The sequence below is a fragment of the Haemaphysalis longicornis genome, unplaced genomic scaffold (genome assembly GCF_048455015.1).
Source record: "Haemaphysalis longicornis isolate Haplotype H1 unplaced genomic scaffold, Haemaphysalis longicornis Haplotype H1 scaffold_6, whole genome shotgun sequence".
NCBI lineage: Eukaryota > Metazoa > Arthropoda > Arachnida > Ixodida > Ixodidae > Haemaphysalis > Haemaphysalis longicornis.
Genome location: NW_027526407.1, coordinates 157,113,252 through 157,257,430, shown reverse-complemented (window position 1 = coordinate 157,257,430; position 144,179 = coordinate 157,113,252). Strand labels below are relative to the sequence as shown.

Sequence of the window (144,179 nt, the reverse complement as noted above, 5' to 3'; positions counted from 1 at the left end):
CGGAAAGGACCCCGGGTGACATTGTAATTCCTGCTACCTGCTAAGTCTTTGGGATAGACTGCACGCAACCTCTGACCGTTCTTCGCTGGGCCTGCTATCCTCCGTTGCAGGTTGCTTTAAAACGAAGCTTTTTACAGGTGCTCCTAAAGTTAAACGGAGCACGACAGTATATAGTGGTCGGAGCGGACAAAACTGCGTGCCAGTGCGATCTATGAATACAGTGCATGGGGACATCCGGCTGGCCCATCTCGGTGCTCTGACCACGGCCTCCGCAATCGGCTGCCGGCGGCGCTCCGCAGCTCTGACGCTCGCCTTATCTCTACGGCCTTATCGCCGCTCAAGCGGAGCCACGCCGCCGCCGTCCTTGCTCGCCAGGGGCGCTCCCAATGCTTGCGTGTCAAGCCGAGATACCCTTCTTTTCCATCATAATTAGAGAGTTTTATCAGGTTTTAACTAATTGTTTTCGACGGTCCGCTCCCGCTTCGGCGGCACGCTCAGCGCAACCGGAGCGTCAGCAGCCGAAAGGCTGCTGACGCTCCGGTATCGCCGGTAGCGCTTTTAACTAAGCGATAACCGTATTTTCCTCGACGGGGAATGATTCACGTGACTGGTAGTTTCGCGTGCGCGTGTAAACCAAAACTTCATCCTACAGGAAACGCAAGAATTTGTATTTGGTCGCCCAAACAAAGCAACATACCGTGTTCTTGGCACATCATTTAACCTTTTTTTGTATAATGTAGTCGCTGACAGGGTATAATTTTTCTAAATAACAATAACGAAGCCGATAAACATTGGAATAGCCAAGGCTGTCTTTCTAGGCGCTGCATAGAAGCAGCCCCGCGCTTCGGTCGACGTTTTTCGCTTCCGTTCTAAATATCTTTGAGGTGTGTGGCACCATTGCCTATTCGGAAGCGCTTTCGTGGTTTCGTCGCTTGTGTTTCAACTGAAGAAACGGAGTTCGCCGCAGCGCGCTCGCATCGCAGGGGCAGCCATGCTGCCGCGACGGTCCGCTGAGCTCCGCTCCGGTATCGCCGGTAGCGCGCCACGCATGCGCAATTGCACTCCCGCTTGCTAGCGGAGCGGAGGGGAGCGGACCGTCAGAAACGATCAGCTAAAACTCTCTATTTACTATGTTTGCGCAATAAAGCCGATTTGTTTTCAAGCAGCTGGCGTCCGATAGGCCCACCTCCTCAATTCTTTTGAGCGCCATGGAAGCAATGCGGCCAATACACGCATGAACTGTTTGTATTTATTCTTTTTAAAGCAGTTTTCTAGCTCTACCAGCCAACGGTTCTTTCGTGGCGTGCGGGACAACAAACTTCCAACGCGTCGGAGGCGGCAGCGGGAAGGGGGGGGGGGGGGAGGAGGGGGGAGGTTTGACTTACGCAGCACATTAGAGATGGCGCTGCGAATTTACCCAGCGTTTCCCACGCAAAAGTGCCTGCTCGCCGACGGCGGCGTCGGCGGTACGGCTTTGTCGTCTGCTTTAGCAACGGTTGTTTTGAGCCAGTTTTGACGCAGCATCGCGTTCATTGCGCGCTTCCTTCACACGGCTCGATTAACTTGTTCGATAGCACCTCCAGGGTAACCCGCACCCGACGGAATTAAGTGGTTGTACGGCAAAGATACGTTAAGGATTGGTTTCAAGGGCGGGAAAACGAAATATAGAGACCACATACAGACATCTGACCGCTGGAGAAATGCTAGAGAAACGCACTGCTTGCCACGAATGGGACTCCGTTTTCTAAATTGGTGAATACCAATTCGGTTGTGTTTTAAGAAGTATTACAAAAGGCGAAAGTAGCAACTGGTTCTGATAAATAGCGATTATAAAAGTTCCCTCAGCTTTCTCGCAATTCTCAAACTGACTAAACTAATAGTTTAAATCGGTATAAAAAGGAATCAGTAAGCTCACATGCCGAATTGTTTCGGTGTCTGCGCTTGTGTCGCGCGGTGGTGTAGCCCCGAGTTAGCACATCGGGATGGCTAGGTACCGCTGTCCCACCCTTTAAAAGACGCTCCTCTCCGTTTTCTCTCACTTCCGCCTCACGGCCAGGCTACAGCGGCGGCGTCCGCCGCTCTTGCCCGGCCGTGGCTGTAGCCCGGCCGTGGCCGACGCTGCTGCTGCGTTCGGGACGCCGCCCCCGCGAATTCCAGGTAACGGCTGGCAGAATCTCTGTTTCACTCTTTGTAGAGCCACGTGTGTGAATTCAAGTGACGTCGCATGGGCAATTGTTGTGGGTGTCGTTTAAAAAGCGTTGCCTTCCAACCACCTTCACAGCGTGGATTGGAGCCAATTTTTTTGTGCGTTTCCCTGGGCCAAGCATGGCCATGGCCGCAGCTGCTGTATGATTCACAAGCGTTTAAACCTCATGGCTTAACAAGATTGCCGCCGGAATAATCTCCAACCATGGCTGGGACGTGGACAAACTGGTGGCGTTCCCAAAAACAAGAAACCCCTACGCCGCTGAAGATCAGTTTTCTTTCCAACGAGATAAAACAGATTCGTGCATAAAACATTGCAATCGCCCCTGGCGAGCAGGGATAGCAGCAGCGCGGCTTCACTTCAGCTGGCGATATGGCGACCGCCAGAGTATCGAGATGAGCCAGCCGGAAGTGGCCACGCACTCTCGCTATCGACGGTGCGGCTATTCCCATATCACGCTGACATGCAGTTTTGCCCGCTGTGGCCACCGCACTGGTGCCCCGTTTAACTTTTGGAGCACCTGTACCTCTACCAGCCAAGGATTTTGTCATGACCTTCGGCGTCACCGGAAAACTCCCGCAAACAAATGAAGTAAATCACTGGAACCGCGAGGAATCGAACCTTGAACGAATATAGAAACGGAGCGAGGGCCCGTTTGTTACCAATTTAGCTGCGAGCGTACGCGGAGACGGGGGAGACAGACGGTGTACTCATGAAGCACAACTGCGGGTTTACCCCCTACGTTCTCGCTGAATGCCACGTGATGGCGTCACGGGACCTCTCGCGCCACTGTGCACTCCGACCACGGCACGTGTAGCGGCCATGTGCGCGCCCGTGATTCGTTCATTTCGTCCTCGAAGAGTTTAGACTCGTGTGCAACACCGATACCATACAACCGACTGCCATCCGTGGAACGGGCATTGACTTAACGTTCCCGAAGAATATATAACTCCGGTGAAAACGCAAAGTATGAGTGTGTATCACACAGATCGCAAGGCCTTTCTGAGTGTCATGCTGAAGTGGAATAACGACGAACGTGTTACAGGTACAGTGTAACGAGTGATTAACGCAAGCGGGCCGTAAAAAAATTACACCGTCTCCCCGAAGGGAACTATGTGGTGATGCAAAGCATGGGGGTTCCGTGTAGGTTCCACACCGGAGCAGAACCGGCGCAGGCGGTGTCTCGGAGCAGACTGAACGCCGCGCAGCGCGCGCACCTGCTTTTATACCGCTGGAGAAGAGAATGGAGGAGAGACGCGCATGCGCAGTTGGGGTGTGGACGGCGCAACAACAAGGGAGGGACATAGCCCCGACCATGAGATGGCTCCTTGAGCGACAGTGTCGCCGGTGTCTTCCTGGGCCGGCACGAGACGAGCCGAGCGGCGAGGAGAGCGGCGTTATCACAGCTGGCGTGGAGTGGGGGACGGGGAGCAGAGGTGCGGACGCCGGACGCCGACGGACGACTGAGGGTCGACTAAGAAATGCTTTGCATCTAATAAATATAGCTTTATTGGGAAACTACCAGCCGGGTTAGCTACCCTCAGTTCAGGACACCTCCAACAAATTTCTTTACGAAATCTGCAAGGCGGCGTTGGTCGTTTAGGGCCGGTGATTGGAGTGCTGCTCTCCCTTCGGGGAACGGGCTGCATACTTCGAAGATGTGGTCCTGGTTGAGGGCCGTGGAGCACTTTGGGCAGGTGGGGGTTGCGTTCCATTGTAGAGGGCCACTCTGGCTGGGGTTAGGAGGGTACCCATGTGCGCTTGCCTAAAAAGTGTTTCGATAGTTGTGGATGTGGGCGAACGTACGGGTTAGGGTGGTGGCGGAGGTCTTTGAGAGTAATGGGTTTCGGGGGCGTAGGTTCCTGGGGCTGGCTGCGGTTGCAGGGAGCCCGGAGAGCGGTGTCACCGGCGGGCTGGTTGACCCCTTCATTGCCCTGCAGCCCGGCATGACCAGGCACCCAGTAAATCCTTATGTGTCCTTTAATGTTTTGAAAGAGGCTGTGTGCGCTAAGTGGGATGTTATTGTGCAGTATGCGGGTGCATGCTTCTTCTGAATCAGTATAGATGTTAAGGGGACTGTGTGGGGATGCATGGTAGACAATGACTTTTTCAATAGCGTATGTTTCTGCTTCTGTGCTATTAAGGCAGGGGCATATGTCGGAGGAGGAGAAGCGAGCCTCGTACGTACTTACTGCACAGGCCTAGGTGTTCTTAATAAGGTGGCATGCCGCGTCCGTGATAACATGTTTTTCATCAAGGGCTTTACTGATCTTTTTAGATACCCGCCGCGGTGTCTCAGTGGCTAAGGTGTTGCGCTGCTGAGCACAAGGTTGCGGGTTCGATTCCCGGCCGCGGCGGCCGCTCTTCTGATGGAGGCGCAAAACAGAAACGCCCGTGTGTACGAGATTTCGGAGCACGTTAAAGATTCCCAGGTGGTCAAAATTATTTCGGAGCCCTCCACTACGGCGCGCCTCATCGCCTGTGTTGCGTCGACGCGTTAAACCCTACAATCAATCAAATCTTTTTAGAGAAATATTTGGCTCGGATTTGGCGTCTTTCGTGGTTTTTGCGAGCCGCCATGTGCCTAGGTATGGGTGCTACAGTGATGCGGGCATGGTCTTCGCGGGGAATGGCTACGTTTGCCGTGGTAGCCTGGTGAGCGGAACCTAATAATTCCCTGCCTGGTTGAGTGTTCCGAAGCCGCATTAGTTGATCGTGGCGATGGGACTCGATGATGTCCTTGCACGTAACATAGAGCCCTGTGTTCTCTATGTGGGTGTTCGCCGTGCAGATAGGAACACCTAAAGCAAATTTAGTATATAGTCTTTCGAATGAGGGCGTTAATCCTCTCGTGATGCTGATTTGTGAGAGTGTAGTACGGTAGCGCGTATCTAATTCGGGAGATAATAAGAGCATCATGGTTTCGATTTGCAATTCTTCTGCCGACATTTAGTAATTGTGCTCCTTGTGTTAATATATGCGGTACCACCGGGTCTGCTTTGCCATTGCTTTGGATGTGGAGTCCAAGTATCTTAATGTCCTTTCTGGTTTGGATTAGTTGGTTGTCTAAGTGCAGTTGAATACCGTAAAATCCTGAGAGGTAGCCCCCCTAAGATCGAGAGTAAATCGAGTGAAAATATGACGTGGGCTAACTTTCGGTGTGCAGTACAACAATTGAGAAATATATCACAGCCAAAGACCAAACACGCGTTTATTAGCACTGTATTCATTCGTCGTCAAAACCGTCGAACGAACAGTCGCTCTCACTGTCAAACAAAAGGTCGACCACCTCCTCACGCACGGAGTTCGACGTGGTTGGCAGGGCAGCAGAAGGAAGGATCGCCGAAGCGAGCCGCTCATGAAGCTCTCCGTCGTCTGATCCATCGAGGGCTGTTAATATACCGCACCGCTTGAAGGAGCGGGCGACAAATTCCTCGCTCACGGCCGCCCAAGCCTTGGAGACAAAGTTCACAACTGTCCCGATTTAGACCCGCGTTCGTGAACCTGGGAGGGTAGGGGTACCCTCCTGCCGAGAGACGACATGCAGCGTTCTGGTGGTGACGGTGACTGACCCCTGAGCAGCCGTGCTCGGCGGTGTTTATTGCCCGGCCACACACAAGGTTGCCCACCGAGCCTGGCGGGGCCACTGAACTTAGCGGCCAACGAATATCAGGGATGGGGGGCGCCACACACTTGTCACACCCCTCACCCCCAAGTTTGTTTGTCCTACGCAAACACCAAACAACATCTGTCACCCCGGCGAGTAACGGTTCGGCGGTCTCCGCTGTCTCTCACTCCGCCGGAGCACAGGTGTCGAAGCCGTTGTGGCAGCATTAGGTGCTGCCTGGGTCACACTCGCACCAGCTGTCGGCCTTCCCGGTGTCGAAGGACTTGCGCGTGGCGCCACAGTGGCGCGAGTAGCACCAGCCCCTGGTGCTGTGCTGGCAGCGGTCGGTGAAGCTGACTCCCCTTGAAGGAGTCCAGGCTGAGGCAGTGCAGCGGGCCCGTAGCCAGGCAGTCCGGCTGCACCAGCAGGGGCGCCAGCACCTGCTCGGGAGCGTACGGGTCCCCGCACAGCATGCACAGCATCAGCCGTAGGTCCGGCCGGGGCCCCGCGACCGCGGGTAGCGCCTGGTAGATGTGAAGCTGGCCCGCCCGCCGCTCGATGCTCTCCACCAGCGCGCACAGCGCCTGCTCCAGTCGCACGGGGTCCAGGCCGCCGCTGTCGTCCACGAAGGGGCACTGCAGGCTCTTGGCCCGGTTGATGCCCTCTGTTGCGGATTTCGAATACCCCGCCAACATGAACAGTCATGATGATGAGAGAGACGCCGGCAACGAAGTGGCACGTACACGCGCCACCGACTCGTGAGTATGGAGCACGTTGGCTTGTGATGGTGTTCGGAACGCTGCGCTTGAACGACCGTGCACGGCTTTGCGTCGCTCTCTTCACGGCGCCAATAAACCCTGAAGATCGGCTTTCCCGACTCGTAACACTGGTGCCGAAAACCCGGGAAGCAAGCCAGCATCGCGGCGAGCCTTCTTTTTACGAGCTGGGTGAGCCTTTTCTTCAGCTACGACCGGCATGGAACGTATCAAGAACAAGCGCGCGTCACGGCGGGCTATGAACACGAAGATCATCAGCGAGGTGGACCAGCTGCTACAGTCTCAGCAGTTGGACCTTTCCGCCCTTCGTGTCATTCACGGACGTCTCCGAGCAAGCAATTCAGCATTGTCTGCGCTCAACGCCGAACTCGAAGCCCACCTGACCGACGACCAGGCAGCCGAAGACTACGCTTCGGTCATGGAGTATGACGACGCAGCGACCAGCGCACTTGCTTTACTCGAGCATCACATGGAGATGTTGAGGTCATCTTCGACGCTCCAGACTGCTTCTTCATTTGATGACGCCAGCGGAGACCGCCGGGCTGCGACGTCTACCGGACAGCCCATACCACCGACTCGTGAGTTTGGAGCACGTCTCCCGAAGCTAGAGCTGATGCGCTTTGACGGAGCTATAACGCGGTGGCAACCTTTTTGGGACATGTTTCGCCATTCCGTTCACGAGAATCCCAGGCTGTCCAATATTGACCGCTTTCATTACTTGCTTTCGCTTCTTGACGGAGCTGCTGCTGAAGCCGTTGCGGGCCTGCAAGTGACAGAGTCCTGTTATCAAGATGCTCTTAATATCTTGAAGAATCGGTTTGGCAATTCCAAATTGATCGAGCTGAGGCATTTTGAAAATCTGCGGAAGCTCAGGCCTGTCGATTCAGCCAGCAACGTGCCCGCATTGAGGAAGCTGTACGACCACGTGCAAACGAACCGGCGAGGACTGGAAAGCTTGGGCGTTGGCATTTCTTCTTACGCGGCAATGCTGAATGAAGTGCTTTTAAAGGTGATACCTGGCGACATTATTGTCGATTACTTCAAACAGCAGAGCCTTGCAGCCAGCGCCGCTTCCACGAGCAGTCAGAGTTCTTCTGCCCAGGACGTAGAACATCTGCTGTCTTTCCTGCGAGTGGAAGTAGAGTGCAGGGAAAGAAGCTTCCAGATCAGCAAGCCTCAACGAAGTGAGGAGGCTGACCGAGGGCCCAAGAAGCAGCTGTCTATTCCTACCGCTGCCGTCCTGCACAACAAGGCACAGACTTCGTCTTGCTTCTTCTGCTCCGCCAAAGATCACAGCACGGAAGAATGTCCGAGCGACATCCCTTTGGCCGGCAAGCGAACTCGCCTAGCAAGTGACGGCCGATGCTTCAGATGTACTGCCAAGGGACATCTCGTACGGAGGTGCCGAAGAAAGGTCCGGTGTGGGGCATGTAGGCGACGACATGCTACCACGATGTGCACTGCTCACCGCGCTCGAAAACCATCCGAATCGGCTGCAGAAACGCGACATGCAGCGATGCACGTCAACACGCGCAAACCAGCCATCTCGCGACTCTCCAGCGACGTCCTACTACAGACGTTCCGGGCGTGGATTATGGCATCGTCGCATTGCTGCTACGTCCGTGGAATTTTTGACAATGGCAGCCAGCGGACTTTCATCCGACAAGACGTCGCCTCTGAGCTCAAGTTAGCTGCAATTGGAGAAGTCGATCTGGCCATCAGTGCTTTCGGCCGATCTGGAGGTACCAAGAAGAAGTTTAAAGTTGTCAGAGCGACCCTCCGCAGTCAACATGACAGCACGTCTGCTGAGGTCGACGCCATCGTCGTGCCTTTCATTTGTGAAGACGTGGCTGAAGCACCGAAGGGCAACACGCTTCTGCAACACCTGGTCTCCGAGGGGAAGCCACTGGCTGACACCATTGCTTTCCCAGGAATAGAGTTCAAGCAAGGAGTAAGCCTTCTCGTTGGATCCGACCAGATCTGGAAGTTCATTCCAAAAACAAGCCAGGTACAGAGGGAAGAAGCGAATCCTGCTTTAGTCGCTGTGAATACAGGCATGGGATGGACCTTACAAGGAGCGTTATCCCTGGAAGATAGCGACAAATGCAAAGGCAGTAGCCTTGTGTGCGTTCTCCGCACGGACGCGCACGAGAATGAAGACTTCACTTCCTCCCTTTGGCGGTTTCGGGAGGTAGACACAGTTGGCCTTATGAACACGCCGAACTTGCGTCCCAGTGAACTATTCGTACGTAGATCCACCGACTCAACTGTGTTTCAAAAAGAATGCTATGAGGCACAAGTCCCACAGAAGTCCACACCGGTCTCCATGGACGACGATGGCAAGATTGCCCTTTCGAGACTTCACGGAGTACCTCGGAAACTTTCTTCAAAAGAAGAGGACATAAGACCTTTCGAAAAGGCTGTGAGGCAATACCAGAGGGATGACCACCCGGAAAAAGTTGTAAAGGAAACGTGTGGCTCAGATCATGCCTGCTACATGCCTCACCGTGAGGTTCTCCGAGAGGAGTCAGGATCCCTTCGATTTCGTGACGTTTATACTGCATCCTTACATGCTTTCGGAGCCTCTTCCTGGAAGAACGACCTTAAACAGGGACTGAATCTCAGCGTGACCCCGGAAGAAGAAAGGCGCGTGGTACAACTGCCAGAAGATCTGCGTTGTACCCACCTAATTAACAGTGCTCGTAAGCGACTTCCTCATCGTGGAGTCAGCAATATTGTTGCTGAAAGACGCAAGGCTGCCCAGGTAGTTCAAGACACCGACAATGTGCGAAGAAGATCCTCCGACGCTGCAAAACCTGCCCCTGTGTTAAGGTGCAACCTGCGGCGACACTCGTTTCCCCGTTACAGAGGGACGGCGTCAGCAATATGTTTGTAACACTTTAGAAACTTGGACAATCGGTAAAGTGTGATAGAAAACAGCGGTAACACCGGGCAAGTGCAGCTAGTGTGCGTTAGAGAAAGTGCTTAACTATAGTGCAAATATTGTGACTGCCTTTGTATCTATGCGAGTGAGCATTTGGTGGGCGCGGAGGATGTTGCGGATTTCGAATACCCCGCCAACATGAACAGTCATGATGATGAGAGAGACGCCGGCAACGAAGTGGCACGTACACGCGCCACCGATGCGTGCTGGCACGTGGGCTCGTGATTGAGTTCGGAACGCTGCGCTTGAACGACCATGCACGGCTTTGCGTCGCTCTCTCCACGGCGCCAATAAACGCTGAAGAACGGCTTCCCGACTCGTAACACCCTCCTCGCGCATGAAGTCCCCCTGGCCCGCAAACACCATGACCAGGGGCAGACTGTGGAAGGGCAGCCGGTCCTCCTGCTCCAGGTTGGCCAGCAGGGTCTTCTCGAGGCTCGCGCGGATGTACTCCAGCCCCGGCTGGCTGGCGTACGCGCACAAGCAGCTGTGGGGCAGGGGCTCCGTGCGGAACGAGTTGTGCGGCAGACCCACATCGCCGTCGATGATCCTGAAATCCAGCGCGTACTGGGCCTTGTCGTCGAGCCGGAAACCCTTCGGGAGCACCTGCCGCATAGCCTGCGCCACCTCCTGGGCGCTGGCCCTGGCACCCAGCACCACCAGGTGCAGCAGGCGGCCGTTGGTGCCCAGCACCCCGCCGCCGTTGGTGCCGGCCTCTCGTCGGTGCAGCAGCTGCTCGATGACGCCGTCCATGCAGTCGGGCTGGACGGGGCAGTGCTCCCTCTGGCACCTCAATGCTTGCCGCCGTGCCGGTGAATGTCCCCACCTCGGGCTGGAACCGGGCCTCGAACTTGGTCAGGAGGCTCGGGCCGTCTGCCACTGCATGCACTGCTTCCTGGTACTCCGGCAGCCTCACGCCCAACGCCTGGATCCAGTTCCGGCCCAGCAGCGTCGGTGACGGCCCCTTGGTCAGGTACAGGGGCAGGGTTGCCTCCCTGTCGCCAAGGCGCACGCTAACCTGGGCTTGACCCTCGACCTGGGCGAGCTGTCCGGAGTAGCTGCGAAGCATGACGCGCGACGCCTCGACGGCCACGCCAGGGAAGGTGCGCCTGAATGCTTTCCCGGCCATGACCGACACACTGGCCCCTGTGTCCAGCTCCATGGGGATGGGGCGCCCGCAGACTTCGACGGTCAGCCAGTATGGTGGCACCGGTGGCTGCACTGGTATCGCGTGCCACATGTCGAAAATCTGCGGGTCTTCGGCCACGGCGTGAAGCCTAGCCGTTGCACCCGAAGCTGCTGCCGCACGCCCCCGCCGCCTACCCTTGCGCCGACTTCCTTGGCCGTGGGCTGGCGCGGAACATGTGCTCGACGCCGGCTGCTGCTTCCGTCCGTCCGCCGTTGTCCACCGAGCCCTTGGCACGCCCGAGCAATGTGCCCAGTTCTTCCGCACGCAAAGCACTCTGCTTGCGCGAACTGGCACTGTGAAGGGGGGTGGTCACCACCGCAGCGAACGCACCTGCTATGCCGTGCCGCCATCTTGTTCACCGCCGCCTCCGCCGACGGTGAGCCGGCCGCACGCGCTAGCTCGCCCGCGTCCTTGGCCGCAGCATCCATCGCCAGCGCTGCCTTCACGGCGTCGTCCAGCGAGGGGTCGGGAAGCTCCAGGAGTCGCGTCTGCATGGCGGGGTCGTTGATGCCGCAGACGAAACGGTCCCGGAGCAGCGAGTCGAGCTGCTCCCCGAAGGCGCAGCCACTCGCCAACCCTCGCAGCGCTGCGACGAACTGCCCGAGCGTCTCTCCGTCTCGGCGGCTCCGGTTATTGAAGCGAAAACGCTCCATTAACGTCGACGGAGCCGGGCTGTAGTGCGAGCGTAGCGTAGCGAGCAGCTCACCCAGCGGCTTGTCGTGCGGCGTGGCCAGCTTGAGCAGGTCGAGCAGGAGAGCGAAGACGCGAGTCCCGCAGCTGGCCAGGAAGATGTCGCGCTGTTTTGCCTCGGGTGTGTCGTTCGCCCGGAAAAACACGCCGACTTGCTCCTCGTAGACCGGCCAGGCGGACCCTTCACCCTCGAACGGCTCGAGCCTCCCGTACAGCGGCATGGCGTAATGGCGGCTGGCTTGAGGGGGCGGTGTCTCGGCGTTCTCGGTGGCGGCGTTCACGGTGGCTTCGGCCGCTCCGCGAGCTTCTTCCCTCGTCGCCAGTGTCACGATTTAGACCCGCGTTCGTGAACCTGGGAGGGTAGGGGTACCCTCCTGCCGAGAGACGACATGCAGCGTGCTGGTGGTGACGGTTACTGACCCCCGCGCAGCCGTGCTCGGCGGTGTTTATTGCCCGGCCACACACAAGGTTGCCCACCGAGCCTGGTGGGGCCACTGAACTTAGCGGCCAACGAATATCAGGGATGGGGGGCGCCACACACTTGTCACAACAACATCTTGTCGAGATGGCTTCTTGAGGTTGCCCTTGGGCGTCACTGCCCCAGCTCGAATGAAGCTTGCCCAGGTCTCCCGAAGGCTGTCCTTGAATTTTCATCCAGCTGACGTCAGCTGGCTCCACTATCGATGTGCAGCCGCCCAGAACAAACACCACGTCGGTGTGCTTTGACGCGAGGGCCTTGCGAGCGGCGTTGGTCTTGTGGATTGGGGCCTGGTCCAGGACGAGCAGGCGCCGGACGTCATCTCGGTTCGGACGCCAAATCCGTCATCCAGCCGTTTTTAGAGAATGACAGTCGCACGTTGGCTGAAATATAACAAATTGGAGAGCAGATAAGATACAAACGCGAGCACACATGTGACGCGACGGGGCCAAGAGCCAAGCGGGCCAAGTATGCTGCTAGGCCTGTTGAGTGCATTGTGTCGCACATAGCAAAGTAGCCCAGAGGAAGAAGAGGACATGGCTCGAGGACGTTAGGGAGGAAAGATGATGATGATCAGAAACGGTGTGCGTTCATAGCGGTCTGATGTAAATAGAGTTATTGTTTCTCTTACGGCGGCTTCGGATTCCTTTCTTCCGCAACATATGGTGCCTGTAAACCCGGGAACGAAGTCGGAGCTACGAGATCGGCAGATCAAGAACCAAGCGGGCTGAAATCGGTGACTGAGCCTACCACGTAGAGGCAAGTAACGCAGCATGCACAAGCTGAAAGAAAAGAGAACGGTTCGTAGGCAGCAAAATACCAGGCTCATCAATGAAGCTAAGACGGTGCTGGATACCGCGGATGTGCAAACGTTGGGTTCACTCATAGAGCGTCTGCAGTCGAACAACGATGCGTTGAGTAAGCTGAATGCCCAGTTTGAAGACATTATGCCCGACGAAGAGTTCGCGGCTGAGTATGAATCAATGCTGAAATATGAGGACACCGCCAAAGGCATGCTGGGCCAGCTGAAGGCCAAGAAGAAATTACTTCAGAGTGGTTCACGCCTGCCTGGGTCGACAGCCCCAACTACGGCGGCGGAGTCTCACTGTGACGAGCGTCATCGACTGGTAGGCTCCGTGGAGCTCCCGACGCTGCAGCTGCAAACCTTCAACGGCGAGTTGTGCCAGTGGCTGAGCTTTTGGACGCAGTTCAAGGCAGCCGTCCACGAAAACCCCAGCATGAACAATGGAGAGAAGTTCAATTACCTTCGGTCGCTGCTGGGTGGGTCGGCTGCTTCATGCATTGCCGGGCTGCAACCCACGGAAGATTGTTACCCACACGCCGTGGAAATTCTTTCGCAGCGCTTCGGTGACACCCGCCGCATTGTGCAGGAGCATTTAGCGCAGCTTCGAGTGCTTCCTTCAGTGGTGTCCTCGAATGATGTCGGCGGACTGCGACGACTGCTAGACCACGTGCAGTGTCATGTTCGTGGACTCGCGGCTCTGAAGGTTTCCTCGGGCAGGTACTCCACGATGATGACTGATGTGCTACTGAGAGCCTTGCCAACAGACATTGTCGTTGCTTATCACCTACAGATAGCACATAGCTCGCAGAGATCAAGCCTTCGAGAGGGTGAGTCCTCCGTCGGCGGAGCAGCTGCGCCTGCGACACCAGCGTCCTTTGACGGTGAGCTTGACGCGCTTTTGACCCACCTTATGATCGAAGTAGAGTGCCGAGAACGGAGTGTGGGTGAAAGCAAAATGGAACAACCTCGGTCTAAAGCGCAAGATGGAAAGGGAGGTTTGGGCATGCCGCCAACGGCAGCGGTGCTAAATTATAGCGCCTCGGGCGGGTCCAATTGTCTGTTCTGCGACTCAGACCAACACTACACGCATTTATGCGACGGCAACACCAGTCATAAGGATCGGATAAGGAAGTTGGCTGCTGACAGACGGTGCTTTCGGTGCACTTTGAAAGGGCATTTTTCTAAAGAGTGTCGCCGCAATGTCACGTGCGCAAACTGCAACGGGCGACATGTGTCATCGGTTTGCGATCCTACCTGGCAGCGCAGAGAAACTGACAGAGCAAATAACGTGAGGAAGTTGAATGCCAGTAGTCTTCACTCCAGCAATCAACCCGTTCTAGGCACAGAAATACTGCTGCAAACTTGTCGGCTCTGGATTTATGGGGGTCGGCAGTGTGCGTACGTCCGTGGCATCGTAGATGGGGGAAGTCAGCTCTCTTTCATCCGAGAAAATGCCTCCCGTAACCTTGGTTTACGGGAGCTTGGGAAGACCTGCTTGCAACTGAACATCTTCGGTCAGGATACGTCAGCAACAAAGGAATGCCGTCTAGTGGAACTGGTCGTCCGTAGTCAGTACAATGACGAACTGTTCTCTGTGGAAGCCATCGAAGTTCCTTTCATTTGCAAGGACATCGTGCAAGTGCCAATGGAAAGTGGCTTTGTTTTGTCTCTCGAAGCTACCGGTCAGCCTATTGCGGACAAGCTTCTTCAGTCAGGCATGGCACCGGTGCCTGGAATTAGCCTGCTGCTGGGAGCTGATCACCTCTGGAAGGTTATGACAGGAGAGGTGCATCGTCATCCCAGAAACAATCGATTAGTTGCACTCAACTCTGTCTTCCGGTGGATGTTCCAGGGTCCCCTTTCCGTACTCAGTTCATCGGGTGGTGCATCACTCGTCTGCGTGTTGAAAGTGAGCCCCAACTGTGAGGCGGTGGGCGAAGTGGTTAGTAGATTCTGGGGTCCTAGAAATCTCGAAATGTTTGAAGCAAAGCCACTAGATGACGAAAACGAAAGGAGCCTGCCTTCCAGACACTGTAAAGGCGACGACAGCAAAGAACCAACTCTGCGAAAATGGCGTCAAGCTTGTGACCGACGCAGGCGTAATTATTATAGTGATCAGTACCAGGAGCGACCGGCAAGTACGACAGGGCTCCAGTCAAAACGCAAGGAACGTACGACACTTTTCCGTAGCCAAGGTACACCATCTTCACAAGTTCAGTCTAAGAGCTCCCGCGGCAAATGCTTTCCACAAAAGGCGAGCCAAAATTGGAGCAGTCAAGTGTTCCGAGTGAGCAATTTACCGTCCATGGCACAACGCGAAATCAAACAAGCTACAAAGAAGCGACATTCGGTCGTCTCACGTCGTAGGTCACATTACGGTTCATCGCCTGAAAGCTTTTATTCTCAAGTTGCAGAAAACAATGGGGAACTAAACTGCGCACGTCGCAACGAGGGGCTGAAGATGAAAGGTAGCGAGAACAACAGAAGAGGGCGTACATCACTGAATGAGAAGGAAGTTTATAAAAGTTGCACTTCTAGGTGGAAAGTAGTTGGTGTGACACCGAACCATTTTGCTCCACGAGACGAACTCGATGTGCAGTGTCTTAAGTGTACCGGGAAAGGCATTTGAGTCAAAGGCTGTACGGACAACGCCAGGAGCTTGAACTACATTTTTTGTGGGGAGTGGAGGATGTTGAGTTTATTGTGTCGCACATAGCGAAGTAGCCCAGAGGAAGAAGATGACATGGCTCGAGGACGTTAGGGAAGAAAGAAGATGATGATCAGAAACGGTGTGCGTTCATAGCGGTCTGATTGAAATAGAGTTATTGTTTCTCTTACGGCGACTTCGGATTCCTTTCTTCCGCAACAAGGCCTAACCGCATAACGCTACGCGGCAAAACGCGGAGCGGAAACGAAAAAAAAGCGAAAATACCGCGCAAAACAAAGACAGTAATATTAATAGTAAGCAAGCTAAACATTTTCGGATGACGAAGAAGACGAAGACCGGTTTGGCCGGCTGGTTGTACCGGTTCTGCAAATTCTTCGCTTTTTTGTATTTGTTACGGTTTCTGTGCCATCCTCCTTCGCGCTGTCTCCGCCTAACCTTGCGGCGATCACCCGGAGGCGGGCCCACCGCATCAAGCGGCTTACCTGGAGCAGTGATCGGTCCCTGCGGCACAGCGGGGTACCCCCATCGCCTCCGCTTCGACGGAAGCGTGCCGCACCAGCCTCCACCTGCTGCACCATGCGACCCCACTACGGACCAACAGTGTCCGCCAGCCCCGAAAAAGCGTGCCGTCGACCAAGCTCCAGAGGACACCACTAGTTCTCCCGAGGACGTGGTTGAAATGGGCCAGGTGGCATTCACTCCTGTCACATACAAGAAAAAGCGGACCGCCGGAATTCCAGTTGTGTTTCAACCGACAGCAGCAGGATGCTCATTCTGGAAAGTCAACCCCAACATCTCAGAGGTCGTGGCAACCGCACAGAAAAAAGTCCTAATGCATCGGTTGAACAAAGACGGCCGCCTTATGGTCACCGTATCAACTCTTGCTGCAGCGAACCGTCTTCTCCAGACTTCCAGCCTTGCCGGTATAACCACTGAAGCCTGTGTACCTCACTCCTACATGGCGACTTAAGGGGTATTCACACGACGGAGCGTTTCAGCGGAGAAATCCGAGGGAGGTCGTGACGTCACCGCAGGCGGAGTTCCGCTCGGCCAGCTCCTTCGCTCACACGGAGGATGCGACTTTCGGGGGGACATCACTGTTTGCAGTCGCCTATCTCTAAAGCAGAGCTGCCGTAGCACCGCCGATTCCGCGACGGCGGCAATTTCTATTAAGCTCATACGTACTGATCTTGTCAACCAACCAAAAATTGGTCGTCGACGCGATGCAGGTACTGCCGCGCGCAGAGAACGGCGCGCGACGTGGTAGCAGCCGGCCGGCCCACCTACAGGCCCGCATACTGATGTTAGGCTTAACACTGCGGCGAATATTCGATCGGCGCTCTGGCAAGCGGCTCAGGTGACGATTTTTAAAGCAACTTTTAATCACATCATTACCCCATTTCTCGTATACGCAGCTTTGTTTGCGCCTTGGGGAGCAATAACAAGCTGTCGCTCGAGCTACCGGCGCCGGCCTGCGCCACTTTGCGGCCGCGGCCGCCGCGGCCGCCGCTCGCCAAGCGCCCGTGCTGGTGGTGTACGCGGCTCCCTCAGTGGGCCTGTCATGTGCGCCACGCATTTTCGCGTCCGGTGTATTAAGAAGCGATAAAAATAGAGTGCCTGCAACCGCTCTAGAACTTCAGCCGCGGCCAGCTGCCCGACGAGCAGACGAAATCCCGCCTCCTCCGCCGCCGAGCGTCGGAGGGTTTGTAGCTCGTGAGCAGAAGCTCCGATCTCCCATCGGAGGCGGTGCGCCGGAGAGAAACCGTGACGTAGGGGTCACGTGGCGCGCACTCCGAGGAGCGAAACGGAGGATTTCTCTCCCGTGTGAATACCCCTTTACGGGAGAATCCAAGGTGTGCCCCTCGAGTACACGGACGAAGACCTTGGACGCTACCTCAGCAGTCAGGGGGTGATATCTGCCCGCAGGCAAGTTTCCTATGCCCGTAATGACGACAGTGTTGTGACTGAATCGCGCCGACGATCTGTGATTCTCGAGTTCAAATCTGACTCACCACTGCCAGAACGAGTGTTTCTCGGCTTTTGCAGTTTCCCGGTGACGGAATACATGGGATGAGCAACTCAATGTTTTAAATGTCAGAGACATGGACATATCGCCAAGAATTGCCGAGGACCAGTGCGTTGTAAAATACGCGCTGGATCTCATTCGTACAAGGATTGCACCTCGTAAGACCCAACCTCACTGCGCGAACTGCGGAGGTGCGCATCCCGCGTCGTATGGAGCTTGTCCCAAGAAAAAGGCTGCTACTCTTGCTCGCAGCGTCGAGCAAATTCAGGGAAAAGCTCTCAGCCGACGTGAACCGCCGCCAAACCCTGAGGTTGTGTTTACGCCGGTGACGTCATTAAATGACCCACGGCTTCACAGTTTGCTACCGGACAGGTCTTATGCGAGAGCCGTACAAGAACGGACCGCATCTACAAGTTCTCCAAACACGTCAGATGCTCCTGAGGGAACAACCTCTACGCAGCAGTGACGTACTCGTAGGGAAGACAGCACACCAGCCCACCCAACCAGATGTTGTGAGTTTTCTCATCCCTATGTTCTTTGCGGCTATCAAAGCCCTGCTGCGAGCCAACCCCTCCTCTAAAAGTTATCCTGAAGTCGAGGCCGTCTTGGCTTTGGAGCCCCTGGTTTCCTCATCCTTCAAGGCATCGCTTCATGGTTGTGAGGTACAACAATGATGACTAATTTGGCGACCCCCCCTCCAACAGTTTCTTTAAACTCCAATCTCATGAACTGCACAATATTTCAATGGAACGCCCGCGGCTTACGCTCAAAACTTGCTGATTTTCACCAACTCGTACAGACATATCAATTCGCGTTCATCGTAATCTCCGAGTCCCGCGTTGGCGACCACTTTCGTCTCAAAAATTATTATTTTCTTCATTCGCACCGCCTTACCGGCATCAGTCGGCTATTGATTGGTTTTCGAACAGATATACAGGCTGCATCAGTTCCCGTTCCTCCTCATGACAATGAGGAATATGTGTGTGCCAACACTGTGATTGGGACTCAGCGGTTTACGTTTATTGGCGCCTACCTAGAACCAGGATCTACCTTCGATGTTTCCAGGCTTGAAAATGTCATCGGTAGCACATCCCCACCCCACATAATTTGCGGAGACTTCAACGCACAGAACGAAATCTGGGGAAGTGCACACACGAATCATCGCGGAGCAAGGCTTGCCGAACTGCTCATAAAACGTGGTATTGAACCATTGAATGATGGCAGCATTACTTACCTAAAAAATCCAACAGTCAGCAGCTGCATCGACCTTTCGTTTGTTTCAAACAACTTGATCCAAAAGTTTACTTGGTGTACTGACCTTGAGACGAGAGGCAGTGATCACTTCCCAATTTTAATATCATACCGAGATGTGTCTGCGTCACGGCGCGAAACCAAATTCAGGTGCACAGACTGGGCAGCCTTCAAAAACCGTGTCGACGTGGAGATAACCGCCGCCACTTCCGATGACGACTTAATGCCAATCATGGCTCGTTGTATAAAGGAGTCCTCGAGAGTCGTACGGGAGCGCCTCGCTATGAAAACTGACGCAGAATACGAAAGGCTGCGTGCTATCCGTAGGCGCGCTGAGCGGAAGGCTCGCCGTACTAAAGATTTAGAGGATTTGAGGCAGGCCCGTAAAGCTCAAAGGCATGTGAGACGCTACTTGGAAAAGTTGCGTCGACAACGGGGGCGTCACTTCTGTAGTAAATTGGATGTCCGTCAGCCTCTCTCTCGTATATGGCGAGTCATAAAGGGCATGCGCAACAACCAACAGCTCAATCCATTCGGGGCACTGTCATTACACGAGGGAATTCCCCAAAAAGAAGCGGCTGAAGAGTATTGTAGGCTCCTGTCTACGATTTCTCTGCCTCCAATGTCCTCTCTACGTGTTTCTGACACAGTGCCACCGGCCTCCGTACCTGCCATGGACCTTCCATTTTCGATAGGCGAGCTGAATGCGGCAATATCAAACGTCAAGAAACGCTCTTCTCCAGCTTGCGATGGCATAACATATGAGGCGATTTCCCACCTCTCTCATCACTCCCGCTTACGCCTTCTGGAGTATTATAACTCGACGTGGCTGCGGATTACTGTGCCTGCAGAATGGAAAAGAGCCAAAATTACAGCAATTCTAAAACTTGGAAAGCAACCAACACGGTACGCCTCCTTCCGTCCCATAGCTCTACTTAGCTGCATTGGCAAAATCATGGAAAAAATGATCTTTAAAAGAATGACTTGGTACATGGAGAACAGGAATCTTTATCCACCGGAAATGAATGGGTTTCGAGAAAACCGGTCTGCTATCGACAACATCCTTGCTCTCGTGGCGTCCCTAGAAGAAGGATTACACCACGGAGATATACCAACAGTGGTTTATCTAGACATAAAGTCGGCATTTGATTCGGTCTTTCATACAGCCATTCTAGAGTCCCTTGCTGCTCTTGGACTTGGTGGGAGGCTGTATGCATGGATTTCCAGCTACTTGGAAGGACGAGAGCTTTTTATGAGCACACCGGAAGGTCCTACGTCATATTACAGTATAAAGAAAGGAGTACCTCAAGGAGCCGTTTTGAGTCTTCTGTTATTTAACATTACACAAATCGACCTAAAGCGTGTGCTTTCTCCTCACGTAAAGGTCACAATTTACGCCGACGACATCTGTATTTTGGAGTGCAGCAAGGTCACGTCTAAATACACAACAGAGGCTCCAGAAAGCTCTAAAAAACATCTCTGAATACCTTGCTCCGAAGGGCCTCCGCCTCTCACCTGAGAAGAGCGTTGCCATGGCATTCACCCGCAAGCGGATGACATTAATCCTTGGGGGCCGTTGCCTGCCCTGTGTGCTCACTCAAAGATATCTCGGGATAACCATTGATCGAAACCTCTACTGGTCCCCTGAGGTTCGGAGACTACGTACTCGCATTTCCGCGGCGGGGCAAGTCATTGGATACCTTGTCGGAAGTCAATGGGGCAGTGACTGGCGATCGATGGTGCTTCTCTCCAAGACTTATGTTGATGGCTTGCTGCGTTATAGCCTGCCTGTTTTGCAGCGGATGTCGTCCACAAGCAAAAAGCAGCTTGAGGGGGCAAGAAATAATTGTATGCGCACCTGCCTTGGCCTTCCTAGGGGCTCTTCTTGCGCTGGTACCGTTGCGGAGGCTGGCTGCCTGCCCCTAGATGTTCTTCGGCTACAGGAGACATTCCGAATATACCTGCGGCATCGATTGCACACCTCAACCAATCTTTTGATCGGTGTTGTACAACGCAACGAAATCTCCAGCTTTGCACAGATGATAAACTCTATTAACATATCTGTGCCATCCCAAGCGCGACCAACCATGCCGTCTGATTTCCCCCCCTGGACTCCGTCACCGCTGTGCATAAAACTCAACATACCTGGTGTCACCTCAAAGCAAACACTCCCTCAGTTCTGCCTCCTTCAACTCGTGCTCGCCCACATCAGTGGCTGTTATTCACACATGGCCCACATTTTTACGGACGGTTCATCTACACCTCACAGTAGTGCATCGGGCGTCTACGTTTCGTCTACCGGCCAAGCGCTGTCCTACCGCCTTGAACGCGCAACGACATCCACGTCGGCCGAGCTTCATGCAATTAAGCAAACCCTCCGCTACATTCTTCGTCAGCCATCAGCAAAATGGGCTATATTCACGGATTCTAAGACAGCGCTGCAAACCCTACGGCATGCCAGTTGCTTCAGCCTCCACGACCACGTATCCCGCGACATCACCTACCTGCACCATCGAGCCTACGTCGCTGGGCATCGTGGGACCTTGCAATGGATACTCGCACATTGTGGCGTTCTCGGAAACGAGAAAGCAGATGAGGCGGCTCACAGAGGGCTACAACTGCGCAATGTAAGGAAAATTTTCTTTACAAAGCACGAGGCTGCAGCGCTAGCGAAGCAGCTTGCCTTAGAGGAACGAAACCGTCTCTGGTCTTTTCCCGAAACTCGCCACCCTTTTCTGTATGACATAGACTCTGACCTGAGAATGAGGCTCCCAGAGCGAATCCCACGTCTACTTGAGACGCTCTACCATCGGCTGCGCCTCAACGCAGCACTTACGAACTCCTACCGACATCGCCTCGGTCAAACCACAAACCCTTATTGTGATAACTGTGGTTTGCCAGAAACTGCTGAACACGTTTTATTAGAGTGTCCGGCGTACAACCAGGAAAGGAACGACCTCGCCAAGAAGATCGAGTGCCTCAACAATGGACTTTTATCACTGAAAGCTCTTCTTGGACCATGGTCATCTCCATCATCCCAGCGAAAAGTGTTAGATGCACTGTTTGATTATTTACACGACATCGGCGTCGCAGACACTGTAGAACTCCACATCGTCATCCTGTGAGAACACCTGGACTTTTACGTGACCCACGGAACACTCCTTGTTGCCTTCTTTTTTACCTCTTCTTTTTTCCCCTCTATTTCGCCCTACTTCCTTTAGGGCCTTTAGTTCCTCCACCCCATCCCCGCAGAGTAGCATGTAGGCGAATACATGCCTGCAGACCTCTCTGCTTTCTTCTAATAAAGAGCTCTCTCTCTCTCTCTCTCTAAACATTTTCTCAGTATGACAAATAAAAAAGTATTATTTGTATAAATGGTTTAACAATTTTAAAAAATTAAATCATACCTGGAACGCTGAGGGTGAACAGCACCTTCGGAGGGATAGGGCCGGTCGGCTCTTTCAGGATTATAAATGCCGGGCGCTTAATCCCTGCCGCGGTCGCACACAAAGCCACCATAAACCCACGACGGGAGCATCCAGTGTTCGCAAATCCGGATGCTTGCTTCCCCGGCGACATTGGTTCGCGATGCGGGTTGGTCCATTGGCACCATCGTCTGGTCCATGTTGGCAGTCACTGTAGTCATGCTGGAGGCGCAGCGGGCCCACAGTCCTCCGGAAGGCCGATACCGCCTCCGCATGGTCAATCGGGAGCTTCTGGCTGTCGTTCCATCGTGGGTGGTAAACTGGGAGGAGTTGGGACTTTTCAGGGCTGCAATGGAGACCGATTTCTTTGGCGGCTGAGCTGATGGCGAGAAGGGCTGTTTGTAGAGCGTCTTGAATTTGTCCTGGGGAGCCTTTCGAGGTCCAAATCGTGATATCGTCCTCGTATAAGAGGTGTTGGAGGTCGGGTATATTCTTCAAGGCGCTGTGTATTCTTAGCGTGACCAACGTGAACAGTGTCGGGGAGATCACTCCTCACTGGGGAATTCCTCGTTGTGGGTGTTGGATAGTAGGCGTTTGGTGGTTTCCTACCCGTAGGGTCAGTTTACGTTCCATGAGGAAGTCTAGGATGTAGTTATACATCTTTGGCCCGCATTTCGTAGCCTCCAATTCGCGTAGAATTGCATCGTGGGATATGTCATCGAAGGCTTTCGTAGGTCCACTGCCACGTTGGCTTTGAGTTACAAACTGGGTTCCTTTGTGACATCTTCATATAGGGTTAGCAGGACGTCCAAGGTCGACAGTTTGGGCCGAAAGCCAAGTAAATTATATGGGACGTGGTGTGCGTCTTCAAGGTGATCCTTAAGTCTTCTCAGAGCCATCCTCTCTAATAGTTTTCGCGCATTGGAGGTTAGAGTGATGGGCCTGAAGTTTGTGGTGGTGATGGGTTTTCCGGGCATTGGTGTGATGATCACCTGGCCCGTTTCCACTCCTCAGGGAGCGGTATTTTCCCGGTCCAAATCTCATTAATTTTTTCCAGGAGAAATTCCTGATCGGCATCGCTAAGGTTGCGGAGGGCCGGAGTGTGATCTGATCAGGCCCCGGGGTCTTGAAGCCTTTGCAGGTGTTGATGGCCGCTTTTAGTTCATTCATGATGAAGGGTGCTTCCATGTATTCGTTTTCAGGGCCTTGATAGTCAACATACTTGGGGGAGGCCATTGGTGGAATATGTTTTTGCCAGATTTCTGTAAATAGTTTTTGCGGCTCTTCGTGTTCGTTGACCAGTTGGGCGATTTTCTGAGTGCCCACTCCCTTGGAAATTGCTGGATTGAGCAGGTGTCTAAGTAGCTGCCATGTCTTTTTCATACTAAGCGTTCCTTGAAGCCTGCCGCATAGATCAGACCATTGCTGTGCTAATAATTTTGAAGTATATTGCTGAATGCAATTGTTCAGTTTGTTGATACGAATACGGAGAGAGCGATTCGTTTTGTTCCTTTTCCAGCGTTTCTTTAAGATATGTCGAGCTTGCCAGCAGTGAAGTAGATGTTTGTCTGCAGCGGGTTCCCCTTCGTATAATACTGGATATTGCGTAAATTTTTTCCACGCTTGTTTGAGCTGATCGGTCCACTCTGTGATGTCTTTTGCTGACTTGCGAGCGGGTGGCTCTGACTTTGTCCCAGTCGGTGAGTTGTTGTCTCCACTTGATTCGAGGTGGTGCGAAGTCGATGTCGATTAGGATCATGTTATGATCACTACCGAGATGTTCTTGTGTGTTGTATCATCGAATGTGTAGTCCTGCAGTGGAGAACGTCGGGTCGGGGGACGTACTATCGCGCTCTACCGAGTTACCGTGACGTGTGGGCTCATGGAGGTCGTTGTGCAGCACGTACTGTTGGCAGTGGTGTGTTTCACCAATAGTGCCCTGTTACGATTGAGCCCGCCATTTTGGCGCTGTTTCAACACTCCTCGGCTGTGCGGCGAAGCCTCCACTACATGCGCCTTTTAAGCAGTACCCCCGTGTCGGTGACTCAAGTTTTCACGTCTCGACAAGCCTGGGTCAGACGCTTCGCTTTCGGCGCGTTTCAAACTTCGGCGGTTGCCGACGAGGCACGCCGAGACTTGCCCAAGGACACGGAAGCCCCGCATCCGCAGCAGAGTCATCCTCTCTCCCCTCTCTCGGACTCAGCGTGCGCCGCTACTATCGACTGCTCACTAACTCGGGAAAGTGTGTGGTGTGTGTCTTTGACGTTCGTGGCGTGTGCACAATCTAGAGGGAACGCTGTTTTGACCGTTGGCGCTTTCGGGTATAAATACGAGCCCCTCAAGCGCTATAACTCATTCCTGTTTGAGCAGCGAATCAGTGCTGTCGCTCTGCTCGAGTCCTGTACTGTTGCTTTGGCTTCGGCTCTCCTCTCGCTATGAAGTAAACAGTTACGTTAGCCTACGGCTTCTAGACTTCTTCACTGCTGCAACAGCGGCTGGCCGCTCGCTTCACACCACGCTACCAAACGTATGTCGGAGGCGACGGAGCTCGGCTCGGGTCGGCCTTCCCGGTCGCAGCAGCCCCTTTTTTCGTACCTCTGATGTATCCCCAGAAGGTGTGGGGCGCGTTTAAGTCGCCGAGCAATACATGTGTACGGGGCTTCCTACTGGGAGGAGATGTGAGGAGATGTCTTGCAGTTGGTGTTTATGGGGGCTGTAGATACTCGTAATTATTAGCATCTGCTTAGGAGGGCCGATTTGTAATGTGAGAACATGCCCGTCATGATGAGTGATGTGAGCTAAGAGCTGCTAGCTCGTCAGTATTGCAAGATTGGGGTCGTATTGATGCGTTACGTACCCTACGATGTTCGGTGTTTTGCCTGGTTCTTGAAGGGCGATGATGTCCGGTGTTGTCTTGTGTGTGAAGCCATGCCGTGAGCTCTTTTTTTCTTCGGAAGGCCTCGGCAATTCCATTGTAGCACTCTAAGCGGTTGTGCCGCCATGTTGTTGCTGAAGAATGCGTAGAATGGAATCCATCTTAGATTCGTGGTTGTTGATACGTTGTGAGAATTGGGCGTTTATTTCTTCTCGTTTTTGGATGGACGACAGGATGGATTCGAGTTGAGTTTGCTTCTGCTGAAGGATGCAATTTTCCCTCTTTATCTCTTCGCTATAGCGGACTGGATGGAAAAAGGTGGCTTTCTTAATGGAATCTAGATTGGGGAAGTCTTGTCGTGTGTAAGCTCTTCCCTCGTTCGCTTCTGCGATAGGTGCTCTGTGTTCTGAGTGTCCATCGGAGGGGTGTGCTGGCTGTACGCGGCGCTTTCATATATCGGTGGCGCTTGAGGTGTTGGTACATGTTCGGTTTGTGGCTGCATCGGACTAGGTACTTGCGGCGGGTTGGGCGTATACTTGGTGGTAGTGAGGGCGTGCGGGGCTTCTTGGCAGGTGGAGGAAGTTGCGGAAAATGTCCTGCTGTATCGGGCGGTGGTGTTTGTTCCTTGGTTTTAAGTGCAATGCACTTCTTAAGCGACCCTGAACCTGCGTCCACCGGCGATGTCCGCGCACGTGGAGATGGGCGCGCGCAGCCTGGCCGCTGACATGGCACATACCCACGTGGGGGATTGGCCAGGAATCTCTTCGTCTTCCTTGGCAACGGGGGGAGATGGGCGCGCGCTGCCTGGCCGCTGACATGGCACATACCCACGTGGGGGATTGGCCAAGAATCGGGCGTGAGAAGGGCTAATGCACCTGCTTAAAGGAGTACTGACACGAAATTTCAAAGCTGAGATCCGCTCTAGCAATCAAGTACAACGACAACACAAATAGGTGTCTGTGAATAAATGCATCTTTCTTTCTTTGTAGTTGTGTGTGTGTGTGTGATCTCTCTTTCGCGAACATTACCGAACCGCGCAAATTCAACTCGTGCATTCGCACTTTCACATTCTTCCCCTCGGGGAAATGCGGGGAATTTATTTGGTAGGGGTTCGAAGGGGTTGTGCAGTTTTGTGAATGCGGCCGGTCGAATAACTTGTGCGTAGCTAAGTCCGTTGTGGCGCTTCGAGGGGTTAGGTGTAGAGTTTTGTCTACTGTTGGGATTGCTCTGCCGTTCGGCCTGCGCTTGCTGGAATTTTCGGATGCCTAATCGTTTTGCATACTCTTTTTTTCGAGTAATTTTGTTTGACTCGATACGAGCCGGGCATAACTCATCCAGTGCTGAGTGGGGGCCAAAGCAATTATTGCACTTCATAATGCAATTGTGTGCTTCCGCTTTGTTCCGGAAGCCGCATTCTGGGCATCTCTCTGTCGGCTGGGTACAAACGTACTGTCGGTGGCACAACGCTAGATATTTGTAGCACTGTTGTACCTTTGGGCGATGAGTGTAGCATGTTAGGTAGGGACGTAAGTGCCCTGAAATGTAATCAAGGCTGAAGTGGTTTGTCCTATCATACGTGCGGCTAAGATTTGATACCCTGGGGCTGATAAATTGCGAAGTTAGTGTGTCCGAGGGGGTGTTAGTTGAAATTTGGTGAATTACTCCTCGACGCGGTCTGCTGCGTGCTATACGCTCACTGCAGGTACAGCTGGCCAGAAAACTGTAGCTGTTTTACCCGCAGTAGTTTCTCTTTTGCGGTAACGGAATGAGTGATTATAACAATTATGTTCTTCATGGCTTCTACTTGCATGGCGGTGTTAGCCGATTCGTTCGGGGCAAGCTGAGCAGTCAGGCCTAGCTTCTGTGTCACACTAATGGGACTATGTGAGGCAAGCGCAAGGGTACCCCCTGCCCGTAAAATCAATTTGGTGGCCCTCACCTGTTGGTCCTTGGCGAGGGGATGGTGCCATCCATTTTCGTCCAGTCGGTAGTACCTTTTTGGGGCCATGGCAGTCCTCGCTCGGGTCGGCGTAGTCGGCACTGCCGTGGTCGGGTCGGCGTCACGGAGGTTGACCGAGTGGCCTTCACACGTGCAGGGTCGAAAATTGGCTTTAAAAATCCAACTTTTCGGCAAAAGTCACCCGTAGTGGGTGGTGTACAAAGCTTCGCTTCTCAACCACCTCCACACGCTGTATTGGCCGGCACTTGTTTTTCGTCGTGTCTAAACTTCCTCAATAGCCGGCCACCCGATGCCTGCAAAGCAGTTGACCATCGTCCAGCAAACGGCGTATCTGTTGTCCGAATGCCTTGTTGACCGAGTGAAAACAAGACTTAACCGAAGCTGACTGTAAGCAAGCGGATGCTATTTCATTCTGGGCCAGCTTAGAGTTGTCTGAGGCTATCTAAGGGCCTTTCCCGCACTGTCATCCTGTTCAACATTGCGTTCAACAACCTGTTCTTCATAACACTCTCATCCTGTTCAAGCATCCTAATAAAACATCGAGAGAAATTGTAGAGGGTGTGCACATTTTTCGTCACATTGAAGATTGTGTGAGCCACCCATCGTTAGCATTATCAGATAAGGAGATATGCGCATGAAATGACTGAGAGTGAACACGTAATGATGCATGCGCCGTCGAATGTTCTCGGAGCGGGTGCGCAGCGCTGTGTGGCATAAAAAAATCTTTTCACTGCGAAGCACTATACCTCTAACCAGCCAAGGAAATTTTCGTGTCCGCGTCAGAAGAAAACTTCCAGGCTACTACCGGCTACACAAGCAAACATCCCAGGCTACTTACAACTGGCTACTGGCCTCACTCTGGCTACACAAACAAACTACTGGCACCACAGCAGGGGTCGAAGCTGCTCCCGCATAGAGAAGAGGGACGAGAGCCCGTCGTCTTGCCCACTTAGCTACGCCCACAAATTGGCACATCCCTTACAAAAATGGATTTTGAGTTTCAATTATTTTCCTGTTGAGTTTTAATTGAATCAACAGAAACTTAATTCAAACTCAATTGGCTATTGAGATGTGTCAGTAGAAACTCAAAAGGATTTGTATTGAGAAAACGCAATACAAAAGCAATTGACACCAGTCTATTGAAACTCTTTGGAGAACTAATTGACAAAACTCATCAGGCTGAAACATACACTTTGAAGGGCTATTTTTTTCAGCGCTGCCCACTGTGTCTGCTGAATTAAGACTACTAGGTTACTTTTATGTTTTTTTATTATACATTGACATTTCTATTGAGTGCAGTCAATAAAAAGTCAACAAGGTTTCAATGGACAAAACTCAACAGAATATCAAATGACTTCGTTTAATTGAAACTCAATAGAGTTTCTACTGACAAAAATCAAGTAAAATTGAGAGTCGAGCTAGTTGGTGCTACGTTGTTTAAATATATACCAGTGTCCTTCTTTTTTGTCCATGTTTTATGGTTCGAGCTTAATTTTCAAAGCTGATAAAACTCCTTAGGCCAGTAGCCTTTACCAGCAGCATCTTCGATTGATTGATTGATTGTAGGGTTTAACGCGCCGACGCAACGCAGACGATGAGGCGCGCCGTAGTGGAGGGCTCCGGATTAATTTTGACCACCTGGGGATCTTTAACGTGCGCCGAAATCTCGCACACACGGGCGTTTTTGCTTTTCGCCTCCATCAGAAAAGCGGCCGCCGCGGCCGGGAATCGAACCCGCGACCTCGTGCTCAGCAGCGCAACGCCTGGCAGCATCTTCGCCCAAATAATAATTATACCTGCTAAGTGGGGAAATCAATTATATTGGACAATTTTTGACTGCATTTCCTCAAATACTGCCGCAACATGCTTTGCACAATACAATGGAAATAAACATTGACAAAACTCTAGTGACTCATCTCTTCTGGCACGTGACTCCCGCGGAATCGTTTCCTTGCTATAGCAGCGCATTTTCTTCTTTATACCTTAGCACGCATTGACATAATGAGTGAGCAATCTCCACTACTGCTGCTAAGCTTCCGCTTTAGCGGCAGTGGACATATTCGAAGTCAGTCTTCCGGGAAAGTTGGAGCGGAATCATGAAGCATGCATATCTCGCCGGGAAAAAACGGAAAGGCGGGGGGGGGGGAGGCTACACATCTCGGGTCCCAGTTCTGGGGACAAAAAAAAAGTCGTCACTCCCCCTACCTCTTTTCACACATACAATGCTGTGATACCTTGTGTTCCGGGAAGGTAGGTGGGGAGGAGGTACATTTAAAACGCGATTCAATCTGCTACATCTACAAAAGGCATATGTGACATCGCATCCTAGTGCGATGATTCAGTGTTTTTCTGTGGAGGCACGATACTAACAGCGCTGTTTTGCAGAAATGAATACTTATCTCACAAACCCAAACGCACAAGAATATTCCAGTGACGAAATTGTGCCTATAAATACTCAGAAAAAAAAACAGCAAAACTTTGGTGTAAATCCCTAAACTTCGAAAAAAGAACAATTAAATTTTTGTACACAGCGAACTTTTAAAACAAGCGAACGCAGGCTTGGCCTCATCGTCGTTCACTCGTGAACTTCATTACTCCAGTTATCACTCGCGCACCCCGCCGTGGTCTGAGCTCAAGGACGCGAGTTCTATTCCCCGTCATACATAACTTTCCTTGAGGATACCGTGAACTGTCTATGATAACAACAGTAGAACAGCAATGTGGAATGCAGAGAATTCCACAAGGAGCAAACGCGCATCTACGCTCTATTAAAACAGGTGAAAACAGTTCTTTCACTGCAAAAGAACTCCGTACGCCAGTCCAAGGCGCCGCCGCTCACACGAACTGAACGAACGAACAAACGAAGAAAACAATGAAGAAAGACAAACTGAAGCACTGATTAACAACTCATCTTTACTGCACAGGGTCACAAAAAGAAAGAACGAGCCTGACACTGCTTCACGCCACTACAAAAAAAAAAAAAAAAAAAAAGAGAAACCGAACAAATTAGTGGGCTGGCGTGCCACTTGTTACACTCCGAACCGCTCTCTCGCTAACGATGTCAACACGTCCGCGGACTACGTTTCTCAAACACAAGCGCCTAGCAAATATCTTGCGCCCGCAAGCAGATCAAGAACTTTGAAGCTGTTTTCAAAGATTGGACTTTCCAGAATTCTTCCGTCCTCTCTCCTGCTGCAGTTCGCCGAAGCGGGCGCCCGGACACAAAAGACGTGCCATCCACCTCCACACCCGGCGATAACCAGTTCTTTTGGTTCCTCTGGCACCCTCCCACGCTAAGCTGAAGTGACCGCGCCGTCACGAATGTCTAGTACGAGGCGTTGCCACTGCCGCCAGTGGCGCTGACAGCCAACATTGCGACCTCGGCGGAGTTCGGTTATCTGCAATATAATATTATTACTGCTGCTAGAGGGGTTGGTAATAATTCTATAAAAGATTATTGTAAATATTAACATAGGACTCACAAGCCGCCGTAGGTTTTTTTGATATCTCGTGTCAATGTTTTCACAAGAATGCGTAGCTGTGGCATAGCCATCGCAAACCGACTTGAAACCAAGCCAATGTCGCTTGGTCGCAATCCCGGATGTGCGGGGTCCGGCGTGGTGCGGTCGTTCTCGCTGTTCTGTGCAAATTTATAGCTTTCCTCGTGTTGTTGGCGATTTATGTGCCGTGTGCGAATCTTTTCAACCAGCATCGAAGGTCAGACATTGCAGTGCAGCTGGCGATACATCGAATTTATTGAAGGAAAAGCCATCGTATGCGCTCTTCTACCGCCGGTGAACATCCTTTGTGTCGTGTTGTGTTTGTGCGCTGTGATCGTACGGTGAAGCTTGCGAAGTGAGGTGTTACCATCCCTGTTAGCCACGCTTTGGAATCCGTCAATTTCACCACGCTGGGAGCCCCGCTGGGAGCGACGTTGTTATAAGGTAAGTTCATTCTTTCCGAGCGCTCTTGTGCAGTGCGCGTCAGGCTTGTCAAGGGCAAGCGAGCACGCGGCTTCGGAGCATGCTGGCGACATCTGCTGATAGCTGCTGGGTTAGAGATAGCTTGCCATTGCGCGTGCGTGGATCTCGGGCAGGCCCTGGCCGGTCGTCGTTCAGCTTTGGCCTCTAAAATTTGGAGACACCATCACCCGCAACGGGTGCTTCTTTTCTTCGTGCCAGCCGTGAGCGGTGACGCCGGAGATCAGTGCGTTATTTGACGCGGTGCATTATCACCCCAGGGACTTACGTAATCGCACAACAGGTTCGACCGAAATCCCTGCAGTGAATTCTTGTTGCGTGCTTTCCGTTTGGTGCGCTTGAGATGCAGAAGATTGGCGCTCGTTGCTTTATGCGATTACGTAACTGCCTGCGATAAACGCGTCAAACGGCGCGTCTATCTGGCCTGTCACCGCTCATGGCTGGCACTGGGGAAGACCAGTGCCCCTCATGGGTGGTGGCGTCTGCAAATAACAGTGGCCCTGGCCCATGCGAAATGACGACCGGCCCGACCCTGTCCGAGATCCGCGCACGCGCAATGGCAAGCTATCTCTAACCCAGCAGTTATCAGCAGATGTCGCCAGCACGCTCCGGAGCCGTGCGCTCGCTTGCCCTAGACAAGCCTGACGCACACTGTACATTTCATCATGACAAATGTTGTGCAGACCTTCCTGAATGGCGATACTCACGACTTGGTTATTTGTCGGTATATGAACAGTGTTTTTATTCCCGCCGTCTCCAGATCGACCTAAAGGGTATGATTTCACTTCAGCCTTGCAAAAATACTGTACGTAAGTGTAACAAATTGACGGGGGAGGCTATTGTACCGGCACACAACATTTTGACATCAATCAGTGTTTTATTGTCTTCCGCGCTGCTGTATTGCTTTCGCGTGTTCTATATTTGTATGTATCTTAAGCTAAAGATCTAACAAAACCTTTGAAGGCAATTGACGAATGAATAAAATCCCAGATGCAGTGCCGCTACAGAACGGAGCAGCAGCCATGAATTACCTAGTACGAAGTGTCATAAAAAAAGAAAGAACACCATGATGAAGATAAATAAAATGTTTGACGAACGAAGTTAACGAAAATGAAAAAAAAAATGAAAGAGGTTGAATCGAACAAGTGCCTGTTGGATCAATAACAAACGCACGAATACTGTGCCATGCAAGCACACCTGACAGCGCTAGGCTGAGAGGCAGATCTACCAGTCACAAACAGGATAGTGTGTTCAACCAGTTAGGAGACATGGCGGTAAAATATACTTGCAAGCTAAAGTGCTGGCAGCCAGCAATATATTTGCGTATTAATTTGAACGATTGCTTGGAGAAAGAGCGTTCCCTGAGTGCAGAGCAGTGACAAATGTGGCCTAAACCGTATTTCATCCCAGCTAAAAAAATAATGCCCAAGAATATAACAAATTCATTGATTGCTTTTGGAAAATAGAGACTATGTATCCGCAGAAGGTAGATGTTAAACCCAAAACATCTTTACACAAGTCTGATGTGTTACCTCGGCACCCTAAAGGCAAGCAGACACTTTGGCTTTAAAACCAATGCAGAAAAAAACCTGCTGCGTTAGTAGTAGTTGGAAACAGACTGCACACTGTTGTCATATATTAGTCTTTTACCACTAAGTGCCAATTCTCTCCATGTATCTTTCCGTGAATTTCTCATTTGCCAATTTTTGTCACAGGTGCTAGGCAGCTTGCGCTAGAACATGCACAGGCGTCAAACTTTCAAACTGATGAATACCAGTTTTGACTTAAGCACTTGCTCGACTTGCTAGCGTAAATTGAAATTTGCCATTGCTTCTAATCACAACCTGCTGACTGCCTTTCTCGGAGCAGTTTTGAATAAGTTGGGCTGAATGTGGTGTGAGTAATAGCAAAATCACTGAATAACATTTTGGCTGAATGTGGCATCAGACGTGCCACTGACTGATGCTACACCGGCATTGAGCGAGGGCTTCGTCAATCTGTTTTGACAGATGTTCTGCCTCTAGGAATTACCCAAATGATTGGTCGGCATGGTATCACTATACTGTTTTAGTGCTGCTAGTGTATAGAAAATCTCGCCAAGCAAAGGGATACAAGCTTTTAAATTATTTCTCATTTACAGAAACTGATGTTTTTCCCCTCACCAAACAAAACTGTTTCGTGTTCTCCTTGTGTGTAAACTGGCATTAGACGGCCTTGTTATACTGGTATACCCCTCTGGCATTGTTATGATGAAGGCAAAAATGTGGATATACCCATGTCTCATATGATCCCTTTAAGCTGCTGCTTAGTGCTACTTGTTTGGTAAACGTACTGCAAGGCACACACCACACTTCAGCGTTACAAGAGTGTAAAAGACTGCGAAATTCAAGTTATGTATTTTTCCTGTCACGTTCTTTTTGCCACGTTTTTTTTTCCATCACGGTTCATGTATTTTTTTCCACTAGTCGGTAAGCACAAAGTATTATGTGCTCATCCATTCATAAAGCCATTTGCGATGATTGCCTGATGTAGTAACTTTAGATTACAGTACCATCTGATCCTAGTTTTTTTTAATCAAGGCTTGTTTTGTAAACAAGTTCATGCAAGTTGACAATTTTCTAATTTTGTTTTACGAGATTTCAAGCATTAAAATTTCAAAAAACAAAATCCACAGGTTGACAGGTATGCTTTTGCACAGGTTTGGGGTTTCTCCTGTCAGGTAGTGGCTCTACCAGTCTTTATAGGCCTATTTGGATTTCTTTTGGGCCTGAAAGATGTGGAAGACACGATTACGGACCCATGCGGGTGATTTTTTGGCTCCCTGCCGCCTTGAAACATAGTCGTTCCTGTAGATTTCAGGCGCCTTAATGCGGAAGGCATTCAACTAAAGGCATTCCACTCCCTACCAATTGTAGAATTAATTGATGCGGCTAGCTTGGCTTACGGCATTAAAATCTGAGGAAAGCTTATACATTTGTTGAACTGCTATCTCCCTGCTTTCCAAACATACAAGCCAGGTAACTTTTAAAATAGCCAGGTACTTAAACCAGCATGCTTAATGAGAAGGGATGCAATCATCATTTCGTACTTGACTGGTGCAAACAAACAAGTCTGTTTCTTGTATTTTGCAGGCTACACAGTCAAGTAGGCAAGTGGACCCTGCGAGGCTCCAGCCCTCCCGTGATGCTTTCGTGAGCAATAAAGCAAGCTTTGCCATGCAACACCTCACTATTTCGCCTGCTCATTGGACACCTTGACGACAGTTTTTAGAATGTTTTTGCAATATTGAAGCAGACTTAGTATATATTTAGTACAGTTAACTGAACTTTACTATGCAATTGTTGAAATAACTTGACAAAAAACTAACAGGAAATCAAACGGGCTGTCTTGAATATGCTCAGTAGGTTTTCATTTGACATTTCTCAACAGGAACTCAACAGGAGAATGAATAGAGAGTCAACACAGACTCAACTGGAACTCAACAGACTTTTCTCAATAGACTTTCAATTGACACGTCACAACAGGAACTCAACAGGAAAAGTGTATTGAGACTCAACAGAAAGTCAATTGAAAATCAACAGACATGTTGACTATAGTCAATAGACTTTCAATTGAAACTCAGCGTTGAGTTTCAATTGAAACGCGGCGGCCAATTTTCAACGAGAACTCAATACAAAATTTCTATTCAAAGTCAATTGACTGTCAACACAATGTACTGAGTAAAGTCAATTGACTTTCAATTCAATCTCAATAACCATTTTTGTAAGGGATGGGAGACAGACGGTGGTTCGGATTCAGCGTCTGAGGAGGGGGAGGGCGCCCTTTGGCGGCGAGCAACACGCGGCGACGCATGAAACAAGAGTGAGAGAGAAGAAGTGAGAGGCGACTCCAAAGACGCGCGTGTCGCCCTCCTCCTCACCCTTCGAAAGACCGTAAAAGTGGCCGCCAGAAACGGCGCCTTCCAAACTGCGCAGTGAGGCGCCGACACGTGCGGCATGAAACAAGCAAAAAAAATTACGCCCATCTTCCCGCGAGGGAACCCTGATGTGATGCGACGCATCGGGGGGTTCAATTGGCGTTTCCATTGGGTTGATTCTCTAAATCGGGTGAAACGTGTTGTGAACGCGTATGATGCATTCCACCACATGCGGGTGTTCTCATACGCGGGAAGATGGGCGTAATTTTATTACTTTTCATGAAGGGACCATCGCTTCCATCACGTCTTCATCGGATGAATCAAGTCAACCACGCAGCCGTCAAGCAAAGTGACGCGAAGTCGAACGAGAGCGAACGCTGACTGAACCGCCGCAGCACGATACCCGCTTTATATTCACAGCGCCTCAAGGAGAGGAGACAACGGAGGAGAGTCGCGCATGCGCACGCTTGCGCGACTGGAGCGGAGCGAAGCGAGCGAAGCGCGCGCACACAGCTGTTGTTTATGATAATGAGGCGGAGTGAGAGCGTTGGGCGCACAGCTGTCGGAGAGAAGACGGGAGGAGAGTCGCGCATGCGCAGCTGGCGTGCGGACGCCGGACAATGCCGACGTAGGAGAGACATGCCTCAGAGCAAGAGATGCGTCGCATCTAAAAGAACAAAACTCCAGCCCGCGAACTCCAGAACTCCAGCCCAGGTTGGTGGCGCGCGAGCACTGCGAAGGCGGGAAATTTGAACAGCATTGGACAAACCTCCGTTAAATTCATCAAGAGAGGAGTGAGACCCGGAGGCGAATAGCGTGATGGGAGGCAGCAGTGAGCGGATGCCACGTGTGTGAATTCAAATGAGACGCCGCATATGGGCAATTGTTGTGGGTGTCGTTTACAGCTTCGCAGTCCAATCACCTTCACAGCGTAGATTGGAGCCTTTTTTTATTAAAATATCAGCTGTTAGAAGCGCTTGTTCGTGTTTCCTTTCTTGTCCTCATTTTTTTGCGCTGTTTTGATTCCACCTATACCGGCTCGCAGTTGTGCATCAGGAAAAATATCCATCGTTGAGCTAATCGTTGATTCTCGTGCTGAGTCAGTGTCAGGTATGGCAGCGCTTCAGTACAGTTTTCAGCCATTCATGTGACATTGCCGATGGCAGAGGAAACAGCGCTGACAATCGCTCAGGTGTATAAGACAAAAAAAAAATAACTGCGCTACAAGCGAACAGCACCGAAACGACACACACCAGAAAACCGCTGTTCAAAATTGGAAATTAAAAAAACACGTGTAGGACCCCTTAGCACGTCTTAAGGACCGTTCACACTATCGACGAAAGCGATGAAAGCGACGGAAATTTCTGTCGCTTTCGCCGCCTTTCATCGCTTTCGTCGCGCGACGAAAGCGATCGGTCTCGACCAAATTTTGTCGCCTCCGTCGCGCCGTCGCTTTTGAAGCGGAAGCAGGAGGCGAGACTTCCTGACGTCATATCCTGCCAAAGCACCCGGATGCTGTGTCTCCACAAGCGGCGAAGCTCCCGTGAAGTCTCACTCCGAGCGCGAGACAATAACAAGAAAAGCAAAAAATAGTCGTCGCCCGTCGCTCGATGTCGCGTGCAAGTGTGAATAGCAAGGGTGGCGATCGCTCTTTCGCCTTCGTCGCTTCGTCGCAAGTGTGAACGGGCCTTTACGAGTCGTGAATGCACGAGCATCAATGTGCTATTGAACGCTGCTCAGTGCTTCTTATCGTTTCGCGCTGCGATCAACGTTTACGAATTTTACAGTGGAGCTGGACTAGCTAGCTTACCGTAACATACCTTTTTCTGTGGCCGCACATCAAAACTTCGGCTAAGGAAAGTAAGGAAAGGCACATTCTTTCATTCACAAAGGTGTTGTGGCTTAGTTTCAATTGAGCGAGCGAATAGCGACGACCCGTCGGCGGCCGGCGGACGAAACGCTGGGCCGACTGACTCGATCGGTAGGTCGGCTGGTCGGCGAACCGTGCTGTACCGCAGCCATTTTCCAGCTCATCTCCTGCTGACGTCACACGAAAACGCTACAGAAAATGGGCGAGCGTTAAGAGAGGAGGACAGCATTTTCGAATTGATTTTTCTACTAAATAAATTCGCGTAAACGCGGCCAGAGTGGTCGAAACAATGCCTACGGACTCCGAACTACAATTTGCGCTAGTAATCCCGCAATGTTTACAAATCACTTCAGTGTCCCTTTAATTCGTCCTCCGCAGTACTCCCCTCCGGAACGAGTAGCAGTAGAAGTAATGTAGCGAGTTGGGCAGTCAGTACAAGTGCACCTTCAAAAAAAGACGCCCGCCCGCATCTCCCCACGGGGGGAACTCGAGTAAATGCGTCGCATAGGGGTGGTTGTATTGCGTGAACTTGCGTAATTGGGTAGTTTGTGGTTACCGTTTGGATGTGGGGAGGGTTTCGTCTTTATTATTCGTATTTACTGTTTCATGAATTTGGGACACAGGAAGGACAGGTGAAGGTATTGTGATCATTATTATATTTCTTTTATTTATGCAAAGGCACGCAAGTGCTGTTGTGTTACGGTGAGTAGGCGGTGGTTCTCGAGGCGCCGAAACTCGTCCATCATGTTCTTGTCGATGTTGTCTCTGTGGTAGAATCGGTAGTCTCCGTCAGCTTTGGTGAGGTAAAGGTTGTTGACATTGGTGCACCGGCTGAGAGCAATGTACACGCCCTCCTCTTCGCAGCTTTGTCTTCTCGTTCTTCTTCTTCTTCGGCGGTTCCCCTACGGGAAGATGACGACGGTGGTGAAACGCGAACCTATGTCGTGATGGATTCTTTGGTTGGCCAATCCCTAGGGGCAGAAGCGCCAACTACGGGGGGGCAGTGGGGCTCGTGCCCCCCCCCCCCCCCGGACGGCTTTACGGGGGGGCAGAGCACCCTCCGGCCCCGGCTGAGGATTTTTTTTTAAGGGCTTGGCTCGGCTCTGCGCCCGTCGACATCGGACTGTTGGCCGTCCTTTCTGCCAACTATTGTTTACAATAGGGGTTGGGATCTTGAAAGACATTTCCGTCCCCCCGATGGGCAGGGGGAAACGCAGGGCCGTGTCGCTTTTCTTCACGGTGAGTTAGACGTGCTCAGTGTGCGGATTGTTGACAACAATGTAGCGCTGCGCTTGGATATGGTGGCTTGAAGCATGGAGGAAAAAAAAAGTTAGGAGACGGCATGACGTCACGCAGCTAGCCTTCGCAAGCCCAGGTCCGTTGAAGCCGCTCCCTCCGCCGTTTCCCTTTCTCAAGCCGCCGCAGTCGGCCCTCCAAGGTCGGGTGGGCCGGCGGCGGCGGCGGTCTCCGACTCCGGGGCATCTCTCGTGTTTCGTTGGCGGTAGCTGTTCCCCGTCCTTCCTGCATTTGTCTGCTCGGCGATCTCATGCCTGTGTGCGGGCAGGAGTGCCGCGTACGTGCGGAAGACAAAAGCCGTGGGAAAAAAAAACCAACATATAGCAGGCTTCGCGACAACGGGCCGCAGAGCAGTTTCGAGCAGACGAAATTGAAGAGCGCGGCGGCCCATACACAGGCGGTGCGGTGGGGTCACGTGGTGCAGTGACGCCTGGGCCGACTTCGATTTTACTTTTTATGTATAGGCTTCACGTTTCTCCGGCGGCGCCGTCTCCTAACTTTTTCTTCCTCCATGGCTTGAAGGGTGGCCCTTCTAGCCACCATAGCTTGGCTTCAGCAGCACGCCAGCAAAGCGACATTTTGTCGGGAGCATAGGTCGGCGCACTAACTCGTGAGTACACTCATTTGTACTCAACCTCACGAGTGAGCACGATGATGAGTGAGTACACACCCAGATTAAAAAAGTGAGTATGATGACGATTGAGTACAGGGGTAAGTCCACTACTCGTGAGTATAGAACTCATGCTTGCACTCGTGAGTACATGCACTCGTGAGTACAGCAGTGCAAACAAGTTCTATCACAAACCCAAGTCTGGACGCACGTGTACGAGTTTCAGACATTTAGCGGTGGCGCTGTGCTGCTTAACTCTCAAGGATGGTAAAATCAGGCAACGAAAACTGCACCTCCCTCCTTTGCCTGTCCTTGTTTGGCGCTGTTAGCGTTTTTCGGCGGTCGCTCGCTAAGGGGTCGCGGTGAAAAGAGGAAAAACGAGGGGGTTAGGTCCCGGTGGGAAGCGCGGCCACAGTTGCTCTGTTTCTACGGCACCTGTTGATTGGAGGAGGAGGAGGAGGAATAACATTTATTTTTTAAGGGAAAGAGGAGGCCTGGACTGAGGCCACCACCCACTCTCCTTTCCCCCTGTTGATTGGAGCAGTTATTTTTATTTACAAATGCGCGGCCTGGGAACGCGTAGCTGCTTCGTTCCGCTTGCTTCATTCAAATTGTTTTAGGGGCATTCCGGTGGGGGCTGCTCACAATGCATGCACTACGCTCACCGAAGTCGCTCTTTTCCGGTCTTAAGCAGTTTCCATAGATGCATGTCATGCTCTGGAGTCGTTTCGTGAGCGGAACCGCTCATTTAAACAGTCGCAGTTAGTTTACGTGATTCGCGTCGAATTGACTGCATGGTTTGCGTCAACCACATGTGCTCCCGTTTTGAAACTTTTTGCTCAGGTTTGGTAGGACTATGTCCTCGTGCTGTCCATTTACAAGTGAGCATATAGCCCCACCGTGCAGGTTGTGGGTTGTTAATCGGACATCATAATGTCCAGTCGAACGCGTGTGACGCCTTGTTTCGCCTCGAATATTTTGTCGAACAGCGCTGGCATCTTGCTGCTGCAGGAGCGTTTTGCTTTCGAATGGCAACCCGATGCGCTGCTTCTCATTTATGCCACCGTGTAATGATGAGGCTGACGACGGCGGTGAATTTCGGTGGTTGTTCTTCCCCTACTTTCATCTGCTGTTTACTGGCGGGGCGACCACTCCTCGCAAGCAACTTGTGCCGAGTTTAAGCTCGCACTGTGGGAGGCCTCGTGAAAGGGCCGTTTTATATGATGAACGCCAACGCCAGACGTTGGGTTTTTACCTTTAGCTCGCGTCTTGGAACGTCTCGTAAAACATGTTGCTTGTCCATAACGACGCCACCGCATTTTTTTATCGATAGCTCTCAGCTTCATCAGCGCTTCTCGAACCAAGAGCTGCAGATTTCCACTGTGCAACCAACGCACCAACACGGGAATACAGTGACGTCAGTGCAAGCTATCACGCCTCCGAAAAGCCTGTCTGCAAACTTTGTCTTCGAGGTCACGAAGCACGCCAGAGCAGTTGGGCAGTGCTGTAACGGCTGCCAAGCACCGGCAGCAACTGGGTGCACTGCGGCCGTCGACTGCGAGCGATACCCGCTCCAAACCTCCAAAACACATACACTGTTGGGACTGGGCCCTCCCAGCTCAGTCACTACTGTTGCGACGTTGCCCTGCCCCGTCCGCTATCGACGCGGCGCAGACCATAGCGACGAAGTAGCCGAGCTGACGGTTATTTCAAGCAGCATTTATATACAATATATACAAAGGTAGCAAGAGCGTTACATGGCTAAGACAAGCGCGATAGCACTTCTCAACTCAGGGCCTTTGATGAGATGCCGCCGCAAGACCGCTGCTTCCGGGCTGGTTTTATACCCCCAGGGTTCCGTTGCAGCCGCGTGCAGTTCCAATGCCTCCAGTCGGAGCTATCACTGGCCGCATTATGAATCTGGCGAATGGAGGCGAAGCGATTGCGTCAGCGGAGCCGCCACGACCGGGAAAGGGAAGGCGACTCTGCGGCGGCGTCTCCAGGCGCTACTTGTTGCGTGTCTGCGAGGATTAGTTCATCCCAGACATGATTTGCTCCAGCCGTCGCGATGGGAAAGGGAGAGCAGACTCGGCGGCGCCTTTCCCTCTAAGTCGCGGCACGTCTGACGCGGGCGGTTTGACCTAGGCGCGAATCAACCCCGCCATCGGCACGTCGCCAGGTGCAGCGAATTTGTGTCGGGCGCTTTGGCACAACACACACACGGATACAAAAATGAGTGGTCAAAGTCAGACCCGTTTCGGGGGCTCTTAACAGAAATGAACATAGCAGCGCGTAGCGCCCCTGTCGTGTCCCTTTCTCGTGTTCCTTTCTTTTTACCCCCGAACTGCCCATTAAAATAAAAACAAATCGACTCGTTTTTTTGTGCTGATGGTTCAGTCATGCAATATTTTTGAATAGATGTGACCAGTAAAACACGTATTCAAAGAAATTTCTACTGGATGCGTCAAACCGCTGACGTTCATGGTTCATAGATTTGCGGGACGTCTTATTTGGGGACACCTCGTAGTTAGCAGACACAATGTAAAAGGCCCTTATTGCAGCAGGTGCCCATTATGATGATGATGATGATGATGATTAGTGGTAGCCTCTTTGTAGCGGGGTGATGACGTGTCATCTCATAGGGACCCCCCCACCGCTTCCTCCCCCCCTTTCTTCGCCGCTGCGAGGCGCACTCCAGGTCTGCCCCCCCCCCGGAAAAATAAGAAGTCTACGCCACTGCCTAGGGGCATCCTGCCACAATCAGCATCAGAGGCGCTGCGGACGGGGCTGGTTGAGCTGAAAGGCGCGTGGCGCTTCCCGCCACAGCTTTCCCAAGGGAAATTGAGCATCCCCCTCTAAAGTTTTCAGTTCGTCGTTTCCGTTGACGTTCAACTTCGCGTGCCTTCGTTGTATCAGTAGCTTCTTGACGTAGTTTGAATGAGTCAAGGACATAAGGCGCGTTCGTAGCACTTGCTCCTGTCCCGGATTTGTAGCGTAGTGGGAAGGGCACCGCGTACCTCCCGTTGCGGCCAGAGAGTCGTGGGATCGGAACCGGGCGCTGCTAACTATTTCTTTTTTTATATAGTGTAGTATCGCGGAGCTGTGGGTGTAAGGAGGAGAGTTGCGCATGCGCAGTGAGCGTGTGGACGGCGCCGCCATCAACGACGCAGGACAAGGCGAGCCTAAGAAATGCTGCGCATTTAAAAAAAGGAGATCTGAAAGAGACAAAACTGCATCAGCAGCAAACGGCTTAGCCACTGAGCAGCTCCTGCAGTCACACTTGTCCAGTATTAACAATTTGCAGGTGTCGCACCTTTTAAACAAATTACAAAATGCAAAAATTTTGCACACATCGGGTGTGCGCTTTCGCTGTTGCGCAGCGGAGCACTCCTGCAGCCTGATTGCTCCAATGAAGTCGCATCTGGGCAAAGTCGTTTTATATCCCCTGCAAGCTGCCGAGAATGACATTTCGTTTGGTCAGCTTGCACTATATATGCTCGCGCTTCCAGCAGCAACAGTTAACAGACATTGATGCTCATTTATTTCCCCTGTTGTTACATAGAGCGTGATAGTGTTCAATTGTCTGGAGGGGAAAGTGCGCGAGCGAATACGCAGTACGTGATAGTACGTGATGATAGTACGTGAACGAAAAAAAAAAAAAAAGGCCTGAATTGCATTGACTGTGCAATATCAACAACGGAGGGTCAAACCGTTTCAGCATGAACCGGTAACTGTTATTTCTTTTTTCGGTTCAGTTCCGGTTAGGGTTCAGCGTGCTTAAAAAATAACGCTTCGGGTACGGGTTCAGTTCCTGCAAAAATACTGGTTCAGTTCCAGTTTTTGGTTCGGTTCCGGTTCGACACCCTGGTTATAAATAAACCTAATAGCCTTCCTCTGCACCTTTTAAAGTCTTTGTATAAGTGTGTTAGTATAAGGAAACCAGGTGACGTTTGCGTATTCCAAAGTTGGCTTTACAAATGTCATGACGACAGCAAAGCTACGGGGACCGTCGTCACAAAGTGGCAATGGCGTCACAGCTTCGCTCGTCATCCCCATTCGCCTGGTCAAATGGACTTGAATTCTTAGCGATGACAGTCTTTATTGTTCTGCTTAAACTCGAAAATGCTGGTCTGTCTGTCTGCGTTACTCGATTCAGCCACCAGGCCAAAGTGAAAGAATACTTGACAGGAATAATAAACAGGCAAGACCGGCCGTTTCAAACCGCAAAAACGCAAAGGAAACCTGAGGAACATTTGAGGCACAACGAAAGTATGTACCCAAGAGTACCCGCGTTCTTTCATTTGATAACATACGTTGGGTTGGTTTTGACGACAGCGAAAAAAAAAAACAACACATTAAATATAGGTGAGATAAAAGCGAACACAGATGACAAAAAGATGAAGAGCTCAAGCAATTCCAGGCAGAACACGAAACGAAAATTCCTATCGTCTTAGTGATTTGAAGGAAAAACCTGTTGATACTTAACTTCTTTACTGCAACATCGTGCTTGCGTCTCTTTCTTCGCTTTTGTTCCTTAATTCCTCCTACGTCGCGAACTATATATACGTCAGCAAGCAGACTAGCCCACACAGCTTTCTTAGAATCAGAGTTCTGCATCGCTGCACGTGTTCTACTCGTGTTTTACGTGCGCACGTGTTCGACGTGTTCCACAGCGTAAAAGCTGTAGAATAGCGCGTGCGGCGTGGCACCCGCACGTGATGGCATGTGAGTAGAACAGGTGCTCACCAGCCGCACGGATCCCCGACTTTAGGCAGGTGTACCTGTGCCAGTCTGCTTGCTGGCGTAATTCGCACAGCAAGACGAAGAAACAAAAGCGAAAAAAGAGACGCATAGACGGTGTATCAGAAAAGAATCCGGTCTAAGTAATTCGTGCCAAAAGACAAAAAACGCAAGCGAAGGAAGAGGCGCAGATACGATGCAGCAGTAAATATTGCTGTGGTTTAGCTTTGGTTAACCCTGGTTGATTGCAAGAGTTTCGCTGCCCTGGCTAAGCTTATTGTCGAGGTGTGGTTTTGCGATGATATACAGACATGATATCCTACCGCCTAACTACCGGCGGCAGTTTGCACTGCCGCCTATCTCATCCGCTGCTCCGTGCCGGGAGCTTGCGGAAGGGGGGCTCTGCGCCGCATGTGGCCTCCTGGCCTTCCTTCGTGGCGTGCTCTCTTTTCTCCGTCAGGTGGCGACACGGGCGCACGTCTCCGTCCCTTCCTCGCCGATCTCTCCCCTGCCGCCTATCACTCCCCGCCATCGGGCCGCTGCTAGAGTGAACTACCGCTGCTCTGTGCCGGGCACTTGCGGAAGTGGGTGTGGTTTGACCTCTATTGCTCAATTAAGGTCAAAACTGGCCACCCCGCGAAGACTTCCCGTGGTAGCGTAGTGTAGCTTTCGCTACAAAAAGTTAATAAGCACCGCGAGGCTGTCACCCTCAAAGCGCGAAAGCATATTTAGGTGACCTTAAGTATTATTTTATTCTTGTCATCATTTCGTAGCGCCGTAGACAAGTTCGGAGGTTGAACAGCGTGACGAAATACGGTGCGCGGGCCAGGAACGACTGCACGAAGGTGATCGAGCCAGTGCTCTCGATCGAGGCGCAGCCTTTAGCTGGACATGGAGCCACTTGGACATGCCGCTCGCACAGGGATGCAATGCCATGGAAGGGCTGCATTAATGCCAATCTGGCGATTGCGGGAAGTGCAGAGAGTGTATTCTAATTGCCGGTCGCGATCAGTTGTAACACTACGTGGGCAACTGCAGCAAGGAACCCCTGCTGAAACGAAGGCTGAAGCAAAGCACGTCCCGCGGTTCCCGATGCACCAACCCTCCAGCGGGATTAGCAACTTTGGCTTTGGCAGCTGAAACAAGTACTGTCAAGCCAATGTCAAGCTCTGCATCCACCACTCGCCCCAAAGAAGACTACGACCTCTTCGATGCACATGACGGCGATTACCAGCACTGCAACTATGCAAATAAACAATGATCCTGCAACTTGAATATGTTTCCAGCTTCGCCATTCAAGTCACACGCGTGAGTGCGAGCTTCCCTGAATTTTGGGGGGCACGTGCGACGAATCAAGAGTTTCAGCTGTTTTCTGTAACTTCTCCCGTATAACTGATGTATCGAAAGCAAGCTGCAGGAATTCCAGAAATGGTTAAATGAAACTCGGCGCAAAATTAAAGTTGTCTTGGTGGCAGAGTACACCTGATATCTGCATTAGATTGAGAGCTACCGAGAGTTTGCGAGCAAGTTGGCTCTCCTGCAAAGTGACGGATCAGGCAGGGCACAAGGAAATCATGAGGAGCCACGTACGGTTTTGCTGTAAAGGACAAATACAAGATTTTATTCGAAACACTAAGAGCCTGTTTTAGTAACTGGTTATTTGGTTAGCATCCTTCACTTTAAAGGGCAATGTTTACTCCAACATAAAATTTCACACAATTTCTCCCCGAAACTTTACCATGAACACATGAACAGAGCTCTCCATGAGCTACACAGTGCGAAGAAAGAACGAGGACCAAAAGAAGAGGGACTATGAAAAAGGTTACGTCCCTGGTATTTTTTCGCGATGTGTAGTTCATGAATTGCCTACTAACCGGAAAATTTTCAGATAAAAAAAACACAAATGTCTTGAAAGAAAACCCTTCGACTATTAGAGCACAAACATCATGCAATATTTTTTTATTCACAGGCTAAAATATGTTGCAAGTAGGTTTTGCAAGGAGATACTCGTTCGAGGCATCAATGAAAACTAGTAGGTATACCGGTATACAGTGGGCGCTCCAGAGCTACTGCATTGAGTTGCAAGTTTAAAGGACGCCTCCATTGCGACATGGTGGACAGCGAGTCGTGGTTGTGTTACGACTCCCAACAACCCCCGTGGCTGAAGTTGCTTAATTAAAGAGGCCATGAAGACAAGTTCGGTTCATTCAGAGGATCGCCAGGTTAGAATCGTACCGGCACGACTTTTAAACGTAAAGGTTGCTCAAATAAGCCATAAAATTAGGAAAAAAGGGAATGGCCACGTGGCCCACTAGCTCATTTCCCGCAACACAACCTACGATGTCATACCAGCCAGCTCTGCGATTGGCGGAGGCCGGAAAAAGCAAATGCGAATTAGGCAGAGCTTATACGCTTGTCGAACGAGCTATTTGCGCTTAAATTTTAGGGCACATTCTTTTTAAAGCAGTAAGAATGGTGGGACAAGCAGTGGAAGTTACGAAAGCACTCGTAAGCATAAAAGTACCGATGCATACTGCTGTTGGTACTGCGCGCACTGCGGGGCTTTGGGGTTGTCTCGGAAGACACTGGCCGATTGACGCAAGCAACGGCGTCTTACGTAACCGTATTTGTCAAGCGACCACTATCTTTCATGAAACAATTATTTTCTCCCAGAACAAAAACAAGCCAGGATAAATACGGTCAAAAACAAACCAAAGGCAGAAAGCTGCTTGCCACGGTATGGTGGCGCCATCTAGGTTCACTAACGATAAACAAGGCTTTCCAATCGGCTGCAGAGCGGTCACCTCCTGTGATGTCATTGCAGACCATGAAAACACACGATTTAGCGGAAAAATACAAATTTGAACCTGCATTCATTAATTTCCCAGTGATTAAAGCATCGTTTGCATCCCGACAAGCGCCGGGGGCACTGTAAAACTTGAAATCTTTCGAATAAAACAAACTTGTATTTTGTCTGTATGACTCCTTTAAACATTTTCCCCCCTCAAAAGGCAATATTGCAGCTACTACCAAGTAGTACCACGCTATGATCAACAAAAATAAAATGTAAATTCCTAAAAAAAGCTGCAACATAATTTTCCCCTTCTTAAGCCATTAAAAATAGCGTGGGGGTTATTGAGTCCCCAAATGCACAAAGCTACAAGACTGGAAAACGAACGACCCTGCAGGTGCAGGTAAAACACTGCGTTTAGTGCAAGTGGTACCACAAGGGCGCTTTTTACCGTTTTCATTGGGGTGCCCTTACAGCAGATTTTGTTATCCTCCGATTAGCATGTGCTCCTCCTCTGTGCCAGTAAGCCTATCAACACAAGTGTAGCCCGTTTCCAGCAGTCGCTTGGAGTGTAGCCCGTTTCCAGCAGTTGCCCATCAGAGCCAGCCCGCGATGATCCTGCCAGTTTGCACAGGTCAGCCGACAAGTTCCGTGCCACTAGCACAAGTGGAGTTGATTTGGCAACCCATTCATTTGGAGCCCATTTGGCAACCCATTGTCGCGATAGTCGCTGCACACCCATGTTTGAAAAAATTGCAATCTTAGGACGTGTCCGGACCAAGTTTGAGCGCGAGATTTTAGAGGCTTTCTATATTAGGACTGCGGGACAGCAGCGCTGCATAAGCGTTGCATCTTTGAGCCTTTCTGACAAGGAATTTTCTTTTCTTGGCGGGTAATCTGTGATACTTTGTTTGCGTGTTGTTCGATTTTACGCAGTCGCGAACTTTATGTTTAGTCATGTACGAAGCGATATGTATCACTTGTTGAGTTCTGCCCATGCGCAACTTGTGGTTGGGGAGGTTCTTGTTTTTCTTCATAAAATTCAGTTGTTAGTCCAGCATGTTCTGTCTGTTTCTTTCCTTGTGTCTTCGTCTTCTTGGCTAGTTTTTAATCCCTAAATCATGAACCAACAGGCCCAGTTTTCCACGTTGCTTCTCAATGCAGGCGCACAGTACACCAGCTACGAGCACCCCTGCTTTGTTGAAGTTGGGGTGGGACAAGCGTGACACCTAGGTTGCATCAGAAACTGAACTTCGCAAGGCTTGCAGTTTAAATCAGGAACCATTAAACCGGTTACTGTTCACTTGTTTCCACAGTTTTTTCCTTCACTTCTTGCAGCAGCTGCAAGCACTTCAGAAATTCGTTTCTCTCAACAGACGGCAGGCCAGCCCACTTGCTTCATGCCGGACCCTGCAGGCCCCCAATGCAGGGAGGCCAACCGTGGACTGGCTTTTGATACATGTGGCGCGCCTACCCAGGCTAAAAAAAAAAACACCATTGGAAGTCCAAATGGACCTGTACAAAACACCATTGAACCAATTGGAGGTGCACTTGGTTCCAATGGTTTCAACGGTGTTTTGGACAGGGCCATTTCGACTTCCAGTGGTTTTTTTCTCAGCTGGGTATGGAGAGTTCTGCAACTGGTTTGTACCTACATTGAATAACTCCGACTATCACGGCTGCAAGCTCGGGAGCTAGGGGGCACTCGATGCCAGCTAGGGCAGCTGGTGCCAGTTTTGAAGCACCAAGGGGCCTCATCTGCAAGGCCTGCAGGAACCCGCGGCGGATATGTCCCACAGAGAACAGCAGAAGAACACGGGGGAAGAAGAAGGCTTTATTTCCTGCCTGGGGAGCAGGCACAAACACCAAACAGAACTGCACACAGCACTCGAGTAGCGCACACATTGCACACGCCCCTGTCTCAACAAGCGGGCACACATACGGTCATTGCACGCGAGAGGAACTGCCCGCGCCAGGCGAGTGGGCAACCCCCGCCCGCAGGCCCCTCCGTTTTCTCGCACGCACAGGATTGCCGACATCCAAATGATGCTTTCGTGCTGAACCGAGCAGAGGTGCTTCTGCTCAAAGGAAACGCCCCGAGCTGTGAGGGAAGGTCGCACTGTCAACTGCAATGTTTGCACCACACTGGTTCCCGTCTCCTTAGTCAGCTCTCGATCGAGTGACTGGCACACACAAAAGGAGCCCTTCTGCTACCAGTGTAGTGGAGAAGCCGGTGGACACACGGCGTCCCAGTTTCCAAAAATCGGGGCTTTGAAGAAAGCGCTCTTCTGGTGCTCCAACAAGTTTACTCAACAGGTGAACTCTCCCCGGGGGTATTAATCTCACCGCGTTCAATCACAGCTACTCGGGAGTTCACTTTGCCCCGCTAATTCTGCTCATCGTGGTGTTGCAGCAAATCCACGCCACCTCGCTCGTAAGAGGCGCCCGGGACATCACTGCTTCGGGCCAGCTCCCGCCAAACAGCGGACGACATGCATAGACAGGGACAAAACGTGGTCTACGCAAAAGACCAAATCCACAGCAGAGGCCTAACCGAGTAGAAACAAGTGCCTGGCCAGGGAAGAAGAAAAAAACACATCACGGGCAAGAAACACAAGATTCAGGTTCACGGGCGAAACAAACAACACAGCCAACACAACACACGGGGGAGATAGTAGCCAACGGGGCAAAAGTTAATAACCTTTGGTTTGTGTTTGGTGCTTTCAACAGTGTGTCAACTCGTAACGGGGCCCCAGCCGGACTGGGTGAAACTACCTACCCAAACTACTCTGCCTGCTGGGATGTTAAATACACCTGTGCCACCACCAATTTGCACTAATGGTGAGTCTCCTCTCCTGCCCACCCATTCGCCCCAGCCAGAGCCGTAGGAAGAAGAGGCGCGGGGAACTTGCAGCACGAGACTAGCATCGCAATAAATACCACTGGTGGGGGGGAACGGGGGGAAGCACACGTCCTCAGGGTGGCACTGAGAACCCTTTGTACACTGGGAGGACACCTTTCAGCGCTCTGGGCAGCTGAGCCACCGGGGGTGGGCCCCAAGGAAGCCTCGTACCCTGACCTAGCAACAGCAGCCTCTGAAACCACGGCTGATGCAGATTCCTTGGTCTCCTGCTTGCTATGGGAGGAGTCTGCCACATTTTCCTACCGACTACGGTTGCTACCTCTCAATCTTTTGCGCGCTACCGTGCACAGCACTTTGGAACATCACACCTCCAAGCCTGAGCTACAAGCTAGCGTGGGCGCCACAAGGAGAGCCACCAATGGATCAGCAATGTCTGGTGCATGAAATCCACCTGCCCACTTAACGCAGCGCCCAACACTGACGTGAGTGCATAATTCCTGCTTTGCCTGCACAGTCTAGGCACTTGGAAGCAGTTTCTGCACTGGGGAAGCATCATAGCCGGATCCAGTGCAGCCACACACCGCCAAGAGAGGACCCAGTTCGCTCCCCTGGGGAGTGCCCTGCTCCGCCTCGGAGGCTGCTCGGTCTACAGCTACGCGACAGCCAAGGTGTGATTCAAAGCCGGCACAAAGGCTCGCTTCCCACAGCAGCTGTACGACACCGCCCATCACCCAGAGAGGCATGTGGCATACTACCCAAACGAGTGGCTCGAAAGCAGCCACGACGACAGGCTGCGTAGCTCACTGCATAGGTGTGACAAAAGGGAGCTGCAATGCCCCGGATATGTGCTCGAGACACCCCAGCCGCGGGGGGGTGCCTTAGACGAGAGATGCGAGCCCTGCCCAAGCCAGGAGGGCGGCCGTGGCCGCCGCGAGCACCAGTCCGGCGGCCTCGCCCACCACCACTGCCGCGTGCGTCGTGCGCGGCAGACCGGGCCGGCGTCACGACACGGGGATGAGGCTGGCCGAGCGGCGGGCGTAGGGCGTCTGGCGGCGCACGGCGACCTCGCGGGCGCTCGCCCCCTCGGCCAGCACTGCTTCGAGACTGCCGCAGCTGTAGCGGTGCCGGGGCCGCGTCAGCGCCGGAGGCTCGTCCAGGCTGGAAGCCAGCCAGGCTAGCATGACGGGGCACGACTGGGCACGGGGGAGGAGGCTTTGGGGGGGCGACACGGGGGGCGTGCTGTACCCGCTCGCGAGGGACGAGGAGGAGGAGGATGAGGAGGAGGAGGAGGAAGAGGCCAGCCGCAAAGGGGCCCCGCCCCCCCACAGGGACGACGACACGCTGGCCACGCCCGAGTCGTGGGAGCCCTCCAGCTCGGCCGAACCGCCTCCTGCAAAGCAGCAGCCCAGGCCCCCTCAGTCAGGACTAGCTCAATGCTCACAGCAGACTGGAAAGTTGGCATTGAGAAGAAGAACTCGCTGGGATAGTAGGTGAATAGTTGCCATGATTTGAAGCGCGACAAAAAACCACAAACGGTAAATACAGAGGGGGCAAGACAGGCGCTATCTTGTCAGTCTGTCTTGTCTAGCGCTTGTCTTGTCTACTCTGTATTCATCGTGCGTGTTTTTTTGTCGCGCTTCAAATCATGGCAAAAACTTGGCATCGTTGGTATCAATTCATATTACTGGAAAAAGCATTAACAGTGGTGCCACTGAAGAAGGGTGATTTGGAGCAATTTTTGTATCAGCAAATTATTTATTTTGGAGCAAATTTTTGGAGCACCTAAGTGCCAGTTTTGGAGCACCTTAGAGCAACTAACATCAACTGCTAGATGTGTCCAAAGCACCTCACAACACTAAAAATTGACCCATATTGTCCACTAATTGACGTGGAGGTCTCCTAACAGTGTCAGATCAGATGGAAGGCGCTTCAAGGTGCTTTTCACACATGCGAGCACAAATGAACAGCAGACCAAAAGTGACTCCTTTTCCAAGGAGTCACTTTTGGTCTTGTCCTTTTCCAAGGAGTCACTGAAGACGCTTCCCAGTTGGCACGCTCAAACATAGCTTCACAATCGGCTCTCCCAATAGACCAAAAACTGCCAAATAGCCAACCAAAAAATTTTCCCGGCACCCACAAGAGCAAGAGCAATATGGCTATTTATAGCCCAACCACTAGCCAGAAGTTTGATGCAAATAAATCCCCTGAGCATACTCCACCCAACAGCAAAATTGCACGAAAACAATTTGCAAGGTACCATATTTATTCCAATATAAGGTGATCACGATTATAAGGCGAGGGGGGAGTTGAAGGACCCAAGAAAAAGAAAAAAGTTTGCACACTAATATAAGGCGAAATAACGAAAGAAAAAAGGCAACTAAATTCCTTACCTTTCAGCAAAGAAGACACCAAGTATTCATGAACTATCTGCACACAACGGGATTTAGTCGAAGCGAGACGAAAGTGCAACTTAGAAACTATCTTCAGAGGTGGTGGTATCCGAATCTTCCTTGTCACTTGTGCACTCAAAGAGGTCATCGTCCTCGGCGCCGTCAAGAGCATTTGAAATGCAGCACTTGCGGAACGATGCTGCAACCATGGCTTCAGGGATCGCTGCCCAAGCGTCGACCACCCACTGGCTTCAGACGTCCTGGCGGCGTCAGGGCCACAGTGTCAGATGCCATGCATTCGTTGTACAGCCGTCTGACGTGTGCCTTAAAGGGCTTGTTAAGGCAAACGTCAAGCGGCTGTAGTTGACTCGTCAAGCCCCCCCGGAATGACGACCAGCTCCGTCTGGTTGTCCATGAGCTGCTTCTTCACACCTTCCGTGAGGTGCCCGCGGAAGGCGTCGAGCATTAGCATTGACGTCCGGGCGAGAAGTGCCCCTGGTCTTCGGCACCACACCGACTTTATCCAGTCAAGAAAAAGCTCTTCCGTCATCCACCCTTTCTCCTGGCAACGAATATGGACGTTCTGCGGGAGCACCTCGTTCTTTGGCATAGTCTTTCTGTTCAGGATGATGAAGGGGAGCAACTTCCACCCATCGGCGGTGCAGGCTAACATCGCGGTTATCCGAACCTTCTCGTTGCCTGTAGTGCACTGGCTCACTTGGCGATCACTTTTTTGGTGAATGGTCTGGGCCGACGGCATGTAAAACAAAAATCGGAGTTTCCTCGGCATCGTCAATCTGCCCAAGTAGGAAGTCATGGTTGTGTCGCAGGCCGGTAACATATTTTTGAAAGGAAATTAGTTTTTCTTCATAGTTTCCTGGCAACTTCTGCATCACGGAGGTCCGCCTTGGCAACGAAAGTCCGGCCCTCTTCATGTACTTCTGCACCCAGCCCCGGCTGGCTTTGAACTTGAGAGCGGGAATGCCGTGTTCTCTCGCGATTTCGCGCGCCTTCATCTGCACGATGTCGGTAGTAACGGCCAAACCGCGGCCTCTTCTCTCTTTGATGAAGTCCGTCAGCACTTTTTCCACTTCGGGAAACGCTCCCTTTCGTTCCTCGTCGCGGCGCATGCTAGGAGCGACGTCTTCTGTTTGCGCCAACGACGCACGTTGTTCTCGGGAGCATCAAACTTTCGACCTGCTGTGCAGTTTCCAGTGACTTCCGCCTCTGCTATGACCTTCCTCTTGAAGGCTGCATCGTAATGGCAACGACGACTCGCCATTGCGCTGGTCGCGTGAAACAAGCACAGAGAAAGAAAATCTTGCAGCAGGGACTCCGAGAGCTCAACAAAAAGTGCAAAATGGCGTCCCGACTTGTTTACAAGTTTTGCGGCTACTACTGGCTTGGAAAGGCTACTGCTGGCTCAGCTTGTTGACATGATCAAAGGTGTCTGCTGCCATGGCCCCTGCTGTATCGCGAACTATTCAATACCCTTGCAGTTGCCGAAACTCTGTAATTACTATCTGCAACCTGCGTTTGTGTAAAATTTTATGCGCTTTATCCTGAAATCTCTTTGTTACATTTCCAACAGTGTCGTCGGGCTCTTTTGGAAGCTTGGAAATGGTTGGAAGGTGGAAACCAAAACTGTCACACCAGAATCGGCATATTGGGATTCTGAGCTCTGAATATAAAGTAGGGTTCGACTTTGAGACCGCACATTTTGGAAAAAAACCTCGCCTTATATTCGAATAAATACGGTAACCTACTGCCAAAGGCTAAAATAAGGTGGTCTTGAACCCACGTCATCCTGCGTGTTCACTGAAAGGGCCTTTCCAACGTCAGATGCATGTCATCGGAGACGATAACTGCTCCTGGCACAAGCGAGAGGGGTGCTTCCGATAGCTGTCCACAAGTGATCATTTAGGTGTCCTGTTTTACATCAATGTTTTTTTTTCTTCTTTTTGCTGCATTTCTTCTCCTCCCACTAGTGTGCTCTTTCCACGTGGATAAAAAAAAAGGGTAGTAACAACAGTACGTTTGAATGGGAATAAACCCGACGCAATCGCGCGGTACTCCTTTTCATGAAGGTTGGGAGGTTGCATTACGCGACCGTCAGTGGGTGCAGGTAACATGCTGCACCCTTTTCTCGTGCCTCTCTGGCGTGTTGGGGCAGAATTCGCCACAGTGAAACCTTTAGCACGTCCCACTGTGGTGCAGGCAGTGGTTTGACACCCCGCCCGCACTCACCGGCCGAGCTGTCCAGGGAGTCGTGCAGCAGGTGGCCATCCTCCGAGGGGCTCAGTGCAAGAGGCCCCCCACCCAGTGCAGCCATGTCCTCCAGGGTCAGCGACCTGCACACAGAGGCCCCCTCAATCGTCTCAAAGACAGTGCAGACAAGGCGACACCATGGTCGCTCCCAAAACACAAACGAACACCAGCTCGGAGCCAGCCGGCAGAGTTTCACACCAATACACAGCAGAGGGAAATCTGTCACTGCAATCGCATGGAGTCAGGGGTGGCGCAACGTCATTGCTCTCCTACTTGGCCTAGCTAGCCACATGGCTCTCTTTGCACTCTTGAAGCCAAGATCAACCAAAAACACAATGTTTTTCCTTCCGCCTCAGTTCATTCGATCACTTGATTCAGTTAGTTTCTCAAGTGCATGATACAGGCTTATCACCTATCCACTTTTAGCTTCCAGAGTTCACCAGACGTCACATTTCCCCCTGGCATAAACGCACCCCGTAACCTCGTATTTTTACTCGAGACATGCACGCAATACATGCGATGCAACTGTAAAGTATTTACACCAAATTCAAATTCTGGAGATGTAACATGTAACACGCCACAGCTACACCTGCACTATGAGGCGTGCCGTAGTGAGGGCTCTGGGTTAATATCGCAACCACTTGGGGATCTCTAATGTGCGGGGAAAGGCGCTTTCGATTTGCGCTTGCCTCTGAAAAGTGGCTACCGTGGAAATATTTATTTCACTAGGGCCCTGTGGCTGCGCGTCTTTCCTGCCGACTATGTGCAGCAGCTTTTCTTTTTCAGCAGCCTGCAGATGCTGCTCACGTAAATTCCTTTCTTTTCAATGGGCGTGTTGGCTGCAAAGCAAATTTGGCGCACAAGAAAACGCTGCAGGAACGGCACCCCCTTTCAAATGCTACCAACCCCAGGGTAGTATTTCCATGACTTTAATGTTGATTAGGCAACGGTACAGTGTAGACCATTTATAACGTCACCGCTTATAGTGCGGGACCGGATATATCACGGGTTTTCCTAACCACCGGTAGGCCTCCCATAGAACTCAAAGCATAAGCGTACCGTTTATAATGCGGTTAACCGAAGCACAATACCGTTTACAATGAGGTTTTCTGGAGGAGTTGGGCATCGTTTCAGGGCAGCAAAACTAAAAGAAGGATGAAATTGGCCATCTGACGCAGCGTACTTTGATGCACCCCTTGCTGTCCTCTAACTTCAACACACAAGAAAAAAATAGGTGCCCATTAGTTCGTGCGTACGTGATTACCACAACTGTCCTTGGTTGACGCACCTCGGAAGATAGCGGCCCCCCTCCCGTCTGCGCGCAGCAAGTTGTGAACCGCCTGGCCCGTTTTAGCACACGATGCGTGCTTGTTGGCGTAGCGCGTGCGTTTCGTGTCGACAATTTCGTGCTCGCGGCAGCTTCTTCGCAAGGCAGTGGGAGGAGCCTGACGAGTTGCACCAACGGGGAGAGACGCGCATTTAATGGCGGGAGATTCGAAGCGCTCCGAGCGAGCCACGCCAGAGATGTTTAGGCTTACCCCAACGGTATTTTTTGATGGGCGCTTTCACTAGCAACGTGGATGGCATTTCACATTCCACCTTACAACCCATATTTCTTGCACGAGCGTCTTTGCTTGCATCCCGTGCGCCATTTTGGCGAGCGGTTAGAAGTGGTCGCTGGAGCTGCCTGCACCACTTCACGGCCAGTGCTGACACCATGTTGCCGCCTCTTACCGCGCCGCGTACGCCACGCCAGTTGTATCAGCGCCACGTTTTCGCGAGAAGACATTGCTCGATGCAGTTCACGCTTTAGAATGTTGTGCAGATGAGCGACCGCCCTTTCCCTTTCTGAACGTCTGGAGATAGCGAAACGCGCGAAGCCGAAGATTTCCACCATCAGTACGTTGCGCTGATATGCAGCCGCCTTCGGCATCATGAACGCAAGGTGGGGTAAAAAAAAAATTCCACTGGCGTTCTTATCACATTGTCCCGCGGCATCTGTTCACGGACACTAAAAACGCACCCATGAACCTTCAAAACACGAACACAATGGAAGTTAAAGCCATGCTCGCCGTGCTTTCAATGAGTACGACACTGCAGCAGCGGCTGATGTGGGAGGAAAAAAAAAAAAAACGAAACAAAGGCCGTGCCTTTGTTTTTAAGTGCTGCGAGTTTGAGAGATGATAAATATAGGATGACTTGAGTGGTAGGTTGCGATGTGGTTGGAGTCGCGAATGTTTTGGTTATGGTGCGGTTTTTTGCCGCTCCCGCGACATACGTTATAAGCGTTTTACACAGTATATCGATTAAAAAAAAAAAATCTTGGTCAAAACAAAGTTCTCAGGGCATACAGTGTATACAGATTGTATGTGATGTCTGGAGCCGCAACAAAGCTGCTTTGCAGGTCATGCACACGATGCGCTCCAGAGTGGCTGGGCTGCACTGCTTTCCTCTTGCGCCAGCCTTGCTGCACAGTATCGTGGTCAAACTGCGAGAAATTTCCTACGTTTCTGCAGCCGACGTCTTTTCATTCATTTGCCGCCACCCATCACACGATGCCCACCTTCGTCGCTACATCCCCATTTTTCCGCGTTTTTGCGACCACGGCTCTGAAGACACGGTGCCACGAACACAACAAACGCACACCGTGCCCCACCGGTCTTCCTGTGCGGGCAGAGCAGCCAGTGGGTCACGACGCCTCCGGTCAATTTCCCCTCCCCCTTTGCCTTTCACACCCAATCACTCCCTGCGTTCTCACAGGCGCATTTCAGAAGCTGCGCGCAGCTCTGCGGAGGTGGCATTGTTGTCACAGTCTTCCCACTGAGGGCGCCAAGCAACAACAGGTGCTGGGGCCTTGCAGTTCCACCTGCCCTGAGGGGAGACGGAAGTGTCCTTTCGAGGCCCCCTTCACGGTGAGTTAGGCGTGCTCAGTGGGCGAAGGACTGCGACAACAATGCAGCCTGCACAGTGCTGAACGTAGCTTCTGAAATGCACTATAGTGAGCAGGTTGGGCAGGTGTCGAAGGCCACCCAAGCGACACGACACCTAAGAAGTCGTCACTGTCACTGCCTGAACCCCCCCAGAAGAAACGCACTTGCCGCGGCACTAGCGGCGTGGTTTTTGATACATGGAATGTGCCAGTGGATGGTAGTTTGATACACGCACACAAAAGCACCATATACTTTTGCATGGGATTTCCATGGGGATCTTTGGACTGTTTGATGTACGCAATATTTCGGCACATCCGGGTCCCTGCCTGCCCGCTCCCACCCACCTGTAGGCGCTGTCGTGGCTGTGGGTGTCCTTGCGCGGGGGCAGGCCCCCCTTGCGCCTCAGCACCACCGGCTGCTGCTCCTCCTCCTCCTCCCGGGGCGGGGGCACGTGGCCGTGGGCGGCCACCTCCCCCCTGGTGGGCAGCTGCACCCGCAGTGGGGAGCCGCGCAGGTCCAGGCTCAGGCGACACAGTGACCACCTGCACACACGCCCCACTGTACTGCACCGCTCAAAAGGCACCCCAGGGTGGGCGGGTTGACCAGCCCGCCTTCTGCGGACAAAGCTGCAGTCGCACGCGCAATAGCTTGCAACTGCTGCCAAAAGTCGCAATAGAAAAACCGTGGAAGCGCAGGTTAACAGCACATAGTTAATACTCCTGTCAAACGTGCCTATTGAAGTGCACTTCCACAAAGCGCACTCAGCTAAAATGTCATTCGGGAGCGGCTAAACGGCAAACCCGAATGACAATTTACAAGGAACGCACTTTAAGTGTGTTCCCCAAACCCACTTTACTGGGGCCAGCTCGCCGAGTGAGTAATCTCGTGACCACAAGTCCGAAAATCGGGAAAAGCAACATAAATCCGCGAGCATTTAGAGGGTAATGAGCAATGTTAAGAGTTCATTATAGACATACTGTTGATTTAATTTTACAAAAAGGTAAGCAGCAACAAAAAACAACAAAATAACCTCTCTCTCAACAACGTGCCAGCACCGCCTGGTGGGGTTTTGCTCCATTGTGGCCATTCTCGACGGCGTTCTTGTAGGTGCTTTCTTGTGGCCCTGTGATTGTGTTCCTGCTCCAGCCTTCTCTCTTAAATTCCACGCTTTCAGATAATTTCCCCCAAATGATCAGCTATTCACTGCGCAGTGACGATATCAGCGCCGGTGTTCAGTCGCCGTCTTAACTTGGTTTCTGTGGACCTGTGCGAGGCGGCAATTGCAATTTTAAACAATGCAAACACAACGAAATGTTTCCACTGTTTCTCACATAATCAAGGGGGGGAATTTTGAGTAATTTTGCGGAATATTGACACCACCTATCGCCACTGACATCCCGGTCAAGGGCACTTGGTTTCGTCGTTCTGCAGAGCGCAGCCCAAGTGTCATTCGGGGAGTCCGAGTGCACTCGATGTAAGTTAAAAAGGCACGTTTGACAGGCGTATAGAATGCTTATAAATTTGAAAAAACAAGCTTTGTTTCACCGAGTTTTGCTATTAAGAGTAAATGGCCAGCAAAGTTCAGTCCTTGCCCGCTAGGCACCCCTGTGCCAGTACCCCCTAAAGCTTTGACAAAGCAGGGGTGCTCACATGACCCAGATTTCCAAAGCAAAGTTCCTCAACTGCTGTACATCAAGAACTCTGCTCCCGCTCCGCACACTGCTAAGCACAGTCCCTGCCTTGGCTCCGCAACCTGACCGACCCTAGCTTCTTCCAGATCGGCTGTGCAGTGCCTGGCCACTCTTAAAGGAGCCATGAAGAGAAAATACAACTTCGTTTAATTTGAAAGAACTAGGCTTCAGTATCTCACTCAGCTCCATTACAGCCACAAAAGATGTTTTTCTAACGAAAAAAAAAATCAAGAAGTATTTAAAGGAGCACTGACACGAAAATTTTATGTTACACTTTTATTGCTTTTATCGATGCTTAATGGTCTGGCGAACCTGAAACAGCACTTCAAATACTTCAGCGCGCGATAGTTAATTACATTGAACGGCCTGAAAATCGTTTGTTTCAAATTCCCGCGCTTTCATCCCGAACGGCGCATATGACAGCCTCCCGGTTTGACCTCACCGCTTTGTGCGGTCGTCACCAGCGCCCGCTTGAGAGGGTGTTGCGCCCGCTCGCCGCTCGTGGGGCCGCGCGCGTGAAGTGACATCACGAGTTTTTGACGAGCGCTGTCGCGTCACTTCTTTTTGCTCTCCTGGAGTGATGTCACGCTGATGTCCATTTGCTGAGTGCCACTCCGCGCGCTGCTCCGTCGGCGCGATAAATGAGATCCCATTGAAGTATGTTCTTCGCGTCGCAGGCCGCTCATATTTCAGGCAGGGTATTCTGTTGAGTGAAGGAAGCTAACTGTGCAATAATATTAACGCCGAAAATTGATGTCAGTGCTCCTTTAAAAACTTTCAAATTTTGCGCCACAGTGACGTGTTATGAGCAAGAATGACGTCATACGGGCCTACTATAAAACACAATTTTCAGTGCGTTAACTGCACATTAGCATTCAAGTGATGCGTGCGGTCAAATGGAACTAGAGGCCCCATTACAGACGTACAGTTATGTGTCGCGACAGGTCAGTTAGGCGGCTGCCAATCGCACAAACAAGGTTCCGTGACGTCATAGAAAAGTTGCGGGAAATTGGCTAGGGGGTCGCGACTGCTTCACACGTTTTCTGTAATATCTCCGTTATTTGTTCGAAGATTGCGATGATATTGGTATCATTGTTATCAGGACTAAGCAGTCTTTCTAACAAACCCAACTTGTATTTTGTCTTCATGGGTCCTTTAACCACGCCCTCTGCTTTCTCTCTCCCAGCCTACTGCGGTCAGCCGCTCTGCTTCTGCCACAATGCACTGCCGCCAATCCTTCGCTGCAAGTGCCCCGAGGCCGTTCCCTCCCTCTGGAATGCGTCGTTCCACTGCATTTCTTTCCTCGTGAACAACAATAAAAGAGGCAGCTGGGAAACGGAAAGCTCCACCCATCCCCCACAGTAGCCACATGGGTAGCGCGAGACATCTGAAAGGTTCAGCGGTGCTTTTCTGGAGGTGCAGCACCCTCAAGCGTGCGTCCATTCTCATCACAAACATTCTGACCCCCCCCCGCTGACATAATTACTTTCTTAATTAATAATTAATTAATTAATTAATAATTAATTGTGTGCAGTAATTAATAATTAACGTGTGCAGTAATTAATAATTAACGTGTGCAGTAATTAATAATTACTGCATACGTGCAGGGTGCGGTCACATTGAATGCAGACAGTAGTGGCCACGGTATCACCTTTCAGCCGCACCGTAGAGGTGGCGCTGGCAGCAGGGCCATCGATGCTCATCCTGGTGTTTCCGTCACCCCCCCCCAGCCAACACCCGCCACTCACCGGGGGTCCGAGGCGGGCCGCACCAGCGGGGGGGCCATTTCCCCTCCTGCCCGGCGTCCCTCCTCCTCCTCCTCTTCCTCCAATGCAGGCCCCTCCTCCTCAGGCACCGAGGCCGGGTGGCTGGTGCCAGCGGTCGGGAGGTGGGCCTCTCCACGCAGCTCCCGCTCATACTCCAGCAGCTGCCCGAGGAAGTTGAAGTTGGGCGAGATGCTCGGACGCTTGGACTTGACGTAGCTGCAGCACAACATCACACCGCTGATCGTCCTCCTCTGTTGTGGCCATCACCGGGGGCACTCTCATCGCAACGCCGCCTCTCAGTAGCGCGAGCCCAAAAGATGCAAAATTCAGCCCCCTTCCATTATGTGAAGAAGGATGACCAGCGAAGTTGCACGGAGTTCAAAAGAGTGGACACATTTCCTACCCAATTAGGGCAATACAACTTCAAACAACTCAAGCTTTACCGAAACAAGCCCATGTACTGACAGAAGATGGGAGTTCCACAATATTTACAACTCAACTGCAAACTACATGAATGCGAAACGTAAACAAAACTTCACGTAATGTTAAGAGTCATCTTAGAAGCTTTTCGGCATAATTTCGATTAAACGCAAGTTACAGCCGTTCTCTGTAGCCACAGTCTTCCCGCGAAAATTTGCTTCACAGCAATTTGAACACGCATTACAGTCGAATCCCGCTACAACGAAATCGACGGGACGCGAGAAAAATTTCGTTGAGGCGAAATCTGCCCCAACAAAGAACGGAAGGGCAAGAAAAATAGCCCCAGATATTTCCGCATCATTGGCAGCATAGTACAATGTTTAGAAAAAGGAGTGACGCACAGTAACGTCGCGTTTAATCAGACAACAAACATACCAATGATTATCTGTTTTTTTTATGAAATGTGAATAATTTTGAAATGTGAATAAACATTATTATTATTATTATTATTATTATTATTATTATTTTATCAGCATGCAAAGAGTGCAATACTGCGGAGGAGGGGAGAGGTGAAGAAATGAAGAAATGCAGGCTAAAAAAAAAGGCATATTGCTGTTCCACAAGGCGTTTCCCCGAGCTGATTACTTGCAGATAGCTGCTATGTGGTTGGAAGCCCCGTCTCTCTTGTGGCAGGAACAACCCCCGTTAACTTATCCTCTGACTAGGCACTGCAGCAACTGACCTTGGCAGGCAAGCCGAGCGCGCTTGCATTTAAAGCGACCGCACCCTCGCTACTAAGATAGGATGACGCGGGTTCAGGACAAAACACGAAAACATTAGAGAGTTTTAGTTGACCGTTTTCTACGCTCCGCTCCGGCATCGGCGGCCCGCTCAGTGCAACCGGAGCTAATGCCGTTCATGGCCAAGCGCGCCACGCATGCGGAATGGCGCTTCCGCTTGCATCGGAGAAGAGCGGACCGTGAAAGACGGTCAGCTAAAACTCGCTATTATTTTTGCTTTTGACTGAAGAATTGTAGAAGGAAAACTGCAAGGACAGTTGCTCACAATGCATACATGATGGTGCTGCACCAGCAGCAGAGCACATTCGCACGATTTCAACCACGGTGTTTCAACTGGATACGGATTGGCTATACATAGCTCCGGCTCGACGAACCTGGCTTGCGCCTCATGTAAAGACGGCCCGCCACATCATCACCATCAAACAATGGCGTCCACCTATGAGTTTGTGTTGTTTTGGGCGGCAGTGTGGGCGCACCGCGCATGTTTTCAGTGAAACTAAGCGTCCTGAATCTTTAAAAAGTTGCAGATAGCTGGCGCTATGCTTATTTTATTGCAAATAATTGTTCAAACCCAGCTAAATTCATCGAAAATTTCGTTGAAGCGTGAGGCAAGCCAGACAAGTGGTTCGTTGTGGCGAGGACTTTGTTGCATTGATTTCTATGGCTAGCTGACGGGGAATTGGAAATATTTCGTTGAAGCGGACTTCGTTGTAGTTGGATTAGACTGTACATGGGGAAGCACAGACATATACAGCTTCACTGCCAGGAGCAAAGGCCCTCCGCAGCTTCCACATGCTGAAAATAAAGCCTGAACCCGTAAGCAGATAAGTGCACACGGAACAAATACCAACCCTTGAACAGCACATCACTTTGTTTACCGCTGTTTCACGGTTCGCATTCTCTCCTGTTTTATTGCGGAGGACCGTTTCCCTCCAGTGAACTTTATGTAGTTACAACTTTGTAGCATTCCTTGTTGCATGATGAACACGGTTGATCCCAGATGCTGCCGTACAATGCGGAATATACGTCGAGCTGGAATACAGGTCGACTCCTTTAACTAGCAGCCGATAGGTGTGTATTGTGTACAACGTTGCATTTAAGGGGACACACGGGTCGAAAAAACGCGATTTTTTCGAAATATACCGATTTTTTGTTTTCCCTTGCATTAGCATCTTTGACTATCCTTCTTTCATGGGTAAAAAAATGAAAACGAAATACGAACGAGAACTTAGTGAAAAATGTGTCCGAATGACTCGCGGTGACCGAAGAAATCACGCAATCAAGCCAAATTTCGGCCAGGTTTGAGAATTTATTCCGCACGGCAGCGTGGCTCGCCGCCATTTCGGTCGCTGGAGAGAGGTAGATCAAGCCTTCTTCTCTCGACTGAGCCGCTCGCCAGCTTCGTATCTCCGCGTAAAAAAAATTAAAAAAATGTTTCTTCCCGCTTGTTTTGCGAGCTCCCACTGGGCATTTAAATCACGTGACGCGAAAGCGGGACCGCCATTGGCTCTTGCCGCTTGTGAGCCGCCATCGCCCGCATCGTTCCGTTCGCTACTTCGCGCTATCTTTTCTATTTGCTTATCGTGTGTTTTTAATCGTGAACGGTGAGGACAAGCGTGACTTTTGTCGCCGGAAGCAGCGTACTTCATGCCGGTACAAAGGAAAGCGCAAGCGGCGCAGCATTGCGACGACCACGGCCAATGCCGGCACGACCGACACCGTGAGGCCTAACGGCGCCGGGCCTTCAAGCGTTGCAAGCGCGGCTCTACCAGGCGGGGCTGATTTTATCAGCGAAGATATCGGCTTTATAGGCGCATCGGAGAAGAAGTCGGCAGCCTTCCAAGGTGAGGAGACAGCCAGCCACGGGAGCGGTGCAGTTATCTCTGAAGTCGGCGCTCTGACTGACCTTGAGTGCCACCGTGTGCGCGACGTGCGGGAAGTGCGAACTCTTCGTAGTTGAGGTTGCGAACAAACGGAAGGGCCTCGCATCGGTACTGGAACTGAAGTGCAAAAACGAGAAGTGCCCTGCGGGAGTGGCTGCGGGAGTGATTTCTTCTGTTTACTCGTCGCAGCGCGCTGCCGCCGTCGGTCGCGGAGGCCGCAAACCAGAACTCTGCAGGGGAAGTCCCCGTGATAGTTTCGCCGTCAATGTGAAAGCGGTACTCGCTGCACGCGCGGTTGGCATCGGACACGATCAGCTGTGCAGGTTTTGTGCCATTCTTGGTCTACCAAAACCACAGCATCAAAAGACGTTCTACAACACTGCCAAGAAAGTTCATGTTGCGGCCACAAAAGGTGTCTCTGACAACCTTGCTGAAGCAAGGCAAGTAACTGCGTTGCAAGCTGGTCAGACTGACCTCAGTGTGATTTTTGATGGTACTTGGCAGAAGCAAAAACACGAGCCACAACAGTGTTGGCATTGTCATTTCTCTTGACACTGGTCCCTGCCTGGATTTTGAGGTGCTGTCAAACTACTTGTACTTGTAGCCGCCACCAAAAGCTTGATGAGCAAGAGGAGGAAGTGTGGCAAGCCTTTCATGCCTCTTGTGTGTGAAAGAAATGTCGACTGCTCATCCCATGCCATGGAGACGGAAGCAGCACTGCGCATCTGGCACAGGACGCTATCGTACAACCTGCAGTTCACTGTAGTGGAGACTGCCACTGCCCTCGCAGGGTTGTGGTTCAACAGGGGCCACACTAGCTTTGAGCAAGTTCTCCAAGAACTGGGAATCTTCCCTTCAGAAGAACTGGTCAGACTAAGCAATGCAAGTGACCAGCGGAGGATCAGGCAGATGTGTGCCAAGCTGACTGCTAAGGCTAGTCCCATTGCCGCAGCCTGGTGAAACGGTCCCATACCAAGGACTACCCCAGCAAAAACCGTGAGGGTGCAACTTATGCAGCAGGAGCATTCTAGTTTTAGTACCTCAATGTGGACATTTCAGACTGTATCCCCACCAAATTTCATGTTGTTCGAGCAAGAATTTCTGAATCTGCCAAAGAAATAAACTTTCAATTGCGTTTTTCTCAGCTTGTTGTTTTTGTCCGTTTTCTGAGTTTGTGCACACTTATTTTCCCACTTAAAGTTGTCGTATCAGGATGAAATTTTGCACAGATGTTCATTATAACACGTAGAGTGCACAAATCTTGTTCATTATGCAATTTGTGTCCTTAGATATTTCTGACGGTCATAAAACAAAAATATACAGAACAAAAAAAGGCACACTACCAGTCATTTTTTTTTCGTGGTGAGGAAAATGATGATGAGGCTTTTTCAGGTAGATTTGTGCACTCTGCAGTTCATAAGGAACCACCTAGGCTATTTTAAAAGTTTCAGAAAAAATTTTTACTATAAAAAAAAGTGTGCACAAAAAAGCCATTTTTCTGAAAGTCATGCTGCGTAACATTTTATCCGGAGCAGCTATTCAAAATCTGATTACATATATGACCAGAGAAGCTCGATCTCTACAAGCTGTGAAAATTTCAGCCTCCTAACTTCATTATTAAAAAAAAAGTTGTTTGGAGGAGCACGTCCCCTTAACGAGCAAAAACAATCGCCAAAAGAAACTTGCAGATGAGTAAGCCGACGGAAGCTCAAGCTAGAACAACAAGAAAGAGCACAGGTTGAGGCCAAAGCATAAGGCGAAAGTATGCCCATGTCCATTTTGAGCGAGCCCTGATAGGCTTGAGAGAGAAGGACGTGGATATGATGCAGCGCAAGCAGAGCGGGGCATTGGCTTCGGTGCTGCAGTTGCTTTGCGAAGACATGATGACCGAAATGGGCCCACACGGCTCTTGAAATAATTTCTTCTCTGTGAAACTTGCTAGTCTTGCTGCTTTTTTTTCCCACTGGTTTTAGATATGCCGTTATTTTTTGAGTCAGTATCAATTAGTTCCCAAAACTACAGATGATTGGTCCTTTTTGGAGGAACAATAGACAGAACAGTGTTAGTCATAAAACTGTAATCTTTATATTTTGCACTACTATGAACGCTGGCGAATGCAATAAGAGAACCGGTTTTTTAATATACCACTTGGAACTACGTTAAACCTCGTTATAGGGACCGGGCAGCTGGACGGGTGGCGCCACCACTCGGCGCTCCCCTCGTCAATGGAATGAGCCAGTGCATTGGACTACACAGCCTCCCGTTGTTTTTGTCGTGTTTGCATCAGTGCTTTGTATGTTTTGGTGGTGTTGTGAGCAGACATGTGAGATTAAACGAAGTCTAAACAGATGTGTTGGGTTCTTAGATGCAGTAATGACTACGTAAACTTGTCGGACGCGTCTAAAGTTGGGTATCGGCTGCAATGGCATGAGCGCTTTTTGCAGCGATCTCCGCTTGGCTCCACCCGTTCTGAGTACGAATAAAACTACTATTATTAGTATTTTTTCTTCTTAAATGCACTCACGGCTACGCAAACGTATTGGATGCTTGTAAGGTTGGGGAAGGGCTACATTGACACGAGCGCTTTTGCAGCGCTCTGCTCCTGGCTCCGCGCGATCTGAGTAGGAATCAAACTATTAGCAATATTAGAATTAATTTCTACCACTTTCTTCACTTGTTGCAATGACTACGGTTTCCACGCCAGTCTTAGCGCTAGGATACCTCGATACGTGCGTTTTAAATAGAAAGGCACCTGCATACGAGATGGATTACCGTGTAGCAGTAGAAATGTTGCGGTAGTTCACACTTTCTGTAACCGTGAGCTTTGTACCTTCGGTTTGGTGAGCGACACTGTGACAGCATGGGAGCCTGAAAGCCGAAGTGGAAAACCCACGTTTCTGGTGGTCATTTTATCAAAAGCCAAAGTTATTCACCAACTCAACAGCCCAAGCTACAAACCATCCCTCCTCCTCTTCCCGTTTTACCCCCTGCGTAGAATAAAGGCTGGCACCGATAGTTAAAAAATGTGGCAGTGTTAACGTCAGCCGGTGTTTTTTAATGCTTAAGTATTCTTTACAGAGTACCTAAAAAATCGTGTAATGCCTGGTGAAGACACCAAAAACGCGCGATTAGTTGCCTCAAATATGGGTGCATCAGCCCGAGTCCTCCACCACAGACACATTTCCGACACACTGGAAAAAGTTTAGATTTGGAGAGGGGGCATGGAAGTTCAAAATTAAACAGCAAAATCATCTAATGATTATGATGGTTGAACAAAGCTTTCTTCGTGCGAAATCGAATGGGAAATGGTCAAAGTCAAAGACGCTGCGACCAAAAGACCAAATTGCGTGCTGGTCAAATTCGACGCTCAACTAGTCAAAGTTTAAATCCAGAAGGCAACCAAGGAAACCCATACAATAGAGCTTTGCGATAAACCATCATCGTCGTTAGACGGAGGTGTGCATGATTTTTCAAGCGTAGGTGGCAGCTTGTAAACCGACCGCAGCATTCAGTTGTGAAGCTGAGTACAGTTTTCGGGCACCCTCCTGTCTTGCGTCCTTCAGTCGCTTCAGTCACGCAGGAATTGGTTTTTGAAAAACCATTTACCAAATAGCCAGAAACCATTGCAATTCTTGTAAAGCAATGCTTCTCCACGACAAGCAATAACATTCTACTATCATGCGGTATTTATTCTATCAACGATTCCCGATGGCTGTAGTAAGAGCATTTCTGTGAAATGAAGCACGTTTCAGCCGTAGGTAATGAAGATACGGAAGCGTCATTCGTCACAATTTCTGTTTTGAGGTAAATCTTCGAAGACACCCTTCAACTTTGTCTTTCGCTTGTGCACGACGTCGGCGCCGTTTCGTCATCAACTGCCAAAGGCCTGCGCCACAGCATTCCTAGATCGGTTGCGCATACCGGCTTTGTGGGAGCATTTAGCGGGAATATACTCCTCGATTCGCAAAACTGCATGCAGGCATGAAAAAATTGCATGAAGCAACGAACTTTCACTTCCAGCTTGACTTCCAGCTTGGCGCATTGAGCGTCGTCTGCTATTTCTAAATACTGAGTATGGGCGTAAATAACACACACGGCATACATTGTAAACGTCACATCCACACTCAAGATTTACCGATCTGAAAAATGCACGTGGGGTTACGTTCGCTTTGCAAGCCGCACCGCAGAAAAACGACAGAAAGCCATGCACAACTACACTGCGCTGACCGCCCCCGGCATTCCACTGACGAGCGGTTCGCCACGGGCGGCGCTGTTCGCTGAAACGACGGTGGTGCCATACAACGGCCGCCCGGTCCCTATAACGAGACAGGCTATAACGAAATAATGGATATAACGAGCAAATCGTAATTCCCCATGAAAGTCCCCATAGAAACCAATGTATTTAAAACTGCGTTACAGGATATAACAAACAAATTTCGTAGAGAAATCAAATTTTGAGCTAATTTTACAACAGTGCGCAACGCAGATTTGAGACAGTGCGCGACGCGGCAACTGTATTAGCAGTTCAAAACTCCCGCCACACGCGCGAAGCTGGATGGCGCGCCATGCGGACGCTGCGCCCGCGAAGCCCCCACCCTCCTCTCGCTGTGCACGGCCTGCAGACAATGGGGCCTTGTTCTGTGATGGGGCCTTTCGATTTACAGTCTCGGACTCACCGCGGGCTCCCCGAGAAGCAGTCCGACGTTCGATTTTCCCATGTATCCCTATGGCTTCGGGAAATCCGCGGACTATCCGCAGTGAGTCCGAGAAAAACCCCAATGCACACGGCGCGCGCGGTTGCGTCCCCTTCCTCCCCCCCTCTCCCCTGTTCGTATCGCCGACGTCACTGCGTAGTTGTGTTTGTGTGTGCGTGGAAGCGAAAGCGAAAGACTATCACGCTTGAACCGAAGACAGCTATGATAAAAGCCGTCGCATCGGGCGCGAAGTAAGGTAAGGTGCACTCTGTGGTAAGGTGGCAAGAGACTGACGTGTGGACGAGTACGCTGTCCACCATCGTGACCAACCGAGAGTCCATCGTCAGCGCTGTTGCACGTAGCTTGAAAAGAAGCGCTAAGGACGGCGTCGGAGGCACCAGATGCGGTGAACGTGCTGCCACGCTTCGGCGCGCACGAGGGCGGCGAAGATGGCGTGAACGTAGCGGCCGCAGCTGAGGGAGCCATCGCTCGCATCAGTAAGGTGCATCAACGTCCAATTACGGACTTCTTCGTAGCCAAGTCTGTTTAAAATACGAGTTTTGAACTGCAATAAAGTAGGTTCGTGACTTTTCCTTTTTACCTCCGGAATGTGTTTATTTTACTGACTACCGCCGTGCAGCAAGATGCTATTTCGCCCGATTTTTGTTTTAGGTAACTACAATGCATAATATTTGCAGTAAATGTCGGCTACGGCTATAACGAAATATTGGCTATAACGAGCAAATCGCGGCGCCCCTTCAATTTCGTTATAACGAGGTTTTAATTTTACAGCTCATTAAACTTAACCCGCAGCACTCCTTAACCTTTTGAGGGTCTAATTTTTTTTTAAAAAAAGCTTTCCCAGATGGTCAAATTACTACATCGAAGATTTTGAATGTACAAAATGTGAAAAGTCGGGAATAAATTGTAAAAAAAAATCAGGAACAGTAAACAAGGAGAGTGAGAATACCTCGTCAGCGTTGGTAAGAAACAAGCTAAGAGCAGCGCCAATATAGATATAAATCAACTTCCGCTGCCCCTGCAAGGGAGTGCTGATGAAGGTAAAAATTCAAGCGCCACCGTTGGAATCATGCGGCAAAACTGAAACCACTGTGCGCCTAAATTCCGATCCCACGGTGAAACAAACCACAAAAGGGCGCTGACACAAGCCTCGTGACGCACTGAAGCTAGAGAGTTCCGTTCATCTCCGTAAGAAGGTAGCACAATCAAATTTCCAACACTTTTTGTCAGTCCTAGGAGGTGGCAGCACTAACAAGTGAGCGTGCATCGTCAAACAAAGGATCTAAACCGTACTCGTGCGGCAAAGACCTTGCTGGACGGAAAAAACTGCCGCCGTACATAGACGGCAAAAACCCTCGAAGGGTTAAAGGGCCACTCTTGCAAGGAACAAACTAAGATATGCACCCATGGGGGCGGCCACTATCAGGGTTCTTCAATATGCACCTCTCGCAAAATTAATTCCACTTCAGAATTGGGGCTGCCTCACTGCAACTGAGCCTAACACCACAACCTTATCAAAAAGCACCTGTCTTTGAAATTGGGAACCAGTAAATTAGGTACTGCAGTTTCTCCTTTACGACTGGTGGGAGTGCACCCCTCTTCAATTCACTGTCAACTTGCCCCACGCTTGTCCCCCCGTCTGCCCCCCGAGCAGGGGCCAACTGCGGACCAGTTTCGCGAGTGGTGCCCACACCACCCTGGCCCGAGCGAGGGTCCTCCCCCCCCAGCGGGGCTCACCGGTAGGCGTCGTCCGAGGAGAGCCCCAGGTGGCGCATGACGTAGGCGATGGCCACCGTCGGGGAGCGCGACACCCCGGCCAGGCAGTGCACCAGCACGCACCCGCTCGACTCCCGCACCTTGTCTGCAAGAGGCATGGGGGAGGGGAGAGCTCAGCCGGGCTGGCACGCACACTGACACGCACACTGTCCGCTGCCAAGCACGGGAAAAGGCAAGGATAAGAAGGGCACACGTGGTGGCAACAGAGGTGGACGACGTGGACTCGGCAGAAAAGGTGGCACGGGCGTTACGCTCGGAGCATGTCGTGACAGTTGCCGACTCTCCACCAGGCGGCCTGTGGGAACCATCACAAGAGCCCCCTCTCGGTAATGGGACTGAACGTTTCATGGAAGACGGGAAACCCACCAGAAGCCTGCAACCCCCACCGAATGAGCGCGCCCTGATCACAACCTCCAGAAATTATAAAGACATTACAGAGCACCAATGACTGAGCAACCCAAGCTCAGCAGAAGAGAAGAGGTCCTGTATGGGCGAGTGTGAGCATTCCTGCATGGCACCTGATTACATGCTATGCCCTGTTCAGAGTGCCCTCCACCACTGGCCGGCCCTGAGGACCAGCCCTGGCTGGTCCAAGTGGGCAGCCATGGCCCACGGCGTCCTGCACTAGGTACACCACCCACTCAGGAGGGAATACCGGTCTGCTCTCGTTATGAAGTCTATTACCGCTGCTTTTGAGTCCATCAAGGAACGACCTTTGTTCACGAGTGCGGGCAAAAGCCGTGCAGCCAAGTGCAGGCGCACCACGCACCGAGGAAGCGGCAGGCGCGGGCGAAGTGCGGCCGCAGCTTGTCGGCGTGGCTGTCGTTGACCGGGATGCGCAGGAAGTGGGCGTCGGGGATGAAGTCCGGCTTGGGGCAGGAGGTGGAGACATTGAGCTCGTAGCCGATGTTGTGGGCGGCCAGGAGCTGCGGGTCCTGGGCGTCCCGCTGGGAGCCCAGGAACAGGAAGGGCAGGATGCGCGTCGGGCCGCCCGCCGACGACAGCGACGACAGGCACGGCTGCGACAGCGACGTCAGCGGGCCCCGGGAGCCCCCCTCCTCGCACCGCGGCCGGTGGGACCCAGAGAACTCGCCCAGGCCGCCTGCACGGTCAACCGGGGGAGGGTCAGGGCAGCCGCCAAGGGAGGGTACGTGCACCAAGTGGGCACCAAGCCACCTCAACCTTTCATTCCATCTCCCGGAAGAGGTTATTGCAAAAAGTGCAATGATTGCACACGCGACTGATATAGGAAGTTTATACGTGCTATTTATGCGCAAGAGGGGCTATCAGGAGTGAGACAGCATAAACAGATTCGGAAGCAGTTTTTGGAGCAGCGTAATAAGTGTGCGCACACTCACCTCCGGACAAGACGACCCAGCATTAAATTTTTGTCCCCAAATATAATTTTGTACTACCCACCGTACTCCTTTTGCAGAATGTTCGTGAAATGAATGCCTCCTTGGCTTGTTGAGGGTAGTGATCAATATCTGACGCATGATACTGGCAGGCGTAACTGGCGTGCTGTCAGGTATGAGTGCTCCACTAGATTATGCGACTGCCCAAAACCGATTTACATCATCGTGTATCACCACAGGATGACCATCTGAAGAATCACTGCTTACAAAAAGACACTGTGTGTAAATTTCGGGGCAGTGGAATTACAATCAGCTCCATGCATACGCCGGCTGCGCAACGCTGGGCTGTGGCGTACACCCGCTATTTATACAGACCGAATGTACCGTATTAAGATCGTGTCAGAAACACTTACACTCTCATAAATACACCGCATTTGCGAACAGAGTGACTGCTCCACTTAAACGTGGATTTCCAACGCCTACAAACGGCAAATCTCAGTTGTGTACTACGTGTCACAAAAGCAGCGGCCACAGTGGGGAGTGGGCGGAGCCTCCCGTCGCTGCTTCTGAAACCTTCTGCTAGGGAGACATCAGCGGTGCCCCACAGGCAGCGGTCGAGGCATGTACGTAGGCTACATTTACACGCACATGTATAGAATGAAGACGCCGTCCAGGCGGTCTCTCTCCAATGACCATTCCTAACCACACGGGCATCCATTGACACCTTGATTTCACACGTGGAACAGCTTGTTGGGAAAGTTGAGCAATACTCGTTATAAAAATTACAGCACAACAAACACAACAACCCAGAAGAAGCAGGATAAGACGAATCCTCTTCTGGAGCTCTTGTCCCGTCGTGCTTCCGTCTTGTCCCTCAGGTGCTTCAACACTTAGCACTCCCGTTCTTGAGAAGGGCACCTGTTCCTTTTACTCGGCTCAATCAGAAATACAGCTCCAGTCGGGGCCTCAGAACGGAGTTTCCACTGCTATACCCGAGCACAACTGGATTGAGAATGACAATGGAAGTTACCCCACCACCGTGGCTGCGTGTTCTTCCACGCGGTGCACAGAGAGCATTACTGCGAGTGACACGAGCCGTTTCCCTCATTTTTTTGGACTTAATCTGCTTGCAAACCACTGCAACAACGACACACAAGCTACGTTGGGGAAAAAGCAGACGACGTCACCCATTAAGTGCAATCTTCTTTCAAAACGCACACCTTGACGACAGCAACTTGCACCCAAGCACAGATTAGCTCCAATCAGAGTTAAAGGGGCACTGACACAAAATTTTGAAGGCAAGATAACTTCGGAGATAGATTGGTGGGAACACATATACATCATCTGCAAAATATCAGCGGCGAATACAGCCTAGAACATATTTAAAATCAATTTTAAAGTGTGCGAAACGCAACCGAGCAGCCAGCAGAGGACCACGCGCAATCGATATCCTGAGGATATCGTGTAAATAAACAACATCCAAACACGTCACGAGTTTGTGTTTGCTGCTTCCGCACTGCCGGCGTTTTTCGCCGGCTCGCCCAGCTCGCCGCTCCAATCGGAGGGCCGGAGGGCGGAGCTTCTGCTCTCGAGAACGAACGACCCGATCGTTGGCGGCGGAGGCGCCGTGATTTCGTCAGCTGATGGGGCAGCTGGCCGCTACCAAAGTTCTACAGCGATTCCAGGCACTCTGTTTCTATTACTGTTTCTTACCATTGGATGCGAAAATGCACCGGAGGCACGAAAAGCCCACTGAGCTAGCCGCACGGTCGCTGTGCAGGCGGCGGCCACGGCCACGAAGTGGCCCAGGCCGGCGCAGGTAGCTCGAGTGATAGCTTGTTACCGCTGCACGAAATTGTCTCCAAGTCCCGACCATGGTGGCTTACATGAGAAAGGAGTTAATGATGCGATGGCGGGTTGCATTAAAAATTGCCATCTGCACCGCTTACGAGAGCGGCACTCCAATATCCGCCGCAGTGCTAAGCCGAACACATCTGTAGGCGGACCTGTAGGCAGACCGGCCGGCTGCTCCCAGCGCGCGTCTTGCCACCCACCGTCTCGAGCGTCGCGCGTCGTCCTTCAGCCGCGGTAGCATTTGCACTTGCAGCGCCTGCGTCACATCCACGGTCGCTTTTTAATTAAGCGCCTCACGAGATCAGTACGTGGGGGCATTCGCAGAAATTGCCGGCGATGCGGATTCGACAGTGCTACGGCGGCTCTGCTCTGTGATATCCCTCCGACGGTCACGTGGCCAGCTTTGTTCACACAAAATCCATCGTTTCGCGGCACCCGCTGAAACCGAAACTGCAACTGGCCGCATTTAAAATGCCTCTAATTAAACAACCATCGCACGCTGAAGCAAATTAGGTTTCTACAGGTTATAAGTAGGTCACTAGCTACTTATCGCAAAAAAAAAAAAAAAAACAACAAGATGCAAAATTTTTGTGTCAGTGCCCCTTTTAAGGGGGACTGCTGCCACTCCCCGACTCAACCAGAGCAGCAGCAACCTAGCGGGGAAGCTGCGGCGGCCGCTCACCGGCGAGCAAGGCCACTTGGCCGGGGAAGGCCCGGGCGAGCTTGGCCAGCAGCACAGCCAGGAAGGAGTCCTCGCCCGAGGGGGCCGTCCACGAGCCCTGGTCGTACACCACCACCAGGCCAGGGGGAGGGGGGCACGAGGAGGGGAGCAGCTCGCGCACGTTCACCTGCACACGCCAACAAAGCGCGTGAGCCAAAAATCCCCCCTTGCAGATCACCAACCGACTGACTATGGCCATTCTATGCGCTATGGAGGGCTCCAAATTAATTTCAACCACCTGCAGGTGATCTTTAAGATTGCCTAAATCGCATCACACCTGGGTGTTATCACTTTTTGCCTCCATCTCAAAGGCTGTCAACAATTGACAGCACAGACACACTGTGAATTGTGTCTGCACTGTACATTGTTGACGTGAATTAACAAGCCGATCACGTTCTCAATGAAAGGCAGCCACTGCAGCAGGGAATCAAACCCACATCCTTGGGCTCTAGCCACGGAGTGACCACGGCGGGTACGTTGTAGATCGCAAGGTGCTTCCCCAACTCACAGTGCACGAGCGGAAGGTACGATGGGATCAGTGCTAGGGTGTGATGTGCCATAGTAAGAGACAACACGATGTAAGCAGGCCTCAATAGCAGCATCACATGCTACGCTTAAAGGCCCCGCTCAAGTATCCCCCCCCTATTGTTCAGACCCATCACGCACAAAACTTTTCTCACAAGCACGCAATGCCTCCTGGCCTCTTTCCCGGAGGTGTTGCATAAAATAAAATGAAATGTCACGAAATAAAACACTGTTGTAGCTGTTCACGCACTGCCCTGCACTGCGACAGCCCAGAGAGAACACATGACAACGTTCTGCAATGCGGCCACTCAGCCAAACCTCTTTCCTTTTCTTTTTGAGGCGTAGCATTCTTGGTGGAATACCCCCCCAGCCAGGACCGCGTAGCACCCTGCATTTTCCCAAGAATGCAGAGTTGGCGGGAGTTCCACCTTTAATCATTACGATAGCTTAAACGATTCTAATTGCTTGGACACAATTTTGAAAAACCAAGAAATAATAAAAATAGAAAAAGCAAATTTTTCACAAAAAAGAGCCGATAAAATAAAAATATGCAACTTGCACATCTCCCCCCCCCCCCCAAATAAAGAATAAATGAAAGAAGTCTGCAAAGGAACGTTGTAAATGTGGATAAAAAAAATAGTGTAAGCAGACCAATTCTGCAGTGTGCCTGCAAAAAAAAAAAAAAAATGGTTAAAAAATATAGCACCTCATCGCTACAGTGGTATCAATTTGCATTAGCGGCGAGAAGAAAGAAAAGAAAACTTAGAAAGAACGAAATAATCCAATGACATTCGCTACTGATAGCCACATTTGGCTGCAAAGAACTTTCACTCCAGACAAGTGGCATAAGAATGCTACACATTAGTAGCGAATTCTTTGAATTTCTGCGGAGTTTTTTCTTCCTCAGTTTCATCAACAGCTCTTCGCAACATTTGTCCGTGCTCAAACCATGCCCGTGCTCTGAACGATTAATACCCCTGTCACACGGCAAATCTAATGTCAAACTAAATGACATTAGCTGTAAATTACATTCGGCTCGGCCGTGTGGGTCCACACGGCGGAAAAAATATCATTTGATTGTGATAGCAGTGACGTTTAGCGAGCTCACAAAACCGCAAAATTACATTTCAAGTGCATCTAGAATGTTTTCACGCGTACCATTTTTTTAAAAAACGCAACAAAGAAATATTTTTTTAAATAAAAACAAGAAAACAACCCATTTTGGGTGACATCAGTAGACATCACAAGCCGAGACAAGTCTACAAAAAATCCGGATTCGGCTAGCACGCGCACTGGGGACGAGATTTTCTTTTTTGTTAGTACTTGTTTATCTTTATTTGAACAACAACACAAAGAAGAAAATATAAGTTTACTGACAGTTTTTAGAAACAGTATTCTTTGGTTTGTTACTGAATTTCCCTGTCTAGGGACGCACTACTGCTGTCGAAGCTACTCATTTGGCCACTAACTGAGGTCCGGGACCTCAGTTAGCCGCTAATTGTCATTCGGTATTCTCGTGTAGCACCGAACTAGTGACATTTAGAGCGAATGAAATTTGCTGTAAATGTCATTCGATCTGCCGTGTGACAGGGGTATAAGTGGTTGTGGTCGTAGAGGCGTCGTCTCTATCAGCGTACAATCGGCAAGACACAGGGGGCATCTTTTACTTCCACAGAAGTTGAAGTAGAACCCACGTGACGTCAGCGACACGTGGTTCCTTACACGCGTCAGACACGGTGAATTGTGCATCACGTGGGAGCGTGCTTTCAGCCGCACCAAATACATCCCAGCACAGTTGGTCAGTACAGTTTACTGCTAAAGGGGGCATCTAAAGCCAAGAAGAGTGCCAACAAAAGTACCACAAAAAGAAGAACGCTTCGCTAGAACTGCACAAAATTATGTGCCTGTTGCGTATGGAGATGAAGCAAAACATCCATGACTAAGCTGGTGTTATGACGGTAGTATGGTGCAACTTTTTAAAAATATGTTCGAGAAACACGCCTCGCAGCAATTCCCCAGCTCCAATAAAATCAACCCCCAAAGGATTCTGCAGCTACGCACTCGACCAAAACACACGTGACCAAAAGGCGCAGTTTGGTCACTAACTGAAAGTTGAGTCTGCAACTCCAAGCACCCTGCTTGTACTCCCCTTTGGCCACTGCATCACTGGTTGCGAGGTCAAATCTTGCTACAACAAACAGCTCGATGTAGCCAAATTATAGACACAAAATTGCATTGCGAATTCCTCAAAGCGCAGCGTAAACAGTAACTACAGTGCTCATGGGCAAATAAATAAGTAACGCCCAAAAAACCTCCGCAAATTATTCATAAAGTGCTCGTGGGCAACTAGATACACACCTGAGCCACAAGCACGAACAATGTATTCCCTAACGTGGAAAGAACTGCAGCAGTGTAGCCTGATTTGTGGCAAGGAGCCCCTTGCCACAAAATCCTCCACGTCAAGAGCTTTGAAGGATGAAAGTGAGGTTAGCTGGTGTTTGCGCCTCTGTTGTCTCACCACCTCTTGCATTCCCGAACCACTGGTGCTTTCTTCACATCCTCAAATGCACATTGAAGAGGTCACTTTTCGTTCCCAGAAACGCCTGTGCTGCATGGCAAATGTCCCACGCAATGCACACTTCAAGGTCCTTTTGCAAACACCAGCGACTTGCACTTCTTCCCACTTGCCTCTGTTGAACCCCCGGGGCGAGGTCACTGGGGTTACAAGCAGTTTGTGCTACAGGGCGGGCATGCAACCGTGGGCATCGAGAACACCTTCCATGCCACCTCTGCGCATTGCGGGAAAAGCTCGCTGCCTGCTTCAGCAGTGGAGAGTTTGATGCATCGTATATTACAACGTGCCGCCAAGTTTGACACGGCAAGTTCAAAACCTGTGAAAATCATGTAACAGCCGGGCAAAACCTTGAAATTCTTGACGCTACGAGGTTCTACCCCTGTGTCCCGCTCTTTGTTTACACAGCTGGTTTTAAATCTTGGAAAGGTATGAACGGCCAACCAATCTCCCCTGCACAGTGGCCAGGATCCACCATTTGAAGCCTTTGTCCTGCAGCCGATTCAAACAGGCTATCCACGACTTCGTGTAGCGCAAAAAAAAAACGGACAAGGACAGAAGGAGGTGATAGGCACAAGCAGATTACCGCTACCAACTAGCCCAAACCCAAACTCTGCTAAGATAAAAATAAAATATCAAAGTGTTGAAAAAAAAGTATTATTATCATCATCATTACTATTATTATTACTATTAATTAGTGAGCCTCAAGCAGGACATGCTCCCCAACAACATCAGGCTGAGCTGATGCGCACGATGAAGCACGCAGCAACACGGCACAAAACAGAGACCAGCACTGCTCATGTTCTGAAGCGTGCCTGCTGCTTCAGCACAAAGGATAGTGCCAACCTGACCACTAAACGACTGGCCAGACAAGGAGATTTCCGGGCCCTCCCGCGGGGGACCGGCTGCTGCGGCAGTGCGTGGCTTGCCTTGTCATGCTGCAGTCGGCGCTTGACAATCTTGGAGCAGCAGACGTTGACGGCGCCCCGGATGTGGCACGTGTTGAAGTCCAGGAAGGGGCGGCTGTCCACCAGCAGGATCTGTGGGAGCACCAACCAGGGGCATCAACGGGGCACTCTCTGGAGCACAAAACTGCGCCCACATGCACCACAGGGAGCAAATGAAAGCAAAACGGGGCCCTTTCTTCGTGGCGATCTGGTCTGCTTGATCCAAAGCGACGAGGTACGGGGCATTACAGAACGCATAAATGCGGGCTAGTTGGTTCGAACCGTGAAACATGGCTAAGTAGCACGGTAAGACGGGACAATAATAAGAGACCGCACAGGACTTAGCACTAGTCCTGTGTGGTCTCTTCTTATTGCCCCTGTCAGGGGCTACGAAGAATTCACTGGAGGCCCACCAACGAAAGGAAAAGAAGTACGAACGGAAAGCAGAGAAGACGGCCGTGCAGCGTATACGACACCACCACAACTTACACCCACAGCAAGCTGCAGAAACGTTTGCAAGACCACGGCGCCTTGTGGCGAGACCTTAAATTACGCCAACCGCCTCCCCGCCAGTGTTTATACATACCATCATGCGGCCCCGAGACAGCGCCAGCGTTTATACATGTTGTGTGCGTGTTGCTCGGATTTCGGACTCTCTCTTGTAAGGGAGAACTTTGTGCCCAGCAAGTCGCCCCACCGCCGTGCAAGGCGATGGACGTTCTCAGTGCTAATTCCCCCATCCTATAACGCAATGCAATAAGTTTTCCTGTCATTAAACAGTTTAATCCCTTTCCAAGACAAGTCCTTACTAAAACCGGCCTCACTCTGACACCCCGTCTTACCGCACTACTTAGCCATGTTTCACGGTATTACAGACACACAAGAATCAGGCAGAACCCACCTCCAACGACATTCATTCAGTTATGCCAGCAATCCACGTCAACCAACCTCGACCTCAGGTTGGTTGACATGTTCCTGCCCTTCCCCACAGAAGTGGTCCAACTGTGCCCTCTAGTGCCGCAAAAATGGTTGGCGAGACACCAGACAACCAATAGACACTCCTTTACTTGGTGTGAATTGGATCGTTTGTAGTACTTGCACTAGAAATCCTGAGCTCTTCACCCTTTTCTTTTTTTCGTGTGCGTCGTTATCCGTTGGTGGGGCCCCTACTTTGCCTCCACAGTGATTTCCATTTTAAGGACAAAGCAGATAGATGCCATTATTAAGAAGTGCCATTACGCTACCCAAGCAGCTTTAAACCACTTCATCAATAACAACAAAATTCGCCCCAAACGTGAGAAGACTTCCCATGGCCACTCCGGCAAATAGACTGGCACAGTTTTATGGGTCTTGCTTTACACTCTCGCCACTTGTGTGCAAAGTGCCAGGTCAGAAAAATGTGCAGAGTTGAAGAAACCACCTAGGCCAGAACCCTGCCATTTTGATCGTTCTGACAAGCAGAGATGCGCTATTTATCACCATGGCACATATACAGGGTTCCCAAGATATCACGCACCAAGATTTTAAAGAAGTGCAAAGGCGTTACTCCAACAAAAAAAAACCTTGGGCATAATGTTTCCAGTACAGTGGAGAAGCGGCCAGTATTTTTTTTTTGTAGTTAGGCTTAATTTTTAATAATGATCTAACTCGATAAGTAGTGTTCTAATCCTTAAGATGCACTTGTGGATACCCACGAGGGGCATCTAACTGCAGTATTTTCAATGATGAACTAATGGCGTGCTCACTTATTCCGAGTGATCAAGAAAGCCCACAAAATACAAAAAATACCATGGGATGGGGCTCCGGCCCGCATCACGAAGCAGTGCCCTCGAACAGGCTGCCTCCAAGTTAGCCAGGACGAAATAAAGAAAATTAGAAAAGAAGAAATTGTGACCCAGTTTGTGCCCCACGCACCCAGCGAAACTTGCAGTTGCAGCTGCGTTTTCGCTTTGGGCGTGTGACAGGCAAAGCAGTTGCTGTAAAGCAGCTTACGAAGCTTGTAGGCGCGCCGTCATGTGCTCATATTGCTCATATTTCGTACAATTTCTTTATCAGACGCAATAAATGAGCAGGCAATTAGTTCGTTGCTGAAAATGCGGCGATTAGATTCCTCTCAAGGCTACCTACAAGTGCCTCACGGAGACTAATGATTAGGACAGTACTTCTCGAGTTAGATAATTACAATTAATTAATCAAGCCTCATTAACAAAAAAATACTGTCCCGGAAACCTTATGCACTAGGTTTTCTTCGAGTAACACTATTTGCACTTTTGCTTGGTGCACGATAGCTGGGACACCCTGTATGCTGCTCTCTTGCAGTCCGCTCATCAACACAGAGAAAGGGCCCTTTCCTATGCCAGCCTTCTCCCAGTCACAGGGCCAGATGCACTGCATGATCCCCGAGCCGAAGTGCCTTGCTGAAGTCTGGGAGGTTCATAAATATTGACCACACCTCTACAGCTACCATTTTGCAGACGTCACTGACCAACGGTGCACCATAAGGCTGTAAAGGTAGCAGGATGCCTTGGGATGCTGGATTCTTCTATAGCAAAAATACAACTTTCCCGTCACTCACAGGTGCGGAAAGAAGCACCCTGACACGCATGCACTTTTGCCATCAACTCTGGACTTAAAAGGTTTAAACTTGGGTTCTGTTGCACTGTGACGAGGAAACGTGCATAGGCGGAGATGAGGAAAGCAATTCACACACGCGAGCGCTGTCTCTGCCTACACTGTTTCTCGCCGCAACGTCAGCGTCATCTCAAGCTGCTATTACGGTGCCACATCCCCCGGTGCTTACCAGCACCACTTCAGCCAAAAGGCACCCGACAAGCTCATTAACTTGGCTACCTTTCAACTGTCTTGGAAAAGCTGAATACCGTACCGGCTACAAACAAACAACCTCCAAACAGTTGCTGCCATTCCAGACGTCGTCCTTCCCCATTCCAGCCACCGATGAATTCCAGTTGAGCGGTGCTCCCTTCATTCACAAAAATCAAGTGACTTTTACCACGATCCCACAGCTGGCCGCTTGGGCTTTCCCACGCCCCATGATTACGTCTGCAGCCGCTTCTTGAGGCCTGGCTTTGCTCTCTCTGCGCTGCCAGCCACAGTGCAGTGTGCGCCTTGTGCCAACACAGCAAGCACTCGGCATCCACGTTTGCCGGACTACGACAGCCATACGAAACTCAGAATTGAACTGTACGGGCCAATACGGCCGCTGGTCAATGGCTGGGTTGTAACAGCCATTGGCCATTTAATGAAGACTGGACACAGTGCACATTTGTTCCAGCTGTGCTACTGAGTTGGGCGACTCTTTTTGCACGCAGCTTTTCCGTGTCCTCGATTCAAAGTCTTGAGCGGCGATCATGGCAGGACGCTCTTGTTCCAACACTCCCGCAGAAGTCCTTCACACTCTGGACACAGTGTGCAACAGCACATCCACTGGTGAACGCACTCTGCACTTCCACAAGACTAGCCAACATGACTCGTATGTACACTTGGCCAGAACGCACACTTTGGGACGCAACTGTCCCCTTTGCTGCTTTTGCAACTACAACAGCGGAGTTACTGGTCTACCTCGCCTTTGGCCATCAACCGACACTTTTGCTCAACACCACTTTCTCCTCCGTTCCCACATCTCCAAAGATCAAGGCCGCTCTATGAACAGTTTGTTTCTCGCCTCAGCCCTTGTCGTCACCCAGCTACCACCCAGCACGCTCAAGGCTGCCAACACGACCGGAAACTTGGCCAGGACTGTTCCACTGTTCCACTTGTGCCCTTCTGGTAAGGGGCTAGCTTGGGCGCCCGTTCTCAAGCCACGACTACCTGAAGTCCCATCATCGATGTACTGGTTACACCATCCCATTGCCTAGCTCAGAGGTCCACTCATTTCAAATGTTGTGCTAGGAACACTTCTTCACACAGAGACACAAGAGACATACAGGAAATCAAATACCAATGCAATGTCTTAGCGACAAAGTAGCGTATTTTCCGCTCTATAAGTCGCACCCCCCTCAAAACGGCAGTTTTTCCAGAAAAAAAAAATGTATCTAAGTTGCACTGGTGTATAAAACCCACCGGTGTACAAAACGCACTTGTTAATCAGGTAAACTCATAGAGGATCAATTCGTTAAAAAGTCCGGCGAAAGTACACGGTAGCGGCGGCCGCCGCACCTGAACACATCCCCCGGTAAGCAGTGCTAGACACGTGCATATACCGTTCCAAAGTCTAGAAAGCACCAACTTCTCAAAAATGGTTTGTTGACACACACAGATGGCACGTACTTACAGATGGCATTTAGGCAAAACCAGCGAAGCCCTCTTCCTTCAACCCGCTAACAAATAATTAATTTATTTAGACCACAGAGCTGTGTTTCTTAACATGCGCTGACATCACGCAGCACACAGGCGCCTTTATGAGTGCGGACCACACGCGGCTGCCATGTACCGGATTTATTCCATACTTAAGTTGCACCAGTGGATAAGACGCACCAACGAAAATTTGAGAAAAAAAAAAAAAAAAACTACGACTTATATATTGGAAAATACGGCATAGTACATGTTTTGTGTCTGATTCTGTGAACTGTTCCTAGCCCCAGCCTCTCAAATAACATTCCACCAACTGTCCGGACACCAACTTCAGTTCTGCTCACAGAGAACACCGCCACAGGGCCACAGAGGCGGCACACGCATCCAGGCTAAAGGCCTGCGTGCCTCGCAAACGGGTGCAGGGGGCAGTGAGAGCAGCAATGTGTGCACTGCAGTGGAGCCCACTTGGAGGACACCCCCCAGGTACACGCACGCGCACACGCACACTCACCTGCTCGGGGTCGGTGCGCAGTCGGCTGGCTAGCTGGGCGACCCCCATCAGGGAGACGACGGGGTCATCAGCCATGCCCTCTTGCTGCGCTCAGGCCGCCAGGCCAGCCTGCCGCCAGCTCGCTGCCCATCCTGTCTGCCTGCACGGGGAAGCCACCATCATCATCCCGTCTACGCCCACTGCAGGGCAACCAACTATCCCGGTCCTGCGCTATGCGTGACCAATTTATCCCCGCAAACTCCCTGACCTTTCCTTGATCCTTGCTGCTCTTGCCTTCTGCAGGGATACACTACGTAACCCTTAATGACCAAGCCTAGTACTGCCCCGCCCCTCTTGAATCTAGCTTGCTCACACACAAGCACTGCAGCGAATAACCCCGTGTGCTCTTTATTGCAAACGCAAAGCTGCTAAGACACGGCAATGCGACACCTACTTCTACAAGTTCCTCCTCTTCTAGTTAAAACTCATTGCTACCTGAAGTTTGCACTCCAGATCTGTACACACAGCATGCAACACCCCTGTGCTCTGGCAAAACCACCGACCGAAGGAGCCCCTCCGGGGGGGCTGTGTTTCAAGCCACTCCTCATTTTTACAAGCATGAAGAATGTGCCGAATATCGAGAGCAGCGTTAAAGCTGGGCCACAAGTATCAGCCATCAAAGCGCTTCACAAGCCTGGTTGTGTCATTGAGAACACTGCGTATCGTGTGCGTGCAATGAATCAAATAATAACAGAAAGCATTGTCGTGCATGCTTCACAGGCCCACACAGCTGCAGAGAAAGCCCTAGTGCACACCCCAGCAGCAGCCCTGACAACACTGAGTTCAAATTCAAGCGGCCCGAGTTGGACAAACAACCAATGGCTCCAGCAGTGGCCAACAACACCTGCACGGCTGGCACTCGACCCTCTCATTTGTTAACACGTAATGCCTGAACGAGTTACACAACCGAAAGCCTGCAACTTTCTAAGTCTACAACAGCACGCGACATGTTCGGCCACAGATGGTAGGCCACCCCTCAGTGTGAAACAGAAAGAGATGCAGCATCATAGGACCTTGCGTTGCACTGTAACCTGCTGCCACTGCAGTGCTGTAGTTTCAGGCACTCCCTAGCCAAAATGTGCGCCATTAGGCCTGGGACTCGCGCTACGCCGCCACCTACGGCAACGTGGAAATTAACAGCCGCCAACCACAATGTGGGTTGGGAGAAACCACACTGGCCCACTCTAGTGAAGCGCCAGTGCACCCAGTTCCAGTGCACTCGTGTAACTGCCACTTGGGAGCTCTAGCATGGGTAATGCTAAAGAACTCAATGTGCAGGTTTCAATACCTCTTATGCTTCTCCACTTCGCGTTGTGAGCAAAAGTTGGATTGTATTTCGATACCGGTCTTGTGTTGCCCCTGTAACCCGAGTATACGTCTCCCACGCAAGCCTGTTATGTGGCGATTTTATTTCTGCACCATGAACTGTACTGTGTTGCGCGGCTGCAAGGATGCAAGTTTGTATCACTCCTGCCTTGGCCACCAAGAGGTGGCTGGCAGTATGTATTAAATAAAATAAATAAATAAATAAACTTTGCACGTTAGCAACAGTGCGGCCACAACAGTGCAAAGCTATATGGGTGTCTGAAAAGGCAACCTCGAAAACACATCCCATGAAGAAACACACAAGTGTGAAAGAGATCCATGACTGATTTACCACGCAGTCGATTGATTGTAGGGTTTACCGCATCGACGCAACGCAGGCGATGAGGCGCGCCGTAGTGGAGGGCCTCCGGATTAGTTTGGACCACCTGGGGATCTTTAACGTGCGCCGAAATCTCGTACACACGGGCATTTTTGCGTTTCGCATCCACCAGAAAAGTGGCCGCCGCGGCCGGGAATCAAACCCGCTACCTCGTTCTCAGCAGCGCAAACACAAAGCCACTGACCCTGCGTGGCTGGTTTTATCACGCAGGCTCTGCGTTATGCCTTGCACAATGCAGCAGGCTGACAGTCCAGGGAGCACTTGTGGCTTCAACCTTTTTCCCCCCCGTCATCTAGGAAAGCCACAGTAATAGAACAGACTGCAGTGCGGCCACCAGCCGCTTTCTAGTTCCCATTGAATTGCATCATATGAAGGAGGCAACATACTGAGTCTGTTTTGGGTATTTATCACAAATACTTTATTGCCAACATTATCAAACCCATGATGCGGCAGGATTATTGAATTTTCAGCTAACACTGCTAATGTCTCAGTGAATAAAGCATCGTTTGCTGCCGAACAAGCTCTTAGACAACTACTATATCTACACCAAACGTTCTGAATAAAACAAAGCTGTATGCTGTTTTCACGGTAAGGTCTCCCACTAATGTGAGTGGTTCCAGAAGCAGTTCCATTAAGGACTCTAATTGCGAGTTGGATAAACGATAACCAGGGTGAATGCATAAGAGGCAATTCGGTATCTACCCACTGAAAACTGTTGCAGAGAAAGGCAGCGAGCATGCCATGGGACACATTTCTGTGCAAGTGCCGTCGCACTGCCAGGGTAGTGAGTACAGCGAGTTGGCCTGCTTTGAGTTCAGACACAACAGGCAGCCTTTTTGTCTGCAGTGAAGGATTTCACAACATGCCATGAGCACACATACAGGTGCACACATTAAGAAAAAGCAAAAAGCGAGGACAAACGTGCAAGTGTGAAGAAAGAATTGCAAGCCTGATTTTGCAAAGCTGGCAACAGATGATCTGAGTGCTTAACTAAGTACCCATGATCATCCTATGCTAGCGGCAAAGAACGTTGCGGCATGGCACTTTGTTCTGCACGTGGAAAACAAATGTAGGATGGGTGGGTGACACGAGCGAAGGCAGAGGTGTTGGCACAATCGATAGAAGAAGATTGCCGCACTCGCGTGCTCGAGCTTGAGTGTTCCATGACCACCACGAGAACCAGATGTCCAGGTCCTGCGTTCCCTGCTTGATCCGCGATACAGTGGTGCTGAAAACCGGCCCAGGCTCCCGGTTCCTCCCTCCATGGAGCATGAATGCCGACTTTGGGGGTGCCTGCGAGACGCTATCACGAAGGCGATCACCGCGCTTGAAGCTCTACTCGAGGATCCCACTGCACCTAATTCCGGGCTATGTCACCCAGAGATGAGTGCCCTGGATGCCAAGATCCAGGCTCAACTCGCGGACGAGGCCTTTCAAGCCGACTACAGCACAGCATTTGCAAAATTCGATCCCGCGTGGACACCACCCAATCATCGCCCTCTGCTGTCGCCGGTCCCTCGAGCTCCGCTGCTGGTTAGCCTACGCAAGGTCCAATGGTGAGCAAATCCACGGCTCGTCCCGCCGTGCCAGTTCCCCGCGTCGCCCTTCCCAAGCTGGAGATTGCACCCTTCTTTGGGGACCGTTGCAAGTGGCAGGGCTTCTGGGAACCATTTGATGCCACCATCCATACAAACCAACACGTGACGAAAATGGACAAATTCAAGTACCTCCACTTGTACATGACCGGGCCCGGGACTGGGCAGTGGAGGATGGCTATGAAGCTGCGGTCAAGATCCTCAAAGACCGCTTTGACCACAGAGACCAACTGATGGTGGGTCATGTCGATGCCCTCCTCACCACAACTCCGGTGAAGACCTCTGCGGACGTCGAGAGGTTGCGGAGCTTGCATGATGAGATTCGCCTAAACTCACTGGAGGGGCTAGGCGTGGCGCCAGACCGGCCATTGGGTCCTGCTAAAGGCGTTGCTACACGGCATTGCTCTTTACCGGCAACGCATGAAAGAATCAGCAGCAAATGAGGTGACTGGTAATGCCCAGCAAGTGTAGACGACCTTGCGAGTTTCTCTGAATTGAGGTGGAAATTCGGGAGGAAGGGCACACGGACAGCACCGGCCCTCAGGTTCGACGCCCTCCACCACCCCGGCCGACACCCAATGAGAATTTTGTTCCACCGTCGGCCGCAACACTAGATGCGCAGTCACCGCCTCCTCCTCATGGGGACTGTTTGTGGCGGGCGAGGCCATGGGATCGCGCGATGCACCGCGAATGTGCCACCAGACGAGAAGCGACGGCGACTGCAAACAGGCAGGCTTTGCTTTTGGTGTGGCAAGCAAAATAATGTTGCATGCGCCTGCCAGACTGCTAGAACCTTGTTACCTTGTTGCGCAGCCACTGTTCGCGCCGGCATCTAACTTCACTGCGCGTCGGTGTACACCACCAGGCCTGCCCACTCAAGGCCTGCCATGCCCAGACCTTCCCACTCAGCGTCCTCGGTGATCACAGCCTCAACAAGCATCACACGCCCACTCCAGTCTATCTTCTCGTGAGGGTTTTGTTAGACACGGCCAGTGGACATTTGTTTGACAGGACGTATCGCGTGCTCTGGGCTGCTCCGCTGAAGGCGCTGAGGACCTCAAGCTGGTAACCTTCGACAAGAGCCACCCTACAGCAGCTCACAAGCATCCTCGCGTGTCGGTTACGGTGACCAGCCAGAACAGAGGGCAGCAAGTCACCATCGACGCCCTGGAGGTGCCAAGCATCTGTGCAGTTACGAGTAGCCCGATCGCAGATGAAAGGCACAGATTTATGCACGACCGCGGTCTTTCCGCCACTGACGCTCTTCTCGCCTCAGCTTACATGGACGACCACATCAGTATTCTAATTGGTACCGACCACTATTGGCACCTCACTGACGTAGAATCACTACTAGGCTGGACTCTTCAGGGTTCGCACACCAATCGCAGAGACCATCCTTTGGCGGAATTGAGCGCTCTGACCCTGGCCCACGGGGAATCCCCGCCCGACGACATCACAACAGATAAGCTCTCATCCCCACGGCCCGACGTCAGGAAGAAGAGCATGCAATGTGAGGCTCCGCTCCCGGAAAAGAAACCAGGACTGCATGCCAGCGTGGATGTGCCGAAGGTTACCCTTGTGTCGGTTGGGGGTGTCTGAGCCATAAAGAGCTCCCTGGATGCCCCCGACACGAAGACAGCTGCGTTTTGCACTTATGACCCACTATGCACAGCAGTCGTGAGAGACAATGCCAAGAAAAGAAAAGGCCAGCAAGAGCAGCGAGTGAAGAGGCAATCTGATAGTCCAGACGGTGTTACCTCATCTCAGGTCCCAACTAGTCCCACTGTGTCACAACTCGAAAAACCGAGTGCACCTCTAGTAACAGCAAAGACGAAAGGAAAGTGACCCTCACTACAACAGATAACACCGGCTTTCTGTCTCGTCAAGCCGAACACGTGCCTGCCCCAGAACAATGGGCCATTCGAGCCATCGTCAACAAGCTCAGAGTTGAAACGCCACTGGAGGTACCGACAGACGGTCACAAAGCGCCTGTGGCAAAGATGGCGGAACGAATACCGGCTGTTTCTGCGGTCTGGTCACAAAGCGCCCTCACGTCCGCCACACCGACTCGCAATCGGAGACATGGTTGTAACGCACGACAAGGGATACACACCAACGTTTTGGAGATTCGGCCGTGTGGCCAAGTTGCTACCGGGAGGCAACACAACCGTCCGTACCTCTGACCTGGGCAATAAATGGGGCGTCGCATTCAACGGCTCTACTTTCTTGAAGCCAAACCGTAGGCTTCTTGGCAGGCAGGGGAGTGTGTGGAAAATAAATGTGGAATGGGCGGGTAACACGAGCGAATGCAGGGGGCGTTGGCACGATCGATAAAAGATCGGCCGCACTCGCGTGCTCGAGCTTGAGTGTTCCATGTTCCCAAGAACCGTACGTCTGGGTCCCGCATTTCCTGCTTGATACTCCAGATGCTGTGTCAGGTTTGTCCAAAATGGCCAATACGGCCCCCACTACCCCATAGGCCAAAATTGTTTTCATTTATTTTCTAACCCCGCACGTAAGTGCTCTTTTTTTCTTTGCTGTCAAACAAAACAAGCCACAGAAAGTGACCACTGTGTAAGGTTTCCGCACGAATAAAGAATCGGTTTACTCAAAAAAAATTTACACGCTGTACATGTCAATGCAACTATTTGCACATGCCATCATGACGCTTGACTGTTTTGTCGACCAGCCCTCTTGTGCGGGATCCCCAGCCGAGGATATCACACACACCACACCAGTGGGCACTGGGGAAAAGGAAAGTCTCCAAGAAGTGCCACACCGCGAGTCCAGCCTGAACAGCTGCACCGAGATGCCTCAGTCAGGTGTGCGACCGCTGGCTCGAGGCACTTTCGAACCAACCACTTGCAAAGGGGCCCCAAAGAGGTCCGCCAGGAAAGTCTCTGCTGAAAGGCCGTGGCGACATGCGGTGTGGTCTCAGGCAAGAACACCACACCAGGAGCAATGCCGAGGAAAGTTGGCAGCACCAAAGGGACGCCACCCAAGATGCTGCCTGACAGCACAACGAGGGTGCTCAAGCCCAGCCAGGGCCACAGAGGAGGCCCCGAGCTTCCACCACAGAAGGCCATCCACACAGGCGCAGAAGAGGACTGCACCACCGGTGATGGACAGCGTCCAAGCACTCTCTCCCTTCAGCTGAGCTAAGGACGAGGGCCCTGGCTACCTGCGGAGGGCCACCATGCGTGACAGCCGCCTAGTGCTGGGTCCCACCATGCAGGGGTACATGGGTTTGGGAGCAGTCTTGGGAGGCAGCCAGAAAGGCCTCAAGGAGCACGTTTGGAGCAACCAGAAACCCCTGTTTGGCAGGGGGCTGGCACCGGATTCTGCGCCGGAAACCCTGCCAGTTAAGTTCAATCTGCTTATCTGCTATATCAGGCGTTCTACCATGCACTAGAAGCTATTCCGCACCAGGAACACAGTCCTTGTACTATATCTGGAAATATGCCGAATCATCTTCCTTTGGCCACAGCGAGTGCACCCTGCTATCACCATGCGCAGAGTCTAAGAGGATCGGATAACAGGCCTCGCTTCGTCTCCGGTAGACGGCAGTGCTAAGTGAACTCATGGCAGTATTCCGTAAAATAAGGAGTTTGCTTGCATTTTTGTATCCGGCAGTGGTTTCGGTGCGTGCGATGCAGAACATAGCTTTGTCTTCGCCCGTCATGGGGTTGCAAGAGTTGAAAAACGTACACCCTCGACTACATAAGGAGAGCGCCTTAGAAGGCAATAAATATTGCTGGACCCCCCTCTACATAAGCAAAGATAATCCTGAAATTCACTAGTGAATATGAGTAATTACCTCTGAAGAAAGGCGAACTGAATTAACAAGCGACGGCAAAGCGTTGAAGACTTCGTTTGTTCAATACATGCTCGTCAAAAATGGTAGTGTAAACTGAACTTCACCTCCAGTGAACTACAACCTTTCGTGTGATCTCTTTTCGATCTGTTTGCTGTGTGATACGGAAGCATTTCATTCAGTTTTGGTCTTTTTCAGCTGGCACCGGCAAACAAAACCATCCAAATGCGGCACAAATAAACCCAGAGTGAAGGCGGCTAAGGCGCGCAGTGCCTGCGGCCCCACTCATAACCTTGATCACACCGAAACCATAATCGCATTGGAACACGATGTTCCAGCTAAGTTTTCAGGCTCGGGGCATCGTGGCGGTCGTATCTCACAGCCCAATTTGGGCTCTTCGGCGCAGGACAGTGCTGACAAACGAGTTTAGTGCAGAAAGGGCGACTGGGAGCAGGATGGCCCAGGTGAACAAGTTTGGCGCTCAATGGCGCTGCTGTTTCCCCCCTGGTGCCACCATGTCCTCAGAAAACCCTCTCCTGGTGACTCTCTTGCAACCCACATGTGAGTGCATTAACTTGCATCCAACGAACGATTCACGCAGCATGAGAAGGGCCACTGATGTCGAGTTCATGGTGTGGCCCTGCAGCCGGCTGCGATGGCGTCCTGGTACATGCCGGCACAGTCTTCGCACTACGTGTACCGGAGGTGTCGTGCCCATTAGAGATGCGGTACAGACTCCGAAAGCAAGGTGCCCTCATCACTTCCCTAAGCTCCCCCTTATCCTTAAAAAGGCCACGCTGACAAAACACCAGTTTGTTTTATTTGAAAGATTTCGTGTTTTGTAGTGCCCGCAGCGTTTGTCCAGAAGCAAATAATGCTTTATTCACTCCGAAATTACCTAATTAATTCAAGTTGAAATTTTCATTCTCCCGCCAAATAGTGTGTTTTCGCGAAATCTGCAACGACATCACAAGAACCACTCTGCAGCCGATTGCGGAGCCTCGTTTACAGTTAGTCAACCTAGATGGCACCACCATTCCGTGAAGGGCCATTTTCTGCCTTTGCTTCATTTTTTACCGTATTTGTACCTGGCTTGTTTTTGTTGAGGTAAAAAATAATCGTTTCCTGAAACATGGTGTTCACTTGACAAGTACGGTCACTCAAAAAACACCGTCGCTGGCGCCAATCGGACACAGTCGTCTGAGGCAACCCCAAAGCACCACAGTGATGTGCACCTAAAACAAGCATAGTGTCTGCAGTACCAACAGCAGTACGCATCGGTACTTCTATGCTTACGAGTGCTTTCGTAACTTCCACTGTTTGTCCCACCATTCTTAGGGCTTTCAAAAGAATGTGCCCTTAATTTAGGCGCAAAGACCTCGTTCAGACAGCTTATAAGTTCTGCCTAATCTGCGTTTGCTTTTGGCGGCCTCAGCCAATCGCAGAGCTGTCTGGTATGACATCGTAGGTTCTGTTGCGGGAAATGAGCTTGTGGGTCGCATGGCCATTCCCTTTTTTCCTAATTATGTAGCTTATCTGAGCGAAGTTTATGCAAAAGGTTTTGTCGGTACGATTCTAGTGAGGCAATCTTTCGAGTGAATCAAACGTGTTTTGTCTGAATGGTCCCTTTAAAGAGGCCATGCAGAGAAAATGCCAATGCCAATAGCAATGGCACCAATTTTATCACAAACAAATAATCTAGTTACCAAGGTCTGCCTGAATTGAAGCAGGAGTGCTGGCCAGATGGGTGTCGTCACGGGCACGGTCCACCTCCGCCATAATTTGCCCCTACGAGTTTGTGGCGTAGTCTGCCAACAGCATCCAAAGAACCAAGCCAGCTCGCCAACGCAGGCTCACAGGACATAGACTTTCTCGTTGCAGCATGCAATCAACGTAGACTGCATTACCACCAATGATATAGCACTCTGCGCTGATGAAACACCAAATCGTCAGCAGTCAAGGACTGCACCAATGAAAGTGTGCGTTCGGTGGGAGCGGATGTTTAGACAGCTGGGAGAGTGCGCTATTTCGATCAAGATGAAAGCCTTTCCCAGTAAGCCTGAGGTTACAGAAGAGTGCCACTTCTGAGAGGGGCAATTGTATTAGCGCAGCCTCCCCAAGCCAATTCGTGAACGTTCACTGGCAGTTTTTGCAGTGCACTGCAAATAAAAATGGTCTCCAAAGGCGCTTCATTACCGGCAAATCAATGACGACTCAGTGAGAACATACACAGACTGCATGAAATTAACTGTTCTGAAGGTGAACAAAAGAAAAGGAAGCTGTTTTTTGTTCCTTGCATTGCTTTTTTTAACTTCTTCATGCTGCGTTCTAGCCGGCACATCAGTTTCTCCATAGCGGCATACCTCCACGGACTATGAGCCGTAGAAGTAAGAGCATTTTTTTTTCTCTCTGGAGTAAGATCACAAAGCTAAAAGGTTACATTAGAACTGCTTCAGTTATAATGCCTGCACTACTGCAGTGACTGTACCACTGAGCACACAATCGCTGGTCTGATTCACAGCATTTTTCCTTCTAAACGGTAAACCTAATAAATGTCTGGCTGTCCAGGATTCCGGTGCACATTGCGGTGCACATTAAACAAACCTGTAACACAATGTGTTCCATTGCGCAAGTTGTGCCCTTGGAAGAAACAGCATGCCAACAATTGCGCATTTTAACTTGTGGCAGCTGTACTTGGTGTAATTAACTATAGAATAGCTAGCAGTTATTGCATATGTGTAATGAAGAATGATTAAGTCAGCTAAACGCACATGCATAAAGGGAGAAATGCAAGCGACCCTTTCTTCACATGAGCAGTGCGGAACATGTGACGCAGCCTCATCTTGCGCTCACCATCTCCTGGCCAGACTCTCTCTCACAATCACATCAGCTCCTTTCGCCTGTGCTCTGGTGCAAGCAAGAAAATCTCAGCTGCCATCACAGAGAAATTGGCTTTCCAGGGAAGCCGGAAAAAAATGTTATTGCTCCTTATTCTGCGCATGAGTGTTATATTGTTTCTCGCCCACTCTTCGACTCAAACAACTCTGTATAAGAAAAAAAAAAAAAAATCAGAACTCTGCTACTGTCTACGGTGTGAGTGTGGGCCCTCAGGCACCTTCAAGTGGTTCTTACAGTCAGGTTTTGCCTGGGGGACCCCCAACTTTTTGTTGGAAATAAAGCTTGAATTGAACTGAAATGACACACCAGGTGCACAAAGGCAAAGCGAACCGATAATGCCAGCTGCACATGATTCCTCCTCACCATCAACAGAGGGGGCCATTCAGACAAAATAAAAGTTCGTTTTATTCAAAAGATTTGGTGCTTTACAGTGCCCCCAGTGCTTGTCCAGCAGCAGACGGTGCTTTATTCACTGAGAAATTAATCAACTTCGGTTAAAATTTTGACTCTCCCGCCAAATCGTGTTTCGAGACGTCTGTGATGACGTAACAAGGACAGGTCTTCAAGCGAACCTTGGTGGGCTGTTTACTCTGCAGCAAAGTGTGGAACACTTTTTTTACTGTCAGCCCTCCTAGATGGCGCCACCATACTGCACGGGGCCGCTGTCTGCATTTGCTTTGTTTCTGACCGTACTTGTTTTTGTTATAGTAGGTACAGTAAAAACTCGTTACAAGAGACACTCAAGAGAGCCGGAAAATGTGTCTCTTGTAACCAAGGTCTCTTGTATCCAAAAATTCTAAAAACACTGAGGAGTTGAGCTGGATCATTTTATTAGATACCACCATCAAGGTGTGCTTGATCCTGTCAACAGAACATTACTCAGGATGGCTGAAAGAAGTCCTCCAGGGTAGCTTGCTTGTTGGAGAATGCAGACCGAAGGAGCTTTCTTCCCAACTTCTGGAAGTAGAAGACTTCATCCTATAAGCCTTCCTGTTGCTGACAGTATCTTCGTAGAGCCCCGAGGTGCTCGCCAGCTTCCACTGCTGACACTTTTGGCTCCACAATGTCCTCCTCATCCTCCTCTTCCAGTTCATCGTCCAGGGCACACGCGCCATTCACTTGTGCCACGATCGCCTCATCCGTAAGCCCATCAGAGCACACGAGGTCCAGATCCGTAGAGACAAAGTCTTCAAACTACTCTAGAACATGCGCAGACTCTTGGATGAGGCCCCAAGCTTCATTGTATAGGCCGTTGTCATTAGGGTCTTCCATGTGAAGCCCCTCTTCCACCACGTCACCCCATTTGAAGACAGCTTTTGTGAAACAGTTATTTCCAGGCAGCTGAAATTACCTCAACGGCAAACCTCACGTCGATGACAGTTGCACAGTCTTGCTGCATGTCCAACAGCAGGCGTTCCGCCAACTGTGTCCTGTACTGTGACTTGACCGAGTGCACAATCCCTCGGTCAATACGTTCAAGGTGGGATGTGGCGTTGGGAGGGGAAAAAAACAACCTTTGTGGCTTTCAGTGCAGGGACTTTGGTGCGGCAAGAAGCATTGTCCCCAAAGAGGAGCGACATGGCGATTCTGAGCATCCATCTTCTAGTATTTTAACAGCCGGGAATTGAAAATGCTGGACGTCATCCATGCAGCCTGGTTGCATTCGTACGTGACGGGAATGTGACGCCAGTGACTGAAACAACGGGGTCGTTTCGACTTCCCGATCGTGAGGAGACGCTCCTTCTCCGTTCACGACATGTTGCAACAAAATAGAACGCTCACCCACTCTTTGGACCGTTTCCCGTAGTGGAACGCATCGGACTTGAATGACAGTCTTTCCTGGCCTCATTTTGTAAAATAAGCCGCTCTCGTCTGCGTTGAACACGTCATCGGGGCTGCAACCACGAAGTAGCTAAAGAAGCTTACTATCTCTCCATGAGGACACACAGTTTAAGTCAACTGAATCACTTTCTCCCGAGATGCACTTGAACGAGACGCCGTTGCGAGCTTTGAAGCGATCGAGCCACCCTTCACTGCACTTAAAGTCGGTACAATCAAGAAGGAATGCTAGTTGCTCGGCGTGTTTCCTGAGCAACACACCGTTCACGGGAATGTTCTTGGCAAGCGCGTCTCACAGCCACAACAGTAAGGCTTCCTCCACCTTTAGATAGCTGGCTCCCCAAAGTCTGATTCGCTTCGCTGACAGTCCACCGTCCTCTTGTTGCTTTAAGATTGCCTCGCGGTTTTTCATTATGGTGTTGACAGTCTTCCGGGAAAGTCCAAACTTCTCCGCAACCGTCGTTTGCTTTTGTCCAGAGTCCACATAGCTTATGATTTCAAGCTTATCCAGCAGAGAGATCTGCTTTCGCTTTTGACATTGTCGCGCCCTTCACCAGTGATGCACTGCTGGCTTGCGAAACAGCGCCGCAAAAAAGTCAAGGCGGCGTAGCGCCTGCACGCAGGTCAAGATGGCTTCTCTTCTGCCGTTGCCATTCCGTCCCGCGAGTCCCACGCTACGCTAGGTTCATTTCGGCGGAGTTGCGTTCTCACGCCGTCCTACGAAATTGGCTGCGAGCGCAAAAACGTCACAGATAGCTGTGCGCACCGCCAATAAGGCGAGACTGCTTGAGAATTCGACCGTCCGGAAAACTTCGGGAGAAGGGGTGGGCAGCAGATGCTAACTGCCGACGGAGATGGGGCAAAGCGATAGCGGCACGAATTAGAATGCCGGCGATGAGTGAGGTGCGGAGTCCCATCGTGGCAAAGAGATTCATTTCAAGATAGCCGGGACGGTCGCCCTCCTTCCCGCGACTGTTGGGCTGCCGACGATTCGTACAACGCTGTCTCATGGAAACATGGCGACGGCTCAAGTGCCCGACTTCGACGAGCGCGGTGGACGCTGAGACAGAAATACTACTCAATCGCGCATGGTTGCAGAATCGCTGCAGTTTGAAAATAGTCGCAAGCATGCGAGGCATGACATCTGGCTGCGAAACGGAACAGAATAGAGCCTAGGGAATGAAAATTGCAACGCGTGTGGTTTGTACTACGACGTCGGCCCCCTTACGCGAGTGTTTTCGGGTTGTGTCTCTTATAAAAGGGAGCTGAAAATGTTGTCTTCAGTAACCGAGTGTCCCTTGTAACCATGTCTCTTGTATGCAATGTTGCTAACATGGCGAACATAGGGAGACCAACCAAACCATTTTCAAATGTCTAATAACCGAATGTCTCTTGCAATGAGGTTTTACTGTAGTAATCGTTTAGTGAAACACTGGCTGTGCTCAACAAACAGGGTCACGCAAGAGTGTCGCTTACACCGATCGGCCAGTGTAAGACCACCCCAAAGCGCAGGACTGGTGTGCAGCTATAACAAGCATAGTGAAGCTATAAAAGTGAAACAAGCACGCAGTACCAACAGTAGTACCCACTGGTGCTTCCATGTTTACATGTACTTTCGCAACTTCTATGGTTCACCCCGCCTATTCTTCTGCTATAAAATGAATATGCATCGCATTTTTCTCACCTCAGCCAATCGCACACCTGCCCATAGGTTCTAGTGTGGGTGTGGCGACGCAAAGCGGCGCTTCCGTGTGTGGTGGAAAGAGCGCATGCGCACGCATGCGCATGCAATCTTCGGGAGGAAGGCTGATCATAAAAGTTCAGTTGTTTGGGACGCGCGTTATTCACTTGCGCTGCTCTGCCGAGCAGCACGTCCCAACATTGGTGACCCGGAATTCAGACGCAGCCACCGGAGTGTCGAACCAGCAGCAATATGGCTTCAACGTCCACGACAGACGCCCTTCCGACAGTCTCCTCAGTCGACGGTAAGCTGCCCCCCTTTTGGACTGCGGACCCCGCACTTTGGTTCGTACAAGTGGAATCGCAGTTCGCAGCACGACGCATCACCACAGACCTTACGAAATACCACTACGTAGTCAGCAGTCTGCCGCCCGCCATAGCCAGTGAAGTAAGGGGCCTTTTACTCGCACCACCTGTTGAAAATGCATATTCAACGCTAAAAGAAACCCTTGTCCGCCGAGTCACGCCCTCCAAACCGCAACGACTGCAGCAACTGCTTCGCGGCACGGAACTCTGCGACTGTGCTCCTAGCCAGCTTTTGCGGCACATGCAACAGTTGCTCGGCGAGACATCAACCACGCTAGATGGAGCGTTGCTCCGAGAACTTTTTTTGCAAAAGTTGCCTTCAGGCGTCCGCATGGTCGTCGCTGCCTCAGAGCACTAAGATTTAACCGCGGCCGCAGAGCTTGCTGACCAACTAGTAGCGATAACCCCGCCCACACCCGTGGCTGCCGTGCAAGCCCAGCAGTCTCAAGACAAACTTCAAGAGATGCGTGAGGCGATTTCGAAACGGTATCAGCTTTGCACGCAAGCAGAAGGGCGCAAACGATAACCGAGCCATACATGCTGTCATCATCGGAGGTTCAGAAATAGTGCCCGTAAATGTGTTCCACCATGCACGTACTCTGGAAACAGCCGGGGCAAGCACTGAGGGCGACCAGTGCTACTCCATTGCTTCCAAGTCTTCCCTCGGTATTCTTTGTTACCGACCACAACAACGGAGTACGTTTCTTAGTCGACACAGGCGCCGAGGTGAGCGTTATACCGGCGTCACAAGCAGAAAGAAAGAAACCTAGTGCATCACCCCTGCAAGCTGTCAACAACACGGTGATAAGAACATATGGCCATCGTTCACTTTCACTGAACTTCGGTTTCGCCAGAACGTTCAGCTGGGTGTTCATAGCTGCCGATGTTAAATTCGCCATACAAGGCGGAGACTTTCTCCAGTTCTTTGGTCTGTTGGTCAACGTCCGCAACAAGCGGCTTCAAGATCCTGTTTCTCGGGGAGCGGTACAAGGCACGCCATGCTGGCACCCCCCTATCAGTCCAACCTTGCTTAGTCTGTCTGGAGAAGCGTACTTCACCGCCATACTACAAGAGTTTCCAGAGCTGACGCGACAGCCACAGGAATTTCCTGAAGTAAAGTACGGCGTCCAGCATCACATCGAAACCACAGGCCCACCGGTCTATGCGCGACCACGGCGCCTGTCACTCGAGAAGCTACGGCTCGCCCGACAGGCGTTTTCCCACACGATGGAACTCCGGATAGTACGTCCTTCATCCAGCCCATATGCCTCACCTCTTCACATGGTCCCCAAATCAACAAACTGTGAATGGCGCCCTTGCGGGGACCATCGAGTGCTGAACCGGGTAACTGTACCAGACCAGTGCCACACATTCATGACATGACCTCCTTCCTGCATGGTGCTACCATTTTCTCTAAAATCGATCTAGTACGAGCATATCATCATATACCCGTAGCACCGGAGGATACTCCCAAGACCGCAGTAACAACGCCGTTCGGAATGTTCGAGTTCCTACGTACACCCTTCGGCTTACGCAACGCCGGCCAAACTTTTCAGCGGTTCATGGATGGCGTTGTCCGTGGCCTCGACTTTGGCAAGGTATACTTCGATGATCTTCTGATTGCTAGCAGCACTCCTGAAGAGCACGAGTGGCATCTGCGATGCGTACTTCATCGACTGACAGAGAACGGCATCGTTATCAATGTGGCAAAAGGCATGCTTGGGGTACCGACACTATCATTTTTGGGCCACAGCACTTCAAGTGCAGGAGTGCAGCCCCAGAAGGAGAAGGTGGAAGCAGTAGGGCAGTTTCCACAGCCGAAAAACATCCGCCAGCTTCGAGAGTTCCTGGGACTCGTGAACTTCTACCGTAGGTTTATCCCGAAATGTGCCAACACCCTCTGCACAGCCTACTTGCCTCACCAGGATCTAAGGCAACTGCCATTCAGAGGAACGACCAATCCATACAAGCATTCCAGATGATTAAGGAGGCTCTTGCAAATGCTACCATTCTCACGTACCCGCAGCCAGGTGTTCCTCAATGTGTAATGGAGGATGCTTCCGATGCAGCGATTGGAGCCGTGTTGCAGCAGAAGGTGAGCGGAGTGTGGCGACCAATTTCGTTCTTCTCCAGAAAATTGAGCCCATCCGAGCGGAGATACAGCACCTTTGGTAGGGAACTCCTGGCCATATACGTGGCTATCCGGCATTTCTGGCATCATGTAGAAGGACAAGAATTTTTTGTTCTCACGGATCACAAGCCGCTCACCTACGCATTGCGCGGGAATTCCGATACTGGTGCGCACATGGCACGGGAGCTCCTCCGAATGTCGTACATCGCAGAATTCACGACAGATGTATGCCATGTCAGCGAGACGGATAATGCTGCTACCGATGCTCTTTCGCGCAGTCCAGTGAATGCCATCAGCCTGCCGCGCAGCGTGGACTTTACCCCACTAACGGCGGCTCAACGCAGTGACGGTGAATTGAAGTGTCTACTGACGTCTTCAACCAACGCCTTGAAGCTGCAATGGTTGGCATAGCCCACAGGGTTCGTATTCTGCGACGTCTCTACAGGCAGGCCCCGACCGTTTGTCCCCTCGAACCTCCGTCGCAGCATTTTTCACTGGCTGCACAGCCTGGCGCATCCCAGGATTCGAGCCACGCAACGGCTATGCACAGCGAGGTATTTTTCAACATTCCAGGATTAATCGAAAGGTTAATCCTGGAATCATACCCCACCCCTAGCAACGACGCACTTAAACCGGTCTTCCTCAGCGAAGGTGACCCTTCACTTCACGCGCTGACTTGAAATATCACGCTCTTCGCGGCACTTGTCAACATTTTTTGCAAATCGCTTACCATCAGGCAGTGTACCAAAGTGACATTGCTGAAATTTCCTCGAAAGTAGCAGAAATGTCAATTCTGCATAGTTGTTTATTGCTTTTACAGTCATGTGTAACAGGTTAACAACCCAACACTATAGTTAGCAAAACTGGTAACAGGGAGCTTTCAAGTTAGGTATTGCCCTAGGACTTTCACGGAACAGTTCGTCGAGCGCTTCGTCCCACGGCACTTGGGATTTCCCCAAAGCATTTGATAACTGAGTAGCCATGTGGAGGCACGAGGAGAAATAAAACCAGAAGGTCCCCTGCATTCAGGTCATTTTCACTACGTTCGAGTGCTCGACATTGCCTTTGTCAATGGTTGCTTTTCTAGCTATACTATTCTAGTCACCCTCAAGTCTTTTTACCCCTTTTATTTCTAATGACTTCACCATGCCCGCAACTTGCCGCACATGCACTTTACCAATGCTTCCAATGAAATCAGGCTCCAAGGTGTCCTTAGCCAAGAGGTATGAATGCTGGCAAGTGGACCTTAGTCCAACGTTCTAAACCAATGCAAACTTGCAACCGCTAACTAGTCCAGTCATATCCTTGTGTAATGTGGACGCAGAATATGCACAACATTACCGCAGCTACTATACTCTACGACGTTTTTTGATACACCTACCCCACACAGTTGGTCACGCTGAATTGCCAGTGTTTCTAGTCGGAACTAAACTCGAATATGCATTGTTGACAAGGAGCCCACACCACATTGCTGCACTCAAATCGATTCAAAACAAAGCCAACATCCCAAGCATGATGCGAGCATGTCACCACTGAGGGCAGAAATGGGCTTGTCACTGCAATGCAGCCCTCAATTGCTTTGCCAACTTTTTCCCCAATTTATTTGCCAGCAAACCTGTCTTAGAAGACCTCAGCGCAGTTATCGACTGATTTTCTGCACATTACGCCGCGAGAGCATTCGCGCATTTTCTTTCACACAGCCAACCAGTGGCCCGTTTCTCTAATAACACACCAGGAAGACGTTGTGCTACGCAATGACAGCCCACAAAATCGACCTTTACAATGGTTGCTCATTTTCGCTTCTGTTCTAGTGGCTGGCTACGTGGTGCCATCGCTTCCAGTGCTTGTTCACTTCATGGCCGTTTTGCAATTTGGTTCAGGCGACGAAGTTCGTGCTTGGTACCAACTTCTGCCATGGACCAGAATGCTTCTCACCAGAGGTCACGGACATTTACGTACAACAGCCAAAATTGCAGAGTGTCCCACATTTGACGGAAATGAAAATGGAATGGCAAAACATGTTGAAATGTGCGCATTTGTCAGCCCCCCCGCTTGATCAGCTGTCTGTGTGCGCAACTTAAAATTTGTGTTGGTCAGTGGGACTATATTACCTGACCATCCAGAACCCGTGGAAAACACAGCGGCAGGTATTTTCTACAGAGAGACCAGGTCTCCTCGAAAATTGTTATGAGATACTTAGGGCCGTATTCCAAGTCCCTCCTACACTCCATTTTTTTTTCCTCCACTAGGATTCCACAATTCTTATGCATGGGGAAATCGATTTCAAGGACCTCCTAGGACCACTGAAGGCTCCAGTGGATGAACGACTCAGAATACCAGGGCAAGCCTCGTTCCCTGTATGCAAGAGAAAACAAAACTACCAAACTACGCAGGAAGCTTTCCAAGGCTGTGTGAACGATCCCAAGATACACTGATTATATGAGCACTTAATCTGTGCACAATGATAGCATTCTGATCCTTGGGAGCGCACATACCCATCATCATCAGCCTATCTGCGCCCACTGCAGGGCAAAGGCCTCTCCCATTATTCTCCAATTACCTCGGTCCTGTGCCAACTGTGACCAATTTATCCCCGCAAACTTCTTGATCTCATCTGCCCATCTAACTTTCTGCCGCCCCCTGCAACGCTTGCCTTCTCTACGGATCCACTCTGTTACCCTTAATGACCAGCGGTTATCTTGCCTTCGCATTACATGCCCTGCCCACGTCCATTTCTTCTTCTTAATCTCTACTAATATGTCCTTAACACGTGTTTGTTCCCTGACCCACTCCGTTCTCTTCTTGTCCCGTAATGTACCCAATCCGCCCCTAATATTGGGGACAATTTGGGAGCTGCTCTGTGAGTGCCCAAGCTAAGGACAGATCATTCGAGCCGCTGCAATGCGGCACTCATTACCACTACGATAGTTTCTCAGGCTTCCCACCATGACAGAATGACGTTGTACAACGCTCTTCCTTGGCTCTTGACGCTGCTGAGCTGCACACACCCACAACGCAAAGCTTCAAGGTGAGCTCGTGTGAAAACTGGAGGCAGCTGTGGTGCAGATTCACTTTAGGAGCACACGCATCCTCAAAAGGGCCCCAATAAATTTTGTCCAGTGCGGTTAGTATGTGCGAATCATACTCAGCATAAATTCCCTCTCCCATATCTTTTGTAGGATGCTTTAGAGGCTTCAGATCTCCCGTGGTTGGCACTTGCAGTGCTTGCACACCAGCAATATCTTGCCTCGAACAATCCCTCCCCCAAGCCATTCTTTGGAGAACATGTGGCATGAAACGGAACCGATTCCAAAGATATTCTCCGTTTCCCTAGTCTCACACAACCTTACATTGCGAAGCTTCAAAGCAGGGACATTACACTCGAGCATAAAAAGTTCACATCTGATGCTACCCCAAGGCAAACGACACGAGGGCCTTGAACCCACACCCACTGTGCAAAATGGAAGGGGGGCCCCGTTCCAGTTTAGTGACACAAGGCCTGTTCTTGAAGCCCTCTCAAAGGTTATGAACGGCTCCAACACGAGAGCAGGAATAAACGCCCAGCCTGTGCAAAACACCAGGTTGGGGCGCTACATTGACAAATGGGTGCGCGCAAAGCGCTCGGGGTTGAGGGACATCATCAGGGGCCACAGGTTGGTCTGCGCTTGTTGTTGCTCGGGTGATGCAGCACAACACCAGACTTCATGGCGTTTGTGAGCGGACCGCTTTTGGGGGATGGAGAAAAACCTCCTCGCCCTCAATGCGAATTTGTGCAGTGCTGGCAAGCACGCCGAGAATGAGAGTTTACACTGCAGCTCAGGATCGATGACGCATCGAGACCTTTGAGGCCCGCTTCTTCGGTGCGACTTGCGTTGCCATCTGCAAGGCGAACCAATCTGAGCCGGTAAGCGGGAGATAGTACAAGCTTGCTGGTCACGCAACGTACGACCAGCTCTGGACACCTGGAAAGACGTCCGCGCGGCGGCGTCACGAGTGGAAACGCTCGGCCCCTTCCCGCTGTTCCGGGCCCCACCGTCATCGGCGGAGCTACTCAACCGGGAAATGCGTAACAAGAGGCCCCGTTCAATGTTGCCGCGTCGTCACGATTTCAAACGAGCTCCTCGCACGAAGGGGGAGGCACCCGCGCCACAAACAGACGGCGTCAAACGGACGTGGCACGCTGCCAAGAGCGCGGCCGCATCGCCGAGCGACCAGCGATGCGACGATCCGGCCCCCCGTCCAGGGCCGAAACCAAAACACGTGCGGCCAGCTCGCATTTGGTGCCCACTCCTGCCGAGGGGGCAACGAGACGAGCTCGCGACTCCGCTGCTTCCGTGCGCTCTTCTTCCTCTTGCAAGGGCGCGCAACGGCGGTTCAACGGACGCCCTCCTCATGACTCAGATCCGCCGGCGGCGGCGGCAGCAGCAGCTCCTGACTCATCGCACATGATTGACACGGCACCCAAGGTACTACTCACCTCGGGCCGCGAGCGGCCATGCAGTTGAACGCGGCTGGGCCAGAAGCCGAAGAAGCGACGCACATCCGACCGGCTTCACTGCCCGCGTTCACTCACACCACCACTGGGAAGGCACACTGCAGCAGGCGACGACACCATGGTCGGCGACGGCGTCGCGGGCGAAGAATTGCGACTGCTCACGCGAGCCTCTCGGGCCGAACCGCCATGGAAGACTCCCCCGTGCCGCCGCGTTGCTTACGCCACCGGGGTGACTCATGCCTGCTGCGCGAAAACCTGGCGCGGCTTTGCACTCCCGGCAGCCTCCTCTCCTTCTTCCTCTTGTTGTGGTCCGCACAGCAGCTGCGCGGCGGCCGCTTTTTTTTTTTTTTTTTTTTTGTCCCTTCGTTTCTCTCGCCGCTGCGTGCGTCCACGTGCGCCACTGTTGGAGTTTCGGGCGATGGCGAAAGCGCTCCGCCCCGACACCGGCGAAATCAAGGAAAGCGGCAGTCGTTGCGACTCGGGTGCGGGTCTAGGGCCCGCAGACTTCGCAGCTCGCCAGCAGGCGTACGCGGCAGGGAAGAGGAGGAGGGGATTTCCTTGTTCTAGTGGTTGGTAAGGGAAGGGGAAGAAGCGACTGTGCAGGAACCGATTGTTCTGTGGCGAGCGGAGTTGGGCAAACGACCTCTCCTCAAAACATATTTCTCAACCTCGTTAGAGGTTGCCGTTCGCGTAGCCAAATTTACCTCGATATGCTTTGAGCACCTTGTGGACACCTCCCCTCAGCTTATTTATTTATTTATTCAACATGCTTTCGCGCTCACGCGGGGGTAGATACAGTATACGTACGGGTTAACATAGAAGTAACACAGACGAGACCGTCGGTACGGCATCAATCAAGAAAAGAAAACGAGGATATGTTGTTGTCAAGACTTCTTCGCAAACAAGGAGGCTGTGGGCCGTGCGGGAAAGGGGGAGTTGGGTCGAGTTGACATTTTTGAGGGCTGAAATTATCGGCCTTGATCGGGGCTCACTGCAGACCTTCGGCGATCCATGATTGACCCGCGTATAGTGCATTTTTTATGCCAATTCATCGAATGTAATTTGGTTTTCGAGAAGGTATGGGTATAGTAGTTCACTGTATGGTTGAAAAGGTTGTTGCGATCGGAGATGCATGAGAAGGAAGGAATTTTCTATATCGCGGGATATTTAGTGCCGTATCAAGAAGGCGTTGGAAGAAAAGGTACATTCGGGTGTCACTGGGGGGTTTCTTTTTATTTTTTTTATTTATTTACAGATACTGCAGGCCCTTCTCGGGTCCATATGCAGGAGTGAACACAACGAAATACACATCAACTGAAATTCAACATATACAAGTCGACAATACATCATTATTTCTTGGCGTATTTTTAAAACGCACAGCACACATATAAGTGGAAGGCATAAATATGCAATAGACACAAGCGGGTGCGGACAAGAAAATGCAATCATAATGTATTTCAATTTTGAAGCGCGACACTTCAACCAAAAGATATATTTAAACACTTCCAACGACACCGAGTTCGCTGTTCCGGTAACTTATTCCAGTAAAAAAATTCACGAAGAAACAAAGATAACTGTGATGTAGTACGTGTCCCTAGCGAAGCGTCCCTATCTTTGTATTGCAGTGAATATGAATTTCTAAACGAGTCTGTCTTGTGATTAAACGCATGCGACTATGCGCATGTGCGCTTAAGGGTATATATAAAAAAAAAACTCGGATACAAGTCAAGAAAAAAGGGGCGTCGCCTAATCCCCCACTTCCACCACCCCCTTCCAGCCAATAGTGTCGCTCTATTAAGGTGACGTCGTGGCCGACCGCATTGCACCTGCGGGCAGCACTCGGAGCCACGCTTTCCTTAATGCGTCCGTGCCGAAAAGTAGTTCGTAAGGGCGCCTTCACTTTGAGCGGAGATAAAAACCTTAGCTAAAATTTTTTATGTGCCCGTTTTAATGCAATGCGTGAAAGAATTTATCGTCAGCTGCAGTAGCGAGTTTAAATTATATTCCTGATGGTGAATTTCTGCTCTTCCGGGTTTTCCCTCAGCCGCTTGCTTCTGGCAGCTTCTGGTTTTATGCATTGCCGGCCCCATTTCCCGTCATGGATCCCGAAGAAGTCGCATCTGAATGTGCTTCATCGTTCTCGACTGAGAATTGTGGTGCGTTGCCATCTACGCCACGCCGATGGTACAAGAAAAACAAAAGCGGCCGTGTCATCTGCAGCTGCGGACGGGAGATGATCCGGAACGCGTACGTTCGTTTGCGGCATCTTCACCCAGAGCGCAGCGTTGAAGAAACGGCCGCGACCGTGAGCGATCTTCTTGGAGTCAGCGTGAGCTTGGTGATGGACGTGAAGAAGGAGATGAAAAATAACGACGGAAATGTTGCGACGCCCTCCCGAAAGCGCCCGCGAAGCGCCGGAAAGAGACGACGCACAGAAGTGTACGACGACTTCACGAAGTGCGCATTGCGGTCGTCCGTGCATCGTTTTTTTCGCAGCAATGAGATTCCGACAGTGAAGGCAATTGCTGCGGATTTCATTGCTAGCGGCGATGTTACTCCTCTCAAGCCATGGACTGTGCGCCGCCTGCTGAATGACATCGGGTTCAGGTATGAGAGGAGGGGCCGGAACTCGCTGCTGATCGAGCGGGACGACATTGTCGCGTGGCAGCAGAAGTACCTCTACGACGTCGCCAGGTACAGGATGGAAGGTCGAAAAATCTTCTACCTTGATGAAACCTGGGTGAATGCGGGACACACGCTATCGACTGTTTGGACGGACACGACGGTTGCTTCCCACCACGACGCCTTCATGCGTGGTCTGACGACAGGTTTGAAGCAGCCGTCAGGGAAAGGACAGCGCCTGATTGTAACGCACATCGGCAGCGAGGACGGCTTCGTCAGTGGTTGCCTGGATATCTTTCGGGGTACGAAGACCGGCGACTACCACGAGGAGATGGACGGCACCCGCTTTGAAAGGTGGTTTGGCGCCGTTTTGCCGCAACTGCCACAAGGTAGTGTAATTGTCATGGACAATGCCTCGTACCACTCGCGGCTGGAAGAAGCAGTGCCTACGACGTCTTCGCGCAAACAGGTCGTTCAGGACTGGCTGACGTCCAAAGGACTTGCTTGGGATGAAAAAATGCTTAAAAAGGAGCTCCTCAGCCTTGTGACCTCTGTAAAGACACGGTACATCAAATATCGTGTTGACGGTGCAGCTGAAAGGGCAGGATGTATTGTGCTTAGGCTCCCACCCTACCATTGTGAGCTCAATCCCATTGAGCTCATATGGGCGCAGATGAAACGAGGTGTCGCAGCCAGAAATGCCACATTTAAGCTGGCAGATGTAGAGGTGCTCCTGAGGGAAGAAGCTGCCAAGGTAACAGCTCAACACTGGGCAAACGCAGTTCAGCATGTGATCAGCATTGAAACAAAGTTCAGGGGAGACGGTGGAGCAAGTGCGCATGTTCAACCTATTATAATCCATCTGGATGAAGATGACATGGACTCCGACAGTGACCTATCTGGTATCGAGTCCTTTGAAGATGTGTAAGGCGGCCAGCTATTCGCCAGTGCCGCCTTTGCCCCTTTCAGTTAGTGTGGAGTGCGCAATTTAGCTTAAGTAGGTGTGTTTCCATAGCTGCAGGAGCACTCCATCAGACAGCAGAGAAGACCAGACATGCTGTTTGTGTGCGTTATTAAGACTTATTTCTGGAGTTAACTGAGCTGCCTATGTGTGCTGCGTAACTTGTTCATGGTTGATTGCTTTGATATGTAGCTATGAGAATCAGAAGATGGAATTGCAGTGTTTGGTTTTTATTTCATTTGCCATTACTGAATGTTGTATGTTGTGTTGTAGAGTCGACAGGGATTTTCCAGTATGACAGTGAGGGTGACAAGTTATTTCAACAATCGATGCATGATATCATTTGCTGTAGTGAACCGAGCGGTGTATTCTGTGGTGCTGGCTCAGGACTGGTTGCCTTGATATGTAGCTATGAGAATCAGAAAAGGCTGTTGCAGTGCTTGGTTTCTGATTGCATTTGTTGCAAGTGTGGTGCAGGAATTAGGCCGAATGAATGCAGTCCTGACAAGACACTGCGTGGCAGACGTATCCATAAAAGAAAATTGTACATCTCGAGCTAGAGGAAACCCACACTGTTCCAAACTATTTTCTGGAAGCAGGGCCACGCTTGCACTATGCGATAGTTTTCGCTGCACAGGGAGGATGGCTATTCGCATGTGTAGCGTGAGGTGTGTGCAAGCAGAGTCAAGCGAGTTCGCAAATTCACTTCAAGCAGAATCATCTGCAGTGTGTGGCTCTACGGCTCCTTGTGCGACACTATATAAATGGCTATAAAGGCAAGTTTCACCTACAGGAAAAGACGCTAGCTCGAGTTTTCACCCCACGGTTTTTACATTGTTTGGACACTTATGCGTGTATTGGATGCAGAAACAAAGTTGCAAATTAAATGCCTACGTGAAAGCATGTGACTGAACATTGTGTGTCCGTGTGGCTGGCTGAGCCAAGTTGTCTTCTTGTAGAACATTGATAACAAATAAATCTGTTTAAGTGTCTTATTGCTCGTTTCATTTGCTATGCATAATTCAGCAGTGCGTCTGTTTAGCTGTCTGAGCCAAATCTGACAGGATACAGCAGTGAGGACAAGAAACGTTGCTTCGGTGTTTTATTTCTAATTTGATTCTATTTAGCTATCTGCTGTCTTACGCACGACTTAGGATAAATAGGTTTTATCTGTTGCCTACTCCACTGGATAAAATGCAGAATCACAATGTTAAAAACAATCCCCAAAGCTTTGGGAAGGGGAAACAAGGTTGGTTTCAATTGATCCTCCCATGTATGGGAATCATTTCATGTAGTGCATATTTGGCGAGATTATAAATTTCCTCCTGAACATATGATCCGATTTTGCCTTTGCGTAGCAAGAAAAGTATGATATGCATTGACCAGTTTCAGTGCAGCGATGTGTACCATATGTGTGGTTCCATGCATCAACTCAACCGACATGTCATCAATCAGTGCAGATCACTACGTAACCCTTCAAACAGACTTCATTGCCTGTGTTATGAAGTGGGCATCAATTCATGTTCTGTTATTGTGATTTACACTCCTAATATATGTGTAGACATTGCACGAGTTGAGTTGCGAACAGTCCTGTGGCAAGCAGCAGCTTGCTATTTGACTTGGAGCAGCGAGCTTCTCGCTCCAGCGGCCACTTGTGACGCAACAGTGAGAATGGATGAAATGCTGAGCTGTTTTCCACCCTGAATGCTCTATTTTGAATTTAGAGCACGTGCATGCAGATGACCATTGCAGCAGCAGCTTCTTACTTAAGAGACAAACACAAGGCGGGCAGTGTCTATATAGCTTCAATAATGCACATCTCATGCAATAATTTGATTTGGTGAACAATATGCATGCGCATGTGTAGAAAAAGCTGAAAGGTGGTTTATTTGATTTCAGTGCTGCGTTTCATGTCTTCACATGCATTGTTGCAGCTGGTCATACCGGTGAAATCTAGCTAATGCAATGTCACTATCGCGAACCACAGCTCATTCACAAAGCATAAACGGGACAATGAAATTGAACTTACAGTGGTAACACTCCTGTGGAATCTTAATTATCATAGACAATGCAAACTCAAAGCAGATGCGTATTCGTATTTAATTCACAAAGGTTTTTGTCCGAAACAACAACTTAAGGCACTCCAACAAAAAACAGGCGACAAAAACATACTTGTGGCAATTAACACATTTAACAATGGTATCTCAGCGTAGCCGAGAAAAAAAATAGAAAAGGTGGCATATTAAATCCCATCACGTAGCTAAGCTACAGCTCGTACGCATTCACGGTCAAAAAGTGCGAAAATTCTGCTTCTTGTATTTGGCAACTTGATCACAATTTGGGCGAATACGCTTGCGCCCGACATGGACTTGGGACACACGGCTCGACATATATGCTTTAACGAAATGCAGCGCGCGCCGTCGCGTGGCTTGCGTTTCGCCCCGTGCGTACTGTCCATGGCGTTAATAACTTGCTGGCGTAATCTACGAGAAATAAACAAGGAGTTATCGCCCCCTGTCGCAGACACTGGTGCGATAACGTGGGTAGCACAGACACAGGAGGTACTAAACGGTAGAACGGTACTTCACGCTCAAGGCCAAGCGCCCGCACAGGATGACGACGACAGCTTCGTATCACACAGCGTACTGCAGTAACTGCAGCGGCGGCTGCTTACCGGCAACGCGAGCGCTCACAAAGCAGAAGAAAAAACACCGTAGCGATTGTCATTACCGAGCATGTTAAGAACACTGCACACAACACGCAAACAATGAATACGACTGAACGGCACTAAAAATCGTCCTCAGAGAGCCCGACGACGCCGACGGTTTGACGCATGGAGGAAAAAAAAGCTTAGGAGAGGCCCCCAGCTATCCCCGCGCATTGGCAAAAGTGTGGAGGAAGTCACGTGTTTTCGGCGGCCATTGTAAGTCGCGTTAGCAACGGCGTCTTAGCAACAGCCCCCCCGCGGTTCGCCAGTCATGGAGGAAAGGCAGCGCCTGCCTTGTCGTCCGATTGCGAAGATTGCTGCTTCGCTTTGCTGCGCTGTGGTCTTGCGGAACTCGAAAAGGATGCTGCGAGTTGCGACAGCTGCGCCGATGTGAATGTCATTTAATTTCTACTTGCAAGTGCACCTTGTACCGCGTCAAGCTATTGCTCCGGTCGCGATCACGACGCGCCTATTGAAGTGCAGATATCGTGAACGCGCCGTCCCGTCGTACGCGCGGACACCCGTCTGGTAGATTTTCGGGAAGTGATACACGGTGTGCAGTACGTAGGCGTCTTGCAACCGAACGATTCGCAACTCAATTTTTTGGTTATCGCCGCTGCAATATATAGTTTGCTAGGCCGGCAATGCGCGGCAGTGCCTTTGCAACTGTTACAAGGTAGATTCCCAGTTGATATAATTCCATCGCCCTATTACCTTAGTAGGTGTCGGTCTGTTGACTGGAAGAGTGCTGGATCTGGAATCTGGATCTTTTTGTGGTATCGCTCTGGATTTCGCTTTTCAACGCTTCATACTGCGAGGTTAGTGTATGAACGTTTTCAACTGATATCACCTTGAATTTATTGACACTGAGACAAGTTGAAACTTGGCGAAAAAAAGTTTATTGACGCCACCCACCCTCTTTTTTTTTTTTACTCAATAAAACGTTTTGCCTCCTCCTCCTGCTCCTCCTCCTCCTCCTTCGCAAAAAATTCTATCGAAGGCACGCGAACAACGGTAAAAACATTCCACAATTTTTTAGCGTGAAATCTGCATGAAGTACTGCTTACCTATATATATAGAACGGCCGTTTAATTGACTAGTCATCTCTGGGATTGCCAGTGAAACTGCAACGCAAACTTGGGCACTTTCCAGTCAGGTAGCCGCACAGCGTTCGCCCACTGTTTGCGGCGTTCTCCATCGCTTGGGAACCTATAAACGGCGGCGATTGCAAACAAAGGATGAATGCACACCAATGTACAGCAATACTTGTCAGCGGAATGATGCACTAACCGGTGGAAAGTGACGCCCAATTCCTTGGGTACCGATCGCGACTTGCAGCCTGGCACCGAGCATTGCGGCATTGTTAGAGCGAGCTGCTTCGCAAACCTGCTGCGGCCACACTGAAGACGTGTAACAGTGTAACCGCGCGTTTAGGTTCACGGTCACGCGCTGCAAAACGGCCTTCTACCTGCCTATCAGCTGATTTCCGCCGGCTCGGCGCTAGCAGATGCAGACGACAAGAGAGGCGATACAGGACGGAGGAGGCGGAGAAGGTGCACAGAGAGAGAGAGGCAAAAAGAGTCCGCCAATGGCATGGAGGGCCAATGGTCCGCCATTCGACTTACAGAAATGGCGTTTCCGGCTGCGCTGGGTGTGACGTCAGGGCCTCTCCTAAGCTTTTCTTTCCTCCATGGTTTGACGCGAACAGCGGAGGCGGCCATTTTGGTAGAAGTCCGGAAGCGCGGAAGAACATGTTTTGTGATTTCTTCCGTGAGCGCGGCGTGGAGGCGGTCTACCGCGACGTCACGTTGATACGGCGACACCATTGGCTGGAAGGGGGTCCTTTGATGAGGAAAAGCCGCACTTTTCTTGAGTTGTATCCGAGTATAGGTGCGTAGGCTTTTCTTTTTTTCAATAAATTAGTTGTGAGCCTGCACCTGTCTTGTTATCCCTCTTCAACCGTCCCGTCCATTTGCGCAGTTTTTACTGTAACTATGCAACACCAACTATCCCAACAACATGCCTTACGTGTTCTCGCTGAAGGTTTGAAAGGCTCTTGGAGGTAGCATTCCCGCGACAATTTGAAGTGTCCAAAGAGCGACTTCAAGAGCCAGAGAGGAAGAGACACCAGGCCTGAATGTGAGCCAGACAAGAACTTCCGCCTCAGAGACTCAAAGTCCACGTCATGTGTTCTCCACAGCAATTCGGCTAAGTCCGGTGACGGATGCGGAGTCTGCAAGTCCGAAGGTCACATTACGGATTTTTGTCCTGCGGATATACCCAGTGGCGTCGCTAGGGGGGGTCCCTGGGTGCCAACCCCTCGGCAAAGGGGGGGGTGCCACTTGTGCCCCCACAAAGTGTAATGCGGACGTCGAAAACTGGAAGACGACTGTACCGAGACCACAGCTTTGGCCTGTTCAATTTACGTCCCCACCAGTCTATTCAAATTTGTTTCCTGGTACAATGGAAGAAAGCGAGTAGAATCTTGGCATCTAGGAATATCGCGGTATTCGAGGATGGGCGCGGCTTGAGTTAAGTGGCTGTAGGTTGAACTTTGAGCGGAGGCAAACAAGGAACGATTCCTGGAGAGGGGGTGCCGTCTGTATGACTGCGACGCTCGGAGGGGTGTAGCGAGCGAGCTTGTTTTGCAATGCGACGACAGGGGGCTAACAGGGCCCCTTCATCACGTCCAGGACCACTGTTGGGGCGGCGGGTACGGAGGGGGGGGGGGGGGGGAGGGAGGGAGGATTGAAGGGGGGAGGCATCAGGGCCAACGAGACTTTGGTCATGTGTCTTCGGCGGCTTTCCACGTGGCTTTTTTTACGCACATGAGATGTTCTGTACGGGCTCATGGTGAATGTTTAACATTTTCTGGAGTCTTCGCGGTGACGCTTCAGAGACCGTGTACCCCGGTCCGCTTGTCATATTTTCAGAAGGAAACCAAGGTGAAAATGACTTCAAAAAAATACGGGGAAGATTGAACCTTGAGGAAGCGGGGACGGAGAATTAAAACGAAATGAAAGTAAGTGTGAAACATGCAATGAAGATTGGTGCGGAGGAGCTAACTGTACAAATTAAGCCTGTGTTGGGAGGGGCGCAAGTGGAAGAAGGGGGGGGGGGGGGGGGGGGGGGGGCGAAGCTCAGGTATCCAACAAGGGACGAGACAACTGGGTCGTCGCGATTTCCCTTGGTTGCACCAGATTCCTTCAGTGCCTACACTAACCAACCAATTTGCGATCCAAGCAATCGCGAAGGATCTGAAATCGGGTGTTGATAGCTCATATTCGAGTTTTAGCTGACCGTTTTTCACGGTACGCTCCGCTCCGATAGCAAGGGGGAGCGATATGCATTGCGCATGCGTGGCGCGGACCGTCGAAAACGGTTTGCTAAAACTCTATTTTTAAGCAAAGCTTTTTACCTCTACCTCCCAAGGGTTCTTTAGCGACCGTTGGTGTCACCAGAAAACTACAGCGAAGAAATAAAAGAATTTACTGGCACCGCCGGGAATCGAACCTGGAACTCATGCACTAACAAAGCCAGAGCCCGTTGCCTTACCGATTTAGCTACGAGCCCACGCGAAGACAGGAAAGACAGGTGGTGTACTTACCATGCACGTCTACGGGTTTACCCCCTGCGTTCTCGCTGAATGCCACGTGAAAGGTCACGCGACCACTCACGCCCATCTAGCGGCCCTGTGCGTACCTTGATAACAGCTACAAAAATTAAAGGAAGCTGACACCAATATATGGCATCTCACTTCTAGTACGCCAATGTGCTAAAGCCTGTGGCCTCCAGTGTTCACGTAAAAAATCACAGCTCCTTGTCGTCCGCCCTCACGCCAAATCAAGGAATACATTCAAATACTCCTTGATTGCCAGGCCATCACTCCAAGCCCCAGCATCAAGATCCTGGGCCTACATCTCGACGCTAACACCAAGAGTGACGTCTATTTGCAGCGCCTCAAAAACAGCATTAATCAAATCACACACATGATCAGGCGAGTTGCCACCAAGAAGCGAGGCCTAAAGGAATCAGGTACCTTTCGATTAATTGAAGCTTTTGTTCCCTTGAGTGCACTAACGTCAACCCCCTGTCTTCAACTCAACAAGGAAGACATAGAGATGCTTTATATAATGATTAGAAAGGCGGTCGAGCGGGCCATTGGTATTCTCATGAGTGCGTCCACACAGAGGCTGCTTAGCACGGGGCTCCACAACATGGTGGAAGAGCTCATAGACGGCCATCTTTCTAACCAGAAGGTCCGACTCAGAACTGCGGTGGGTAACCGCACGCTTCACCAGATGGGCTGGGCAGCCCAGAATGTCACTCCGATGGCGTACTCCCAGACTCTTGGCGACTAAAACTAAAGATGCACTCTTTGCTTAGAAATATGAACCGCTCCCATGACGAGGGTCACCGAAAAGCACGGGCTCAAGCGCTAAACACCACCCTCGGTGGGGATCATGCAGTTATCTACATAGACGCCTCCAAACATCGAGGGCAGCAATACGCCATCATCGTGGCTACCTCCAGAACCAACCTCCTCACGTGTACCTCGCTTAAGACCCAAGAAATGATGGCAGCAGAAGAGACAGCCATCACCCTGGCTCTCACTCAACCAGGGGTTCGGAGGGTAGTCACCAATTCCCAGCAAGCCTACTGAAATTACCAGCCGGGTTGGGTGTCCTGACCAGCACTGCCCGTGCTAAAAAAACCCTCCCCAAACGTTTCCATTCAGCTCATCTGGACACCCCCTCACGCTTCAATGGAGGGCAACAAATACGTCCACCCAACAAGCCTGCGCTTTTACCTCCCGTGCTATGGAGGTGCACGAGGACACTCACCCGCTTGTCACGTTCAGGGAGATAACCAAGCATTATCGCCTTCTGAGACAGAGCGTACCTTCGCCTTACCCCGACCTTTCCAAAGAACAACAAACTACCCTACGGCTCATACAATCCTGGCTACTTCCCACAGCCTACGCGTCTTCACCTAATGCATCCGAATCGCTACGACGCTGAATGTAAATTTTGCTCAGAAATAGGAACACTCCGCCCCGTAATCCGGGTGTGCGACTTTAGCCCTCAGCACCCTCCTCTCTTTCCGTCAACTACCCAACAAGAGCAATGGGAGATCCTGCTGTCCAGGCCCTCTCTACCTACCCAGCTTCAGCGGGTGGACAGAACACAGGCCGCGCGGACTGCATATGGTCCTCACAGCAGAAGGAATCACTCACCAGGGTTGCACTCTGGGCCGTTCAGAAATCTGAACAGAAGTATTTCTTCCTCCTTCTCCTCCTTCTCTGCCGCAAATCTCGTCGCCTCCGTCCGCGGCGCAGAGACGGAGAAGTCAGATCGTCTAACACCGGGTTGGAGCTTTAAAGGGACACTGAAGTGATATGTAAACATTGCGGGATTACTAGCGCAAATTGTAGTCCGGAGTCCCCAGGCCATGTTTCGACCACCCTGGGCGCGTTTACGCGATTTTATTTAGTAGAAAAATTAATTCGAAAATGCTGTCCTCCTCTCTTTACGCTCGCCCATTTTCTGCGGCGTTTTCGTGTGACGTCGAGAGGAGCCGAGCTCGCTACTGCACGGCTCCCCGGCCTTCAGACAGAGTCAGTCGGCCCAGCGTTTCGTCTGCCGGCCGCCGACGGGTCGTCGCAATTCGTTCGTCTAGTGAGAAACTCTATGCACGTTTGTGAATGGAAGAATCTGCCTTTCTTTACTTGGTTAGTTTGTACACTGTATCTAGCTCCAAGTCAAGGTCGCTTCACACAAGCGCTGCACAAGCGCACATGCGACGCTTCGCTGACTGGTACGCCAGTAGGAAAATATAAGGCCTCTTGAAGGCGGGAGAACAGTCAGCGAAGTCAATATAGGTACTAAGGAAATAAAATCAACTGATATTTTTACCGTACAGCGTAAAACTAGGGTGCGGGAAGCACTTTTTTGCGCTGGGCGAACAAGCACAGCGGTCAGCAGCACGACTACGCATCTGCGAACGCTTTTCCGTCTACGAAATGCAATTGCTAGACGTAAGCTATTGTGGAAACTCGGGCGACGCTTACTGCACGAGCGCAATACAACAAATAGTCACCTAAGCTACTTGAAATGCCAAAACTAAATAAAAGTGTAAACTGGTTGTACAATATATACCCTATATTACCAACGACTGCTGAGTTCGCCCCGTGGCCGGGTTGTCTAGGGCGTTAGGTATGCCACCGCAAATATTTTGCAAGTCACGAGTTCGAATCCCCGCGGGTACGTGCTTTTTTTTTGTAAGTTTACTTTTTCGTTTTCCGACGATGTTTTCTATATTGAGTTCACCTTTTTTTGGGCCGCAACGTTCATGGCTCCACGAACTAGTTCACAAAACGCGCGCAGGCTGGCACTGGCGCGCTAGCGAGTTCTCGTAGGCGTGCTGTTGCCATAAGCACCGACTCTTGCAGGCAGTGGGCACAGGCCAGAATGAACAGACCCTTGGCCTGGTGCGAACACGCTTTTTACGATACAGGCATGAGGGAGGCAAGCTCCAAATATGGGGGAAAAGCGCATGACATTTGAACGTCTGCGGGTACGCGGAGGGCGTTCATGCACTGCGTAGGTCTCGGCTAGTGAATGCTACGACTACAAGCCGTCCTGGGAGGCTTATCTTGTGCATTTTACAGCCGACAACATGGCAGAAGCGCGGTACGATGATTACTGAGATATTGAGAATGCCCATCCAACAAAGCCATTGGTTATGTTTTACAGAACCGAAACCGAAACCGAAACTTATGTGATTGCTAACCTTGGGCATCGTCCAATCACGGCGCCCCTCCTCCCAACGTCACAGCTTTAGTTGGTGCGGCCGCCGCAAACCGCGCATGGTAGTTTTTCTTCTTTCGCGCTTTGTAAAGTAATTACCGATTTGTCAACCGGATAAACGATGAAAAGTGTGCTAATTTGAGCCAGTCTACGCAGTGCAAGCAAAAACGGGAGCTTGACAAATTCACTTCAGTTTCCTCTCTTGTGCTACACCCATACAACTCAACCAAACACCGTTCATGCATCATGCATTGATTTAACCTTACCAAAAATATCTCTTTTAAGCAATAAATGGTGTGGTTAAGTGCATTTCACTTTTCTCTTGTTTTACTATTTGTAGAGCGATGTGAGTGAATTTAAGTGACGTCGCATGGGTAATCGTTATCGGTGCCGTTTACAGCTTTGCTTTCCAACCACATTCACGGGGTGGATTGGAGCGATTTTTTTTATTTAAGTCGTTGACTTTCGTTCATTGTGCCCACCAACGCAGTCAGCGCATGTCGATGCACGAAGATGGCGAGATATGGAAGGGGCGTATACCATGCGGCCCCGTGTAATTAAACTGAAAGAACAACGGACGAGTAGCTTGTCGAACAAATTATGCAAGAAATAGAGCAGTTATGTAGGAATTTATTTTATTTACCTAACTGTTAAATACGTTTTTGTATTTCATTCTGCTGTAAGTTAAAAGCAATATAAATGAGTATTTGCGTTGCGCACATAAATAAAGCAGATAGCCTTCTGTACATTTTCTTTCTATTTTATCATGGTTTTCGTGTGGTCGTACCACGGAGTTCTAAGTAAAGAAATATTTGAAGCTGATGACCTAAATATTTTGCTTTGGTACATTCATCTTTCAAGGTGGAGGATGAGTAAAAGAGTAAAAGAAAAGGGACAGGGCAACAAAATTAACTGCATAACAAAAAGATAAACCCCTGGTACGTCACCCACTTTCTATCATTAGGCATTCGATCCGATGAGTGCTCCCATCCGGGAAGATGGTCGGGAGACCCCACGATAATTGAGGTTGGTGAGAGGGGCAGTCTCAGTGCTAGTGAAAGCGTTATGGGGAGTGCTTTGTGAACATTACTAGAAAAAAAATGTCAAAGGCTGTGCGACAAAGGACAGGACACCCGGTGTCGTTTACACGATTTTTGAAGTAGTGCCCCTCCCTATGCACTGGGGAGAGGAAAAATCTACTGGAACCAGTCAGGCAGCACAAAAACGACGTCCGGCTGCAAAACCGTCGCCGAGTACTGTGAAAGATCCGACCTCAAAACAGACTTCGGTGAAACGTTCCGGAAGCGTGAATAACTGGAGCAAAAGATGCAAAGAACATAAATCCTTACCGTAACATAAATCCGTACACGCGGGCACCGCGCTCCACAGCGAGGCGCTTTGTGAGTGACTGGCGCTACAACGTGACCCCAGTCACCCCTGAAGAGGGAATCGAGCTGGTTCCCAAACGTCTTGTTCTTGGTTATTACTTTTGGTTGGAGAGGGCGATATTATTTCCTCAGCTACAGGGAAAAAGTTGATTCATCTAGGAGTCGTCTTCAGCTAGTCGACTGCAGAACGACGTCAATGAAACCGTTGTCACCAACATATCGGGATGGGTGCGACCGAATGGTAGTGATCCAGCGTGTGGCGCCGATACACTCAGGCCCGTACGAATCTGATATTTTACTCAAGAGTTCCTTCTTTATCGCTTCGTCACCTCCTTCGATTCGGATTTCTTCCATTGGCTGGTGGATGGCAAGCCCAAACCTTACATTTTATACTGTGTTCATTTTCTCAAGACGCCAATGTCAAATAACTGATTTGCAAATGTGATATGGAATATTTTTTACAACGTACGAAAGGAAACGACGACATCGTCGCCGACAAACATTCACACGACCAGCCGTGCACTGGCCGCATAGACGGCTCGTGTACAGCCAGTCGTCTCTTTCCCCGCTAAACGTCTTCTTTCTGTCTTATTCCATTCTCAGTAACCAGATAACCATTGAAATAAAGAGACCTGACAATGTATCTATTTGAAACGTACTGAAATGCTCACCTAGAAAAATTTCCAGCATGCAGTTGCTGCCACAGAGGCTGCCTTTACTGACAAACCGGTAGGCGCAGGCGGTTTTTCCAAATTTCTGGGGCGGTCATTTTCTTTGACATTTTATACCACTTCTCCTGCACAATACTTGGAAATGGTTTTTTTTTAAAGCCAGTCCGACTTTTGTTTATTTGCTGATACAACTTCTATTTCTCCCCCAACCTTCCTTCACCAGGCTCCGCGTGTGGTCCTTCAAGCGTCATTTGTTTAAGGTGTGTTCCTAGACAAACGAAAGTCGATGTGAATGAAGCGACTATTTGTCTTGCATGTGTTGCTTTAAACAGCCCTATCATTGCTGGCCACCCTACTCCAGGCCCGCGTGACATCTGCACGATTTAGTCGGCTCAGCGGGCTGCAAAGCTTTCCGAACGCCTTTGTGTCATTTTCTGTGTCATTTACACCCTTTGATGCCGCAAGTAGCTCTTGGCCACTTCTTTATCGGCTGCTAACGATGTTTTCGTGCTCACGAGCGACACACCACGATGCTCCTTATCGTTAGGATTTTTATCGATGCCTAATTCACTGAAAAGGTCGGTGCTGTGTATTTGAGATCTGCACCCGAGTCAGCGTCTGTGGTTCTCTAAACCAAGCTCGTGCAGTTATTATGGTTTAGTTTGCCTAAATAACACACGGCTTCTTATCTTCCTGCTCACTTTTCTGATATATTGCCCGTTATTTATAAATAACTACACATAAATTATCCTGTGGCTTCGTTTCGCATCGCATGTTGCATATTGTGCATGCTTGCATTGACATTTCGAAGCCCACGCATTCAGTATCTGTGAAAAGTTTTTTTTTTACGTTGGTATCCAAATGAAAGGTGCAAAATTTGTCGAGACCAATCTCTCTTATCGCGCGACGAGAGCGATGTCAAACGACAGGAGCGACAGAAATCGCTTTTGGTACTAGCTCCAGTCGCAAGTGTGAACCAGCCTTAATATGGTAACAATGGAATACATTAATATTATTAATAATAACAACAACACTAGTTTTATTCTTAATAATTGTTTTGTATATGTAAGGGGGTGACAAATTTTCTGGGCCCCGGGTGCAAGTTTACCCAGAAACGCCACTGGATATACCCTTGGAGAAGAAAAAGCAAATTTTGCCGAAAGGGATGCGATGCTTTCGCGGCGCACTGAGAGGACACCGAGCACGTGACTGTCGCCGGAAGATTACTTGCGATACGTGCGCTGGTAGACATGCATCAAGCCTGTGCAGCCCTAGAAAAAGCAATGCAAGGGATTTTCGTACTGAAGGAAGTCAGAACCCACGCACAACTGTCTGCTCATCGGTCGGCAGAAAGTCACGAGTTGAAAATAGGAGTGGCTGCGTTCTCCTCCAAATTTTTCGAGCCTGAGCAGTGACTGACAACGCCTGCCGCTACGTCCCAAGCATAATTGACGGTGGCAACTAGAGGACATTCGTGACCGAAGAACTTTGCAAGCACGCCTCAAGTTGGAATGCATCGGATTCACCGATATTGCTCTGAACACGTTCGCTAACGCCAAAAGTCAACCGGCCGCGAGGTGTCGGATCATAGAGCTTCGACTGAAAAGCCAATTTTCCGACACCGAAGTTGTCCTGAGCGCCATAGAAACACCGCACATCTGCCAGGGCATTGAGGGTGCGACGATGAATTCGTCCTTCGTTGTGGCTTGCAAAACATGCGGAAAGGACATTGCTGATGAGCTGCTTCACCCTGACGTCATCACTTGCGGTGGCATAAGCATTCTCATTGGATCAGACAGATGTGGACCATATATAATGTCTAAAGAATTGGTGAGGTCCAACGAAAACCAGTGTCTGATTGCTATAAACACGAAACTTGAATGGACGTTTTAATGTATCAGCACCGAGGTGACAGGGACAGCAAATACTTCGCGCACGATGGTCTGCGTTCTGAGTGCCAACGTAACCCAATGCGACAATATCCTTCGAAAGTTTTCGAAAGTTGAAAGCATAGGCATCTTGGATCCGGCGAGAAATGGTACCTCAAAGAGCGCAGCGTTAGAACACTTCGGGAACACCTCCTTCCAACTTGGACGATACGAAGTGGCGCTACCATGGAAAGCTAATGTTGAGGTTTCAGGCAACAAGGACGTAGCCATTACAAGGCTTCAACAACTTCGTCTACTGGCAAAGAAAGGACTGCTGCGCACCTATGACACCACGATCCGAGAATATCTACGAGCAGGGCATGCCGAAATAATAGAGGAACCACCGTCCGATCCAAGGAAACAATACCATATGCCTCACAAATAAGTCATACGAGAACAAGCCCTGACAACAAAAGTGAGGATTGTCGTTGACGCTTCTTAACACGCCAAAGTATGCAAGTCACTGAACGAGTGTCTGGAAAAGGGCGAAAATTTGTACTAGGACCTAGGAAAGATACTCCTTCATTTTACGACGCATCGTATTGCCATGTTGGCAGACATCGAAAAAGCGTTCCTCGAAATCTCCATCAAAGAGGAAGACAGAGACGCTTTTTGTTTTCTTTGGTTCAAAGAAGGAAACCCTCTGGAGTTCTCTGTAAGCCAACTACAGGAATGGAGAATGACACGCGTACCCTTCGGAGCTACTTGTAGCCCCTTTCTACTAACCACGACGATACTTCATCACTTGAAATCGGTGGCTGCAGAAAAAGCTCACACGGCTGAACTTCTGAGCGAGTTGTTTTATGTCGACGACCTTGTCGCGGGTGCCGACTCCGTAGAAGAAGCTACAAGGTTGTGCGAAGAAGTACGCGGAATTATGAAGGATGCAGGCATGACCCTCAGAAAATGGCCCTCAAACTCAGACACGTTGACATCATCTGGAACACGAAGATCATGGAGTCTGCAAATAAATGGTCGTACTTCACGAATCCACGGTTAAAATGCTAGGCATTGCTTGGGATCCTGAAAGAGACATGTTCGGTTCCAGATGTCTGATCTTCTAGCCTTCCTAAAAGCAAAAATTCACACAAAGAGATTCGTTCTCCGAGCGACCTCAAGGATATTTGATCCACTGTAGGTTTTATTGGACCGTACACCATGTTAGCAAAGCTGCTGTTCCAAACACTTTGGTCTCGACGAATAGGCTGGGACGAGCAGCTACCTTAAGATCTACAGAAACAATGGGACCAGTGGGTACTCCATCTGTCCAACCTGCATGAAATCGCGGTTCCCCTATGGATAACCGCAGAAGATAAATTTCCCAGCATACTGGAAGTGCACGTATTTTGCGATGCAAGCCCGCAAGCCTGTGGAGCAGCGCTGTACGTACTTAGGGAGAATAACAGGAAGTGTAGCCCCACTCAAGAAAATCACCTTACCGCAATTGGAGCTTCTAGGAGCATTAACTGGCGCAACACTTCTGAGCTATGTGACTACCAACTTCACGAACGTGCAAGTAGAGTACACGATATGGACAGACTCGAGAGCCACTTTGTCATGGATACAAGGTGATGTGTCCAAGTGGAAGCAATTTGTGTCAAATCGAGTCATCGAGTCATCATGCTGGCGGTACAGCGCCGGCTCGAACAATCGAGCAGATCTTCTAACTCGTGGCACATCCATTGAATAGATTATTGCAAATCACTCATTATTGTGGAATGGACCTGACTGGATCCGTCAGCGGAGGCAATTGTGGCCAACTAGCCAGGACTTATCAGAAGCTCAGGAAGACCTGAAGACCAAAATGATCGCGGTACATGTCACGGCCACATCAGAAACCACGAGTCTGGTAATGAGTGTATACAGCGCTACAGTAATCTGCAGAAGCTCCTCAGAGTGACGACATGGGTGATAACGTTCATCAACAACTGCCGACATGATGGAAGTCGCACCGGTTCTATAAAGGGAGAAGAACTCTGGAATGCTGAGAAGTACTGGATCAAGCACGTACAATACGAAAGTTTCGCGACAGAAATCAACTATGTGACCCGTGCAGGGGCTCTTGATGCTTCAAGTCTAACCGGTCTCAACCCTTTCTTGGATGCGGACCGTATCCTTCGGGTCGGTAGGCGCTTAGCACATTTGAAAGCTGCGGACATGCAGAAGCACCCACTCATATTGTCTGCAAATCACCCATTTTCGTCTCTGCTGGCAGCTAGAGCCCACACTCGAGTTCTACATGGCGGCGTGAGAGACACCACACAACTCAGAGAGAAATACTGGATTTGCCGAGCAAGAACCTTGGTGAAGCGGGTGGCCAACGGCTGCCATCTGTGCAAGCGGTTCCAAGTCAGGCCTTGAGATGCTCCAGCTGACCCCCTCTAGAACGACCGCCTATCGTCTGCAAACCCCTTTGAAGTAGTAGGAGAGTGTGGGCTTCGCTGGGCCTCTCTATGTACGATCACCAAGCGGCGACTCCAAGTGTTTTAAACATTCACGCCCCTCGGGGAGGCTATACGACGCGAAGTGAGGCAAGCTACTATAGCGTCCAGCCCGTATGAAGCACCACAGGTGCAGTATGGTGTGCCGCAGGAGCCGTGCGCAGTTCCGCAACAAGACCTAGGTTGCCTCATACGCGGCTGCCCTAAGGCAGTCGCATATAGTCGCATATAGCCCCAACAATTACCGCCTCTACACCGCAAGCGACATGGGCCTCAGACCCCGCGCCATGCTGCCTGTTGATGAGGCGAGGCGGCCTCGCAAGAGCGATGAGTGGCGCACGCCGGATCACCGACCCCTATGTTTCCATTGTGGGGAGGCAAGCCACATATGCAGAGCTTGTCTCTGCCGACGGCTTGGTCTTCGTGGAACGGCGCCGCGAGAGCGTGCTCCCAAAGCCGAGGGAGGCGCCTTGTGGGAAAGCTTCCTTCGCGGCGATATGTAGCGGGAATCCCGCTACTTATTACTGCGCCGCTTGCACGCTTCAAAGATTTCTGTACGCCCTTTGCGCTCTTTTTTCGTTGACTCCGTCGGCTCATCCAGCGGTGTCCCTATGACGTGCTAAATTTGTTAGGCGCTGATGCTAATCCTCCCGGCAACCTACCTCAGTCCGTAAGCACCGTGGGTGCGTATACAGGAAAGACCAACATTTCCAGCTCACCCGAGGTAAACTCTTCTGCCTACTTTCGAAAATAATGTCCAGCGCCATGTCGATTTTTTTCTCAGCTGAACAGCGAACCCGTGAAATGAGAAATGAAATACCCAAGATCACATTGGGAGGCTTTAGCGAGCTCTTCAGTTGGCTCTCATGCCTGAGCTATAAGGCACGCCGCATGCAGGGCTCAGATGGTCGCCAAACGCCTGGGTATTTTAATCATGACATGGCGAAGTTAGGCGCCTCCACCTACAGGGCCAATAAAAAATGTTTCATTAAAAAGAATGTCTTCTCAATATAAAAATGATACCAATTTTCAAGTAATCTAGTACACAATGTATTACAGGAAATACTCTCTGCACTAAATATTCCTCCAGCTCGTTTAGGTCGCACCTCAAGTTGAAATGCATCAGGTTCACCGATATTGCTCTGAACACGTTCGCCAACGCCAAAAGTCAACCGGCCGCGAGGCGTCGGATCATACAGAGCTTCGACTGAAGAGCCAATTTTCCGACACCGAAGTTGTCCTGAGCGCCATAGAAACACCGCACATCTGCCAGGGCATTGAGGGTGCGACGATGAATTCGTCCTTCGTTGTGGCTTGCAAAACATGGGGAAAGGACATTGCTGATGAGTTGCTTCACCCTGACGTCATCACTTGCGGTGGCATAAGCATTCTCATTGGATCAGACAGATGTGGAACATATATAATGTCTAAACAATTGGTGAGGTCCCACGAAAACCAGTGTCTGATTGCTATAAACACGAAACTTTGATGGACTTTTTAATGTAGCAGCACCGAGGTGACAGGGACAGCAAATACTTCGCGCACGATGGTTTGCGTTCTGAGTGCCAACGTAACCCAATGCGACGATATCCTTCGAAAGTTTTCGAAAGTTGAAATCATAGGCATCTTTTATCCGGCAAGAAATGGCACCTCAAAGAGCGCAGCGTTAGAACACTTCGAGAACAACATCTCTTTCCAACATGGACGATACGAAGTGGCGCTACCATGGAAAGCTAATGTTGAGGTTTCAGGCTACAGAAACTTCAGAAACTTCGTCTACTGGCAAAGAAAGGACTGTTGCGCACCTATGACACCACGATCCGAAAATATCTACAAGCAGGGCATGCCAAAATAATAGAGGAACCACCGTCCACACCAAGGAAACAATACCATATGCCTCATAAAGAAGTCATACGAGAACAAGCCCTGCCAACAAAAGTGAGGATTGTCGTTGACGCTTCTTCAGACCCGAAAGGATGCAAGCTACTGAACGAGTGTCTGGAAAAGGCCGACAATTTGTACCAGGAACTAGGAAAGATACTCCTTCATTTTAGGACGCATCGTATTGCCATGTTGGCAGACATCGAAAAAGCGTTCCTCCAAATCTCTACCAAAGAGGAAGACAGAGGCGCTTTTCGTTTTCTTTGGTTCAAAGAAGGAAACCCTCTGGAGGTCTCTGTAAGCCAACTACAGGAATGGAGAATGACACGCGTACCCTTCGGATCTACTTGTAGCCCCTTTCTGCTAACCACTACGATATTTCATCACTTGAAATCGGTGGCTGCAGAAAAAGCTCACACGGCTGAACTTCTGAGCGAGTCGTTCTATGTCGACGACCTTGTCGCGGGTGCTGACTCCGTAGAAGAAGCGACAAGGTTGTGCTCTGAAGCACGCGGAATCATGAAGGCCGCAGGCATGACCCTCAGAAAATGGGCCACAAACTCAGACGCATTAAGAGGTCATCTGGAACATGAAGATCATGGAGTCTGCAAAGAAATTATTGTACTTCACGAATCCACGGTGAAAGTGCTAGACATTGCTTGGGACCCTGAAAGAGACATGTTCGGTTCCAGATGTCTAATCTTCTAGCCTTCCTAAAAGCAAAAAATCACACTAAGAGATTTGTTCTCCGAGCGACCTCAAGGATATTTAATCCACTGTAGGTTTTATTGGACTGTACACCATGTCAGCAAGGCTGCTGTTCCAAAGCTTTGGTCTCGAGGAATAGGCTGGGACGAGCAGCTACCTCAAGATCTACAAAAACAATGAGACCAGTGGGTACTCCAGCCGTCCAACCTGCATGAAATCGCGGTTCCCCTATGGCTAACCGCAGAAGATAAATTTCCAAGCATACTGGAAGTGCACATCTTTTGCGGTGCAAGCCTGTGGAGCAGCGCTGTACGTACTTAGGGAGAATAACAGGAAGTGTGGCCCCACTTAAGAAAATCACGTTACCGCGATTGGAGCTTCTAGGAGCTTTAATTGGCGCAACACTTCTGAGCTATGTGACTACCAGCTTCACGAACGTGCAAGTAGATTACAAGATGTGGACGGACTCGAGAGCCACTTTGTCATGGATACAAGGTGATGTGTCCAAGTGGAAGCAATTTGTGTCAAATCGGGTCATCGAAATTACAGAAAGGACAGAGCCGTCATGCTGGCGGTACAGCGCCCAAGGGCGTCCGCAGAACGTTTTGCAAGGGGGGCATCCATTAGCGGGAGGGGGGGGGGTACGGTTGGATAGCACCAAAAAGGGGCTATTTGTGGTTACACAAAGTACAAAGAGCGTATTAGAGCCAGACTATATACATTAGATTTTATTACCGAACAAAGAAATAAAGTTAATAAAGAAGATGCGAAGAGTTACTGTCACTTTGTAAAGAGTGGCCAGTCTCGCTGCGTGGGGGTTCTCGACTCACGCCAACTTATCACCAGCACACAGTACAATACATTCACATAGATAGAACTGCACTCCGTCAATCTTCCTTGAATAGCAGCTGCAGACGCCTCGGTTTTTTGTGGGCAAATTGCGAGGTGACATGTGTGATGAAGTCTGTTGAAATGGCTCACGCAATAAAGATACTACTCGCCTCCCTGGCTTTCAATGCAGTACAGGCGTAAATGCGTTTTGAGGGGCTGATTTGTAGGTTTTGTTTCGGGGCTTGGGTGGTGCCGACATTTCGCAATTTCGAAAGAAAGGGTGGACAAGGTGATCGGACGGCACGGGAGGATGTTACGCTCTCCCTACTAGGTGTAGCGGTGAAGATTTTTTGCTAGATATAGCTGCAACTTTGTCCGAAAACTGAAGCTCTTGCGTTAAGACAGCATAAATCTAGAGTTTAGAAAAAAAAAGTCAAACCTTTCAGAATTGTTCGCTATCTTCCATAGCCAGCACAGGCAGTCTGTTTCACTGCCGTCACATGACTGGCAATGTTAGTCAGTGTCTAAAGTGCAATGTTTACCGCAGTCGTGAAGGGCGTTCCATACGGATACACAGGACCAGAGTGCGCCAATCGTTTTAGTAGCGTGGATTGTTGCGCTAGTTGGTTCACTTACATAATTAAAAAAACTTTTCGCTAAAGGACGAGACAAAGGAGAGAACGTCGGTGTCGTTCTATCCTCTCTTCCGTCCTTCAGGGCAAATTTATTTTAATTATGGGCCAGCCAAGCTGTGCAGCTTTTTTGTAGTGCATAAAAATATCCGAATTTCCAAGGGGGGGCAGTTGCCCCCCCCCTTCCCCCCCTTGTCCCCCCTTCCGGACGGCCATGACAGCGCCGGCTCGAACAATCGAGCAGATGTTCTAACTCGTGGTGCATCCATTGAACAGATTATTGCAGATCACTCATTATTCTGGAATGGACCTGACTGGATCCGTCAGCGGACGCAATTGTGGCCAACAAGCCAGGACTTTGCGGTCAACAAGCCAGGAATTGTGGCCAACAAGCCAGGACTTGTTTCTACTCGTGTACTCGTGCATGGTGGTGCCGAACGTTTTGTCGCCAGTGCCGGCCTTGTTCGCGGTCTGTGCCCTAGGGTCACCTCGGTGCTTTCCGCGTGCCTCGTGCTTCTTCTGCTATGTGCAGGAGATGTAGAATCTAACCCTGGTCCTAAGATTGAAGATGTTCTTGTGCTTCTGAGAGAGTGTCACGCCGAAACCTCGGCCACTTTGCGCGAACTCAAACTAGAAGTTACTAACATCATTGCTAAAGTCAACTCGATCGAAAAAGCAATCAGTAGTGTTCCCCAGTTTCATGGCCAGTTTACTGCTGTCAATAATTCTGTTCAGCAGGTCAAATAAACCGTAGCAAAAACTAACGATGAGCTAGCCGAGGTTGTTGATGACATGAACAACATGATGCGACGAAACAACTTCATCGTGAAGGGTTTAGACGAAGTAGAACGCGAGGGCTATAAGGAATCGGAAGAGATCGTGCGACAGTTCTCTGCTGATCTCCAGCTCGAGGTCGGTGACATTGAACGCGCTCACCGAATAGGCCAGCGTCGACCAGACGCCCAGCGTCCTATTATAGTCAAATTTTTGAACTTTAAGGCTAAATCAGAAGCTTTACTTAATGCGCCGAAACTCAAAAACCTGGAATGGCCAAAGGTGTGGCTGGAAGAGAATTTTTCGCCTAAAATTCAGTTAGCCCGCAAAAAGCTACGAGATTTCTTGAAGAAAACCCGCACGGAAAATGAGAAATATAATATTCGCTTCAATAGCCTCCACTTTCGCGAAAGTGTCTTTCGGTACAACCTTACTTCAGATTCTGTCATCAAAGTATTCCCCACTGCACAATGACATTTCGATTCAATTCCTTCTGTAGTAGACGCATCGGAAAAACTATCGATAATACTAGTAAATTTCCGCAGCTTGCTCCCTAAAATAGATTTTTTGAAAACATACATTCATACTTGCTCATCGGACATAATCATTGGAACAGAAACCTGGCTTTCTGATGTCATCATAGATAGTGAATTAAGATTTCCTCGCCCGTTTGTTCTTTTCCGCAAATATAGAACTGTCTCTCGGGGAGAAGGTGTTATTATCGTAATCAAACAGGACTACCAGCCATCACTAATAACAATTGACTCCCCTCTCGAACAAGTCTGGATTTCTGCCACTATTGGATCTATCAAATGTGTTATTGGGGCATGTTACCGCCCCCCGGATTGTCAGAATGACTTTCTTGAACTCCTAAATGAAACGCTTGAGGAAGTGTCTGCCAAGCTCTCGAATCGTATTATAATTTTAGCTGGTGATTTTAACTACCCCGATATTTATTGGTCGAACTTGCATCTTCACAACCCTTACAACCGTGCAGAATATCCACCTTTTCTTCATTCCACTCAAATTCACAACCTCAGTCACCTTGCGCAAGAGTCCACCCGTGGAAACCACATTTAGATTTAATTTTAACAAACCACCCCGTCAACGCCTGCGTTCGTGTTTTGGAAGATATTAGTGACCATAAATTCGTTCATTGCTTGCTATCGCTGCCACGTCCAGATAAAAATATAAAAGAAAAACGCTTGCGTAACTACGCGTGCGTAGACATCAATAAATGAACAGCATGCTCGCGGATTTCACCCTTCACTTTCACAGAAACTTCGAGAGTAGATCTACTAACCAAAACTGGTGCTTGTTCCGCAACAAACCAAAAGAAATGGAAAATGCCTGCATTCCCACACTGACCGTTAAAACACAAAGCAATGATCCTTGGTTTACACGAGATGTTAAGCTCTGCTTAGTAAATAAGAAAAAAAAAAGAGCATACAAGAAGGCTTCACGAACCAATGCAGTTGCTGACTGGCAACAGTACAAACAGCTCGCTAAACTGGCACAGACGGCGGTTTTTGAGGCCAAGGATAAATATTTTAACTCAAATTTACCTACTCTATTAAAAACCGATCCAAAGAAGTTCTGGAGCACGGTAAACCCTAAGCAAACTAACTCATTCCCTGCATTAAAAAGTGCTGATGGCAGCTTACTTTCACTCAGTGAGTGCGCTGAGACTCTAAATAACCACTTTAGTGAAGTATTTACTGAAGAACTATCAATAAATGAGTCATTAAACCTTGCTGAAATCGCAATAGGTCATCCATTTTCTGAAATAGATATCACCGCAAATGGTGCTGCCTGCGCTATCAAGCGCCTTTCCCCTAGCACCAGTTCTGGACCCGATGGTATCACCCCGAAACTACTGAAACTCACGATGGAAAAATCATCTTTTCTTCTAGCTCTAATTTTTCAGCAATCACTTGACTCAGGATGTATCCCAGACGACTGGAGAATAGCAGGAGTAACTTTAATTTTCAAATCAGGTGATAGCTCTAGTCCTTGTAATTAAAGACCAATTTCTATTACATCAGTTTGTTGTAAGATATTAGAACACATACCGTATTCCCAAATAATGACCCACTTGAACCTAAATAATCTTCTCCTGGAAACGCAGCATGGTTTCAGGCGCAATAAATCCTGCTAGACACAACTATTTGAACTAATAACTGATCTCCACACTTCTTTGCATTCTTCTTCTTACATCGATGCCATTTTTATAGATACGTATGTCTAAAGCTTTTGACCGCGTGCTCCATAAGCGATTACTGCTTAAAATTTGCAATCTCCAGTTGGACCTAAACACTACTCGTTGGATTGAGGCATTCCTAAATAACCGCACTCAGTCAGTGAAAATAAATAATTTCTTATCTAAAAGCGTTCGCGTTAAATCTGGGGTACCACAATGCTCTGTTTTGGGCCCCTTACTGTTCCTAATATATATAAACGATATAGCTAACAACATAGACTCCCACATACGCCTTTTTGCTGACGACTGTGTGGTTTACAGAACAATAGTTAATCCGGATGATGTTGTTACTTTACAATCTGATCTAACAAAGTTAACAAATTGGTGTCGTACATGGCAAATGGAAATTAATACGGATAAGACAAAATGTAAAACTTTCTACAAGTACTGATCAATCCCCTAATAGTTACAAATTAATCATACGCAAGTTGAACCAGTTTACTCATTTAAATATTTAGGAGTTATTCTTAATGCAAACCTGACTTGGAACTCTCACGTCGAATTTATCATTACCAAAGCGCTGAAAAAACTTGGCCTCCTAAAGCATCGATTACGGCAGGCTAACTCTGACACCAGGCTTCACGCTTATCTTTCGCTAATTAGACCTTCATTAGAGTATGCGTCAATAATATGGCACCCCCACCATCTTTATCTTGAAAACTTACTAGAATCCGTTCAAAATAAAGCTGCAAGGTTCATTTTATCATCATACTCCCGACATCAAAGTGTATCTTCCATGAAAAAATCCCTTGCCCTTCCACCCCTTGCCACGCGCAGAAAATTTTCCAGGCTGTCATACTTCCACTCTCTGTATCACAGCGCCCACCCGTTTGCACGCACTCACATTCCTCCAGCCCCGCACGTTTCATCTCGCCTTGATTATGCGCATAAAGTCAACCCTATATTCGCCAGAACAAACGCTTATCAAAATTCCCCAGCATCGCCGAGTGGAATTCATTGCCACCCCACATAGCCATCTTGACGCAGACTTCATCGTTTCAATCTGCACTCTTAGCCTTCCTTGAAAATGAATATTTATGATGTTAATTTTTTTTACGGTTTCACATCTGTATTTCCGCTGTACTGCGCTTCTTGTGCCTAAAATGTTTTTTTCCCCTCCTTAGTGTTGTAGTTCCTATTGTTCATGTGGTTGATTTATTGAACTGTGTTACCAAGAACTGATTTTATCTGTGTATAATTTAGTCCCCCCCCCCCCCTATGTAATGCCCACGGGCCCTTAGGGTATGTATACGAATGAATGAATGAATGAAGACCTGAAGACCAAAATGATCGCGGTACTTGTCATGGCGACAGCAGAAACCACGAGTCTGGTAATGAGTGTATACAGCGCTACAATAATCTGCAGAAGCTCCTGAGAGTGACGACATGGGTGATAAGGTTCATCAACAACTGCCGACATGACGGAAGTCGCACCGGTTCTATAAAGGCAGAAGAACTCTGGAATGCTGAGAAGTACTGGATCAAGCACGCACAATACGAAAGTTTCGCGACAGAAATCAACTATGAGAAATCCCTCCTCATAAATGCGCAGCAGCTCTTAATGCCGCATTAACAAGCTACTTTTGCCGAAACACTAATCTTTCCTTACCTGTCAGCCCTTACTATGACTACGTTGTAATGGCACATATCATTATCGACGTGCGTGGCGTAGAAAACCTCATAAAATCACTGAAACTTTTCTCTGCTCCAGTTTGTGACGAAATATGCCCAAAATTTTTGCCTAACACATGTACCTACTCCTCAATTATATTAACGAAGATTTCAAGCAACTGCTCGACGAAAGTTTGTTTCCTGCTCAATGCAAAATCGGGAAGGTGGTTCCCCTACATAAGTCCGGTAACAAACATTCCCCGCTCAATTACAGGCCCTCTCTTTTAAGGCTATATGACTCTCTCTGTGAAGGCCTCCTCCGCTACAGTCTCCCAGCACTGTCCCCACTCTCCAAAGAGAACTGTAGAGGGCTAGAAGGCCTACAGGCCAAAATATTACGAATCTGTCTTGGGGTTCCGAAGACCCCATCCACTGTGGGAACAATGACAGAAAGTAGACGACTTCCGTTTCCTACTTTGCAGGCACTGGAGCTATGTCGTACGCAACTGCGCATTGTAACTAAACAGCGTGGGCATCCACTAGCAGCGGTCTATGTGTCCAGGGCGCAGGAGATCCTACCTTCACATTTCCAGGCCCCAGCCCCTTTTCTTCACCCACCATGGATGTTCCCTCCCATGAAAATCACAACCACTGTTCCTGGATTCAAGCGTAAAGCACGCATGCCGGCTCCAGCTTTGAAATTTTTTGCCTTGGTGCTCATTAATACTTACTATAGAGCCCATACCCATGTGTACACGGACGGATCAGTGGTGGGTACCTCTTCGGCGATTGGGATTTGGATTCCCTCGTCGCGAACCACCATTTGCGTGCCACTTAGCCACAAGACGTCAACGATGGTTACCGAGCTCGCTGGGCTGCGGGCTGCTTTTCACTACATCTTAATTAAAGCAGCCACCCACTCAATGGGCTTTTTTCACTGATTCCCGGTTCCCTCTATATATACTTAAAATCACTACCGAAAGATCAGCTGGCATGGGAGATACATCATCTGCACCTCCAGGCAACACAACAGCGGCATAGCATCGAACTGCAATGGCTTCCTGCTCACTGCGGAGCCCCCGGAAATTTTGCAGCTGATACTGCAGCCTCATCGGCCCACAACCTGTCTGTTCCACCGCTGCCCGTTCCTTTTACAAGAAAGGATGCGGCAACCCTCGCACATTCGATTGCCTGGAGAACACAGCGGTGCATTTGGACCGGCAATAAACGTCAGTACACGCCTCTGCATACCATTGACCCTAAATGCAGCTTTAAGATGCCTCCTGGGCTCAGCAAGCAAGAGGAAGCGGTATTGCATCGTCTACGTCTCAACGTGGCGTACACACGGAATTTCCTCTGTAAAATTCAGCAGGACTCTTCACCACTGTGTCCAACTTGCCATGTAACAGAAGACATCAAACATGTCATCTGTACCTGTCCAAATTTCACAGTGCCAAGGCAGACTCTCCTAACATCTTTGTGTATGCCACACCACGCAGGCCTTGAACTAAGGGCAGTTTTGGGCCCTTGGTTGGACCCACGCCAGGCCGTACGGGCTACCAAAGCTCTGTTGGTGTTCTTGCGTAGTACTGGCTTGGAACAAGTGCTGTGACCAACTTAACTTCGAAACACTGTGTATGTGCTTTCCAAACTCTGTAAATGCGGTTGAACACTCGTGCGCAACACCTCGTTTTTATTTATTTATTTATTTATTTTAGTTCATAGACCCTCATGTTTTCGTTCATTCATATGGCGTGGCATGCTAAGCGCTATGGCTCGGCTAACTTCGCTTTCACCATTAAATGCATTCTCTCTCTCTCTCTCTCTCTCTCTCTCTCTCTCTCTCTCTCTCTCTCTCTCTCTCTCTCACTAACCAGCATTCCATGTAAAATCCTCGAGCTCATCCTGTTTTAGAATCTCAGTAAATTCCTGGAGTCAAATTCATTTCTCTCAAAATCGCAGCTTGGCTTTCGAAAGACCTATTCTTGTGAAACACAGCTAGTTTCCTTTACAAATAAGCTTAACTTCAGCCTCGACAACTATTCCGTTTCTGATTGCATTTTTTTAGACTTTTCTAAAGCTTTCCATAAAGACCCTCACAAATTACTCCTACATACACTGCGCTCGCTTAACCTGGATGACAAGCTACTAACATGGCTAGAAGTTTTCATTACTAACCACTCCCAGTTTGTTTCAGCTAACAATTATGACTCCGACCCCAGCGGCGTTCACTCAGGTGTTCCCCAGGACTCGGTATTGGGTCCTCTTCTTTTCCTAAATTATATTAACGATTTGCCGTTTTGCTTTTCTTCCCACATCAATTTGTTCGCCGATGATTGTGTAATTTATCGACAAATAATGTCGGACAATGACGTCACATTACAAGCAGATCTAAATGCTGTAACATCTTTGTGCAAAATCTGGTGCACGGAGCTAAACACTAATAAGTGCAAGTACATGCGTGTGTCCAGAACTACTCAAGAGCTACCTTCGTACTCGATTAATAACTTCCTTTTAGAAAATGTGTCAAGTCATAAATACCTAGGTGTTCACCTTTCAGCTAACCTTACATGAAACATTCACACGGATTATGTCGTAATAACGCTAACCGGTCATTAAGATACCTTCGACGTAATTTTTCAAGAGCACCTTCTTCACTGAAACTACTACAAGATGCTGGTTCGGCCAAAGCTTGAATATGCGGCATCACTCTGGGATTCAAGCCAAGTCAACTTGACTCAAAAAGTACAATTAGTTCAGAATAACGCGGCCTGTGACATACTATCCGATTATAACCGTACCGCCAGTGTCACACAAATGAAATTGAGCCTTAACGTATACCATCTCTAGCGTTCGTCGTAAAGTTCTCCGTCTGTGTATTTTCCATAAAATATTCTATCAACCCGAACTACGCAGATAATTCATTCAAGCGCCTCATTCCATTTCTGCTCGTTTAGACCACTCGAATAAAGTCAGGATACCCCATGCACGAACTAACTCCTTCTCAGGGTCATTTTTCCCGCGGACAGCTACAGACTGGAACCACCTTCCCGACTCCATTGCCTGATACAAAATCCGGTATTTTTCAAAACACCTTAGGTAACATGGTATATTAAGAATGTTTTGTACTTTCCTGCCTATAATTACTGTTTACTGTACTTATTTGCGTTGTTACCTAGCTAACAATGTATAATTAGGAAATGTTTTGTGGTTTATATTGCCTCTAATTTCACTCACTGTATTTGTGTGTTACCCACTCCCCTCTGATGATGATGATGATTGTAGGGTTTAACGCGCCGACGCAACGCAGGCGATGAGGCGCGCCGTAGTGGAGGGCTCCGGATTATTTTGACCACCTGGGGATCTTTAACGTGCGCCGAAATCTCGTACACACGGGCATTTTTGCTTTTCGCCTCCATCAGAAAAGCGACCGCCGCGGCCGGGAATCGAACCCGCGACCTCGTGCTCAGCAGCGCAACGCCTTAGCCACTGAGCCACCACGGCGGGTACCCACTCCCCGCTGTAATGTCGTCGGGCCCTGAGGGTGTAATAAATAAATAAATAAATAAATAAATAAATAAATAAATAAATAAATAAATAAATAAATAAATAAATAAATAAATAAATAAATAAATAAATAAATAAATTGTAAGCGCAAGTGACTGCCGAGCTTCCTTCATCGTTTTCCTTCCATTTATTTGCCATCAATGCATCGTCTTCGTCTTCTTACCTCGCCCGTTCATCATCAGCACATCATCGCCTGGGCGCGAAACGCTCGATCATCATCGTCGTGGTTTGAAGTCCCTTCTCGGGTTCGGGCTGCTGCTTGCCGAATAAAGGGGCCTTCTCGCCTTCAACAAAACCTTCTCGCCGGAGCCTCTCAAGTGGTAGAGGTGCAGTTCGACCCCGCGACGTCGTCACCACGTTTCCTTTGGAGCTCCGGTCGGGTCGGCGAATATTTCGGCCAGATTCCAACATGCAGGCGGAGAGGATCAACGCCGCTGCTGGCAGTAACCCTGGCGGCCCACCCACGCCATACTGGACGATCAGCAGCAGACCGCGTGACCCACCGGACTTCACTGGCCTCCGCGGCGATGACGTGGAGGACTGATTGGACACTTACAACCGTGTCAGCACTTTCAATAGGTGGGACGACTCTTTCAAACTAATCAACGTCGGATGGTCCCTACATAAAGTGGCGAAAACGTGGTTTCTGAACAACGAAGCAAAACTCACTACTTGGTCCGAATTTACTACCGAAATACGCAAGATTTTTGGGACATCGGCAACGCGCTCAGAGGACGCCAAAAAGAAGAATAAAGGGGCCTTCTCGCCTTCAACAAAGCCTTCTCGCCGGAGCCTCTCAAATTAAATAAATAAATAAATAAATAAATAAATAAATAAATAAATAAATGACATAACTAAACTTTATCATAGAAGGTGGACGCGTCGGTCAGAATGGGGAAGAAAGGAAGGGGGGGGGGGGGAGAGTTTAAAGGTTACATTCGGCGGTCGACGCCTCAGGAGCGCGCGAACTCCTACAGAGAAAGCAGCGTCTGCCGTGTAGTGGCGGGTTGCAGCGGGGTTGTCGACTCCACAAGCCGCTGGACGCCGGGCGGAAGGCACTTTGAACGGAGCGTTTAAAGGCCGGGGCAGTCCCACAACATGTGGTGTACAGTGGGCGTGGCTCCTGTGGAGCAGGATGTGCAGGCAACTGCGGCCACATATTGCGCATCCTGGACAGCATGCCGGTGACGTTTTGGCACATACGCACGCCACTTGGCCAACACATCATCAGTTAGCGCGGCACCAGCCCGTTCCTTCTGCAGAAGCACTTGTGCGCCACGGGGCAATCCAACGGGCAGGGGGGCGGGGTCTGGTGGACCCAAATTCCGCAACGACTGCTTGGACGCGTGCCTTGCTGCTGCCTTTGCTTCTGAGGGGTCGGGGTCGTATAGTGCGAATGGGACGGGCAACGCCGGGTTGGAGCGGAGTTCATAGTGCTCGCTCGCGCACGCGTAAGCGGTCTCGCTGCCGATACCGCCTGGGTGTCCCGGGACCCAGTCTACCCGAACGACTATATTGCGTGTCCCGCAATCTGGGACAAATGGTCTTGATGAGATCGCAGGTGGCTCAGACGTATGGGGTTTGGCCAAATCTATCGAGAGCTTGGTGGCTGTCCGTAAATATTGTGAAGTGGTGGTTGTCACCGGCGCCGTAAGTTGCCTCAATGTGCTCCGCAGCGAGAAGAACTGCCGAAAGGCGGGCCTTACATGGGCTCGGCGGGCGAAGAAATTCAATTGTGCGGGAAATGCGCATTTGGCCGTCAATACACGAAAGTGAAGCGCGCAATGTTGTTTCATTTAGGACTGCTGTTGTAAAGATGGCACCGGCTCGGAGGTCTGCGCGTGCAGCAACAGCGGCGCGCTATTGGTGGTTATGGTTACGGCCACGTAGGCGAGATAGATAAATAAATAAATAAATAAATAATAAAATAAATAAATAAATAAATAAATAAATAAATAAATAAATAAATAAATAAATAAATGAAAAAGGCGATAGCCTTTCTTGGGCTACTTAAACCCTGAAATTACCGCCTGTCTGTCTGTCTGTCTGTGACTCGATTCAGCCACCCGGCCAAAGTGAAACAAAGTCTGCGCAATAGTCTTATATACTCACAGCCAAATCTATGCGTTTAATTAAACGCACGGTTTATATGTTCATACTTGTCAACATTGTTGAACAAGAACAAGACATTACGCAAATATAAGACAGAAAAGTAATACACAAGGGATATTTACGGTGTTCCTTTTTTAACAAAAATTCATAGATGCTTGATTTTTGCGAGATGAAATACTACATCCACTGCAGAAAAAAAAATCACACTGTCGCCCGCGCCACTATAGCTTCTGGCGGCATTTTACGAAATCGCGCTGCAACAGCTACGAAAGGTTCCACGTTCTGCTTGCAACCCACGTGGACTAGGGAAACTCGGTTCTGAATTAGGACACCTCGATTCACACGCGTCTCCGCCGTACGGCAGCGCTGGCGTCGAGGTACCCGGCCTGGAGCAGTGGAACGCGGTAAATTTAAATTGACTTGAGCAAACCTTTAGCGTGCTTATCTTGGGAGGAGCGCGGCGCAAGATGAACAACACGAGACGTGAGCGGGAAAGCGAAGAGAAGCAGGTAATTGGCAAACGTCGACAAAGACTATCGTCTTTTGTCGACATTTGCAACGAAAGGAGCAGATACGCGGCAAATTTGCTCAAAAGTGTTGACGATTACGAAGTGTGGTACCAGATTTAGTGGTACGGAAAGGTTTCAACTTCCCGTTTCGAAATTCTTCTATCTTTTATCCGGGGATGAATCGAGGGACGGACCGATGTTTTCTGGTTTAGGTAGACCAAGAATGTCTGCCGTCTTTATTTAAAAGTAACGCCAAACGAGCGCAAGCCCTTGGTGGCTTCGCAAGATCGGGTGCCTCACGGTACCCCAGCACGCCAAGTGAAGCGGTCAGGTTGCCTCATCGGAGGGGTGGAGGACGCTCCGACGACACCCGTACCGCCGGCTTCAGTGACCGCAAAGCACGATCGACCAATCAAGTGCTTCACCAGGGCCGGAGCATGGGGGCGTACAATGCCAGCAGAAGAAAATTCCTTGAGTACTTAATCCTGGGGAAGAATTGAAAAGCATGCTTACCGCACTGGGCGAACAGAGTAGAACCGTGGGCCTGAAAATCAATATGCGGAAAACTAAAGTAATCATAAATAACCTCGGCGCAGCACAGCGGTTTGAGATAGGTGGCGAGGCAGGGGAAGTGACAAGCGAATACTTAGGCCAGGCACTTACTCCGGATCCCAACCATGAGGCAGAGATAATTAGAAGGATAAGAATGGGGTGGAGCGCATTCGGCAGGCATTCTCAGATAACGAATGGCAGCCTACCATTGTCCATGAAGAAAGTGCAGGACAGCTGCATTTTACCGGTACTCACTTACGGAGCAGAAACTTGGAGGCTCACTTAAAGGGGTCAACTTAAATTGAGGACGACTCAGCGAGCAATGGAACTCAGGATGATAGGTGCAACACTAAGGGACAAGAAAAGAGCGGAGTGGGTCGCAGAGCAAATGCGTGTTAAGGACATATTAGTAGAAATTAAGGAGAAGAAATGGGCGTGAGCAGGGCATGTGATTCGAAGGCAGGATAATCGTTGGTCATTAAGTGTAACAGAGTGGATCCCTAGAGAAGGCAAGCGTTGCACGGGGTGGCATTAAGTCAGATGGGCAGATGACATCAAGAAGTTTGCGGGGATAAATTGGTTGCAGTAAGCGCAGGACCGGGATAATTGGAAGATAATGGAAGAGGCTTTTGCCCTGCAGTGGGCGTAGATGGGCTGGTGATGATGATGATGATGACTTAATCCTGCCTACGAAGACGAAAGACTATCGAGAACGTGAGTGCGCCTCTTCGCTTTCGTTGCTTCGTCTTTTGACGGGAATCCCCCCGAGAGGCAGACTGGCGCAACCCACGCACCAGCTTTAGAGCACTGCACGGGCCCGGGCCGGCCCAAAGGCCCGGGCCCGACCCGGCCCGCGGGCCGGGCCGGGCCGCCCGAAGTCGATTATCGGCGGGCCCGGGCCGGGCCCGGGCTCAGTGCTGCGGGCCCGGGCTGGGCTCGGGCTCAGTGCCGCGGGCCCGGGCCGGGCTCGGGTTCGACGCCACGGGCCCGGGCCGGGCTCGGGCATGAACTCATAGGCCCGGCCGTTAATAGTTCCGACGTGAAGTGTAGAAAAGAGAATAAAATTGAATATTCTGAGTATACTTTTACGCGCTTTTGATGTTAGTTGTGCGCATTGTTTTAAAAACGTGTTTTGCTAGGTCTGATAGTCACTATACTGTAACTTTAATGACATTTCATCTACTGCATCAAGATTTTATATTTTGGTGTATAAGATATCAAAGATACGGTTACAAGGAATGCCCTAGCGGGGAAGGAATTAATTAACCCACCCTGGAGCTGTGCACCTATGTCTATGTACGTGTATTTTAGATGTCGAACTAATCTAAATGCGGCTGTCGGGGCTGGAAATAAAAATCACGTGCTAGAGAAGCGCCACCGCTTAACAACCACTCCAGGGAAAATATTTCAACGCACACACATATTCGTGGATTCAAATGATTCAAATGGAGAGCAAAAAATTTCAATACCAACTTGTGACCGAAACAACCACAAGAAGTTGCCAAGAGTCTGGTCATCAAATGTGATGGTGTCTCTCGTGTAGGAACACGAGCTAATATTACGCCCATGTGGCGTGAACTGCAGACGGTGTGAGCTAAGCTACGTGTACTTTTAAACCCTTCGGTGGGAATCAGCTTGAATACAACGAACACAAAAGCTGATTCCCACCGAAGATGTACCAACTAGCACAGACCAGAGCCATTTTAAACCCTTATTTTTTGCGTTACAATTCAGGGCGTGCTTGTACAGACTAGATGCACCGTCTGATTTCTCGCTACGAAGACACTCGACCAAATATAATAAACAAATTTTCTTCGACGTCTAAGACCAGGGCTGGTCACACACATGCGGGCCCTCCATAGGCTCAAAAAAAAAGACCGTGCCCGGGCTGGGCGTGGGCTTCAGACGACGGGCCTGGGCCGGGCCTGGGATTGAGACGACGGGCCCGGGCCGGGCCTGGGCTTGAGACGACGGGCCCGGGCCGGGCCCGGGCTAGGCTCACTTATGAATGCCCGGGCCCGGGCTGGGCCCGGGCTCGGTGTTATGGGCCCGGGTCGGGCTCGGGCTTCACAAAGCGGGCTCGGGCCGGGCTCGGGCCTTAAAATCAGGCCCGTGCAGTGCTCTAACCAGCTTCCCCACAGTGAGAGCCCACCTCCGCGTGCACCCGTTCCACTCACCCGCCGCTCGGTCTAGCGACGGAACGGTCGACGACAATTCAACGCGGCGCGTTCGGGAGCCGGCTTGTCTAGACGGAGGATTGCCGCGGGGATAGTCCCCCTTTGGGAATGCAGATGGCCCCGCTAAGTTCCCAGAATGGTTGACATATCGGACAATGGAGGGGGGTGATCGCCGCCTGACCGCACAGCGCGGCGGGACACCATTGTTACGCTCCCACGTTATGTTACGCGTCCACCCTACCCACGTCGGCGCGGCAGCTTTTCATCCCCCACACCTCGCCGCCGCACGCTTTCTCGCCCGCGGGGGGCGCTGCGAGCGTTCGGAGCGAGCGGACGTGCTTCGCATCGGCTCCGTCGATGAGGCCAATTTTGGGAGGACCATTCGACCCCAGCCCGTCCAAAACGGTACGATCGGTTTCGGCTTGACACCCGGAGCACGTAGAGCCCAAATTTTGGCGAGTCCGCCCATTTTTGCGGATTTTACGCCTGTTTTGCGCCGGACAACGTGGCGAGCCAGCTAGGCCTAACCGGCCAGCTAGGCTTAGCGACGGCTTCGGCCGCATCGGAACGCGCCGGCGGCCCCGCTTTGTGCGAAATGTCGGCGTCGGGTCACTCAGCAATGGATACGAGCCCGGCCCGGGACCAGCAGCCCATTTTGGACCGCAGCTCGGGACGCATGGTGGTTGCCGTCCCCGGAACGTCGATCGACGAGACACCGGAGAACATCGCCGGTTGGGTGGTCGCCACTCAGCGAGGCAAGAAGGCCACTCCGAATAACGCCGAGACTCCGCAGCAAGTTTCGGCACCCCAGCCCGGTAAGAAGGCAGCCCAGCCAACCCGGGCCCAGATTATCAAGAAAGTCAACGCGAACTTCGCGAAGACGGCACGCATGCCTAACGTGCCACGTGGCGAATGCAAGGTGTTAGTCAGGCCCCGCGGGGGACTGCTGGTGGGCAAGATTATGATGCCGGAGCTCGTGCAGGCGATTGAAGGTGCGGCGAGAATAAGTCTCGAAGACATACAGAGGGACACGATCTGTCCAAACGTTGCTCAAAACATTATCGTGATCAGCACGCCGGACGGCGAGAGAGTCAGCCGCTACGCGACCATCCATGCACTCATGATTGGAAATCAAGCATACGAAGTGTGCGCTTACGCGGCGGCACCCGAAAATACGGTGAAGGGCGTAATCGGAGGCATCCCGCTCAGCGAAACGCCCGAAATGATCCGAGCGAAAGTTGTAAATATCTACAACGGTACGGCGCTCGAAGCGCACCGGATCGGAAACTCGCACGCAGTGATCGTGCTGTTTAAGGGGGACAAAGTCCCGTCCTACGTTAAATACTGCGGCGCGCTAATAAGGTGTCGGCTATACCGCCAACACAAAGAAGTGTGCAGAACGTGCGGGCAGGTGGGCCACCGGAGAGACGTGTGCCCCCGACCGAATGTGGTGGTTTGCTTCGCCTGCGGGAAGGCAAACCCCGGCGAAAATCACGAACAGGAATGCAAACCCCGCTGCAAACTGTGCGGAGGCTCGCATCCCACCGGCACGGGAAACTGTGCCAACAAGTTTAAGACGCCATTCTTGCTGCTGAAGCGCGAACACGAGCGCAAGATGGCGGCGGAAAAGGCGGGAAAGTCTGGCCAGAGCAAGGTCAGATTTTCTAGAAAAGACGAATTCCCCGAACTCTCCCCGAGCAAACAAGGGGGGCGGCGCAAGAGCCGCAGCGAGAGCCGAGGGCGGTCCCCAAGCCGCGGAAGCTCGGAGAGTCGCGATAGGCGGCGCAGTCCCTCACGTGACGGCCGGAAGTTGTGGACAGATATCGCCAGAGGCGGAGCCAAGGGAGGAAAAGGCGCGAAGGAGCGCCGGCGAGAAAGCCGCAGAACGACCCGCTTGCATCCAAGATGATGCAGCTCGAGAGCACGATTAGGCTGTTGCAGGAGACGGTGAAGCAACAACAGGAGACTATGAAACAGCAGAAGGAGCTGATTGCAAGATTCACATCGCAACAGCACGGAAACCAGTCAGGCACGCCATGGAGTGTGGGAACGGCGCAGCAGACGGCATCGTTCACCCCGCTGGGGACGCCGGTCACGCCACCGCCACCACCGCCGCCGCAATCGTTGGAACAAGGCAAGACCCCTTGCCAGATGAAGGCCCGCCGTAGCTCGGTGATCGAGTCGGACGAGGACGAAGACCTGAACATGAACACCGGGGACGACGAGACCGAATCCATCTCATAGATCTCGACACTTCACTCTAGGAACACGGATACCCAAGGCGGCCTTAACTGCGGGGCCCGGTTCAAACAAATCAACGAGCGCCTAAACAGGCAAGACAAGGGCATAAATGAGATCTCACAGAAGGTCGACAACGTGGCGTCAGCCATGAAGAATTTGAAAAACGACGTCAAGGCAGACTTTGCCAAGTTCGAAGCCCGAGAGGAGGCCCGCATCAACACGGGCTTCGAGGAACTGAAACATTTCATGGTCCAACTACTGAACGAGGAGCTGGGGAAACTCGGCCACGGCAACCGCACGTCTCCCGGAGCCTCGCCCAGCCATGGATAAGGCCGTCATCAATGCCAAGCTCAGAGTGTGGCACTGGAACGCCAACGGCCTCCGGTGCCGCAAGGCCCTACCACAACAACAAGTACAATCCATGGCCGCGCCTCCTGACGTGATCATGATTCAAGAGACACATATGGAAGAGACTCCGAAACTCCCGGGTTACCACGTTCACGCATCACCCCCCAGCGCGCGCACCAGCAACACGGGCGCGGCGCAGGGAGTCTGCACCTTTGTACGCAAGGGCATCACCCTCATCAAGCTCGACCGCTTCCTCGATGGTGACACGGCCCTGGAGTTGTGCGCGACCGAAGTCGTGGTCGGTAAGAAGACGCAAGAGTCCGTTTGTCTGGTGAACGCCTACAGCACCGCAGCCAGCGGTTCCGGACGCTGTTCCAGAAAGCCAGGCGAAAAGCCGTCGACATGCCGATCATCGTGGCGGGTGACTTCAACTCGTCCCACAGGGAACTGGGCTACCCCCGCACGACTGCCAAAGGACGGAGCCTGCTGGACGAGGCTGAAGAGGCCGAGTTCGAGCTGCTCTCGGACCCGCAGCAGCCGTCACGAATTGGCACTTCAGCAACCAGGGACACCACCCCCGACCTCGCCTTCGTGCACCTCCCGGACGACAGACCGGTGAGCTGGCGCAACACGGGGCTCAACTTGGGAAGTGACCATTACATCATACAAGTGGAATTGCCGCTGCGGGTCCGGAGCAAGCAGGCCCCGACTCGCAAGCACAAGCTGACGGATTGGAACGCCTTCCGCCGGCAGGAGATTGCGCCCACCATTGAGGACCTCGAAAAGTGGACGCGCAGGCTGGTAGACGCGGCGGCGCGTGTGAGCACGGAAGTGGAGACGGACGAATCGATCCCCACTATGGACCCTCGACTGGCCCACCTGATCGAGGCACGACAATCACTGCAACGCCGATGGAAGCGCATGCGGCACAGCAGAACACTGCGCAAGCGCATCGCCCACCTCGGCCGCGAAATCGAAAAATACAGCAGGCAGCTCTGCGCGCAGCAGTGGCATGCCATCTGTAACGAAGCCGACGGGCAGCTGCACGCCAGCCGTACGTGGAAGCTGCTCCGCCACTTACGTGACGAGACGCACAGCAAATCGTTCCAGCAACACCTACTGGCGCAGATCCTGCACGCGGCAATCAAAGAACACGGCGAGGACGAGGTGGGCAAACGCCTCAACGATCAATATCTCCCGGCCACCGCCCAAGTCCGACACCCGGACTACGAAGGCCCAGACAACCCCGCGCTCGACGCGGATATAGAAGAATGGGAGGTCCGCCGAGCGGTGCAAGAGCTGAACTGCAAGTCGGCAGCCGGCCCGGACCTGATCCACAATAAGGCCCTGCGTAACCTTGGCGACGTGGCCATCACGGCCCTTACGAATTTCTACAACGACTGTTGGCGCTCCGGCACGCTGCCCAAGCAGTGGCGGACCGCCCGAACGATATTGATCCCTAAACCCAACAAGCCGCCCAGCATTG

General features: G+C 50.6%; 1 protein-coding gene across 1 annotated transcript; it reads right to left on the bottom strand.

Moving 5' to 3' along the window:
* Positions 1-47,917: 47,917 nt before the first annotated feature.
* LOC144141225 (dual specificity protein phosphatase 16-like) lies at positions 47,918-103,228 on the bottom strand. The gene is made up of 10 exons (XM_077672781.1): positions 102,946-103,228; positions 82,402-82,540; positions 77,562-77,672; positions 73,497-73,662; positions 70,375-70,707; positions 69,567-69,690; positions 59,994-60,227; positions 56,899-57,096; positions 53,604-53,707; positions 47,918-50,356 (listed from the first exon to the last, which is right to left on the bottom strand). The coding sequence occupies exons 2-10, from the start codon at positions 82,474-82,476 to the stop codon at positions 49,968-49,970; spliced, it is 1,734 nt and encodes a 577-aa protein (XP_077528907.1). The 5' UTR covers positions 82,477-82,540; positions 102,946-103,228; the 3' UTR covers positions 47,918-49,967.
* Between the last annotated feature and the right edge of the window lie 40,951 nt (positions 103,229-144,179).

Excerpts from the sequence above, each read along its gene's own strand:
- LOC144141225 (XM_077672781.1), bottom strand. The coding sequence starts at position 82,476 with ATGGCTGATGACCCCGTCGTCTCCCTGATGGGGGTCGCCCAGCTAGCC. Across the intron at positions 73,663-77,561 it reads GCCGACTGCAGCATGACAAG|GTGAACGTGCGCGAGCTGCT; the intron begins GCAAGCCACGCA and ends TGGCGTGTGCAG. Across the intron at positions 53,708-56,898 it reads AGCCACGACAGCGCCTACAG|GTCGCTGACCCTGGAGGACA; the intron begins GTGGGTGGGAGC and ends CTCTGTGTGCAG.